General features: G+C 46.5%; 3 protein-coding genes across 10 annotated transcripts; 1 reads left to right on the forward strand and 2 right to left on the reverse strand.

Moving 5' to 3' along the window:
- Positions 1-9,763: 9,763 nt before the first annotated feature.
- LOC128829321 (transcription factor CP2-like protein 1) lies at positions 9,764-20,871 on the forward strand. Of its 2 annotated transcripts, XM_054014698.1 has the most exons (15): positions 9,768-9,927; positions 11,114-11,268; positions 11,449-11,522; positions 11,686-11,791; positions 12,868-12,974; positions 13,075-13,227; positions 14,170-14,280; positions 14,735-14,832; positions 14,938-14,992; positions 15,874-15,967; positions 16,592-16,682; positions 18,101-18,183; positions 18,785-18,930; positions 19,502-19,553; positions 20,118-20,871. In XM_054014698.1, the coding sequence occupies exons 1-15, from the start codon at positions 9,845-9,847 to the stop codon at positions 20,153-20,155; spliced, it is 1,446 nt and encodes a 481-aa protein (XP_053870673.1). In that variant the 5' UTR covers positions 9,768-9,844; the 3' UTR covers positions 20,156-20,871. The 2 variants fall into 2 exon arrangements, with proteins under 2 accessions (XP_053870672.1, XP_053870673.1); XM_054014697.1 differs by lacking the exon at positions 20,118-20,871 and having other exon boundaries at positions 9,764-9,927; positions 19,502-20,111.
- A 5,625-nt stretch (positions 20,872-26,496) lies between these two features.
- FBXL20 (F-box and leucine rich repeat protein 20) lies at positions 26,497-95,740 on the reverse strand. 6 transcript variants are annotated; one of them, XM_054014279.1, is made up of 16 exons: positions 95,651-95,740; positions 79,290-79,361; positions 75,793-75,854; positions 61,103-61,157; positions 51,685-51,759; positions 48,989-49,083; positions 48,022-48,090; positions 45,138-45,233; positions 43,630-43,756; positions 39,750-39,824; positions 37,805-37,935; positions 36,412-36,472; positions 35,727-35,771; positions 33,359-33,415; positions 30,204-30,416; positions 26,497-29,134 (listed from the first exon to the last, which is right to left on the reverse strand). In XM_054014279.1, the coding sequence occupies exons 1-16, from the start codon at positions 95,690-95,692 to the stop codon at positions 29,027-29,029; spliced, it is 1,383 nt and encodes a 460-aa protein (XP_053870254.1). In that variant the 5' UTR covers positions 95,693-95,740; the 3' UTR covers positions 26,497-29,026. The 6 variants fall into 6 exon arrangements, with proteins under 6 accessions (XP_053870254.1, XP_053870253.1, XP_053870258.1 ...); XM_054014278.1 differs by lacking the exon at positions 95,651-95,740 and adding an exon at positions 94,370-94,435; XM_054014283.1 differs by lacking the exon at positions 95,651-95,740 and adding an exon at positions 76,556-76,628 and having other exon boundaries at positions 79,290-79,381.
- A 10,883-nt stretch (positions 95,741-106,623) lies between these two features.
- Positions 106,624-126,792, reverse strand: MED1 (mediator complex subunit 1). 2 transcript variants are annotated; one of them, XM_054014297.1, is made up of 17 exons: positions 126,597-126,792; positions 123,168-123,274; positions 122,101-122,179; positions 121,504-121,558; positions 121,246-121,378; positions 120,431-120,459; positions 119,906-119,977; positions 118,104-118,178; positions 117,362-117,435; positions 116,843-116,932; positions 115,409-115,520; positions 114,808-114,932; positions 114,498-114,616; positions 112,730-112,931; positions 112,397-112,492; positions 112,147-112,252; positions 106,624-110,428 (listed from the first exon to the last, which is right to left on the reverse strand). In XM_054014297.1, the coding sequence occupies exons 1-17, from the start codon at positions 126,622-126,624 to the stop codon at positions 107,194-107,196; spliced, it is 4,737 nt and encodes a 1,578-aa protein (XP_053870272.1). In that variant the 5' UTR covers positions 126,625-126,792; the 3' UTR covers positions 106,624-107,193. The 2 variants fall into 2 exon arrangements, with proteins under 2 accessions (XP_053870272.1, XP_053870271.1); XM_054014296.1 differs by having other exon boundaries at positions 116,798-116,932.
- Positions 126,793-131,572: the final 4,780 nt, after the last annotated feature.

The raw sequence follows: 131,572 nt of genomic DNA on the forward strand, positions 1-131,572 counted from the left end.
ACGCTCAAGATGGTGGCTCTGGCTGCCCCTTTCTCCCCCTGCAAGGACTGAAGCAATGGGAGTCACGAGAGCTACAGGCCAGGGCAGGGAGCGAGAGAGAGAGAGAGAGAGTGTGTGTGTGTGTGTGTGTGTGGAGTCCAGGACAAGGTGCAGTGAAATGGGATGGGGGTAGAAGGGAAGATGGGGGGCACCTCCCAGGTCACAGTGCCCCCAAACTCAGCCAGCCAGCCAATAGCACTGGGGGCATTTCCCTTTCCCCTCTGTGACTTTGGGAGCCTCCTCCCCAAACTGGGCCGGGAGGAGCCATGTGGGCTGGCCCCAGCCGGATCTTCTTGTGAGGGCTGATTTGGTTTCTCCCAAACGGTGCCCGTTTTCACCCAGCCCTACTACGGTGCCATACATTCCTCGGAAGCGGGGGGGGGGGCGGAAGCACAGCCCCCCACCCCCCAGTGGGGATCATCTCCCAGCTCCAGAAGGAGCCTCTGAGACAGAGTCCACCTCCCAGCCCTGCCCTGCCCTGCCCTCCTCTGGGCAGGGAGCGTGGGGGTTATTTTCTCCCCCTGGAACAACCCCGGCGAGGCTGGAAGTGGGTCACTAGCTCTGTGTTTGCTGCCTCAGCACCCCGGCTGCCGTCACAGGCCCCGGAAGCCACACCCCCCCGCCCGCACTCCCCAGGCCAGGCAGGTGTGTGTCAGTCGAAAACGGTTCCAGCGCCAGCTATATTTAGTCACTGTTTGTCATGCACGGATTTATAACCCACTGCCTGGAAACTGCAATGCAGCCTCACGGAGACAGCGGCCGAGCAGGGAGGGGAGCCGCCGGGGGGTGGAGGGGAGGGATCACCCCAACCCCTCCACGGGTGCAGAGGGAATCGTCACAAAAAGTCAAGGTTTGGGGGTTCTGTACACTGGGATCCCGCTGTGTGTATCTCCAGCTCCTTCCAGCCACGGCTCCCCAGGCACGAGACAAAGGGCGAGGAGTCAGGGCTCACAACATCTCCTGTAGGATAACAGCCGGGCTTCCCAGCCCCAGCATTCCTGTGAGACCCTACAATCACAAGCCAGACCGCCCAGACCCAGCACTCCCGAGAGACCCTACAATCACAAGCCAGACCGCCCAGCCCCAGCATTCCTGCGAGACCCTACAATCACAAGCCAGACCGCCCAAACCCAGCACTCCCGAGAGACCCTACAATCACAAGCCAGACCGCCCAGACCCAGCACTCCCGAGAGACCCTACAATAACAAGCCAGACCACCCAGCCCCAGCATTCCTGCGAGACCCTACAATCACAAGCCAGACCGCCCAAACCCAGCACTCCCGAGAGACCCTACAATAACAAGCCAGACCGCCCAGACCCAGCACTCCCGAGAGGCCCTACAATCACAAGCCAGATCGCCCAGCCCCAGCACTCCCGAGAGACCCTACAATCACAAGCCAGACCGCCCAGACCCAGCACTCCCGAGAGACCCTACAATAACAAGCCAGACCGCCCAGACCCAGCACTCCCGAGAGACCCTACAATAACAAGCCAGACCGCCCAGACCCAGCATTCCCGCGAGACCCTACAATCACAAGCCAGACCGCCCAGACCCAGCACTCCCGGGAGACCCTACAATAACAAGCCAGACCGCCCAGACCCAGCACTCCCGAGAGACCCTACAATAACAAGCCAGACCGCCCAGACCCAGCACTCCCGAGAGACCCTACAATAACAAGCCAGACCGCCCAGACCCAGCACTCCCGAGAGACCCTACAATAACAAGCCAGACCGCCCAGACCCAGCACTCCCGAGAGACCCTACAATAACAAGCCAGACCGCCCAGACCCAGCACTCCCGAGAGGCCCTACAATCACAAGCCAGATCGCCCAGCCCCAGCACTCCCGGGAGACCCTACAATCACAAGCCAGACCGCCCAGACCCAGCACTCCCGAGAGACCCTACAATAACAAGCCAGAGACCGCCCAGACCCAGCACTCCCGGGAGACCCTACAATAACAAGCCAGAGACCGCCCAGCCCCAGCACTCCCGAGAGACCCTACAATAACAAGCCAGACCGCCCAGACCCAGCACTCCCGAGAGGTCCTACAATCACAAGCCAGATCGCCCAGCCCCAGCACTCCCGGGAGACCCTACAATCACAAGCCAGACCGCCCAGACCCAGCACTCCCGAGAGACCCTACAATAACAAGCCAGAGACCGCCCAGACCCAGCACTCCCGGGAGACCCTACAATAACAAGCCAGAGACCGCCCAGCCCCAGCACTCCCGAGAGACCCTACAATAACAAGCCAGACCGCCCAGACCCAGCACTCCCGAGAGACCCTACAATAACAAGCCAGACCGCCCAGACCCAGCACTCCCGAGAGACCCTACAATAACAAGCCAGACCGCCCAGACCCAGCACTCCCGAGAGGCCCTACAATCACAAGCCAGATCGCCCAGCCCCAGCACTCCCGGGAGACCCTACAATCACAAGCCAGACCGCCCAGACCCAGCACTCCCGAGAGACCCTACAATAACAAGCCAGACCGCCCAGACCCAGCACTCCCGGGAGACCCTACAATAACAAGCCAGAGACCGCCCAGCCCCAGCACTCCCGAGAGACCCTACAATAACAAGCCAGACCGCCCAGACCCAGCACTCCCGGGAGACCCTACAATAACAAGCCAGACCGCCCAGACCCAGCACTCCCGAGAGACCCTACAATAACAAGCCAGACCGCCCAGACCCAGCACTCCCGAGAGACCCTACAATAACAAGCCAGAGACCGCCCAGCACTCCCAGCCTGCTCCAGCTCTGCCACGGGGAACGAGCTGGGGTGGGCCATTCCAGTCACCCCCCAGGCCATCAGCACTGGAAGCCCTTGGAAAAGGTGACCTGGGCTGTGGAGTGGGTGGGGGGGAGGTTCCTGCGGCCAGCACGGCTCTCCTTGAATTCTGCTCAGTCTGGAAGTGGCCAAGCCCAGCTCTTGAGACTTCGGACAGAAATCAGGGCCAGGATGTGCGGGGCACCGCTTAGCGCCAGTGTCTAGGTGGGACTGGCTAAGAGCTGCGAAATGAGCTGCCTTCTGTCCGCCCGGTTGCCTCCCCATCAGCAGGTGTCCCCATTTCTCTGCCCCAACAACCCCCGCTCCGGTTTCTCTCTGCCCATAGCTAGTCCTAGTACTGTAAGCCCCCCCCTCCCCCGCCCCCCCAGCTTAGCGGTTTTCCATCTTCAGAGCCCACCACACACGGCAGCTCCCAGCCCGGCTCCTCCAGGCTCGGTGATGCCAGCAGCAGAGAGGCCCAAGGCTGGATCGCCCATGGAGACTGACTCCCAGCTCTAGGAGGGCCGCCGGAGTCACAGGTGATGCCCATGGGTGGGGGAGCTCGCCCTGCCGCTGGCCCTGCGCGGTGGGAAATAGAAACCCCAAGGGTGTCGCTCTGGTACTTGCCACTGGGGGGCGCCAGTGTGTTTTGGGGCCTGGCGCCCGTCCGTGGAACTGGGGGTCAAATAGGCTGGCACAATACGGCCACCAAGTCCTGGTGCCCTGGTCCGTGCTGGGCTCAGCCAGCCTCTCTGCTGTGCTGGCCCCAGCAAAGCCCCACGCCCGGCCCTGGAGCCGGCGTGCGCACGGACCTGCCCTTCAGGGGAGGCCTCGGGCTCCCCGCTCTGTGTCGGGGCCGACGCTCCTAGAGCCAGGCATGCTTGTGCTTCCCGGCTGTCAGCCCCACCCGGCCATTCCTGAGTGCGCAGCTGGGGCCAGCCCGGCCTGAGGACAGAGCCCGGCAAGCCAGGGCCAGGGGACAGCCCTGTGCTACTGCCTGGGGCAGGGGGTGGGTTCGGCTCCCGCCGAGGAGCCCAGGGGTGGGAGGCAAAGGGTAAAAGACGAGCAACATCCCAGCAGGGCCCAATCATCCCTTCAAGCCCAGCCCCCACAGCCAGTCCAGGAGGGGTCCCATGGCGCATTCTCCAGCTTGGGGGGGCACAACACAGGGCGCCTCCTTTCTTATCGCCCTTTAACGGATGACGGAGGATGCAAGAAGTTTGGCCAAAGGTGTTTTCCTGTTTGTCCCCCGCCCCCAAGATCAGGACGATCGAGTCTCTGCTCCCGGCTGTTGCTGGAGGCGTCCTGGGGTGGCAGAGGGCTGCGGTTCCAGCAGCGCCACCCAGGGGCGAGGGGAGGTGAATCGCCCTAGCAAGCAGTTTTCCTGTGGGAGGGTGTGTGCGAGCAAACAGCACTGCCCCCTGCTGGAGGGAATTGGCTCTGTGCGTGTGTGTGTGTGTGGGGGGGTGCACTGCCCCCTGCTGTGTGTGTGAGAGAGAGAGTGGGGAGCTGGGTAGTCCTGCCCCCTGCTGGTGGGAATCGGGACCCTGTGTGTGTTTGAGTAAAATGGTTGGCAGCAAACCCCAGAGAGTCTTCACCAGTCCCAAGAAAACCCCGTCCCCGCCCCCCAGGCTGCGTTGTTTGTGTTCCAGTAGCACCTACCAGACCCAGTCGAGAGCAAGGGGGGGCACCTGAGGCGATTCCCTGCCCCCAGGCAGGAGAGCGATGAGCAGGCTTGCCCTGGGTCAGAGGTCACGCCGGGAACAGAGCCCAGGTCTCCTGCCCACTGGGCCATGCTGCCTATTACCCTACCCCTGCCAGCTCCCCAGTCACCCACAGAGTCCTCCGGGGCAATAGGCCCTGCATTTCTCATGTAGACACCAAGCCCCCCATCCCTTGGGAGGGTCGGACAGGGCTCCTTGGAGCTGGTCCTCCTCCTCCCCTCCATGCTTAATTATTCCCACGTCCCCGAGGGAACCGCAGACAGCAGGAGGCACTGAAAAGCAAAGGGAACTCCGCCAGGGTTTCAGGTTAATTATTTTTCCCATTAAAAACAGCTCCCCCCGCCGGCTCAGCAAGAACAGAGACCGAAAGCAGGGGAGAGGGAAAGCCCAGTCGTGGGGCTCCACTCCCAGCCTCTGGCTTCAGCCAAACTGGGCTCAGGGCTGGTCACTGGGCGAGCGTCTTTCACCTGCGTTCTGCCGGCTCAGGCTAGATTCTCGAACGCTCTCCTCTGGCCCTGAACTCTGCGTCGCTCCAGACGCCAGCCCCCCGCCCCCACCCGCACCCTGGGGAGAGCAGGGGTGACCCCCGCGAAAGGCCCCAGGCTCAGGCTGTTCCTAGGAGGGCTGCTGGAGAAGCATGGATCAGCGAGCGGGGAGTGGGGCAGGGCCTGGCCCTGGAGAGCAATAGCAGGCAGGGAGAGTGTCCCTGGGACGGGCCCCACTCTCGTCGGGACCCCTGGCTCTGCAGGTGTGGGGCTGCCTGGGGGCATGGCTGACACCGGGGCGGGCGCAGCTTAGCTACCAGACGCTGGAGAGGTGCTGGCCTGATGCGTCCCTCTCAGCAGGCCAGGACTAGTGGGGTGGGAGCCCCTACAGCCCCAAGAGTAGCCCCTGGGAGCGCCCCCACCCATAGGGCACAGAGATCCAGCTCCCAGGGGCTGAGCTCAGAGTCCAGTCCAGCTGGACTGGCACAGCTGGGGCAGGGAGGGGGGCCCCGTGCCCAGGCTGGGAGTCAGAGGGAACCACTGGGTCTGTCTGCGTCCAGCAGCCTGGCTGAAGAAACCCCTTGTGCATTCAGAGCAGCCGCCGTGTCCCTTCTCTCCTGCAGGGGACGCTCTGCACACAAAGAAATCGCAGCTTTTGGGCTCCAGGCTCTTGGGGGAGCCTCCTGCCTGGCTCCGCGCTGCCCCCCAAACCCTGCCTGGCTCTCCTCCACAGCGACTCCCAGCTGTGATCTGGGGGGGGGGGGGGGCGGCGCTCACAGGTTGGGGTGCACCGTGCTTTCAGTTTGGCTGCATTGGGGGAGATGAGTGTGCAGGCCACAGCCTCTTTCGAGGGGTGAGGGGGCAGGATCTGAGCTTTGTAGATCCCCCCCAAAGGATGCAGGGAGCCAGGAGAGTCCCCCCCACCCCCACCCCCAGTGGCTCCTGGATCATTGCAAGGGCTGGTGTTTACTGGAAACAGGGCTTGTGTACAGCAAACACTGCGGGTGGGCCGGTTCCCCCCCTGCCCCCCGGGCCTGTAATCCCTGCTGGGCCCTGGCCTGGAAAGGGGGGACCAGGGATAGGGAGGCTTAGAGGTGGGATGCGGGGGAGGGGAGATGTTTGAAGTGGACAGAGCCAGGCTGGGGGGGTGGGGGAGAGAGAGAGACACCTCCCGCCCCAGGTGGGGTCTGGCAAAGGAGAGCTGTGGGGAGGGAGCTCTGGAAGGCGAGACAGAGGTGGGGCAGGGGAGCCAGAGCGGAGGGGGAGGGGATGGGGGGCAGAGCTGGGAACTGGGGACCTCCCCCCCCCACTGGGCCTAGGAAAGGGCTGGGTGGCAGGGGTGTGGGGTTGGCTACAGGGAATGAGGAGCAGAGAGATGCATGGGTGACCCTCTCCTGGTCGCTACCTCAGGGGGGCGCCGAAGGGACCTTATAGGGTTCCCCTCCCCCCCCCCAACTCCAGGACTCCGGGGATCAATCCTGCCACTGAGCCAGGAGCCCTGGGCTGGTTCTTCACCCTCAGTCCTGATTCTGCAGCCGTCTGGTGCCAGCCTAATGCCCCCGGACGTCTCAGGCGGGGGAGCAGCCCCCCCCCCCCCGCAGACGGATCCTTAGGGGGCAGAGGAGACTCCTTGCGTGCTGCAGAGACACCCCCTGCCCACCAGCCCCCCATGGGCTGAGAAATGGGACCCCAGGGTGTCTCTGAGCTGCCGGGACCTGACCCCCCCAAGGGACCCGTCGCTTGCTTGGTCCATGGAAATCCACGTCGGTCAATGCGCTACAGTGCCCCACTGTCCTGCCCCACCTCTGCCCTCCACAGTCACTTCCAGTGGGATCCACCTGCCCCAAGCCCTGCTCATGGGCCCGGCCGGCGCGGGATGGGCCACAGCCTGGGATCGGGGACCAGCCCAGCCGTTGGGGGGAGCCTGGTGCTGGGTCTGAACGGCTCAGCTCCAGCTTGGCTGGGGGGGCGGGGTCTGAGCCCTCCAGCAGGGAGGGGGCTGCTGGGCCCCTGCCCCCGGGAAATTTGGGGAGACTGGGTTGTACTGAGCCCCTCTCCCTCTCCATGTGTAGCTCACACCAGGGGTCTCAGAGGGGGGACCACGACTTGCGCCCGCAGCAGGACTTAGGCTCTTGTCCTCGTCTTCGGGGAGCTGGTTCCTCCGCACAGCGGCAGCCTCTGCTCACTGCAGTGGGAGTGCTTCCCCCTCCAGCCCCCCAGCCGCTCTGCAGTGGATCAGTATCGGGCCAACTAGCCGGGTATCCCTCCCCCCACCTCCCTGGGCCCCTGGATCAGACCAACGCATTGAAGTCCCCCAAAAGTCCCTCTGACCCCTGGACACCAACCCCCAGGTAGCACCTCCTGAAGGGCTCCCCCACGCCCCTACCAGTGAGCGCCGTCTATTTTGACACCAAACACACACACGTCTCTCCGGGTTTCTGGGACAGCGTGTTACGGCGTGGGCTGTGTGCTGTGTAAACACGGGCCGGGGGAGCGGACTCCGTGCACCCAGCCAGCCAGCAGCACGCCCCCGTGTTTGTGCGTAAACACCACACGGGAGTGTCAGAGAGGGGACGATGGACGGACCAGGGCGGGGGGGGGGGGAGCTGCTCTGATGCCAGCCTAGGCCCAACGGGAGGGAACCGATCACCAGGATGAAATCAGATGGAGGGTGGGAGGGGGGATTCATCAGTGCCCTGTTGCCCATTAGTTGGTGCCAATGGGCTGCACGGCTCAAAAGCCTTGGCCCAGGGGGTGTCCCCCGCAGGCACAGATTTGGCTCCCCTGGCTCTGGGCTCCCCCCATGTAGGAGGCAGAGTGCGCCCCCACCCCAGCTCTTCTGCGGGGCTGGCGCAGCTCAGGGGGGTCATTGCAGCAGGTGGCCGGGGCAGCACCCGTGGCTGAAACGGCCTCCAGCAGCACCGGGGTGGGGGATGCGGGGCCTCCGTCCTGGCTCGGGGCTCTGCACAGACGCAGGGGGGAAGCACAGGCTCCCGTCTGTCTCAGCCCCACGGTGCTTCCCGTGCCCGGAGCCCTGCCCTTGCACCAAGCGAGGCCGAATTTAGGCCAACACAGGAAGGAGCAGCAGCCACCGTCTATTCTCCTAGTGTTCCCCCCAGCCCCCTGCTTCCCACCCGCCCCCTAGGCCACAGGCTCCCCTGTCCCAGCCCCACTGCTGCCCCACACCCTGGGCCCCCGCTACAGTAAACAGGGAAGACAAGAATTTCCCCAGCTCAGCAAAACAAAGGGCCCTTGGCTCTGGGCTCTGCCTGTTTTCACAACAAACCCCAGCAAAGTGTTTGCTGTAAACCAGCAGCTCTTCCCACCCCCCTCCGCTCCCCCCGGGGCAGTCCTGGGCTCTGCTCCCCCCAGCCCCTCGGCTCAGTGTCCCCCTTTCCTGGGAGCCCCGGAAAGCTCCATGCAGCTGGGAAGAGACCCAGGCCCACACAGCTGCTGGCGCAGCTACACCCGCTCAGGTGGGAAGAGGTGTGATCCTTCACCCACCCAGGGGATGGGAGGGCAGAGCTGGGAACTGGGGAGACCTCAAGCCAATGAAATCACAGCGCCAGCCGCGTGCACCCCAGGTGGGCATTGCTGGGATAGACGGTGTGCACGGGCGGAAAGCCCCATTGTGATCATCTAGTCTGACCCCTGCAGAGCCCACTGCTTCCCGGGATAGAGGCCCCCATCCTGGAAGTACAGCCTGCAGTCTTCCTTCCCGATGTTCATGGGTACACGTAGCCGTATTACCAGGCTGGTGGCAGTCGCAGAGCCCAGCGTTCTGAGCACTTGGCACCCGAGCAGAGCAAATCAAGGAGTTTTTGATTCGGTGCCGGGGTTCTTGCTCAAACCGGGGGCTCTGCAGCCAGACGGGCCGCTGCCGCCTCTGGGCCCTGCCCGCGTCTGGCCTGGCTTCGCTGCTCCTCACCATTTGCCTCCCTGCTAAAGCCAAACCTCCCTCCGTTTGAGCCGCCGGCCAATCTAGGTACCGTTCATTGCTGACTCTGCAATGTGCTCCCACCTCGGAGATGCCCAGTGGGAAAAGCTGTTTAAACAGGCATGTAACATGGCAGAGACAACGCAGGAAAACGGCCGTCGCCGTCTCGTCACACGTGTCACATTCCCTGTCCCAGCTTTCCCAGGCCTGAGTGCACGACATGACATACTGCGAGCTGCAGCGCCCAGGAGGCAAAAGGCCTGGGGGACGATGGCATGTCTGGGGTTCTCCTGCACCAGCGCAGACCGTGCATGGCAAATCCCCCGGCAAGAGAGACCCATGCCCCCATGCCAGATCACGGCTTAGCTGGGCGCTCACCTGTCTCCTGCGCCTGCAAAGTATGGGGAAGGGGTTACCCAGACAATGCCCACTGCAAGGTGATGCCCCTGGGGACGGGTGGACGTGCCTATGGTTTTCTGAGCTTGTTTTTGCTGTTTGTGCCACGTCCCACCGGGTCCTTGCTGCCTCCGACCGCAGCTCTCGGTTAATTGCGAGGGGCAGGAACCCATCTCTGGCTTGCGGCTCCAGCACGAGGCGCTTTGCCCGCTCATGCCCCAGCGATGACCGCCCACCTCCTGTAACACGGACGAGGGCAGCCGCCGTGAAACGGCTCCAGCTCCCGTCCTTCCCCCCCCCCCCCCCCGCCCAGGGTGTGTCCAACTGCTCAGAGCCAGCTGGACGCTGGCCCATCCTTCAGCACGTCTCCCTGCACACACCCACCTGGGGAGCATAAAGACAGGTGCCAGGAGCTGCCTCTCCGGACAACAGCCGCCTGACAGCGCCCCTGGCTCAGATCTGGGGACTTTCCTGTCCAGCCTCACGCCCTCACCATGTTGTTCTGGCACAGTCAGCCTGAGCACTACTGGCCGGGGCCGGGGGAGATGTACCCCTGCTCCGGCGGCAATCTGCTCAGGTAAGTGGCTTTTTCGCATCCCCCAAATGGCTCCCCCACCCTCGCTACCTTTGTGCCTCAGTTTTCCCCTTCTGTAAACCAGGAATATCCATTTTTGCTTGGGCTTGGAGATCCTGGCCTGTTATTACAGCGGCGGTGCTAGCGGAAGGGGTACGTGTGTGAGAAATGGACGGCAAGGGAGGAGAGGGGATTGTCCCATTTCAGTGCCCTCTGTTGTGAGAGAGGCCCTTCAGTGGGTGTTTGGGGAAGACCCAGGCCCTTCTCTTTGTGTATCTGACGAAGCAGTTCACAGGCTCTGGACGGGAGAAAGGCATTTGGTTTTGGTCTGTCCCCCCCAAGCATGAAGGACCTTTCTGGCTGGCTCGTGCGGACGATGGATTGCCAAGGGCTGCCCAAGCTGCGTCACCTGTGATCAACACACACCATGGGGAGACACAGCTGGTTTGATTGGCAGAGGGGCTGAGAGCCACCCATGGCTGGCCACGGAGCTCTTGAACCCCCCGGCCAGCAGGCCCTTGGCAGGGACTGAATGTGGGGCCCCCTCTGCTGCTGGTGCTAGCAGGCCAGGCTGGCAGCACCCCCCCCCCAATAAACCTCTACACTCCGTTCAGCCACGAGCTGGCAGACGAGCCCCCAGGGGTTAATGCTGGTGCCTTCCCAAGCGCTCGCAACCAGCCCTGGGAGGCAGGGACTAGAGCCGGAACAGCCCCCACTGGGCTCCAGCCACCTCGCCGGAGTCAGGGCAGGATCCTTCCCACTTGTGTTTCCTCCTGTGCTGTCCGGTCTAGATGTCCCGAGGGCCAACGGGCTTCCACCCCCTAGAGACGATTCCAGGGTCAGGGGCATTTTCTTGCCACGCGGAGGAAATATTCCCTCCCCTTCCTCCTAACCCTAAGTAATCCCTGGGGGCCCACACCCCTTCAGGGCTAAGCACCAGCAGATGGGGCAGGCTAATGCTTCTGAGGGGAAACTGAGGCTCAGGAGAGGGGGAGTGATGTGCCCAGGTCCCAGTGGTAGGAGCTGGGCTGAGACTGGCTCGCAGGCCTATGCTCAGGACACTAGGGGCTGGGGAGGAAGTGTGATAGGAGAATTATACTCTCCCCCCCCCACATGCTGGGAAGGCTGCGGGGAGGGGGAGCGCACAGGGGACGCCGCCCCCACCGCCGTGTGCTCTGCCCTGCCGCAGGGAGTCCTTGGCGCTGCCCTTCCTGAAGCAGGAGGAGCAGAACAACATCTCCACGTCGGCTGAGCTGCACTGCCCGGCCTTCCAGTACGTGCTCTGCACCCCCACCTCGCCCGCCATCAAACAGCACGAGGAGACCCTCACCTACCTCAACCAAGGTGAGCCGTGCCCTGGGCGGGGGGGTCATGCTGTGATCTCATCGGCTCCCCCCCAGCCACGCCGGAGAGGGTAAGCCCAGGGGCTAGCAGTGGTCCAGCTGCCCACAGTGGGGGGCAGAGAACACCTCCTGGGGCCCCCCTGCCCACAGGTCCCCGGGTCTCACACCCAGTCTCTTTCAGGCCAGTCCTACGAGATCCGGCTGCTGTGCAACCCCAAACTGGGCGACTTTTCCGAGTGCCGGAAGCTGCTGAAGGTGAGGGGGGCAGAGAATGGGGGCTGAGCGGTTCGTGCTCAGGCCACGACCCCTGCTGCGTGACGTGACCTCTCCCTCCCCGGCTGGCGGGGCTCCATCGCCCATCTGCTCCTGGCCACGGAGCCTGGCCCGTGACAGCGCCTGACGCCCCTCTCTCCCGCAGAGCGTGGCCAGGGTGGTGTTTCACGACCGGCGCCTGCAGTACACGGAGCACCAGCAGCTGGAGGGATGGAGGTGGAACCGCCCCGGCGACCGCATCCTGGACATTGGTGAGTCTGGCTGCCCCCGGGAGCAGCCTGGCTGTGCCCAAGGGAGACGGGGTCCACACCCCTAATCTCTGTCTCACACACTGAGCACGGTGCCCCTCGCTCCTGGCATCTGCAGCCCAGCCAGGTCGTAGCTAGAATCCCATCCAGGTGGGCCAGGAAGCCCCCAAGAGCAGCGCAGCCTCCGATGTGGGTGAAGCAAGGCGGGCAGGGGTCCCTGGGTCAGAGCCGAGAGGAACCAGGACCAGATGCTAGGCCCTGCACAGAGGGGACTCTGGGGGCAGGAGGAATCCGAGGTGGGCCTCTGTGCTAAGCCAGGCTGGGCATGAGCCTATCCCTGTGCCCTCCCACCTCCATCGCGGTCCTGGCACCCCAGAAATGCCATCCCAGCCCTGGCAAGCTGCTGAGAGTTCTGGGGGAACCCCAGGCTCCCCCTTGCCGGGTCTGGCCCAGCTCCACCAGCCCACGTGGAGGCGGTGGGGGAAGGAAGCAGAGGATGAGAACAGAGGGCTGGGAACCAGGCTGAAGGAATTGGGGGCACTGGGGAGCTGTGATTCAATTCAGCGCCGCCTATGCGGGCACTGCTCCTGAAGACACTGGGAGCTGGGCCACTTGTGAAGATTTGGGCCCATAAAGTGCTTCGAGCACAGGACAGGGAGCCCGGACTCCAGGGTCCTCTTCTCACCTTTGGGAGGAAGCCTGGTCCAGTAGTCAGAGCCGGCATTGGGACTGCTGGGTCCTAGCCCCGACTTGAGGACCTTGGGCAGGACATTCTCTCAGCCTCGCTGTCGCTACGGGGAGAACAGCTCCCCGCCCCTAGGGCTGGGAAGCTGAATTCGCTATGGCATAGGAGGGCTTTGTGATCCGGTTTCATGGGAGGGGTGAGAGCTCCGAGAATGTAGCCAGTAGGATGCCCACGTGGCTGGGCAGGGGCTCACAGGCACCGGATCCTTCGGCCCCTTCTGTTCCACATGGGCTCCTCCGTCGTGCCCATCCCTGTGGTGTCTGGGCACCTGCGGTTCTGCATACGCGTCTCCCTGGCTCCGGTCCTGCCTGATCCCTCTGTGCCCTGCTTGCAGACATCCCCCTGTCTGTCGGGGTGCTGGAGCCGCACATCCACCCCACCCTGCTGAACACGGTGGAGTTCCTCTGGGACCCCACCAAGAGGACGTCCGTCTTCGTGCAGGTCAGAGCCTGGGTGGAGCACGGGGAGGGTGGAGGGACAGAGCGCCGACGGGGGGGCGGGGGGATCCAGGGGGCCACTCTCACCCCTTCCCTCCCGGCAGGTGCACTGCATCAGCACCGAATTCACGCTGCGCAAGAACGGGGGTGAGAAGGGCGTCCCCTTCCGCATCCAGATCGACACCTACAAGGCCAACGAGAAGGGCGAGCACGTGGATCACCTGCACTCGGCCAGCTGCCTCATCAAAGTGTTCAAGGTGCCAGCACCGCCCTGCCCCTGCCCGGGCATGGACCTGGGCCCCCTCTCTGGCTTCCTCTAACGTCCCCTGCTGCCTGGGCTGGGGGGAGGCTGGGCGGAAGCACCATTAAAACAGCGATGGTCACGGTAACAGTCCTCCAGGGCAGGGGCCTGGCACCCTGGGATCAAGCCGGGGGCATGGAACCCAGGAGTCCGACGCGCCATCCTCTGATACAGCCACTAGATAGCCCAGCCATCCCCTGGGTCCACGGCCTCGCAGTCAAGAAGAGAACCCTGGAGTCCTGCCCCGTTGTCCCCTGTTCTAGCCACTAAACGCTGCTCCCTCCTCTCCATCACTGGCACGCAGGGTACTGCTCCGGCTCTGCCCCCACCTCCCACGGCCAGGCCTGAGCTTCCACAAGATGGGGAGCAGTACAGGCCTCAGCTCTCCCATGCTCCCCCTGACTTCTGTCTTGGGGGTCAACTCTGTCTCCCCCCTCAGCTTGGCAGGCTGGTGCAAGCACCACACAGGGTGTCTGTCAGGAGGCCCAGCAGAGAAGCTGAAGGGGGGTGGTGGTGCTCCAAGGGCTAGAAGACACCAGAGGGGTGCTAGCACCCCCCTTCAGAGATTTATATTTTGCCATGTCCACCGCATGGGAGGCAGTGTGGTCCAATAGTTAAGACCCCAGAGTTGGACTCAGCACCTGTGGATTTATTCCCATCTCTGACCCTGACCTGCTGGGTGACTGCCCCGCTCTGCCTCAGTTTCCCCATCACCAAAATGGGGATAGTAGTACTAAGATCCTTTGCGAAGATCGATGGCTGCAAAGAGGTAGAGGGCGCTGGGGCCTTTCAGAGGAACCTATCCTGCTGGCCCAACCTGGGGGAGGGGCCCTCTGCCGATACAATGGGGTCTGCACTTCCTGGGGCCAGTTGGAATTGGGGGAATTTGATTTTTCAGCCCAAGGGAGCGGACAGGAAACAAAAAACTGACCGGGAGAAAATCGAGAAACAGTCACCGCAGGAGCGAGAAAAATACCAGCCTTCCTATGAGAGCACGGTGCTGGCAGAGGTGGGTTTGGGGCGGGTGTGGGGCAACCCCACAGCACCAGGGGCAGCTGAGAGGGGCACGAGCCTGCTGGCATTGAGTTTCTAGCCGTACCTTGGGCCCCCCACGGCAGCCCAGCTGTGGGGTGTGGCAGTACAGCGTTCCTGGGTAGGGCAGAGCTGGGAGGGCCTTGACTTGTCAAGGGACAGGATCGGTGCCATGCTCTGAACGGGGCAGCAAGATAACCAGGACTCCATCCTAATAGTGAACCCCAGAGGTGCGTCCCCTGGCTGGGAAGTGCGCACTTGTCTAACCCCACAACACAGACAGGGAGGTGCGTGGGTGTGTGTGTGGGGAGGATGGTGACTAGGTCTCACCCTCCACCCCAGAGGTGGCTGCATTAAGGGGGGAGCTGTGCACAAAGCACAGCACTGCTCGAGAAGCAGAAACTACCTAATCCTCTCCCCTCTGCTTCCAGTGCGCCCCCTGGCCAGAAGCCTCCAGCAGCCCCCACAGTCCCCCGGCCACCCCCGGACTCCCCTCTCCTCATGCCTTCAAACTGCTGACCCCTGAAAGGTAAGCTGGAGAGACCCCCTGCTCTGATTTCCCCCCCCACTTGTAGCCCCCCCTTCCCTCCTGCGCTGCCTGCTGCAGGATAACCGTCTCCCTTCTCCCTGGCAGGGGTTGTTCCTCGCCCAGCTGCCCCTCAGACAGCCCAGCAGAGAGCACGGCCGAGGTAAGAGCCTGCCTGGCGCTCCCCTTTCCTCACTCTGCCACCCCCACCCTGTGCCATGGCCAGCTGCCCTCTGGTGGCAGGAGGGGACCTTGGCATTGCATGTAACAGAGGATCCATCATTCTTTTCCCGGCGGGCGGGTGGAGGAACTCGAAGCACTTGCTACTCAAGCGAGTCTCTGCCTGCTGTGGGGTGGCTGTTAGTGCACCCATCTTGCCCAGGAGCAAACGGAGGCAGAGAGAGATTACGTGACTTGAGCCGATGCCCTGCGGCAAGGCTGGGGTAGAACCCAGGAGTCCTGATTCCCATGAACCCCCCTCTAGCTTCCCTGATCATACATCCCCTCCCAGAGCCCAGTGCAGAACCAAGGAGTCCTGACTCCCTGCTCCCGCTCTCACACCCCTGCCGTTTGGGAACGGAACTCAGAGCCCTTTGCGCCTGTTCTAACCCCTGCGCCGCACAGGGACCACCCCAGCCCCGCTACCGGAAAAAGCCACGGAGGTAACTAAGCTTCAGCTATCCGTAGCTGCACTGGGGTTGTTACCGAACCTGCCCGATACCTGGATGGCAAGAGATCCCACGCCCGGGTTGGGACACTGCAGCATTTAGTACTAGGACAAGACCTGGGTGTCTGGGCCCAGCTGGGACAGACGCTGAAGGCGTTCAGGTTCCCGGGGGTTACCAGCGTCACTCTGCACCTGGAGCTACGCCTGGCGGCTGTCTCCGCACAGGCGTCCAGCTAGCCCTCAGGGTCACTCCACCAGGTCCAAGGGAGGCGGGTGAGTGCTGGGCTGAGGCTTGCTGAGTACGTACAAAACTCATGATTGGGGTCTCAAGCCCACCTGTCACTCCAAAGACTCCGCTCTCCATCCGTCTGTCCCAGGCTCTCAGTCCCTGTGCCTCCATCTTGGAAACCCAGCAGTGGCTGCACAAGAATCGCTTCTCCGGTTACTGCAGGATGTTGGCTAATTTCACAGGTAAGGCCGTCTCACTTCCTGAGCCCGTGAAACTAGAGAGAAGGGCTGGGTGGATCCAACCTGCCCCAGAGCTGGGGGGCAGCGGTGGGATGCTGGGTTCTGGCCCAGGCTCACCCTTGCGTGGCTCTGTCCCTGTCCTAAGGGGATGCTCACAAGACAAATACATCTCTGTGCTCTGGAGAGGTGCTGAGACGCATGGATAAACTCCGGGTGGCTTGGACGATGGAGAGGTTGGGGAGGAGCAGTCTGTCTGTGCCCCTGGGGACCTACCGCTGTCACCACAGAACAGCAGCCTCCACTTACAAAGGGACATGGGCCACTTGACCGGTACCAGCTCTGCAAGCTGGGGCTGGAGGAACAGCCTGCGCTCAACAGGTCCATGCTGCTGGAGTCATTAGTCTGGCACAGAGCTGGCTGCCTTCAGCCCCTACTGACCTAACCCTCCTCTGCGGGGAGTCAGGGGAGGGTGTGAAACAGACAGGAGCCCTGCTCGGCTCAGTCCCACCCAGGGGGATGCTTTCCTTCCCCAGGGAGGGACCTGCGGCATGGCGGGTCCAGCCCCTGCCCGTGAACTGCTCCACCCTGGGATGATCATGCCAGCCACATCTGTCTGTCTGTCTCCAGGAGCCGACCTGTTGAAGCTTTCCCGCAGTGACCTCATCCAGATCTGTGGAGCGGCTGATGGGATCCGGCTCTCCCATGCGCTGAAAGCCAGGTGTGAGGGGGGAGAACTTCACACTGCATCCTGGGCTGGCGGGAGGGGGGAAACACGGGGTCCCCTCCTGCAGTCCTCAGGCAGACCCAGAGCCCACGGATTTGCACAGCAGTAGCAGCTAGCAGCCCCAGTCACGATCCAGGCTCCCACTGTGCTAGGCGCTGTACAAACAGAACAAAAGGACGGTCTCTGCCCAAACGGCTTTATACTCTAAGCAATCACTTTGCTGCAGGAAGTCACTGCTCTACCTCGTCTAGCAGTAGCTTAGAGGAGGCTCCTTGTCTCCTTTGCACCTGGCTGGCGCCTGTCACTAGTCAGTAAGTTCTCAGTGCTGTCCCAGGGGGTGGGATGTGGTGGCTATAGATAGCCCAGATTTAGGCCCCGGTTTCAGGGAGGGACTAGTAATTGGGGGGGCTCCAATTCTCAGAAGGCAGGTGCTCAGCCCTTGGAAATCTTGGCCTCAGCCTCCAGGCGGAGGTGCAGTGGGTGGCCGGCCCTGCCCTGGCAGAGCCCAGGGGACAGGACCGCAGAAGGGGCTAGTCTTGCGGCGCTAACCCCCGAGATGGGGCCTGGGCTCTGCTCCGATTGCAGCAGCCATGGAGCGATGGGCTCTCTGCACCGGCGGACAGTGGTGACCTGGTCACAAGCCCTGAGGTCTGCTGCTGATGATCTCAGGAGACGAGACGGGGGAGTGTCATGAAGAGGCACAGCGAGCCCCTCTCCCACCCTGTGCAGGATTGTTCCCTCTTGCACCCCTGGGTTACTGCGCCTTCCAGCTGCTCTCAGGCCACGGGCTCCTGCTATTGTAACTCCACAGTTCACCCCCATTCCCCAGCTGCTCCGACGTGTGGGGTCTCATCCCAGCCTCCTCCAGCTACTAGGCAATGCTATTGCTTTCCCCACCCCCCAAAATAGCCCAGCCGAGGCTCGGTTAGCTCTGTTCACACAGGAGCGTGTCCCACTCATGCAACCACGGTGCCTGGCAGGAGGTAAATACTTCACACACACACACACACACACACGCGCACACACACCCCAGCTGGGGCAGATCAATGCAAGTCTAAGGGGTTCATTACAAGCTTCTCTTCAGCTGCAGAGGTAGGGTAGGGAGGTGGGGCGTCCCTGAATTCCCATAGGCAGAGGAGGGAGGGGTGTGCCAGGGACCCAGGAGATCTGGCTTCAGTTCCCAACTCTGCAAGATTTCCTACGCAGCCTCCAGTGAATCAGAAGCCCTGTGCCCCAGTTTCCCCACCTGTAAAATTGGCATTGAGGTCTTGTGTGGAGGACACGTGCACACACGCATACAGCACTTGATCGCTCCCGGGGCCCCTGGGCACTAAGTACAATACACGTTACACGAGCATGGCTACAAGAACTACAGGTCGATAGGCCAGTCAACAACCTCTCCTCTTCCACAGGTGCATCCGCCCTCGGCTCACCCTGTACATGTCCAGGGAGCCCCAAGCCAATGGCAGAGACACCCCCGAGGACTCGCACCCAGGTAAAACAAGCAGCTACTCTTCACTGTGAATGCTCCCGAGGGCCAAGGCCAATGCTCCTTTGACCCTGGGCTGGGCACAGCAAGTCTTGGGCTTGGGAGAGATTCTGCACTGGACTCTAGTGCTGCATTTCTGGTGCACCCATCGGTGCAAAGCTGCCCCTGGCTACGGATCCGGCTCAGGGCTGGGGCCGCAGTCCACTGAAGCCAATATAATGATGCTGGATGAAATCCACTAGGGCCTTTCCTATCAACTTTATGGGGAAGGGGCTAAGATACCCCAGTGATGGGCAACTGTAGAAAACCTTTAGCCAGACAGCTCTCCCTAAGCTCTGGATCAAGCCCTTGGCTTGCAATCAAGCATTGGCTGCCCTGCCTCAGGTCAGCAGGAGCTTTCAGGGATCGGGGGCAGCTACAGAGGCTGCATCTGAATCCAAACTTTCTCCTACTACCGGAGAGGCTGGAGCTGGACCTGCGGGGTGGGTTTGTCGCCACTGTAGCTGCAGGTGGTCTGGGAGGTCCTTTCGTCGCCCGACAAAGCTCTTGGGGAGGGGAGGGAAATCCCGGTGCTGGCTCACTTCCTTTTGGGGGTTTGCTTTGGAAGCCCCGTACCAAGAGGTCTATCTGGAAGAACTCACGGCTACGGAACTGACCAATAAACTGGCAGAGATGCTCAGCCTCCCAGCCAACCAGATCCAGCAGGTTTCCAAGCAGGGCCCGACCGGGATTCACATCCTCATCAGTGACTTGGTAAGGGGGGGATCCAGTTTGGGAAACCGGCTCTTCCCTTCTCCCATTCCGTCCCCTCCCTTGCTTGGCAGAGCCCGCTTTTGCGCTGGACTTTCCCATAAAAGATCAGCTGCTGTTGGTGAAGGGATAGGACATCACATGGGCTGGGGGGGCAGGAGGCTAAGTCCCTCTTGCACAGGGCAGTATGTGCATGTCCCGCCTTGTGTGGCCTTGCGGATAGAGCATTGGTCTGGGACTCAGGAAAACTGGGTTCTAACCCCAGCTCTGCCACTGGTCAGCTGGATGACCTTGGCCAACTCACGTCCCCGCTCTGTGCCCCACTTTCCTGTAAGACGGGGAGAATGATGAAGATGGTGCTTTGAGATCTACCATTGAAAAGTGCTCTCTAAGAGCTGGGTATTATACAATCACGCCTGCACTCAGCAGGATGACCAAGCAACTGGTACCCACCCCAGCCATTCGCACCCCGCCTCTTAAAATCCTGCCAGAGCACCGCTGGAGAAGCAGCTGACTCACGCTGCAGCCTGCCCACGTTCTAAACCTTGTCTCTTTCCTCTCTGGGGCACCGCAGATGGTCAGGAACCTGCCAGATGAATCCTGTTTCGTAGCAGCTGTTACCAAAGGTAGACGGCTTCCCTGGGAAAAGGAAAGGGTGGGGAAAACAAGCCTGTGAGAGGAAACTCCAGTCCGCGGTTGTGATGGCCCTGGCTCATGACAGAATGGGGAAAATGACTCATGAACATCGGTCATAAAAAAACAGGGAGAAAAAATAAACCCACACGAGGTGGGAAGGGGGCTTGGGGAGGTCTTTTTGAGAACACATTTTTGGAATCTACCTACTCTGATCCCCAAACACTTTAATTTATAAACACGCAGCTTCATTGGGGGAGGAGAGAAGCAGCTAAGGAGGGGGGAAGGGCTACTGGGGGAAGCAGATGGCTACTACAAAACATACCGCCGGCTCTTCGCTAATACTGTATCTGCAGAGCTGCCCGTGCAGGCCTAGCCGGGGGTGGGGGAGGCTCCTTCATTCTCACAGGGCGACAGGATTTTGGGCTGTCCCAAAGCGCTGTCTTTAGTCCTCTCGAATGCACGGAGAAGCCCTCGCTCAAGCCGAAGAGGAGACATTAGGACTTCAGTTCCCGATCAGGGAAAGTGACGGGTGCGTGTGCCTTTGTCTCTCTCAGTGCAGGCTCCAGAAGGCTACCACTTAATTTTAAGATAGGCGCAGAGCGATCTAGGACAGTTCAGCGCAGAGAAGTGCAAGGAGAGAAGCGATGCCAAATCACTGTCTGGACCCAAGGGAGATTTCCCCACAAAGCAGCTGGTGGCGAGGCCAACAGGAGGATTTCCCAGCGAGGCAGTCCCCTCCCAGTGCTGGAAAGAATCTAGGCAGCCCAGGGGCTGCATTCGTGAAATGGTCACGTGCCCCCTGGTTGAAGACATGCTCTGGTTTGTGTAGACTGTGGCACGTTATGTTTACACTGATGCTCCATGGTGGCACTGTCTTACACAGCCAGTGGCCTCCTGCACGCAAGGGCTCGGCCATAAGGAGTTCACCTCTAGGCTGTTGGTGCAAATCCAGCGTAAGTCAGTAATGATATTCGGTCACCTGGAGGCCTCTACGTCAGGAGGTTAGTGGGGGAAATCTGTGGACAGAGGCCTTCTGGGCAGAATTTCCAAAGCACCCAACCCCCTTGGGAACCTTTGCAAATCCCTGCCTGCCGGGAAACCCCCTCACCCTCCTTTAAATTCTCCCCTTCACAGACCTGACTGGTAAGCAAAACCAAACCTCAGGCTGAGGTAAGCAGGCTCCTTTAAATATTGTCTCCTCGGGCTTAATATTAACACTGAAAACCAACTGCCATTTTTAGAGTTCTATTTTTATGTGGATGGTGTATTGTCTAATCCGTTTTATATTAAAAAAATATCCGAGCTGAAGCTTCAGTCTATTACTGCCATCTGCTTCAGGTGGGGGAGGGGGAGGGTGCGTTAATGGGATTTCAAATCCCTCTCTGGATCATGGCACGGGGGCACCGCTTCGGGATTAAACTAACCACTAGCAACTAGTTTGAGGGCAAAAACGTGTGTGTGGGGACCAGGAGGAGTCCGGCCTGCTCAGACACAGGACTGGGCTGATGTGCACACATTTTTCACCGTACAAAGCCCGTGGAGTACGAAAGCTGAACGCTCCAAGCCCATGCCCTGCATTTGGACGCACACAGGCAGAGCCTTGCACAGGCATGGAGCCCTAGTAGGACTGCCCCCATCCATACAACGGGAGAAGCAGGGATTAAGATTAACCTCCCACACAACCGATCTCTTGGGTGCAAAGCCCTGGCTGGTTCAAACTCCTCCCCAAAACCACGTGTCCTGGCACTTGTATCCCGAAGGCACTGTTGACTTGTTATGGAGGCTAGGACTGAAATGCTTAAAAACCCTCTGGTTAAACTTTTGCATTAGGCTCAAGGCAAAGCATCCCCCCTTCTCTCTCGTTTTTGTATTAAGCCCGGTTGCTAAAAATGTGATTTTTTAGAAATCCCCAGCGCTCTGTTTCGTGCGCCACAATCAGCCATTGAAACGGGACTGAGGAAAAGCAAAAGGTGTTGAGCCTTGGATGCCTTTGCTTCCTACATAGGAGGAAGAATAATTCTTAAAAAGGAATGCATTCGCTTCCAGGGACAGCCCTGCAGTTCAAAATCCCCATGCACCTTCACATGGGCACATCTCAGTCACTCTAGCGTATGAAGCTTAGGACGAGTGGGGAGTTGGCATAGCTTTCCCCAAGCCCGTCTGGTGGCCCCCCTCTGTTTAGCTTTCATTTATGAAAAACATCTGGCCCTTATAGTGCTGAGGAAAACCTGCTGACGATGATGCAATGCTGTCTACAGCAAGAAGCATCTTTCAGAAAGGTGAGAACTACCCCCCCATAGAGGACTCTGAATGCCAACAATGACCCCTCACATTCGAAAAGCCCCTCTCATCCAGTTGGGAATGAAAATGTACCAAGGGAACCCAGATTTCTTTAACTAGATGCCTGTTTGCACCCCCTTATCTGCCTTCCAGTTAAGTGAAAGAAGCAGTGTGGGGTGATGAAACATGAATGGACCAGACATATTTCACTTGCCATAGTTAAGGCTGGAATTTTCAGAAGCATGGATAAAAGGGGGGGGGGGGGGACAACTCCCACTGCATTTGGAAATTAGGAACTTAACTCCTACACGCCCGTGTAAAGAAGCCCTTATCAATCCTAAATACCACGGATGCTCAGCACCAGAATCTCATCTTACATAGGTTGGTTTTCTCCCTTTTCTGAGCAGTCTCTTGTCATTGTTTAGCCACAGACAAATCCAAACCTGACTACATACAGTGATGGACTCGGGAGGAAAGCTGGTGGTGAATGAAATATTAATGAAGCTATTTTTGTGGTCTGTCGCTTTCACTCCATTCCTTGGGGTGACTACTCACCTGCGGTTTTCATGTTCTCCTCGCTACAGTCTTTAACTAGAGGGGTCCCAACATCCTGTAAATTACAATTTTAGGATGCTTTGAGTAGGCAACACACACACTTATCAACAAGGACTGGGGGGGGGGGCACCTCTCCCCCACCCCCCAAGGTTTGGTACTATGAAAGGAGGATAAACAACAGAAGAAGGGAAGATACTTCTTGGCTTCATCACAATGGGAGAACAGTGGTGTTGGGGCTAATATGTTTGTGACATTCAGCTGTTGCCAAATATATTAACACTTGGATCTTTAGTAACAAGTCTTCCACTCAAGGATCTCAAAGCACTTTACAACGTAAGCCTCAACAACCCAGAAGATTAGGTCAGTATCATCCCCATTTTACAGATGGGAAAACAGAGGCAGAGACTTGCCCAAAGCCACACTGTGCATCAGTGGCTGAGCCAGGAATCGAACATAAACCCCCAGATTCCAAGTCCCGCACTCTGGGAAAAAAAGAAAGTGAGCCATTTACTTCAAAAATAATGAGATTCAACAAACGCATTCGCCAAGCAGCAATACCAAGGACTGAGGATCAGTCAGGACATGTAATCGTTCCCCAAAACAATTAAGATCCTCTTTCAGTTGTGTTAATGGTGGGATTTCAAAAGTGCTCAGGGCTGGCCTAACTCTGCTCCTGTACAAGTCAATGTTGAAAACCCCCAGCCTAAGTGTGTAAGAAACAGAATAGGTTAGAGAGTCTGTCAGATGATCCTTAGCTATTTGCTGCGTGACCTCAAAACGCAGTATTTGTGGGCACTCCTTTGCACTACCATCACCACAATGCAACCGCAGCGTTAGTCAGGATTACGGCATATCACACAGACCAAAAAAAAAAAAAAAAGTACAATTTAGCTACATATATATATTTTTACTTTTAGTTAATTGGCAATATTATATCCACACTTAGTGTCCAGGAGAGGGGAAAGCACAGATTACAATATCATTAAAATAATATTTTACAGATCTCTCTCTAGAATATATATAATTAAGGGAGTGTATGACAAGGTTCTAACATGTGTGTCCAATAAGTTAGTCTAATGGACATGATGCATCCACCAAAGTTTAAAAATATTTAAAGAAACCTAACTCCAACACATACAACTTTAAGAGAATAGTACACTCAACAAATCCAAAACTGCAGCTATTTGGATTGGATCGAGATAAGAGGTGTTTGGGACAAGAAAGAGAAAGGAACTATAGAAGACAAGAACATCAACCCAATCCTGAATGCTAAAAAGCAAACAATGAAACAAAAAGTCTTCTCATCACAATAAAAACTATTTCTTTGAGTTAAATTCAATTAAAATTATGAGCCTCACAGCCAAAAATAAAGAGAGTCTGAACCACCCTCTGGAAGAATTGAAAGCCAGGTCAGGGCTACACTACAAAGTGATGCCAGCATAGCTATGTTGGGAGGAATGTGCAAAAAAAATATTACACCCCTTAGCTGGGACAACTATGCCAGCAAAGTCCCCAATGTAAATGCAACTGTCAGCATAGTTCATGTCGTTTGAGGAAGTGGTGTTACTGTGTGGATGGAACTCCTCTTTCTGTTGCAATATGCGGCGTCTAGACTCTATACTAATGGGCTATGCCAGCATAGGCTCTGTAGCGTAGACATGGCCTTAGCTCAGGAATTTGGTCGGCTGCAGGAATCCACAAAGGTTAAAGATTTTAGTGCGGGAGGAATGGCCTCAATGGGAAAGGAGGATCGTAGGGGGGTGACCGCGCAAGAGGGATTGTCATGGTGAGAGCTAAATAGTCTCCAAGACCCCACCTGTCCTGGCCTTACATCCAATCGAAGCGTCATGCCTCAATGCATGGGTAGCCAAGCTGATGACATCTGGACAGAATGGATGGGGCCAAGACCAATCAAAAGCCGTTACACACTAGCCTTGCTAGGCAATGGTGCAGATGGGGCCTAGGAGAGGAACGGCCTCCATGTGGCTGGGGAGGGATAATGCACATCTGAGGGGACATGAGGGAGATTGTCTCAGTGGGGACAGTAAACGGAGGGGTGAAGGAGCAGCAGAGGCGGGTTGGTGAAGCCAGCAATTCCACGTACCTTGGCTGTTGCTTTAAAAATCACTGTCCAAGTAAAAACAAAACCAGAAGGTAAATGTGGTGTGGAAAGCTAGACCCATTCAGTGGCTGCAAGGACATGGCAACATGTGCTAACCTTTTCCTTCCCTGCCTGCTGGGAGGTAGGGAGAAGCAATAGGAGAGTAATGCCCTGTCGCAGTGACAGTCACTCCACTGTGGAATCCAGAGGTACAAGGCCATGTTCCCTGCAGCGATAAACGACAAGGGAGCAGAAGTGATCTGAGGTGGATTGTAAACAAGATGAGAAGCATTTAAAAAACCCAGCAGACTTCACGGGAGATGTGGCGCTGTGCTGAGGAATCCACTCTGCACGTGGGTTACTGCAATTGCCATCAACTGTGCAATTGCCCGCAATTGTGTGGGTTTTGGCATGTGACCCAGGGAAAGGTTATCCTCAAGGATGGAAATGAAGGGCTAAGGCGGCAAGATACCAGATTTTTGAACGTGGACTGTGAAGATTTTGGCCTGAAGCTTTGAAAGATCAAAGTATGTTTTTTGGTACGTGCCTGGAAAGCCCTCAAGAGGGCAGGCATGGGGTTGGAAAGCCCAGCGCTGAGGGGTAGGATTGTGACTCCCGGTGCCTGGGAGTTTTCTGGTTAACTCTGCAGTTTCGTTGGTAAAGCCGCACAAAGAGGAAAAATCTGCAGTTTGGTCAAGTTGGGTGGATGCCCCTCACTAAAAACGAACACTAAGCCACACTGTGTGTGGACAAAGGATCACAGGTCAATTCAACCCTCGGCCCTGCCCACCCACACGAATAGGACACTGTAGTGAAGAACCTTGTCATACTGGTCTCCCCTGCACCCCCCCTCCAAAAAACCAAAAACACAACACCATGGGCCAGCCATGAACAACACATTCGATTAAAATAAAAAAAGGAAAAAGGAAGAATACAATAATGTTTAGAAAATAGGAATTTTGTTTAGTTTTTTTTTTTTAAATATTCATTGTGACAGCACGGTACACCTTTTCGTCCCACCCTTTTCAGGAGCAGTGCTAGAATCATGATTGAAAGTACTGCTGTCTTTTTTTTTTTTTTTTAATTAAAAAAAGCCTCTTATTTTTGGTTGTTACAGCTCCTCACAGCACCTCTACTGGAGGATGTCAAATTCCATTAGTCCAGAGGGTCTCTGTCTATTCTGTGAACCACTCTGTACGAGACGCATCTTCATTTACTTTACCTTCTTGTCTGTTCTGAAGGTCGTCCCCCCTCCCCCTCCCCAAAGTGCATCGACTGGTGCAGTTTGAGAACCACTGCGCCAGTCCATGGACAACTCACGGCCTGCTGCTGCTGAGTGTTGAAAAGACAGACACAGGTTACGCAGAGGAATTAATACATGGTTCAACCTATACCACTATCCTTGTGGATCACATGGATTTCCGTGGAATTACCCCAGCAATTTAGGCTGCATGTGGAGATTTTTGGTGGGTGCGCAAGGCAGGAGCCAATAAGTAAATGCAACAGTCAATGGCCTGATACGTCTTTAAGACCTGCACTGACAGTCGCTGGAGACCACACTCTCCAGTGAAAGAAGTCTGGTGTCCTTCAATTTAGCTCACACGTTTGGCACAAGCAGAAGTCTTCAAATCAGATTAGATATTCAGCACAGGTTTGTTCCTTGCTGAACCTCTAAGAAGTTCCACTACTTCCCGCCACTTCCCCTCAAAAACCTCCACACCCCTAAACGATGATCCCTTCATCTCAATACGTGATACCTCCTGTATTCATCAGGTCAAACAATGGTGCTCCAGTCTATTACCACCTCTGCATCAGCAACACTTAGGCTGAGACATAACCCTGTGCCTAGAAATCCCATATATCTGATTGATGGCTAACCAAGACAAAGTGGGAATGCACCTGGGACCTATTCTAGAATTCCAAAAGCAAGAGCTTGTCCACAACACTAAATTGTTGAAGTTCTTGCCCTACAAAGGCATTCTTCTAATAAGACAAAACTTGGAAAGTGGTTGTTTATTGGTATTTATAAATACAAAACATAAGGAAGAGACCATTTAAAAGAGATTCTTGACATAAATGGACTCTTGTCAAGTAGTTTGGGATGCCACACAAATGGTTACGCTGTTTAAGAAAACGCTTTGGATTCTAAATTCTTAAGTGTGTCTCCCCCCTTTCCGCCCCCAGCAATCCATTGCCAAGAAATTAAACAGCCCCTCTGTAGTTGGACTTATAAAACCACTGTTTTTTCTTCTCCTGCCCCACCAGAAATTAACTAAAAGATTACTCCCGGAGCTGTGCTAACACTGACCACTTCTGGTGCCCAAATTGAGGTACATCTGACTTGCTGGGGAGGTCAATAAGCTGCAACATTGTAAACCCGTAACCAGACTCCTTCTGACACATTGAAATCAAGGGAAAGTAGCAAGTTTTGCAAATGGAATTTGAGCTCTGCTGTTGAGGGGAAACATTATCTCAGCTTCTAAAGAGGGCTTAATGAATATAACAGATATAAAAATTAAAATCTGTGGGGGAAAACAGCTGTCAGTATCCTTTTAAACAGTGCATACTGGGTTTCTTCTACATGCCTTTCCAGCAGATTCACAAGATCTCGCAGATTCACAAACATATACTGATGGATTGGTGAAATGAATTGTAGATGAAGGACTATAGCTTATACAGTGCTTAAAAATGACCCTTTTGACTGCCTGAATTACTCAGGTGGTGATGACAGCCCGGGGAAGGTAACACACTGCCCTCCACATAAATGTGCAGGGAAAAAAAAACAAACCCTCAGAGCTCTGAAATCTATTACTAGTACTTTAGAAAACCATCTCTTCTTCCCCATCTCCTGTAATTCTTCTCCATAAACGGTGGAGTGCTGCTTCTTCAGACTCTGACCATTACGATGATTAAGCATGCTCATTCCTCTGTGTCTCAGTCAGTTGGGAACAATTCACAAAACATGTGCTCTCTCTTCTAGCCCAGAGTGCTGACAGCAGGAAAAGAGCAATTCCTCACACCTGATCGCTCCTTCCAGGAACCTGCTATAGTCTGGCCAAGTTCAGCCCCATTAAGCCCGCAATGCCAGTGCATCTGTTAGCATCTTTCGTGCTGGGCATTCTGGACTCCTGGTATCAAGGAATCAATGATTACATGGAGGCTGTCACAGGTTCTCTACATTCCCTTGAAGCAGCAGGGTTAAGCTTGCCTGAATCACTCAAAACGCAGCTGCTATATAGATCAACCATGACAATGTGCCAGAACATACCCTTTTTGAAAGTTGGGAGGAACTGGAAGCATGGTATATCCTTGTGGCTCCCATTTCACTCAAATGGATGCTTCTCCAGGACAAGACACTTACCTGTGGAACATGCAAACGTCAGCAAAGTTGCTGAGAGTTCACAAACGCAATACACGACAATGTGGCAATAATCAGTGATAGATTTTCAGGTCTTCTGTCCCTTCTGCTTCATTCCTTGATGAGGGCAACAAGCAGTAACGCAATTCTGATTTTTTTTTTTTTTTGGGCAGGAGCCAGGGAATCAATAGTTGGACTGTAGAATGTAGCTGTGTCCCCTATATTGTGAGCTATGTTCTCTTTGCTGCGGTAAAACTTGAAATGCAAAAGAGGTGAGACCCAAATATTGGTAAAAATGGGCAAATAAGCCCATGAGATTTTAGCCTGCGCTTCACTCTCTCTTTCTATTTAAGATCTTCCCATCAGACAGGCAGTTTCAGGCGCAGCCTTCTAATGGTAAAAAGTGTCTTATTTTTATTGATAAATAACTTATGTTCAATAATCTCAAAAATTACTAAATTAGAAATCTGTAAAAAAAAAAATTGAGCGGTGGGTGGGGTAAAAAATTGAGCCCGACATTACAGATTTCAAGCTATATCATCACAACAATCTAGGAAGCCTCTTAGCTGAATGCTACGAAACACAGAAGAAACTGATGAACCTTCAATGTGAGCATGCTCAGTGTGTTAGCATGGAAACAAGGAAGTACCGAAGCACAGTAAATCATGTCTCACAATGGCTGCTGTTTTCATTCCCTTACTGAAGAACAGAAAACAAAACCTCTTTTTTTTTTTTTTGGGACAGTGGATGCAAGAATAAAGCATGTTCATTTCTCTCCCTCCCCCAACTTCGAAGGATTTTGGTGCTGTTCCAACATTAAAAAACAAAAAAACAAAAACCAGCAGCAGTCGTTTTGGGTTTGCACAACCCCCTCCCCAGTAGTTTCTTCTGAGCATGCCCAGTAGGAATGGTTCAGAATTATATCAATCCACCTACAGCAAAAGACAACACAGATCCAGCTCCCATGTCACAGAGTTCATCAATTGCTGGAACAGGTGGTGCGTGTGTATATGCGTGTGTATGGGTGGCTACAGGGGCCCGGTGCCACAGCCCTTTTCACTGGCCCTTGCAAATGACACTGGGATCACTTTCGTTGAAGATACAGGTGTCCACTGTAATTCTAGAAGTGTAATTAAATACTCAGTTTGCAAGGATGACCAATTCCAATGTCATAGGATGATGCAACATCTGCAGAAGCGCTGTCTGCTGCCCCCTACTGACGGAGGTGGAGTCACAGGAGCGAAGTAGGCATGGACTTTAATATTGGGTAAATGGGTCTGAAAAGATAAACACAGTATTTAAAGAAAGAACAGCGGTGGCAGTGCAATACGCAGTCACATACAGGCGAGCAACTGAAAAGCACGTGAGACACTGAAGGGCCTGCTATTTTTTCTGAGCTTGGCCACCTAAATAAAAGCATGTTTCCTCTTTCACAAAATATCAAGCCTTTTACAGATCTGAGCGGAGGGTTGGGATTTTATCTTCCTGGACTGTTACCAAGTTCTTTTTCTCATCTACAATTTCCCTTTTCTGCCTAGTGAGGGTGGCCTGGAAACCTCTCTACTCCAGCAGAGTTCACCAAAACCACATTTCCTCACCCCAAAAAATCCTTATTGGATGAGCTTTGGCAAGGCAGTGATAGCCTCAAATAATAGTTTTTTGCCCTTCTTTGGTCTAAGATGCTATAGGTTACTTATGCCGAGCTACTAATGTTAAATTATATCATGAAATAACAGTCAAACTTTGCAAATTTGCACTGTGACTTGGGGACACATTGCAGATTACCGAATGATTTGAATTAGCCAGTAGGTTAAAAAACAAGCTGTAAAGGCTAAGGCATCAAGAGATGCTGTTAGTTATTTGCAAGAGATTAGATTGAGTTATTTCCTAGCACATGGGGAAGGATCAATATGAAGTGCTCTGTCATATACGTCATCAGATTCCTCAATATGAACACTGGCTCAAGTTATTTCTTTGCGGAGAAGTGAGGCGAGACTCCCTGGTTTCGAGAGGGCATCATCAGGTTTGTGGGACTGTGAAGTGAGCATTAGCGAGCTGGCTTCTCCCGTACTCCTTTTTAGTTCTGTTCACCAGGAACTGTAACTGGATCCTGCACAGAAGGGAGAGCGCATTCCTTCCCCACCAGCTAGTGCGTACCGTCATCAGCCTTCTCTTGAATGAAACAGCGATCATTTTCACAGATGATGGCATTACCCTTGTAGCACTCTCAGGCATTTTAAGGACTTGGTCTAGATTATAGTGAGTCTGGATCCTCACAACCACCCTCTCCCCATCCAGCCATTTAGTAATGTGTAAGTAAAAGCCTTTTTTTTTTTTTTTTTTTACCCTGAGTCTCTTGATTCCTGCCCGTGTGATCTGTTGACAGTCATAAAGTTCTATCCTCTCCAGGCTATGGCAGCTCTTCAGGTGTTCCAAGGAGGCATCTGTGATCAAAGGGCAGTTGTCCAGCTCGATCACTTCCAGTCGGTCATGTGCGCAGGCACCATTCCCCAAGTGACGAATCCCATCATCTGTGATCAACTCGCAGTGCGACAAACTCTGCAGCCAAACAGAGGTGGTTAGTGGTCTCTGGAAACAGTACTGTACAACCATCAAGAACACCAGGCTAGGAAGCTTTCTGGAGAGATGACGGGATGAACTGAGATAAAGTCCTAGAAGAACAAAATACCCTTGAGCAAATCTGCCATGTCACAGTTCTGGGCAAGTCTGCAGTTGTCCCTTGATGCCGGAGAGGGTTGTGAGCTGTGAACTCTGGTGATCAGAGTCCCTGTGCCTCTCTCTAACTAGACAAGACTCCTGTAGGCCACAGGGGAAGTTCATATAATGTAGATGTAATGGAGAAGGAGAGAATCATAGAAATGCTGAGATGGAAGGGACCTCAGCCCCCTGCAGGCAGGACCAAGAATACCTAGACCATCCCTGATAGGCGTTTGTCCAGCTGATTCTTAAAAGCTTCCCATGACAGGGATTCCACAACTTCCCTCGGTAACTTATTCCAGTGCTTAACTATCCTTGGAGTTAGAAAGTTATTCCTAGTATCTAACCTAAATCTCCTTTGCTGCAGGTTAAGCCCATTACTTCTTGTCCTTCCTTAAATGGACATGGAGAACAACTGATCACTGTCCTCTTTGCAACAGCCCTTAACATATTTGAAGCCTGTTATCAGGTGCGTCTCCCCACCACCCCCGGCACCTCTAAAGATGCCAAGGGTTTTTTTTTTTTTTTTAATTTAGCCTTTCTTCATAGCTCAGTTTTTCTAAACTTCGGATCATTTTGTTTTCCTCCTCTGGACTCTCCAATTTGTCCACCTCTTTCTCAAAGTTTGGTGCCCAAAACTGGACACACAGCTGAGCCCGCACCAGGGCAGAGCAGGGTGGAAAAAATTACCTCCCTTGTCTTACATACAACACGTCTGTTAATACACTCCAGAATGAAATCATGGGAGATGGAAAAGTCTCAAGTAGATGGAAGAGCAGCCATGTAATGTCAAAAGAAAACAAGACAACTATAAAGTTTACCCGCTCTTCAATACTACAGTATTATACAGTACCCCAGGCACAGTGGTAATACTATTGTGAGCTGTAGGTACTGGATCTGTAAAGAGGACAGACTTTCACACCATTTGCGGGCTGCCCTTATTTTTAAATATTCTTGTATGTGAAACTGAACTGTGCAGTGAGCTGGGAGATTTCACCATTCCACCATTGTGAGTGATGTCAGTCCATCACCAGAGCATCTGCATAGTTCATGTATCATTTAGTTTGCAGAGGAACTAGGAACAAGAGCTGGTGCACAGATCGCTGTGGAGGAGAATGCACTGGGTGAGTGCTCCAGAGACAGAAACTTTGCAGCTAAGACAATGAAGCACTGTGCAGACAGAGAGAAACCCAACATTACAGGAGTTTCCTGTCCAAAGGGTGCAAGGAAGCAGAGCAGGCATGCCTGAACACTTCAGATCTAAAATGCCGTCAGTGATAGAACTGCCATTTTAAGGCACAGGGCAGGTAGAGTGCAAGCTGTTTCAGTGAGCGCTCACTTCCCCAGTGGCCTTTGCTGTCCCTCCCCTCACATGGAAGGAACATGCTATTTAGAAGTGAGAAAATTTGCTTTGTTGTCACCTCACTTCAGGTTGAAGCAGACATCACATTGTGTGGGAGTGTCTAACTCACTAGGGACTAATACAGAACATCGAGGTTTGTCAAAGCTGGATTCAATAGGTTACAGGCCAGAAGCATTCATGCTCCAATGAGTGAACTCTTCCATCCCTACCCCAGTTCTTTTTATTTAGGGCCATCACTTATGCCCTTTATTCTATGAATACGTCCTTGTAGGACTGTAGCCAAGGCTGTTAAATGCTAACCCACGAGTCAAAACTTCCTGTATGAGAGCGATAATGCACATTTCACACATGGAGTAAGAGTCAAATGTCAGAGGCAACCAGTGCTATTAAACTGTCTTTCAGCCACAACAGCTTCTGAAGTAAAGTGTGAAGAAAGGAAACGAGGGTGGCTGCAGCTTTCCGTCTCAAGTACTTATCTGGCCCCCCATCACTGCAGTATCTGAACTGCCTCAAAATCTTAATATATTGCTCTTCACAACGCCTGCGTGAGGCACGGTAGTGCTGCTACCCCCATTGTACAGATGGAGAATGGAGACACAGAGAGGATAAGTGACTTGCTCGAGGTCACACGGCAAGTCTGTGGTGGAGCAGGGACTTGAACCGAGTGCTCCCAAACCACGGGCTCATCTCTGTTCTCCCTCCCAGGACAGATAGCCCCGCCCCTGAATGAATTATACAGACTTCTACGATCTAGGGTCGTAACTAAAGCAACTAAACCATGTCCCAGGATAATTACTTTCTAAATTATATAAAGTCTGAACAGATTAACGCCCTCATAGATCAAAAGTATTGCTTTGAAAACACAAATAAAAATCCAAACATACATATTACTATTATTATTAATATTTCTGTGGGGAAGACTGGTCAAACCTCTAAATTTAATCCCAGACCAAGGCCTATTGCTTTCAGGCCCCAAAGTGTGGAATCACTGAAACAGCCTTCGAAATAGCAGACAACTGCAATGCAGTAATGAGATGGGGAAGAATTTATTTTTTGGATCATACAATGTGTGATCAGAGCTGTGGAACCAGAATGGAGCTGCAAGCTCACAGAATGGGAGAGAGGATAAAATGCCACTGGGAAAGGAAAGGTGTCTGAAGGGTTTTGGCAGGAAAGCTAATTACAACACTGCACTTTGATATCCATAGGACTGACTAAGCTGGACTGCATTCTAGTTTCCACAGGTCACAGTTCCATACTCAAGATGACAAGGGGCTGGACACTACTCCATGTTATACAAACTAGATACAACCATCACATGCCTGGAGGATTGCAAAGGCAATCGTCAATTGGGCCAAATTTGGAGGCTCCCACCATTTTATAAAGTGAGAACACAGAAAACTGTTGCCCAAACACTTACCAACACCTGAAGCCGTGGACAGTATATGGAAAGCTGGATTAACGTACTGTCTGTTATCTGGAAGAGACACAAAGCCCTTTAAGACTGAAATCTTTGTACAGCGATTTCTTCACAACCAAAACATGACCCCAAGTTAATACTTAAATATTCACCATTCTTCTCCTGCATTGGAAATCGCAATCACTATCTCAAACATTTCCAGAACTGTTTCTGGATCACATTTCAGCCAAAGGTTCCTATTTTTCTTTAGAAGGTGATGGGAAAGGATTTTTAAGAAGTTGGGTCTGTATTTTTTATTTCCTTATGATGGGTAATTTAAAAGGGTTTTTTAAAATTTTTCTTTTCTTGTTCTTCCCATTTGAAACATAAGGAATGTCTGGGTCTTCCCAGGTTTTGTTGGAGTGAGCAGAATACTTACAGATACATTTCTCCAAAATGTTCATTTATCACTGAAGTTAAACAGAACAGGAGGACTTGTGGCACCAGAGACTAACACATTTATTTGAGCTTACGCTTTCGTGGGCTAAAACCCACTTCTTCGGATGCATGCAGTGGAAAACATAGTAGGAAGATAGATATATACACACATATACATATACATACACACACACACACACACACCTTCCCACTGTATTTTCCACTGCATGCATCTGATGAAGCGGCCTGTAGCCCACGAAAGCTTATGCTCAAATAAATGTGTTGGTCTCTAAGGTGCCACAAGTACTCCTGTTCTTTTAGTGGATACAGACTAACACGGCTGCTACTCTGAAACCTGAAGTGAAACAGGCGTTAACAGCCTGCTAAAAACCCCTTCTGCTCTAAACTGCTCAGATTTTGGTCTCTGGCTCCTGAACTGTCTTCACTCTACTAGTTTTTCAGTCATTCGAGTATGTCTACACTGCAATAAAAAACCTGTTAGCACAGCCACAGCTGGCCTGGGTCAGCTGACTGGGGCTTGCGGGGTTAAAAATTATAGTGTGGATGTTCGGGCTTGGGCTGGACTCCAGGCTCTGAACACTTTCCCCTCAGGGGGTCTCAGAGCTTGGGGGCCAGCCCAAGCCTGAACATCTACATTGCAATTGTTAGCCCCATAAGCCCGAGTCAATTGAGCTGAGCTCCGAGTCTGAGTGCCTCAGGTTTTTAATTGCAATGCAGACGTGCCCTTCCAGGCTAAACAAGACATGAATTTCTAATCTAAGAAACATGCAACCCCAGCTCCCCTTGCCATTTAATAATTAAACAAAAAAACACAACCAACCAAACAAAAAACACCCACAAAAAGAAAACAAAAAAAACAAAAAACAAAAAACCTTTTCAGATTGTCTTTGTACAAAGCAGCAAGACTGGACACAGCTTTAAATCACTTCCTGTCTGGACTACTGTCATTTCCTTTTCTGTGGCCTTCCTAAATCCCTATTCTAGAATTGTCAGACAGTGCAGAATGTTGGGGTCAGTCTATTTTCTCACTGCAGGAGGTGAAACCCTATTACCTTCATGGTCTTCCGATCCATTTCTAATTGAAAACTGCTCTGCCCTTATGGTATTCAGTCTCTTTAAGGGCTTCCTCATTTCATACCCACTTAACACAATATTTCACTTTACCTTTAAATCTTACCTTAATCTTATCACTCTTTACGACACATTTGCTAAAGGACAGTGTTCAGTCACATATGAAGGGCATTCTAAAAAAACCCATTGAATGAGTCTGTGGCACCGAGTTATTAGGCAAGTCAGATAAAAGTCTCATAGGCTGGTGAAGAATTACAGCCCACGGACGTGTGGGGAGGTTTTTGGTTGGAGGGCACCTCATCTTTATTTCTAGTTATTTCGCTCCACCTTCACATACAAGGTCACAGTTGTTCAAACACTTCAGCTGCAGTAACATTTAATATTTGGAGATTACCTTTACTGATCTCTATCAGTTTATGTACCAGAGACCTTTCCATTTACTGGCAGCAAAGATCTCACCCTGGGGCTTGTAGTTCTTGCAGTTGCCAGGTTTTTCAAAAGGTGCCTAGATTTGCAGAACTATACATGGTCTTTAGCAGACAAGCACACAGTCTAGATCTGATGTGATCTTCAGATTATTTTAACATTTTCAATAGTCTTTCAATACAATTCTCTGTTGAAAATTGGACTAGAGGTGATCAAACATTTTCAAGTAATTCATCTTGTCCAAACTTATCTCCTTTTCTTGATCAGGATTCTGGAACAAGTTGTCTTAATTAAAAAAAAAAAGATTTTGGGATTCCATGCTCTGACCCTTTAGGTGTGGTTATTAAAACCCAGACATTTGTCACAGACCATGTTTCCGCACTGCTGAGACTTCCTGCATGAAACCACCACAGTCAGAAGGCTGGGCTCTTACCTGAACACACTCTTCCAGGTCCATTTTTTCAAGCTCATGACAGTTCTATACAGCGCAGGCAGGAAATAAAAGCACACAAGCAAATTAGACACAAAGCCCAGTCAGTACTTGTAAAATTATGGGATCCCTCCTTTCTCAACACAGATGAAGTGTGTTTGAAAAGAAAGTCTTTTTTCTGAAGTTGGTCATGACTACAGATTGATTGTTGCTCCCTGGAGGACAACGCTACTAAAAACAAGCATAATACTGACTATCTATCAAGCCTGCCCATTTAAAGACATTTATAAAATATCTACTAACTTGTTTATCTTTTTTTTTTTTTTTTTTTTTTAAATCTACAGAAAGGAAAAGGGGGTTAAACTCAGTGTTACTCATATGGAGTACAGGTTGATCTGTCTGATGCATGAAATTGTACAGGGATTTGTTTCCCGCTAAATGTTAATAATTTCATTGACTTTAGATGCACATTACTCATTGAACTGGGAGTTGGGTGGCTAAATATAATGTTGAAAATTTAAGGAATAATGAACAATTTATTGATCTACTTATCCCTCTCATTTCCACACAACTTCAAAACCAAAAAGAGATGTTTTGCAAAATATAAATTTATGAGAGACAGCTACTGTTACCCTGAGCTCCCAGGAAACAGAGATGCACCACGGACAAAGTGGAATGCAGCACTTACCTTAGCCAGAGTGGTAAAGCCCACATCCGTTAGCTGCGAACACCTTGCGACTTCTAATATTCTGTACAGAAAGAATTAAGAATGTACTAACTATGGGGTAATCATTTTGCTTTACAGAGTCTGTTTTATTAAAAAAATTGGGGGGCAAAGGGGCAGGGCGGGGAGAGATTAAGTCAAGGAAGTACTCTCGAAGAGGATTATTTCCAAGGAGTATTACACTCATGCACATTTGAATGGAGGTCCCCCTTCACTCCATTTGATAATCTCACCATGAGGTAGTGTATTACACGGAATAGTATTTCATGATGATGCTCAGGTCATGTAAGAATAAGTACTTAATGCCATAACATATAGATTTAAAGTTTTCTAGATAGCAAATTGCTCATTCCCATTTCAGATGACTGCTGAAAATTCTTTGCTTCTGCTACTGCAGTTTCATGGTGCCTCCCCCTTTTCCCTCATTTGTTTTATAATGTTTTACTTCTCAATGCTATAATGCTGCAGGGGAGAGCATTATTTCCATTTCTAATAATTTAAGATCAGGACTTTCTTTAAATGTGTCAGATACTTTGGTTTATGGCATTTTATGCAGTTGATCTCCAGGCAGAGTTGAACATAAACACGGGATCCAATTGGAATCACAGCATTTTTATCTGCCTCTTTCAAAGTTCGAACTGCATATATATGAAAACTGACATGTATCCATAATCTTTTTACTTTATTTTTAAGCTTATTATAAAAATTCCATTTCTATTCTGGACACCACTTATTTTAGCCAAATTAAAGCAGGGCACACAGCTGTAACAGATGCCAGACAATACTCATCTTTTTTCTTTTCTCCGCCATGTCATTTTCCTAATTATGCTGTAAAATCTTTATAGAGATGGCACCTGAAGCCCATTCTCTGTCTGAAATAGTGAAAATTAACAAGAAAACCCACTATTTTTTGCTTCAAAACTATCCTCAACACGCACTAATAACTAGGTGTTGAGGCAGGGAATAATGCAGTTTAAACCTTGTTTCCAGTTCTTAACACAAAAAAATCTGTGGACTAATTTCAGTTGTTTTAACCAAAAATAAGATAATACGCGGACTGAAAAAGGAAATTGTCACTAATTCTATATAAGCTCATCAGAGTGGCACACAACACTGCTGCACCAAGATATCTTGTAGAATTATATTCTGTGGAGTCAGAAGTTAGGACATAACTAACTCATTGTCATCCTCTTCTCGCTGGACAGCTGGAAATAACTTCAGTGGTCAACTAGTGGACTTCTAGATTGGACTAGAAGTCCTGACCTTTAGAATAAAAAAAAAAGTCAAGGAGTTCCATTACCAGGTCACTCACATCTTTACTCAGTCAGCATTGTGTGACTCCAGACTGAAAACTCACCTAAGCCGCGGACAGTTTTGTCCCAGTGCATTCAAGATGGCATCTGTAATGTTAGAGCAGCCTGAGGCACACAAGGATTGCAATTTATGGCATCCTCTGCATATCGTTATGAGACCATCATCTGTGATTTGCTACAAGAAAAAAAAAACATCAGAACCATTAGTAGTGATGATTAAGCTCCAATGCATTGCCCGATTCAACCTTTTGAGACAAGCGAGGAGGCATTCAACTTAGAGTGATGAAGGCCAAGTTACGCGTATCAGCCAAGAAATGTGTTCAAATAGTTTGACAGGATAGCTGAACCAGCATAAGGCACTCTGATATGGCTTATAAATAGTCTGCAGCTGATTCCACAGGCATGCAAATATTTTAGGGGATGGCACCACAGAATCTGCTGCCTAACACCACAGCGCTCTCAGCAATGCCGACAAAGTAATTCTGGCTGAAAGATTAATTAGGAAAGTCTGTTAGAGGTCACAACATCACCACAGCTTAGTTTTACAAACAACCTTTTAAAACTCAGTCTTACTGCCTTGGTGCCCAAGAGATAAGTGCTAAGACACAGGTCCGAATCCTCGTCAGATTCAGCACCTGTGTAACTTCATTGAGTTCAATGGAGCTGCATCCCGTTTGGCCAGGGATACATTTGGAGCTCCGTCTAACTCCAGGAACCAGTTTGGGATGACAACATTTGAGGCAGAACCTGTCAGGACAGTGCCATGCTGGCTGACAGCAGCAATATTAACAAAGTTCTGGAGCTCACTTGAGCCCTGCCAGCTGGAGGACAGAGTGTGATGGCAAGACCAATGTATAGAGTGGGAGGAGATAAAGAAAGGAGAAGAGACGAGTCAGTATATAGACACAGGAACAAACTGGGCCCACTGGATTTTGTGACCTGGCCAGTGTTGATTTCCCACATGGAAAGCACCAGCTTGGAGACCGGCAGTAGCTCTTTTGGAACAACTGTTGAAGTGGGGAAAAAAAGGGGGAAAAACCCTCTACAAAGGGTTAAAGGTGAGCGAGAAACTGAGTTTTCTTTTCAGCTCCTTCTAAAAGTTGCATCTTCCAGGTCCCAATGTCAGTAGTGAAAAGTTATTGTTGACACCATCCTCATGCCAATCATGTATACATCTCCCTTCAGAGTGTAAACACTACTCCTTAAAACACACTATTGAGGGAGGCACAGATCTCCAAGCCCCTTCCAACTTTGGGGACAGTGTTAATGCTGCCATATCAGAAGAGCTGGATGATGTACACAAAGAACTCTTCCCAGTCCCTTTTTTGGCTCGAAAGTACATTTTTGGCACTGTTAATAGTTCCAAATTATACACCGATATCTTCGTAAGATACATGCTTATCTAAAACGGAGGCAGAGCCAGAAAATAGCAGCAGCTAAGCATTGTTGTCAGTTACACCTCATTCCCCCAGACATGTTTTAAAGAAATCTGTTAAGTAAAGAGTAGAAAGTTTCATTGCTCCCCCATTGGTAAATAGGGGTTTGAAGTTCCATGAAGATTTGAGATACAATCATTTTATTGCTCTGTTTCTTGGTTGGTTCCGTGTCTTGTCGTAGAGGGCAAATGTGCGGCTTGATTCAGTTTTAAAGGCTACTGTAAAAAAGTTTGGATGCCAACAAACTTACATTCCAGCCCCAAGGAAAGAATTTTTCCAGCTAGTTCTGCAAATGTGCTTAGAAGCCCCATGGGCAGGGCAAAGAGAGACAAACTGAAGCTAACAAGGCTATTTTGGAGGCTTGTATGACTCTACCAAATGCTACCACCAAAAAAAAGTATGCGTTTCTTTTGAGAACTTGCCAAAGTACAATTTTCCAGTCTGCAAAAATGACAATGTTGAAGGGTGGAGTAGATCTTATTCAATCCTGTTTAGAGATGCCCTTTATAGCTACAATGCATGTAATATGGGAATCACAGGAAAGATTACTTACTAAGCAGGTTTGCAGGTTTAAAGTCACTAGTTCAGGACAGTGTGCTCCAATGTATTTGAGAGCTTCATCCTCAAGCTGGAAAGAAAAATTTATAGACTGAAACAATTTGTTACATTCAAAGTGGTCTCTACACGAAAAGATGAGTTATCACTCTCTGAATTGTCACTGGGTTGAAAAAGTCACTCAGTTCTCAAAATGCGTATAATGGCAATATACAAGCATTATACAGTCTATCTTCCACTGTCTCTGAGACTGAGAATCTACAGATTTGCAAGGTCAGTTTATTGTAGGGCTGTCAAATGATAAAAAAAAATTAATCGTGATTAATTGTGTGATTATATATTAGACAATACTAGAATACCATTTAAATATTTTTGGATGTTTTCTACATTTTCAAATATATAGATTTCAATTACAACACAGAACACAGTGTACAGTGCTCACTTGATATTTATTTTTGATTACAAACATCTGCACTGTAAAAAACAAAAGAAATAGTATTTCAATTCACCTAAGTACTGTACTGCAATCTCTTTATCATGAAAGTGTAACTTACAAATGTAGATTTTTTTTTATTTGTTACATAACTGCACTAAAAAACAGAACATTGGAAAACTTTAGAGCCTACAAGTCCACTCAGTCCTACTTCTTGTTCAGCCAATCGCTCAGACAAACAAGTTTGTTTACATATGCAGGAGATAATGCTGCCTGCTTCTTGTTTATAATGTCACATGGAAGTGAGAACAGGCGTGGCACTGTTGTAGCCGGCGTCGCAAGATATTTACATGCCAGATGTACTAAAGATTCATATGTCCCTTCATGCTTCAACCATCATTCCCCAGAGGGCATGCATCCATGCTGATGACAGATTCTGCTTGATAACAATCCAAAGCAGTGCAGACCGACGCATGTTCATTTTCATTGTCTGAGTCAGATGCCACCAGCAGAAGATTGATTTTCCTTTTTGGCGGTTCGGGTTTTGTAGTTTCCACATGGGAGTGTTGCTCTTTTAAGACTTTTGAAAGCATGTTCCACATCTCGTCCCTCTCATATTTGGACAGCACTTCAGAATCTTAAATCTTGGGTTGAGTGCTGTAGCTATCCTTAGAAATCTCATATTAGTATCTTTTTGCGTTTTCTCAAATCTGCAGTGAAAGTGTTCTTAAAATGAACACCACGTGTAGGGTCATCATCTGAGACTGCTATAACATGAAATATACAGCAGAATGCGGGTAAAACAGAACAGGAGACATACAATTCTCCCACAAGGAGCTCAATCACAAATTTAAGCAACGCATTATTTTTTAAAACGATCATCATCAGCATAGAAGCATGTCCTCTGGAATGGTAACCAAAGCATAAAGGGGCATATGCATGTTTAGCATATCTGGCACATAAATATCTTGCGACGCTGGCTACAACAGTGCAATGCGAACACACGTTCTCACTTTCATGTGACATTGTAAACAAGAAGCGGGCAGCATTATCTCCTGCAAATGTAAACAAACTTGTTTGTCTGAGCAATTGGCTGAACAAGAAATAGGACTGAGTGGACTTGTAGGCTCTAAAGTTTTCCATTGTTCTGTTTTTGAGTGCAGTTATGTTACAAACAAACAAACAAAAATCTACATTTGTAAGTTGCACTTTCATGATAAAGAGATTGCAGTACAGTACTTAGGTGAATTGAAATACTATTTCTTCTGTTTTTTATAGTGCAAATATTTGTAATAAAAAATAAATATCAAATGAGCACTGTACACTTTGTATTCTATGTTGTAATTGAAATCTATACATTTGAAAATGTAGAAAACATCCAAAAATAGTTAATAAATTTCAATTGGTATTCTATATTTTGACAGTGCGATTAATCGACAGCCCTAATTTATTGATTTCAATAACTTATGCTCAGGTCAAAAATACATGATTAACAGACGGAATGGGAGCTGAAATTACTATCTTTTAATTTTGATAAATTTTGTTTCTAATAAATTAATAGTTCATAGGGCTCCTCTATATCACCATTTTCCCTCCTCTATATCACTTTGGCTGCCAACAAAAAGTGATTGCCAGTCTTACACCCATGAGAACAGATGGCAAATAATTGATAACAAGGATGTATTCCCATCAATATTTCACTGGAGTCCATAAATAACCAGAAGTTCGAGCTGTTTTTCAGTGATCTAAATTCTGAAAATAGGCTCGGATTGTTAAACCTCTTACCAGTCAAGTCTCCTAGGCTATTAAAAACCACAGTAACATAAGCTTAGGAAACTACTGGCAATGGTCCTAACATTTGGGCTTGTTTTGCACAGTGATATATGTACTATTGCTTTACTTAACATACTAAAAAATTATTGCTTTCTACACCCATGTACAGTGGGACTAATCTTTTGGAAAGTAAATGTTATTTAAGTTTACATGTCAACAGCAGGTAAAATACTGGTCCCGTTTCAGAGGAACAAAAAGAACTAAAACCAAAACCCCAAATCTCCCACACCACAATTTCATGGCCCAGCATGTAAAATAGTAAGGTTAAAGAAAATTAACGCCAAACAACAAAGGGTAATGGAAATTTCAGCCTTAAAAGCTAATGCACAATTTTTATTCTAAAGTGTCAGGGTTGAAGATCCATCCATGTAGTATCTTCAGAACCTTTACATCTTGGTTTGGACACAGTCCAAAGAGCAACATGGCCAGTGGTGCAAGTGGAATCCATTTCTTACTGGTACGGGGGGGGCCACGTGACCCTCCATGTGACTTCGCCCTGCCCCCAGCCTGGGGCCCTCACGCTCTCCCTGTCCCCTCCTCATGATCCACCCCCCCTTACCGGGGGGGAGGGAGCTCTGTCCTCCTCCAGCTGCGCCTTCGGAAACACAGCAGGGGAAAATGAGAAGAATGTGGGGCCACTGTACCGCCCCAGTCCTTCCACGCAGGGTCTCCTCCATCTGTACAGCAGCCAGACCCACTGGAGGACGGGGAGCGGTGGCAGAGGAGGGGTTGTGGAGGGGGTTGGGGGTGGTACCGCAGCCGCGCTAGAAGAGCTGCTGGTGTGGGGCCGCCTGGTGGCCCCAGGTTCTGCTCCTTTCTCTACTGGGGTTCACAGGAGAACCCTGAACTGCAGGGCTCTCCCAGGAACCACACCGGGGAAAGGAGCAGAACGCTGGCAGCTCCTCCAGTGGCTGTACCGCCCCCAGCATTGCCTCCTCAGCCCTGTTCTCCGTCGGGGCTGCTGTCAGACAGAGGAGGGCCAGGGGTGGTACAGCTGCACGCACTGGAGGAGCTGCTGACATGGGGCCCTCTTTCCGGTACGCCATACCAGCTATAAATATCTTGCTGGTACAGCGTACTGGACTGCACTGCCCTACTTGCTCTGCTGAACATAGTACCATCCTTTCAGAGATGTGCCAAGTGTCTAATTTGCTGTAGGAAAACCTCTGAAACAAAACAATTACAGTCCAATTCTACATTAGCCAGCTGGAAGATTCCACTCAGTCAGGAACTTTTATCATGTGATTCCAGATACTTCTACTACTGTCTGACTCTTCTACAAAGGGCTAAAATAAGTCTATGGACATAGCCGGGATATTTTATAGCTTAGTAAAAAAAATGTTAACGTGAGTGTGATTTTGCTCACTACATCCTCTGAACGGGGAGATTCCACTACTAGATAGTGTTCATTATTCAGTGTTCAGCTATTCATGCTGGGCTCAAAGCTAGTAAAGAGTTTCAATAAACTTAATGTCTAGTTGGTAGATCTTATTTCAATAAGGTAATGTTTGGAAATACAAGCCCTACAATACTTCACACTCATTGCTGTAACTGGCGTTGAAGACACTCATTGTTGTAGTTCGTTTAATGCGCAGGTTCTCCATAGTCATACCTGAGTGCAGCCCTTCAGAAACAAGGCTTTGAGTCCTCCACAACCTCTCACCAGAGCCTGGATGCCATCCTTAGTCACTTGGTCACACCAGGAGATATTCAGCTGTTCCAGCAGTGGGCATCCCTCACTTGGGAGGCAAAGGGAAAAGTGGGTGGAAACTTAAGAATTCCAGCTTCAAGCTGATTACAGGAAATTCCAATTTCTGGACTTCAACTGAGCACAGGAAGCGACACACCCACCCCACACCCACATGGAACATTCATTTATTAAACATAAAAATCCTCAGATGAGAGCAGCTCTCCAGGGGTAGGCTTGGAAACCAGTAACTCAATTTTGTGGCATTCTGAAAAAAGAAGGTTGATCTCTACTGCATCCAAAGCCGGTCATAGGGCTGCGTCCCACCCCCTTGTCCAGAGACTGGGTGCATCCACAGTGTTATTGGCTGAGAGGCCTAGATACAGCCAAACCAACATTCAATCAGATTCAAAGGGCTTCATTTTTGAACACGGCCTCTGATTTTCCAGACACAAACTTGTGCTTGAAAATAGCTGCTGGCACAAACAGAATGTATACATTTGATTTGCAGTCAGGTAGACAGACATATAAATGCTATCAACTGTGATTGCAAATAACTGCAGGCACAAAACTGACCCTATAAAATTGGAGGCCAGGTTGAAGCCCTTAAACAAAAAAAACAGGCTCAAATTTCTGAAAGCTAGCTACAAAAACAAGCCTCTCTATTTTCTGTACTCTGATTCCTTTGATATTTCAATGCAGCCACTTCCCTATTTTGTTTCCCTTCAAATTAGTCTTTCTATATTTTTATCCTTTTTAGATATTCGAATTTATCATTATTTAAAACCCACTTTACTCCCTTTTTTTGTTTTTTTGTTTTTTTAATAGTTTAGGCTTCACTCTTTACCTTCAGGGTTCTCTTTTGCCTCCTTTCTTCTGTCCCAATCTCTTGTCACCATTGCCTGTCATTCCCTTTCATTTCTAGATTACTTGGCAATTACATCTAGTAGGGTTAAGTAGTTACCATGTCACCTAATCAGTTTAAGACAAGTAATCATGTGCCAGTCTTTATTTTGCAACTACAGGACACTTGCTATCTATGCAACGGGAGTTGTGTAATTCAAAAGTCAACTATTAACAAAGAGGTATTTACAAGGCATGTTAATTAAAAACTAAAAAAAAAAAAAAAAAAACACCCTGCCCCCTGCTCAAAAAATAAATAAAAATAGAAACCTCAGTGCAATCCAATTATGCTACTGCTGCTAATCATTATCAGGACAAGGCACCTTCTATTTAGTTCCTGTCTCTTTTGCAGAGCAGAGGGCATTACCCAGCAGCGCTCAGCATTCATGTCTTAGGTTTGGATTGCAATCCTAGTAACCTAGTCACTTATTTAAAACTCCACCAGGGGAGTTCAGAGAATAGGGGACATGGTGGAGTAAGCTATTTAGAATTAAACTGGTACACGGGATCTCAATGCTGTCAGTTCCTACCTCAGTGCTTTTAGAGACAGGTTGGTTATGGAAGTGCAGGAAGCCAAGTCAAGGTGCCTGAGTTTAGAGCAGAACTTACTAAGGCTGGTACATGTCCTGAAAGAGAATATTAAAAAAAAAAAAAAAAAAAAGATACTTCAGACAGTACATTTATCCATCAAAGACTTACACAGAAATGATCATGTATATTTTTCCATCACACACTATGTGCACAAGTATATTCATATAAGCCCCCACTTAAAAAATAAAAGGATGGAGAATATAACATGGGCAGGTATTGGAGGTGGGCTGGTGGGAGAGAGGATAGAGGAAATGCTCTTTCTAAGCAGTCTATGTGTGTGTGAGAAGAGGACAGCGATTTTCTTCACATTTTGAATCATTCAGTTTTCGTTGAGGGCTTCATTTGCTCAAAACCCAACGCGGAAGACCGTTCTATAGGACATTTCTAACATCTGCTATCAAAAGGGCCAAAATAACTCTTAGATCTGTACCCTCTACCCTATTTCCCCCAACTTGCTGCTCAACATTGTTTTGATAGTACTGAGAAATGTCTAAAAATGAACAAGGAAAAGTACCAAGCATCACATGACTAAGGGCACATACTGCACACTAGAAACAGGAGCTGGGTGCTGGTAGCAGTCTAGAGTAGATGGAGCACATCCAAGGGGCTTGCTGTTTAGCTGGGACTTCAAACTCCCCGACACCAATGGCAGTGATTTCACCTGCCTAAGGATTCATTTCTGAGGGAATAGCAACAAAATATGATTTTGTGCAGCAAGTGCCGACTGTAGGCAACTATATACTGGGGAAACCAGCTACTTCTTTTATCAAAGCCTTCAAAATAATTCTTCAACTAGTACAGTGCAGAAAGACCTACAAGTGCCTGAAATATACTGCGAGTGACAGCCAGTGATACCCCTTAAAAAAAATCTTAGTAGTGAGGCCAGTCTGGAGGCCAGCTGAGAAACTCAGATGCCATCGCCAACCCTGCTATCTAGCAGAACTGCAGAGGCAGAGAGTCTGATCCCACAAGGTGCTGAGCATTCTGGCCTGGAAAATAAAGACGAGCTATGGTTTTGACTCTCAGGAGTCAAATAAAATTACTAGCAATGCAAAAAGGAGTATTTCCACCTGCTAATAAATAACTCATCCCTACACATCTTTGCTGGCTACTGTTAGTCTTTGCAGGATGTGTTATCTCCAGTGGAAGGCCACATGAGATATGAACAATGACTAGGCTGCATTGTCTGCCCCCAAAAGTATGAGTTGTTTTTAAAAGCTATCGTAACACTGATGCTTAACAAAATTTCGACAACATGAAGTGAAGCTATTTCTTAACAATAGTTGCTACTTGTATCAGAAAAAATATGTAAAAAAGCTTCTTTTTAAGGGTTCCTTCAGTTGGCAGATCTTATTTGTCCAAGGAAGCAAATTGATTTAGTGGATTTAACCACTATTCTTCTAAGAAGAGTATTTTAGGCCATCACACTTTCATTTTGAGACTGATCTGTACTTTTAGAGGCAAAATCTATAGGTAATCAGTATAGAAAGAGCACACATGTAACATGGTTCTTCCCTCAGTCCCTCATGTACTGCCACTGTAGGAAACATAGGGATCTTACAGTTTTGTAAGTGATTTTAAAGAGTTACAAATAGCACTCGAGCAGGAAGACAGCAAAGTAGCAAAGAAACTAGATAAAACTTGGATACACGCCTATTTCAAGGCAATCCAGGTGTAACCTAAAGCATAGTTGACCAGCTGTCCATAGGAAAAAATCTCAAATCTATGTGGAGTGGATGGAAAAGCAGAAGAACTCTCCCAGCACTTAACCGTCTGTGCTCAGCAATGTGGAAGTACGGCTTGATGTGCGTCACCACAACTGACACACATTTTACAATGACATCTGCTGTCCTCAGATAATAAAATATTAACCAAATTACATCCATCCATACTCACAGCATTTATTAAAGAAAGTTAGAGTTTAAGTACAGGCGAGCTGACTCTTGCCAACTCTTTTAGGAAGGTTCCTTTGCAAAGACATACATCTTTTCCCTGGTCAGGACTAACGTAGATAAGGATATGTGGGGAACCTCCTTTTTCCCCCTCTCTTCTGAAGCTCTCTCTCTCAGCAAAGGCTTCAAAGACACCCCTTTCCACCAAGATAGGCAGTCTCTCCATACTTAGATTCCCTCCGAGACCGTCTTCTTTCATCATAGAAATGAGAATAAGACTGCAAAGCCTCAAAGTGAAGCCACCCCCCACCGTCAGCATGAAAAAGGGAAAAAACTGTAGACATTGGAATTTAACAGACAGAATCACTCAAAGGAGAATCAGAACTGCTTGAATTATACAAGAGGTGGCAGATGAGCACAAGCACCATAAACAAAGCAACTGTAGCCGCTCCATGTACAGAGAAATTGCAGTCTCCATAAATTCTGACCTGGGAGAACAAGAAGAACATCGCTATTTTGTTCCATTACAGAGTGAGCCTTACTGTTCTGAAGGGGACACTTTAGCAGCCTTTTCTGCATCTGAAAACATGAGTCAGACCTGCCTAAAAAGAATTATTTCCTTAGTATATATTCCCCGTAATGTCAACAACCTGATATGATCATCTGACTTGAAATAATGAATGAGCAATGTGACATAAGAGGTTTCCTGATGTCTTCAAATTTTTATCAGACCATAACAAATCATTCCATCTGGAGGTAGACCACTTACTCATACCACATTTAGAAAACAAACGGTACTAAGCTCATGGGGTGGGACAACGGAGGAGAATCTGGAACCACTACCTTCCATTCAGTTGAGACATAATTCACGTATATTAACAATTACAAGGGTTAATAGTCCAACATTCCCTCTAATAAACACGTTACTTACGTATCTGTGATCTTGGTGCAGCCATTTAGGTTCAATACTTCAATATTTCTGCAGTTTTGTGCAAATATCCTTCATTGGAAAAAAAGATACACTACTTTTCAGACAATGCATTTCCAGATGTTTTGAAACAGATGCTTTACCCTCAATACTACAGAAATAATTAAAAAAAAAAACAGGCACTGTTTGTCTTGGGCAAACTGTTGACCCTTCCCACCAGCCTTTTACATGGGTGCACCTCTGAAGCACATAGAATCAAATAGGCTGCTGAATGCTGGGCTTAAAGGGCAAGGCAGAAAAACAGTGAGTTGTTACCCATATCTTCAAGTATCGGGGGTAGCCGTGTTAGTCTGTATCTACAAAAACAACAAGGAGTCTGGTGGCACCTTAAAGACTAACAGATTTATTTGGGCATAAGCTTTCGTGGGCAAAAACCTCACTTCTTCGGATGCATAGAGTGAAAGTTACAGATGCAGGCATTATATATATATATAATGTCAGTATATAATGCCTGCATCTGTAACTTTCACTCTATGCATCCGAAGAAGTGAGGTTTTTACTCACGAAAGCTCATGCCCAAATAAATCTGTTAGTCTTTAAGGTGCCACCAGACTCCTTGTTGTTTTTACCCATATCTTGTCTTTGGAGTTCTCTCAGCCCAGGAGCAAGGGACAGAGGTTCACATTTCCAGTGCCAATTCCCCCAATATTGCAACACCATCGGGTTGACTCTGTGCTGCTATTTTTTAAGGGAAGGGAAGGGAGAAAGGCTCATATTTCAAAACACACACACACAAGAAGGATATGCATAGTGTTCATCATTTACTTAAGCGATTATTTTTGGATGCATATTGTTATTGGTCTCACTCTAGCACGTTGATGAGTGGATATACCATTCCAGCCCTCTATGGGTGGGGAAGGAGAACCATTCTTTGCTTCATAGTTAAGAGTAGAAGAAGCCATACCACTACCTTAATGCATTGTCTCCCACTCCTAGACACCCACGCAGGCTTAGCTTTCGCAAGAAACCCCCACATCTTTTAGAAATATTCTCCACTACTCGACCCTGTAAAAAGACAGGAAAAGAATTCTACTGATATCACTTCTTAGTTTCCACAATCTCTTCATTAAAGTTAAATTCAAAACTTTGTAGATTAAAAACACTTTGTAGATTATTCCAGATATAAGGGCACTGAGCAAACACAATTACCATCACACCAATATAAAACTGAAGGAGACCCATTCAACTTCTAAAAATGGACAAGGAACAAAACCCAAGGAAGAACGCCGAGGCTAAGCAGTAGAAAAATCCTCTGCAGTCAGAGCTATTGGGCAGTGCAAGAGGCTACCCAAGAGACGGCTGAAGTATAAAGAAGAACAGGAGTACTTGTGGCACCTTAGAGACTAACAAATTTATTAGAGCATAAGCTTTCGTGGACTACAGCCCACAGGCTGAAGTATAGTTACTGAAGAAATACAACAAGTCACAGAAACAACACGTGACAAGGATTTCAAATAGGGATGTGTTGTCATAAAAGATGTAAAGGTTTTTGTTTTGGGGGACAGAGAGGAGACGAATAGTGTAGGGGACTTCTCTTCTCTCACGGAGGAAGCATTTCAATTTTCCTCTCAAAGACATCTGGAGAAATGGAGTTTAATGTCATATTTTACATGAGAGAGAGTATCTCCCCAGAGACCCCAGGACAAGATTGAATTTTCCACAACTTTGGATGATGAAATGGTGAAGAGACCGAGGAGAGGAGAGAAAGACTATACAACTCTATCAGCACACATAAGTTTCAGTGTCCAGTAGTATTTTATTCTCCTCCTCTGATCACTGGAGAATGGAAACATCAATCACTTTCAAGTGTTAGCTACGAAGAGTTTGTATTAAGAAATTTTTAATCCCTCCTTCCCAAACCAAAAATGTATGTGAACATTAGGGTAGCTGCAAAGTATTAGCATGATCTAAAAGGGCTATCAATCTGCTGAGGCCCCCTCATTTACCTTCCTTAAAATCTACTCTGAAATACGACTACTTTTCAAATGACAACTGCAGCTAGGACGTGCTGCCAAAGTGCTGCAATGGCTAAAAGGGATAAAGGAAGATAAATCCCATGCTGCATTTTAGAAAAGGAAGATAACAGAATTTTAAGCCACGCATATGTTTGTATAGGCCCTCAGTGGCCTCACCACAGCTGTGAATATGTTTGGGATTGCAGAGGATTCAAATATATTTTAAAGAAAACGCTTAAAAGCTGCAAGTTTATCTTCCTTTAAGCATACAACATTTAGGACTTAGCCTGAGAATGTCCTTTTAGGTTAAGAACAGCAGCATTTTGGAGCAGCTTGTATTAAAATATAAGTCAATGCTAGTGCACAAATACATATCTGGTACCCAACAGATGAGTAAAAGAATGGGGAGACTTTAAAGCCATGTAAAACCGCTCAAGAAGGGAAAAGCCTAGTTTAAATTCACAGCATTACTCTCTCCTTCTTACACAGTTTAGATAAAGCACCACGGCTGAAAAGTTCTTTCCTCATTTCCTGCTCCTACCTTGGATCAGGGAACTCCAATGATCTCCCTGCACCTGTGTGAAAGTGAAGTCTTATCCCAGCAGAGAACTTTAGGAATGCTCTTACTAGTTTTACTTTCTCCCTTAATCAACCGATACGTGTCTGAAGAAATACCTGCTGTAGAGAGCAGGACCACATTTGCTTTCCTCCTTCAAAACACTCTGGGCACTTGCCAGACTTTTTGGGTACACAATTTGCCACATCAGAGGCCAGTTCCTTTAGGTCTGGAAGAGAGAGTACTTTAACGCTTCTGTCCACAAAGGCTGTGCAACTTGCAGCTTCCACCAGGACATTACACAAGCCATTCTCAGACTTATGTTTTTCAGTTTGTGTTGAGCTACAATGCTGCTCTCCTCTCCCCATCTCCAAAAAATAATTTTTAAAATGAGAATGTAACAATCTGATAAGGAATTTAGTTGGTTTTTGAAAATTCAGCCAGGAAGAATACACGGACTTTAGTTTTCAGAACAGTAGGACAACATGAGGCACAAAGTTATCATTTCCTACATGGACTCCACAGTTCACTTCTAAGAGATTGATCCAAAGTTACAAGAAGGCATTCCCACAGAGGTACATCTTTTAGAACTAACTCAAAACTGGAAATCTCTGGCATCTTCCTGGTTTGTGTTTACATTTCCAACAAAGGAAAACAGACACTAGAGACTAAGAGAGAAATTCAGTGTCTTAATGGTAGAAGTCCAAGTATACCAGATAAAAGCCATACTTGATTATGTTGAGTTAGAGAGAAAAATCTAGACCAATACTTATCAGCAATATCTTTCAGCAAAAGCACATTTACTCTAGTTATTTCAACTCTCTCAGTAAACAAAAAACTGCTTCTTTAAAATAAGTGTACATGTACACACACAAATACCATTCAGTCCTGGTACAGTTAAATAGTTCTGTCCATTTTCAAAAGCTGAATGAATTGCCAAGACTATAAAGGCTCCCTGAAGCTAAGAAGAACTGAAATTAATGATTTTTATCTCCAGGGAAGGTGGAAAGGGTTATGCTGGGGGCATTAATCTATTCCATACTGTAATTATGTTTTTAAACACGAAAAATGGGTTTGTATGTCACTTAATTATACCTCAATATCCCTCTGGAAATCAAACAGGTCAATTCGCTGCCAGTTACTGCCATCCAGGGCCAGAACATTCCATGCCTTTATTGGGGAAAAAAACGTCAGTGCATGATTAATATGAAAAAAAATGCCAGTGGGAATCTAGTTACAATTTGTTCCTTTTAGAAACAACATTGTGTCTCAAGTGAAAAAGCACCAAATAAATTACTGCAACTGATGAAAAACCCTTAGATCAGCAATATCCTCAGTTCAGACAAGACTTACCACACTGACACAGTGCCCTCTTAATTCCCCATATTTCACTGAACACTTAGGCAGGCAAGTCCAAGGTGTCACGGAGATTATCCGCACAAATGAATTTCCATTTATGGGCCACACACACTGGACTTCTTATTTTGTATTTTAGAAAGGAGCTTTTCAACTGGAGAACATATACAGGGGTAACATATGGATCTCAAAGCATTTTACAAACATTAAACCTCTTAATATCCGTGCAAGGCAGATCAGGATCATGTTCTACATTTCACAGAGGGGGAAACAGGCAGAGGCTAGCAGGTTGATTTCAGAGTTGTGGAGCATCCACAGATTCCACTGATAGCAGTGCAAGCTGTAGATACTCAGCACCTCTAAAAAATATCAGGTCACAGGTGACGTGACAAAGGCCACAGTGAGTCAGTGGCATAGCCAGCAACAGGCCCGGACCACCTGACTGCTAGTCCCTCTGCTCTAAACAATAGACCACTCACTATATATTTTTCTGGCACTTTTGCTTCCTCAGTGACAGCTGTGTTCAACCGCCAGCTTTCCGAGTTCCCTGATTTCCCATCCTCTCCTTCTACTCAATTCTTCAGGTCACTTCACAATGCTGGATTTGTGACAGCTGAATCCCGAGAAACTGACCAAGGGTCATACGCACAGGATGACATCACTGTAGCATCAAGCGGAAGGTGAAGTGGGGATGTGAAAAAGGAAACAGATACCAGTCTCTACATATTAGCAACAGCAGCGAAGAAGAATGCTGAAGAGTAACAAGCAAAGGTAGTTTGCTCATGTGGGCTCCAGCATGAAAGTTACAAGTCACTAAGAGTCTCACATATTTATATCTGTGATTTCTGAAGTGACATGGACCACCGATATAAGCAAATCCAATCAGTGTACAATGGACAGTGTTTAGAATTTTGGCTTGGCACCAATTTTGTGCTATTTAACCACAAAAAAAGCTAAAAGGTATTATTATAGAGCCGACTTAAAACGTGAAAAACAAGAATACTCAGAATTAAGGTAGAGAGCCTGTCCCTAATTCGCATAGGTAGTAAACAGGCCCCAGAACAGATGTTATACATCATACATGCTAAAATGCCCAATAACAAAGAGGTAGGTCAAGGATGGAGCCTTAACTTAGCATTCCCTTACCTCTGTAAATTAAAAATCAGATGCTTCTTTTTTTGATGTTATGGTTTATTTTTATACCAGCAATCAAACTTTAGCAACTGAGGCTATTTTTAGAGCATACATTATTTTCAGCCAGCTAAGTTACTCACCTGTAACCAGAGTATTTCAAGACGAGCCTCTGCTGCATATTCGCATTTGTGGGCTCAAGGCACCTGCACTGCAAACTTCCAGAACCTTTTGGAAAGCAGTGTCCATTGGGGCCACTCACATCTCTTCCCCCCAGGGTTCCAAGGACTGGAAAGGGGGAGTGGCCTTAACCTCCCCCCCCTCCACCTCCCCCACCGCTTGTTTAACCCGAGACTCAAAGGTGGGCAGGTCGTGTGAATATGCAGAGGCTCATCTCGAAGATCTCTGGTTACAGATAAGCAACCTTCATTTCTTCTTCAAGTGGCCTCTGCATAGTCCCACTTGGGGGAGTTTAGCAAGCAGTACAAACCCCCAGGAAGGGAGGCTGTGGAGTTGTACCTAAACAAGGAAAGCAGAACTGTCAAACAAGCATCAGCTCTGGATGCCAGGGCAGGAGAAGCAACCAATCTTGCTCTCACAAAACAAGTCTAAATGAGGGAACATTTTTGCTAAACACATGTATAGCTCCAATATCAGTAATGCAACATGATGTCATGAAGACAGAGTGACAGCATGGCAAGGACACCCCCTTGGTCCAGGATGAGGAGTGACAATTCCAGGAAGATGAAGCCCTGTGAAGTCATAATTGTGAAACAGATGAGCAACCTTTGGACCATGACAGACTGGCTCCTAGTGTGTCAGTTACTTTTCTCTAAGGGATTGGGAAACATGCAGATAAGCTGTGGCCTGATACTACAACAAGTTCTTCTGAATATGAAGACATACGATACATTCAGGGAGGCAGGTAAAGGAAGCCCAGGACAGACAGACATTCTAGCGGTCTGAAAGAGGTGGAAATCTCAGACATCTTAGACTGTTGTCTACACAAAGACGGATACCCAACCATTCCCGGAGAGTAGTCATGAGAGCCAGGCATTTAATAAAACACTTGCTGCCAGAGCATGGGCCAATTGATAAGGTACCTCTCAGTAAAAAATGTATTCTTTTACTCCAGTCACACTATGTGTAAAGGGACAGATCTGTGACTATGGCACACAAGGGTGCATACTACTAGTACCCTTCTGGAAATAGGAGAGTTCTGTTTCTGGAACCCAGAGATGAATCTCGGAGTTAGCACAGCCAGACAGCATTTTGCTCCATGCGACAGTCCTATTGTCCACATTGTACGATAGGTGAATGAGACTTGCCACATTGTGGCCAGGAAACAAATCTCACACCCCACTAAGTGTAGGTGAGGGAAATCTCAACCCTTAGGTGCAGCTGTCCCTTCCAAGATGAGAGGGATCAAAGCTATGTTTACTGAGAATTCCAAAAGTGCTAAGTCAACTGCTTCATTAGACTCCAGGTCTATTTCTTCCAAGGAAAGCTTGGTAATGCTCAGGATGGGCGTCCCTATGTGTTTCCAGAACCCATACAAGGGGCTATCAAAGACACTACCCAATCCTAGACACTGCGTACTCCAGGGTGGAACTGGAAGCAGACCTGAAAAGTCTCCTTCCTGGTTTAGAATTGAAGGTAGGTAGCCCAGAGCCCAGTAATGTTCTAACAACATTTCCTCCTATGAGAGCTCAGACACATGGATCCAACCAAATATTATGATGTCAGCTTCAAGGACTATCACAGTCCCTCACATAAAGCTCTTAATCTAAAATAGGACCCACAGTGCACTGCATCTTATTTGCAGACCGTTGGCAATGCGCCTTTTAAAACAAGTCTCTCCTTTTTTTGCCTTCGCATTCAAGGGTTACAAAGTGACTCAGTCAATAGGCCGTCCTTTCTGGAGCATCAGATGGAGCCTGTGACACTGCATCCTGTTCCTCCTATCCAGGCTGTGTTGCAAAGAAATCTCTGAATCTGTGAATCTCAGAATCGATAGAACTGTGATGGGGATAGTACCCTCACAACCTAAGGGAGCCTTGGAGCCCAGCATCAGTTCTTAGCCTGTCAGATTCTTGTAAATCTGGTCCTGGACACCTGAACTGGCCTTTAGGAATGGGCCGGGAGCCCAAGAGAACCTCAACAGTTCCCACCCAGTCCCACGGGGAACTGACAAGTCCAGGACTAAGTAAATTGGCATATACAACGTCACATAGTAAAAGAGTTTAAGAATAGACCGATCCTCCTTTTCTCACTCCAGGGTAAGGGTCTGATAGATGGAGCGTTGGGAGGGGAAAAGCTTCTCCCAGATAAGCAGGGCATCCAGCGAGTGCTTCTGAAGACGAGTGAACCCGAAGCACAATGTGAAAATACTACGCTGTAACCAGGCCTGGCTCCAGCATTGCTGCCGCCCCAAGCAAAAAAAAAAATCAGCGGCGGCAATTGGGGGGGAAAAAAAAAAGCCGCGATCGGCGGCGGCAGTTCAGCGGCAGGTCCTTCGCTCCTAGAGGGAGTGAGGGACCTGCCGTCCCCAAATTGCCGCAGGTGCCGCCCCTCTCCCTTGGCCACCCCAAGCACCTGCTTGTTAAGCTGGTGCCTGGAACCGGCCCTGGCTGTAACAGAGAACCTGCATTCCAGACCTGATCAGAACCTTGCAATGCATTTCCCCTTTCTAGTTTGTGAGGACCTTCAAACTGAACTGCTTGCTTTTGCCACTACGTTGGGCACAGAATCAGTCAGGCAAGCAGTTCTGCAAAGATCGTGGTGTTGTAGTACCAGAGTCCAATGACCTGGGCAGATCTGGGGCCTCAGTGGTACAGAACTCTTAGACAAGTGATTCAGCAGTAACAGATGTCAGCTCCCCATGCTGGCTAGATCCCAGGTAATCAGATCCCTTCTCGGCAACGGTGCGCAGCAGTCCGTGTGTGACTGCTGCATCTGGATTCAAGCTCTGGCCCTACCTCCCATTTGGATCCAAAGCCAATCACAGCTTTTTTTTTTTTTTCTCCTGGGCAGGTGGGGGTAACTCTAGAGCTGTGCTCTGTTTGAATTCAGGTTTTGCAGCTCCCAGATCCATAGGAGGCCACCAGATCTGGATCAAGATTGTACAGCCCTGGATACATGCTTGGCCACCGAATCTAGGTTTTGCAGCCCTAGATCCACACTAGGCTGCTGGACCTGAGCTCTATGGATCCAGCTCCATTGGAAATTGGATCCAACAGCCAGAGAGCCAATTTAGGCACATAGCTGGGTATCCAGGTCAACCTGGATAGATGCTGAGACTTTTATAGTGACCAGCCTGAGATGCCTCCCATGTGCCGGGGTGCAAGAGACAGCCAAACCCGCTCCAGCAAGACAATCACTGAAGCGGACTGCGAACTTATTCAGTGCCAGCTCAGCTGACTGGAGGAACCTGCCCCCCCCCCATGAGCAGGCCCAATCTGCTCCTGTGTGTCCTGACAAAGCCCATGCTCAACAGGCATCTCCTCATGTCTTTTAAAAGAAAAACCTGGCTAAATGACAACCCATTACAAACAAAATTTACCTCATGAATGGTTATGCTGTTCATAACTGTTGCATTGTTATCTTGTGCTCCCCAATTTTATTTGTTGCATCTGCCTGTTCTCTAATCTTATACTTTGACTGAAAGCTCTTCAGGGCAGAACCCATCTTTTTGTACCGTGTTTTTACAGTGTCTAGCACAATAGGACCCTGAGCCCAACTAGGACTCTTGGGTGCTACTGCAATATAAATAAATACGTGTGAGGATGGCTGGGACTAAGCAGGTTCCGATAGCTAGGGGTCTGAGCAGGATTAAACACCCAAGAGGGGTGATCTGGTGCTCATAGGATATCCAAACAGCCAGTGTAACTTCAGTCACTCAGTGCTATTTAGTGAGACAGAGGATACTGTGTATACTCGTTCATAAGCTGAGTATTTTTAGTAAAAAAGGGACGCATCAGAGAAGGGGGTCGGCTTATGAATGGGTATAGAGAGAGGAAGAGGTGGGACACAGCCCCCCCGCAACAGAGGGGCAAGGAGATACAGCCCAGCCAGAAGGGAAGAGGCGGGGCCAGAGTCTCTCCACCACGCTGCTCTCCCACCAGCCTCCGAAGCAGCTGAAGCTCCGGGGCTGGCAGGTTACGACCGCGGCGCCTGGCCCGCTGAAGCAGGCTGCGGCTGCACCGCCCAGCCTGCCGGCAGCTCTGGCCAGGCTAGAGCCATCCTCCCCTGGCCTGCCCCAGGCAAGGTGGGAAGAGATGTGATGGGGAGAATGTGGGAGTCCCGGGCTAGGGATGGGGCGGGATGGGGTTACACGGGGTCATGTGGGGAGGGTCCCAGGTTAGGGGTGGCTTCATGTAGGGGGTGGTCACAGGGGTTACTCCCCTGACCCCCAGCTTTCCCCTCCCCGCCCCAAATTTCCCCACCAGTTGCTATCCTGGACCGTAAGGGTAAGCCGCTGGCGGGCTGGGACATTTTGTTTACTTAGGTTTACCTCCATGCCTGAGGAGGTAAACAAACCGTCCTGGCCCACCAGCGGCTTATCCTAATGGGCCGGGAGCCAAAGTCTGCCAACCCCTGAATTATAGGGTCAGCTTATGAATGGGTCATCAACATTTGCCATTTTTACTTTCCATCTTGGGGAGAGTGGGGTGTGGTGGGGTGTCAGCTTATAAACGAACCGGCTTATGATCGAGTATATATGGTATAAATGCAAAGCGAGTAAACACACCATCTCATACATGTGCACTTCATGGTAGTTACGAAGGCAGAGGAGTTACTTTGCATTCATAGAAGCCAATATGTAGATATTAACTCGGCTCTTCTTTTAAAATAAAGGAGTGGCTCAAGCCACACTGTACAACAATCTGAAAAAAGAAAGACTAAGTTGTTAGTGCAAAATATCAGCTGACTTAAAAAAAAAGCATGTTGAATTGTTCATAGTTCAAGGCTGCTTATATCAAACTTGAGCACAAAGCAGGTTTCAGAAAATTAATAAATCCGGGGGGGGGGGGGGGGGAAGGGGAAACAGGGAGAGTTTATAATTAATACACTGACTGTTAGCTTACTTATACTATTTGCCATATCTATAATATTTTGAAGCCAGATTTCCATGACCAGTTCAGTGCAGTTCGATATAGTTGGGAACTTGTATTGGAAGTCTCTGCATCTCAAAGATTACCTTGGAACGATGGAAAAACTCCATCATATTTGGAACAATCAATCACTGCCAAGAGAAGCACCTTCCTGCTCTGAAAGGACTGAGAGTATGTACTGTGGGGAGAGACTAATTTCCTAATAGGCCATTAAGTGAAAAGACCCAGTCAACACTAAAAATTAACGTCTCAGAAAAAAGAATTAAGGGATTTCAGGGAGGTTTGGGCATTTCTCCTTCGTAAATCCAATCCACTGACATAAAAGGTCCTTCCATTATAAAGCTATTTGATATGTCAAGTTAGTGCCTCCCAAGTTCCAAAACTTCATCATTTATCAGCATTTCTCCATAAGCTGGGGTTATGGGAGCAGAAGGGGGTGAAGAGGACACTGCAACCTTGCTGAAGTCCTAAAGCTTCCTATTCTCTCCTGGCTCTTCACACACACAACTCTCTAGAGTCATGCCAGTCATGATTTTCACAGGAGTGCATTTCCTCTTCTCCTTATTTTTACCCTGACGGTTTTTGCATGGACTTGCAATGCTGAGAAAGAGGCATCATTGCTAGACGATATGTCTGGAGTCAGGGCGGAGGGTAACTGTACTGAATAAGCAGGATATGCACTTCGTGAGTATTTACCATGGCTATGAAGGCCTTAATACACACTGTAGGTTTGTTCTTCAGTGACACTTTTGATTTAGCTGGTATTGGCGGCGCTGGGCAAGGGATTTGATCCCAGCCCAAGGCTGAGGAGATGCAGACTTTGAGACCGATATAAAAGGTGGTGCCAAGACCGGAGTAGCAAAATGAGCTTTGGGTCCTCTGCAGAGGACTTTGGAATAGAGACTGGTTTCAGTACCCTCAATGAGCCCAGAGTATCCGATGTAGGCACAGAGAAGCCAGATGGGGCCACAGCCTGAAGTTTCTCTCTTCTAGTGCAAGGAGTGATGATGGCATGGCAAACTGCACACTGGGTTACCGGAGAGTCTCACGCAGACAGAGAAGGCACTGGCCACAGGAGTCAGTCTCTAGTATGACTGCCAAGCAGGAGGTGCATTTCTTGAAGCCCTTATGAGGGTTGGTGTCCCAAGATGGCCCATGTGAAGGGGGCCCAAGGATACCAGGATAAGGACAAGATGTGTACGCTAAACTATTCTATGCTACTCTAACCACAAGAAACAATCTAGGCCAAGGCCACAAAGGTAAATTCTGTTTACACTAGGCTACAGAGGAACTGAGGCAGTTATGGGGGGGGGTGGGAGGGGCGCGCACAGCCTTACGTAGAGTAGGGCAAGTATGTCACTTTGCACGAGATCTCTCCTGTTTCCCCCAAGGACAAGATTTTATAAAGCAGTTCCACAGCTCTATGGCAGGGATGCCATATTCCACAAGCGGGAATACACAGAGTCCTCCAAAGAAGAATCCATTGTTAAAGTTTCACCTCCTTAATAAAATGCACTTTGCAAAACGTTTCTGTAGCACCACGACTGCTTTTGTTCACTTTAAAAAGTGATTTTTTTTTTTAAAAAGAAGAAATTGACAGGCTTTTAAAAAATATTACTTACCCTATGAGTGAGAACAAGTAATTGGAGGCCTGTAGCTTGTGTTTATTAAATGCAAAAAGGTACATTAAAGTAATGTTAGGATTGCAGTTTTAAATACATAAAGAGTCATGAAATAAAGTTATGTTCTCATAGCACCTGTAACTCTGCCATCATTCTATTTATAGGACACAATCGCACAAGCCATGCACTGAAGTTACCATTACAGTATGATGAAATACTGCATGTTGCATGAACAAGGAGGTAGAGTTTACAGTAGCTGATGGAACCATAATGGAATTATCTGATTTCTGTGCATTTAAAATCTCAATCGTCATGTTGCTTTTATGTCCTGATTTTCATTTAATTACCTTCCCCCCCCCCCGGAAAATATGAAATGGAAAAGAAATGTGCCAGTGGACCCAAAACTATTCAGCTTTCTCCTACAGAGTTAGCGGATACTGGGATCAGCCAATAAGGTAATTCCAATATACTAGTGACTCCACAGACAAAAGATTTGTATATAAGCATCTAGAACTTGATTCATTTATATGATTCATTATGGTAATTTTTCTGTGAACAAGGTACGTGTCTTGTTTGATGACAGCAAGATAAAAAGCAGAAATTCTGGACAAGAGTCCATAAAACAAGTCTAGTAGCTCCGGTTGAATTGGCACTTGCGTTAGTGGAAGTTGCACACCCATTTTCCCTCAAGGAGTCTCGAGTTGCACTATGTTTGCTGAGTTGCAGGAAGTTACAAACTACTTTACTAGTTAAACACTGAATGAAATGCTCCGGTCTCCTTCCATCTCTATTTGTATCAGCTGCATTGGAGCAGACGGATAACTGTTCATTGGACTCTCTTCATTGTGTTAAAGTTTAATTCACGAACATGGTACATCTGCATTAAAAGCCCAGATGTCAGCACAACTCATTTAAAAACATCATTTAGCTAACATGAATTGAACACATTTTCCCCTGTTCATAACAGCCCTTCTAAAAACTGTTCTGAAAACATTTTTTTAACGTTTTGATGTAGCTGGTTTTTTTTTCTTCAGTAGGGCCTTAGCCACCAAAGGGATATACCTAGACTTTCAAACCCACTCACTGCTGTGGTAAATACCAGAAACTCCTGGCATCACTAGATTAACTATGGAGAAAGAGGAATATGTATAAATAGCTGAGACATTCTTTGAACAGAGTTTGCTGGCATGTTCTTCCCAATCTGAGCTAAAGAGGGCAATTTGAAAATGTTTGAGTCAGAATAAGAGAAATAGTGCTGATAGATTTTAAGTGATACATAAAGATTCTTACCCTGGAAACCTGAGCACAACGACACAGAGTGACCACATCCAGAAAAGAGAATATTCTGTAAAGAAAACAAAGACAAACCTTTATAAAAAGGTATTTTGGTTATTTGCATCTAAAATAAAAAGAAAGTGGAAAGCTTAAAAAAAGCTTGAAGATAGAAAACTTCTTTGTAATGCAGATGAAAGCTTGACTGCAAATAAAAGTGCAGACCAAGCAGTTAACAAATGAAAGCAGTCACAGATATTGGACTGCTACGAAATATTTAATCTTGTACCTTGTAGTATTTGCTGACAGAGTAAACTGAACGATTGTTTATCAAAACAGATGCTTCCTGCTACCTTGTAGCTCAGCAGTCAGAAATGTTCAATTAGTTAAGGAAACAGCAGGATAAACGATTACAGTTCAACACAAGAGAACAGTTGTACAAAATCTGTTTGTTTACCAGTGAAAAACCCCTTTATCCTTAACAATTGCATAGCTCCAATGGCACCCAGTGGAGTGCATAACAAGTTAAACACCTCAGTAAAATCTGAGGATCTGGTCCCAATTCAGGAATTTATATATAATTTCCTGTGGTAATTAAGAATTAAATACTACAATATGAGAAATGATTAAAAACACTGTCGTCCTCATGCCCCAAGGATGAGGTGGAAGGAGTATCTTGCTTTGAAATAGAAGGTAAGTGCAATTTGCATCAAGTCAGCAGAGTTAATTAGTGTGCCTGTGTAATTGTCTAGGTCACATGTGCAGGGCCGGCTCTAACTTTTTTACCACCCCAGGCAAAAAAGAAGAGCGTCACCCCGCCGTAACATTCCCCCCGCCCCCAGTGCCAGGCCGCCCAAACTCCCTCCCCCCCGAGCGCTGCGCCAGGCCAGGCCGGCCAAACCCCTGCCCCCTCCGAGCGCCGGGCCGGGCCGCCCAAACCCCCAGAGCACCGGGCCAGGCCACCCAAACCCCCGCACCGCCGAACCTGCTCTCTTCCCCACCACAGCGCCGCGCCGCTGAAACACCCCCTGCGCTGCCTGGCCAAAACAAACAAACAAAAACCCTCAAGCACCGCCCCGCCAAACCAAAAAACAAAAACACCGCAAGCGCCCCCGCCACTCCAACACTGGCCGCCCCTTCTAAGGTGCCGCCCCAAGCACGTGCTTGGTCGGCTGGTGCCTGGAGCCGGCCCTGCACGTGTGTCAGGAGTGAGCTGGCTGGGTCACTCCTACATGGAATGCCGTTCCTTTGCATGAGGGCACTCCCAAGTACTCTGAACAGCTTGGTGCGCAGAAGTTCATCTACTTATTGGCCTATTTATCAGAATCCTAGAAGCAGTTTGTCGTACTTTGTTGTATTTTTCACTGGGCTCCGTTTTTCTACTCTCCAGTCATTTAAGCAAACACAAATAAAGTACAAAATCCACTTAAACTCAGAGGAAATCAGGTGTTTATTAACACTGTTGAGAACCACTGGTCTAGGGGTAACAGATGGGAAGACAGGCAGGCTAACTGTGGAGAAGGGGGAAAAGCATGGTTTGGGAAACATTTGGAGCTTGGAAAATAGAGCTCAAAAAGACATTAAACAGCAAATGCTTATGGTAGCAACTATAAAATTGAATTTAATCATTAGGTCAATAGTTTACTGCAGAGATAGAACGTATTTAGTGAAGAGAAAAGATTGTATACATACTCAGGCATAAATGGAATGTGTGTATTAATATTTAAAATTGAAGAGTTTTTAGAAAGAAGGAAACTTATTAACATTTGCCTTATACAAGGGTTAAGGGGATAAGCTATTTTTTCCAGGTAACTATTGACAAGGTATTTTCAGTTTACTTTCATTCAAGGTGCCTTTGTTACTGGAGTAATGTTAATATAAGGTTAGAAACATGTGTGACTAATTTAACTCTACTCACCCCCAGATTTTCTCTACTGTATGTGGCTGTCAGGGATTTGGGGGTCAATTGAACTATTAAAATCCCAGAATTTTTTGCACACATTTGATTAATTTATTTTTTCCTTTTACATAACAGGATTAGTTTTATTGTGGAAATATCTAGGTAATATTTTAAAACTGCTGTGATTATTATGCAGGCTTTGCTAGTGAGGAATATGGTTAGACAATATGACCGATACACATCAAACAGTTTCAAAGTGCCATAAAGACGACTGAGAGCTTCACAAACAAATGCTCCAGAGCATTAAGCTAACCCAGGAAATTAAGGCTGTCTAGATAGTCCACTGACATGTATGGCAGTAGATGGGGCACCTAAAGACTCAATGCACCCCAACAAAGCAGGAAGGTGCTACAATAATTGCTGCCAGACTTGAACTAGGAGGGACCTGGGACGAGAGCTGAGGGCACTGTACAAGTTGGACAAGAATTTGGAAACCCTCCAGCAAGTTATTCCCTCCTTCACCCCTACAAGTTTACTTTAGAAAACTCCTTCTCACTCCCAAGCCTCACCAACTTCTGATCTTTCTCCAAATCGGCTAGAGAGGACGCTAAAACTGAAAAGAAGCAGGAGTGAAGAGGCAAGGACTGATCGGAACGGTGGAGTAGTACCTTATATAAAGTGGATGATTGACAAACCTCTCTGCCCACTGTTTGCTGGTTGGTGGGCACAGATACTGCAACAGTTGGGACCATGAAGCGCTCAAATGAACAGTCCTTTAGCAGAAGTAGGAGGGGGCTGGCAGCACGGTGTTCTTGGTAAGGTGTCCACTGTTCTAGACTTCAGTTACCTCCTTTGTTTGAGAGAGCCTGGATACAGTGACCTTTAAGAATATCCTGCAAGACTCCGTTCGTCCATCCCCAAGAGAGTCTAGTGCAGTGGTTCTCAACCATATGCGGCCCACAATGTGTTATGTGGGCCGCATCCAATACTATCTGTATGGCCCTGAGGATGTCACATGGGCCACAGCTGCGTGCTGATTGGGCCGCAGGTTGAGACCCACTCGTCTAGGTGTAAGAGATGGGAAGACAGGCAGGCTAACTGAGGAGAAGGGGGTTTGGGAAACACTTGGAGTTTGGAAAATATTGCTGGGTAGTTTGTTTTTCCTTGCATGATTTAGAAGCCTGGCAAGATCCCTGGGCTGAAACTGTTCTATATTAATTGTGTAACGCAGCCACAGCCTGGGACAGATGCAGAGAATAAACTGCATAAAGCTGGAGGAATGAGGCACTTAAAATAACGAACAAACACGTACTGCTGACAAATGCCACTTTAGACCATGTAAGAATTAGGAGGGGTTATCAAGGCTGCTGCTGCCAGCAAACCAGCAAGACAAAGCAGTTTGTGAACATTAATGCGCATACTTGGTATTCAAAGATAGTACAATTATTTGCACAGGGTAATCTGTAAGCAGCAAAGCCAGGGGGTTGCAATTTTTCAGAAGTGGAGACTGGCAGGGCGGAATGACGTGATATGCTACAGCAAAGAGCATTATCAAAAGGGAGTGAAAAACGTTGACATTGTCATCAGTGGAAGCATGTCTGCTGACCACCTTGCAAGGAAATAGGGTATTTCTCATAAAGACAGACAAAAATTAATTCACAGACATGCGCCTCAGGGCTGGAGGTTTCATTTGTCAACATGCTGAAGGTCACCCTCATTAGCCATGTTGTTTAGCTTTGCTGGCGGAAATAGAATTGCAAGCCCTTGTTTTCATTAACCTTGTGACCTTTGGTGCTCAACAACTCTGCACTGGCTCTTAGGTAGCTCTTTCCCCTACAGATGACAACTGGAGAGAGGGGAGCGCACCATGTGTGGGACAGAACACCACGAAGCCTACAGCAGAGCATTGAGTGTTTTATAAGCAAAGTGGTTAAGGCCTTGTCTATTAGAGAAAGTTTTTTCAGTGTATTTTCCGCTGCTCTATCTACAGCAAAAGAGTGCTTCCACATAGCTTTGTTTATGCTGGCTTAAGCTACTTCCCTTGTGAATCACTGCATTCACAAAGCTCTGTGCTTGGTTTTTTTTTTTAAATAACCACACAGCATTCTGGGCACATATCCCATGGTGCAATGTTCTGCCACTGGATTTTACATATTCTATGATTTTTCTCGATGCATTGTGAAATGCCACCTGGAATTCTGGGGCTTGGGGGTCAATCTAAAACTCCCATGACTCCCCTTCTGACATCCCATAATTCATCTGTTTTCTGCAAACCAGCATCATTTCCACGCAGCATGGAGGAAACACTGCTGAGCGCAGTGATCTGGACAGTCATTTATATAAACAGGCTCTTCCACGTGTATTGGCAGTTGTGTAGCCAGATAGCTTCGAATGAGTTGGGAAGACAACCACTATCATGCCTCAATGCTGCTTATGCTTAACAATCTGTCCCACCTTGTATTTAGCCTGGACACTGGTTACTTTCTCCAGACCTGAGGAACAGCTCGGTGAAGCTCAAAAGCTTGTCTCTTTCACCAACAGAAGTTGGTCCAATAAAAGATTATCTCATCCACCTAGTCTCTCCTATCCTGGGACCAACACTACAACACCACTGCAAATACGCTTTTGGCAGCCAGTCCACAGTAGGGCGGGAAAAGAACAGTTACTTGTTCTACAGTAACTGACTCTTCAAGATGTCAGAGTGGATTTCGCTATAGGAGCACATGGGCCTCATGTGCACAAGATGAGATTTTTTTTTGCATAGTGGATCCCTTGGGGGCAGTGCATCACCCATGGCTGCCTCATGCTCCCATACAAGGACATAAAAGATGGGAGCACAGGCAACCTTTCATCAGTTTCTTCGCAGTAAAAAAGGTCAATGTAACTGAGGATTTCTAAGAGCGGAAGGGAGAGAAGGCAGTGGGATCCACATTGACCATATCATCTCGAAGGACCACAGTTACTGCAGGGTAAGTAATCATCCTTTCAGTGTTAGTTTGGACCCCATTGTGGGAGACTGGCAAGCAACATCTCCTCAGGACAGTGGGAATGAGGAGTTCAAGCTGAATCAGTTGGAACAGCGACTGAAGTACTGCTCTTCTGAACTTGGCATCTGACCTGGCAGCCAAGTCCAAGGCATGGTGTTTAACAAAGGTCAGTGAGTTGCCATCTTACAGATTTGATACAGGCACATTCTTGAAGCAGATGGAGGACACCGCTTGTGCCCTGGTGGAGTGAGAGGCTCACCAGCCAGCTGATAAGGCAGCGAGATACGCTGTTATCCATTTCAATATTCTCTGTGAAGAGATGGCTTGACTTTTAAAACATCTGGCTAAGGCTATAAGCAGATAGGGAGACAGTCTGAACTGTTTGGTCCTTTCCATATAGATTCATAGATTCCAAGGGACCATTGTTATCATCTAGTCTGAGCTCCTGTGTAACAGGCCAGAGAACTTCACCAAAATAATTCCTATTTTTTAGGGTGTGCAATTTCTCATCTCCCAGCACAGAGCATAGTTTTGGGAAGAAGAAAGGTAGGTTGACTGACTGGTCTAGATGAAAATTTTAGACCACTTTCTGCGCTGTTTTAGGAAGGTCCAAATTAAAGTAGTAACCAAAAGTAAGGGGGGTGAAGGAGGAGTGGTTATGAAAAAACTTGTCTAGAAGAGGAGTTTGAAGCTCAAAAGAAAAATAGCAGATCTGACACTTAAGTTTTATCTCACTGCCACAGACAGACAGAGGGAACCACTTTATCCTTTATGCCTTCACACAGAAGTATGAAGTGATGCAGGTAATGAACTCTGCTAATCAGAAAATTTCAATCTCACGTGCACAGGGCACATGCACACCTGCTGTAGGATCCACACGGACATACTGGAAGTCTGACCGCTTTTTTCAACCTCATTTTCTGGTCCTAAAATGCATTTCATTATTACACACAGCTCTGGCTCCAATACTGGGTTTTCAGAAAGGAATCCAATACCTTGTTTGAAAACTTTTAATAAACCCTCAGCATACAAATATCTTCCCTCAAATTAAGTATGACATCGGCCAATGTATCAGCCCTCATGTGAAGGCTACTGGCACGTTGGAAGCGAGGAAAATACGCTTATTGTCTCTCTGGATTCTTGTTACATGACACACAAGTATCTATATCTATAGGAACACAACTGCAGCTAAGTCATCAGGCAAGCTCACTTTCCACAAATAATTCTTCCTCCTCCATAGAAATTCCAAGCCATTAATAAATATTCCAGTAACAAGCCTGCTGGGTAGCTGTCAAACTCACTCTCTGTCCCTCTCCCCCCCCCCCCACCCTCCCAAGGTATAAAGGATGCTAATATGGCTGACAATTGCCCCTTTTGCCCTTGAGGATACACCTCTTGAGGTCAGAGTAAACACAAAAGCACATGAAAAGTTTTCCTGATCCTAAAAGTCCATCTCTATATGGTCCAATATGCTTAGATTACAGGGTTCTTACTTTTCATTTCTCCTGCCACGCCTCCCTCAATAGCCTCCCCGCACTCTTCTTGTAGGGTTTTTGACTGCCCTAGCTAGGACTGGTTGCTTGGGAGTGGTTGCCTGACAATGACTAGGCTCATGGAAGACAAACAATGAATTTAAAATCATGCACTTAAATAGCTAATAAAATTACTTTTTTTTTTAAAGCAAAAAAGACCCTTCTAAATGCTGTCTGCACTACTTTGTCCCTAGTCTTTTCTCATTGATACCAAACAATGACTCAGCAGAATCAGACTATGAAAAAAATACTGTTTCAGCAACAGTCACTGCTCTGCACTTTGACTGTTTCACAACTTGGCTCCAACCTATAGCACCTCACAATTGCTGGAGAGAACACAGGAGCACACTGAATGTCCTATAGGCCGAATGACCTGAAGTTGGAGTTACTTTGGAAAACTAAGGACAGGCTTTTCTTCTCAGAGAAACTGCTAGAGGGGAAAAACAGGTTGCCCTGCATGGCTAGGCAATGATGAAACAGGGTTCCTCCTTCAATACACACACAGTATGGGTCATAATTAAATATTGGGCTTCTCCTCACCCTGGTCTGAATTATGTAGTCTGCACAGTAGAAACAGAACACAAAAACCCAAGCACAGATAATCCAACCCTACTTAAAACGTAACAAACATTTCTTGTTAATATCCCATGACTGGTTTAAAATGAGAATGTACAACAGGGCAGCATTCTGTGCTTTCAGAAGTTTGGAAGAGACCTATCTAGTCCCTCCTAGATTAGGGTTACCATACGTCCTCTTTTCATAGATTCATAGATTCATAGATTATAGGACTGGAAGGGACCTCGAGAGGTCATCGAGTCCAGTGTCCTGCCCGCATGGCAGGACCAAATACTGTCTAGACCATCCCTGATAGACATTTATCTAACCTACTCTTAAATATCTCCAGAGACGGAGATTCCACAACCTCCCTAGGCAATTTGTTCCAGTGTTTAACCACCCTGACAGTTAGGAACTTTTTCCTAATGTCCAACCTAGACCTCCCTTGCTGCAGTTTAAACCCATTGTTTCTGGTTCTATCCTTAGAGGCTAAGGTGAACAAGTTCTCTCCCTCCTCCTTATGACACCCTATTAGATACCTGAAAACTGCTATCATGTCCCCTCTCAGTCTTCTCTTTTCCAAACTAAACAAACCCAGTTCTTTCAGCCTTCCTTCATAGGTCATGTTCTCAAGACCTTTAATCATTCTTGTTGCTCTTCTTTGGACCCTTTCCAATTTCTCCACATCTTTTTTAAAATGCGGCGCCCAGAACTGGACACAATACTCCAGCTGAGGCCTAACCAGAGCAGGGGAGAACTGCCAAAAAGCCGAACATGTCCGGGAAAATGGCGGCTCTGCTCCTCCCCGACTCTTCGGCTCTGTTTAAGAGCCGGGCTGCCCGAACGCTACCGGCTTCGGGCAGCCCCGTGCCTCCAGACCCTGCGCCGCCGGAGCCCGGGAGGGGAAGTGCTTCTCCAGCTGCGGCGGCTCTGTGTAACTGACACAGTGTCAGTTACACAGAGCCAAAGAGGAGCAGAGCCTCCAGCCCCCAGGGCTCTGTGTCAGTTACACAGAGCCGCAGCTGCTGGAGGCTCTGCTCCTCTTCGGCTCTGTTTAAGAGCCGGGCTGCCCGAGAGCTACCGGCTTCGGGCAGCCCCCGTGCCTCCGGACCCTGCGCCCCCAGCCGGGCACTTCCCCTCCCAGGCTCCGGCGGCGCAGGGTCCGGACGCACGGGGGCTGCCCGAAGCCAGTAGCGCTGGGGCAGCCCGGCTCTTAAACAGAGCCTAAGAGGAGCAAAGCCTTCAGCCACGGGGGCTCTGCTCCTCTTTGGCTCTGTGTAACTTATACAGTGTAAGTTACGCAGAGCCGCCGGAGCCCCGGAGGGGAAGTGCCCGGCTGGGGGCGCAGGGTCCGGAGGCATAGGGGCTGCCCAAAGCCCGAGTGCTACCGGCTTCACGGTTTGCTGGGCAGCCTCCAGACCCTGCGCCCCCGGCTGGGCGCTTCCCCTCCCGGGCTCCAGCTGCGCTGGGGAAGCGCCGGCTGGGGGCGCAGGGTCTGGGGGCTGCCCGGGAAACTGTGAAGCTGGTAGCACTGGGGCAGCCCTTTCCCCCTGGCTGGGAGTGGGAGGGAGCGGAGTTAGGGTGGGGAAGGGGCAGAGTTGGGGCGGGGCTAGGGGTGGGGAAATGGGCGGGGCCAGGGCCCGTGGAGGGTCCTCTTTTTTTATGAGATATGGTAACCCTATCCTAGATCCTACATATAGCAACATTTATTAAAAAGAGCCACCTCTTGGAGTTGTTCCAAATTATTCTGGAGGCTATGCCTCAGAGCATGAAAATGTTGCACAAAATATCCTTCTAGTTCACTGTACAGCTCTACATTGTTATTTAGCAGGCTAATAAAGATAGCTATCACTCGGAATCAAACTTTGAGAAGCTGGTAAAAAAATTAGCAGGTTATTTAATAGTATATCTGCATGAAGACTCTAGTTTTGCCTTATTGGATGAGAAAAAAAAATCAGCTATAATTTCAAACAATCATGAAATTACTCATTTTGTTTTTAAGTTCTACACAGCATATTTATTTTGATTAAATACATCTGCTGACATTTGACTGCTATGTTGTCGCACTTGGCCTTTTTCCTCCTCACAGAGGAGTGGCAGCAAGAATATAATATATGCTGTTTAACTTCTGTTCAAACAGTCATTGGAGGGGAGAGGCATATACTTATCTAAATATTATCAGCATTAACCGGAGTCAAATCCGTTTGTTATGACAGAGATTAAGTCATTCCATTGGAAAGCAACAAATTATGACCATTCTTCAATAACAGTAGGACCGAGGGGTTCAGAGCAGCTTTGTGAAAGGGCAGGATACTGCCCTCTCCGGAGGTACTAGCACAGTCTACAGCAAGGTAAGTAGCCACAATAAATTCTATGAAGAAATGTCCAGCACATTTCTATCGTTCCAACTTCTTCAAATCCAGTCAGGATTTTCTAAGAGATTCCTTACTCGCTCCAATCACCACCACCATTTCCTCTGACACCACTGAGAGTTTTGCCTTTGACTTCAAGGTGAGCTGGATGAGGCCTTTAAAGATATGCAGCTGTCAAAAGACTACCATCCGATTTATCACCTTGACTTTCAACCCAGTGAAATGCTATTCAAATCAGAAGAACAGCCATATTAGGTCAGACCAACGGTGCATCTAGGCCAGTGTCCTGTCTTCTAACAGTGGCCAATGCCAGGTGCCCCAGAGAGAATGAACAGAACAGGTAATCATCAAGTGATCCATCCCGTCGCCCATTCCCAGCTTCAGGGAAACGGTCAAGCTTTGTTCCCTTCTAATTAAATTGGTTCCTATGGCCTGACCAAGTAGGTACAGACTAGAGTTTGCTGCGCCTCTCATTGGTGAACCATTCAATTGTGTTCTGTTCTTCACTCATTTGGAGCAGAATTAAAGCCAGTGAAGGAGAAATCAATATGGAGGTAGATGCAAAGCCACTGCGCTGTGTGCTGAGGCAAGGCAGGAGATTATGGGGCAGCAGAGCGGGGACTGAACAGAAGGCGATCAAAGCATGGGAGGGGAGGATTTTAAAGCTGAGTGACCTTATTGGGAACCAATTTGGAAAAGGCAAACTCCTTAGGGCCAGGGAGACCAGGCCAGAGAAATGTATATTTGAGGAGTAAACATTCCTTAGGAAACTAGTAGATACCACCATTTCTCTAGGGAAAAAAACTCTTTCAGACTTTCCGATGGAGGTTGGCCTACATTCAAAGTCAATTGGCAGCTTGCTTTAACATATGAATGCCCTTTCTCAACGGACTATCGATGCAATCATGTTAGATAGCACAGAAACTATTGGCATGAAGCTATTTTGGCAAAACAGATGTCTAAATTAACCACAACTGGTGCCAAAAATGAAACATGAATTCACCTTTCAGAGTCAATAAGCCAGCTGTTGGCCTGTCTCAGGGAGGGTGCATCTAAATTCATTGCTACACAAACCCAGGAGCTAGACATTGTCCAAATAGAAGTTGGTGGCTCTGCGGGAATGAGAAGGCGATAAACTGAATTCCACCTTTGGATGGTTTGGCTCTTTTAGAAATGTACATTTTTTTAAAAGGTGTAAGCCCCTAGAAATTCATCTGGCAGTCGCAGAGAGAAGCAGTTGAAGCAGGTACAGCAATAATGGGGGGCTGGGGGGGGGGCAGAGGGGAAGAGAGAAGGGAGGAGCAGAGACCCAGCCTGAGTACCTCAACCCTAATGCTCCCTGGACTCAGATCTGTGCAGAGACTTTTGGTGCAGCAGGGTCCACGCCATTCCACCCCTTACTCCAGCCATAGAAACTTGGGAGCAAACACTGCTAGGAGGAGCCAGCCAGAGACTCAGATGGGCAGAAGCAGAGAGTAGCAGCTGAAGCAGGGACATGCAGACTCTGATATCATCAGAAGGCCGGGGGGGGAAGGGGTCGAGGGAGAGGGGTGTGTACTTTTTAAAATAGCTTTTGTTGTGGACATTATTCCTTTTTTGCTGATTGGCTGTTCGACTCCAGTCTTTCCTGCCCCTTCCCTTACAGTCGCTTTATTCCAGCCTCACATCCCGTCTTCCACGTACCCCTTATTTTCTACCCCCCTTTAATGTGACCTCTAGCTTCCTTGTCTCTTGAAATAATCCTCTCCCAACAAAGCTCCACCCTGCAAAATTAAAAAACAACAACAAAATCATGGAACTGACATGGCTTTTGTGAAACTTCATAGTGTTCACCTGTTTGTATGTTACATCCCTCCCACCGCAAACCTTTGTCTGTCTTGTCTATTTAGATTGTAAACTCTTCAGGACAGCGCTCTTATTCTATATTTGCACACTGAAATCCCTAGGCACTACCATAATACAAAAATATTTGGGGCAAACCCTGGAATTTGAATGGAGATTTCAACAGCAAGATCATACAGATTGATAATTACACTGTACAACTGGCTTCTCTTAAGAGGGATACACTCACAGAATGCAAGAATCAAGTCACTATTTCCAACAATATTGTGGGCCATGTAGCCACAGCAGAACTGCTTAGTCACTGGTTTAAAATCTCCTGCTCAGGATTCAAAAGAGAGATAAGCATTTAGCAGATTTGCTCCCATATAAATTCAAATCAAGCACAGCTTTTTGGATTGAGCAGGGGGATGGAAATCACAGACTCCAAACCCAGAAGAGACCATTGTGATTATCTAGTCTGACCTCCTGTGTAACAGGCCTCAGAACGTCCTCAAAATAGTTCTTAGAGCACGTCTTTTAGAAAAACGTCCAATCTCGTTTTAAAAATTGACCTTGGTAAATTGTTCGAATGGTTAATTACTCACTGTCAAAAATTACGCCTTATTTCCAATCTGGAACACTTAAATTACTTTTAATCTGTGCCTCCATTTCCATATCTGTAGAAAGGGCAATGATTCCATTCCTATGTATTTACAAAAGTGTTTAGATAAAGACCATTTGAAGATGTAAAGTACTATAGGTCTTCACCAAAAACCTCAGCAGCTAGGTAGGATGAGAGAATGATAACGAAGTCACACAGATTTCTACATTGTATGGGTGACAAGGCCTATTGTCTGCCCATTTTGCACCCTCCCACAACCGAATGGGCTTAAGTACAGTTTTTCACTTCACAACCACATATATGAGACGTCAATACCATCCTCAGAATGACCGAACTGGGGAACAAGAAATTATCCAGCAGCGTTGCTTACACACACGCGTCTTTGTCTTGTAGACACTGACATTCATTTACAGGAGATCCCCCTAGATAAATGCATCCAAGTCTCTTTCAAAGGCTGCACTGTCAAACTACACTAATTCATTTTCACAGAATGCAAATGGTGGATTCCAGCACTCCAACCCTTACTTATGAACTTTACCAAGGAAAAGTGATATCAAGGGATGAATTACTAGTAACCTTCCCATACTAAAATTGCATCCAGCCCTGGGATCTTTGTCTGCACTATTGCTTCCATTGACTAACACAAGTGTGAGTTTTTTGAGAGTGCAAAATACCCTAGTAGACATGACCATAGAGAGAAAAAGCTCTTCCTCCTAACATCTAGGATAAACTTCTAGTCCTTAACTTCCAGTTGCAACCACTTCCCTAGATTCAGAAAAGGCCTATTGACCCCTCTGAGACCTTTCCATTCTGATCACAGTGCCAGAAATCTCATCCAAGCTCTAATCATCTACTCCCTTCTGGCCTTGATGCCTGCAACCTTTCCCCCCTCAAGTCCATTCAAATGATGCTACTAACGTCTTTCTAGCTTGTCACCAACTGCGTCGTCCCTTCTAACTTCCTCCACTGGAACCTCTTCTGCTGCTGCATCAGAAATTCTTGCCTTATCAAAACCCTTTGCAATCTGGACCCAAACCTACCTATACATCCAGTTATCTTATTGTGAGGGCCAAATCCTGCCTTTGCTATACCAGTGATGCCATTCGATCACCCATTCGTCCACACTCACTCCCATGCTGCACTTACACATGGTAACTGGCTCAGGACTGTACACACAGCTAGTCTGTGCTAAGACATCCTATATCTGTTACCCCAGCCTCCTCATCTTCCAGCTTATCTCATCCACCTACGGTGGCTTGTCTTTTATACTGTAAGTTATTTGGGACAGGGACTGTCATTTGCTAAGTGCATACACTGCAGATTCAAAAACAAATATCCACAACAGCAAGGAGAATAGAAGGTGTCAGTTGTGAACTAAACATTTTATAGAATAACCAGTTATTTCAGTTCAAGATTTACTCCCGTATTAGGAAGGTTTGAGATGCCTGTGGAGATGGTTCTGGAAAAAGTGTAGAAGCCACCTGATGAAAACTCAAACAACCAGGGCAAGATTCAACGTAGCAGAGTTGGTGCTTTGAGTGGTGGGTGCACCCCAATCTGTGGCCAGTAAACAACCAGACATTACCCTTCAAGGAAGATTAGTGAATTACATGTTCAGATGCTACAATGACAAGGATGATATAAGTAAATTTTTCCAGAACGACTAAGTGACTTAAGAGCCCAAGTCCCAATGATTTTCATTAAAATCACGTCGGTGTTTTTGAAAGCTTTCCCCAGCATCTATGACTCCAACTAATGGGTAGTGTGAGAAGTAACAAACATTACAGAGGATCAGATAATCTTTATTCATCTTATTTTAAACGGACTAGTGCTTTTTTCAGAGACCAGGGCTCACCTCCAAAGACTTTTTACTATCATTAAATCTTGAGTATCACTGAGCAATACTTACACGCATTTCAAGAAGTTTGCTCATTTTAATAATTCAGATCCTCAGCACAGACTGCCAGCTACTGTTCTGTACAAGCTATGCTCTAGTACAGGGGTGGGCAAACTTTTTGGCCCGAGGGCCACATCGGGGTGCGAAACTATATGGAGGGCCAGGTAGGGAAGGCTGTGCCTCCCTAAACAGCCTGGCCCCCGGTGCCCTATCTGCCCCTTCCCGCCCTGACTGCCTCCCTCAGAACCCCGACCCATCCAAGGGCCGGGCAGGACAGTCCCGCAGGCCGGATGTGGCCCGCAGGCCGTAGTTTGCCCACCTCTGCTCTAGTCTGAGCAAAACAAGAGATGGAAAAAGGGAGAATTTTTTTGTTTGTTTCCAGATTGGAAAAATAGCTGCCACTTACGTTGCTCCATGTTGTTTCACTTCAGTAGTGAACATGAAGGTAACACTCACAGCGTAAGAAACAGACGGAGATACTCACACAAGCTAGATTCCACAATACCATGACAGGAGTCCCATCCCGTGAGATGCTGAGCCCTCAGCTCCTTTTTACAGCAGCTGCAACTAAATGTGTGCCAGTGGGAACTTGGCCATCTTCCAATAGTTTCTCACATTTTAAGTCTTTGGGAGAAAGGGGATGTGTGGGGTTTTTTCAGGTGAAACATTTCACATTAACAAAAAGAATACAGGCAGAGTGTCCTATTTTAGACTGTATAGATATTAGCCGATACCTAGCACTTATTTTCATTAAAGGCCTTTTAGACCTATACCTTTTTCATCTATGAAAACAGAGGACCAGCAAATTCATTTAACACTTCACAAAGACATAAAAAGCAACAGCAAAATATTTAGCATAAACTGTTGCTAATGCAGGCCTTTGATCAGCGTAGTGTTTGTCTACGGCTTTATAATTGACACAATCCAAGCTCATAACTTATGAATGAACCAGCTAAATTAGCTATTGCTTGTAAACAGATACACAGAAATTCCCCAATTTCACAAATTGGAAGGCAGCTTACCGAAGCAGCAGTTCTTTCGGAAGTTTTTTGTTGATCACAGCTTCGTCATTGTTTGAGAACATCTGCAAACAAAAATAAACAGTTTAAACCATTTAGCCACCCTGTATTTTCATTATAAACCATTACTTCTAGGAGCAAAACTGCTGGTTAACAAGACCGTTTCAACTACATCAACAGGGCCAACTTCGTGCTTAAATTCTCAAGTTCTTACATTGGGCACCAGTGTGCGATTGGTATTTTTTGCCTGATGTAGTTTTGCTCAATTGGGCCAAAAATGCTTCATGGCTTGATAAAGAGGGATTAATTATAAACAGTTCTGGGAGAATAGGGGTTGTTGGGTGTTACAGGCTGAAACCTCCTGTATGAAGGAGCATCTGCTCACATATGATGCTAACAAGGGACTTTCAATCCCTGTCACAGTGCTGCGAAGATGCACCAAAGCACAGGCATTTCCAAGGAAAGAGAAAAATGGAACATTACACCAAACAACCTTGTGCCACTAGTGCCAGGGGACAAGAAGAATCAGAAGGAAAGGCAACAATGAGGCACTCAGGGAGCTACAATGTACAGGCAATGGTGATTCAGGAAGGGTGTGCGCTGGCTCCTGTTTCCTTGACAAAAAGTGAAGAAAAGAGCAATGAGGAGCTGATGAGGAGGTATTGATTGCAACTCCGGAGCCTAACTATAAGGGTGCCACCACTGCCTGTACAATTGCAGGGAAAGGATAAAGGAACAGCTTTTGTGAGCGTTGAAGAAAAATCACCAGCAGTGCTTTGTTCCCCCACAGGATCGTGACCACAAAGCACGTCCCGAAGAGTAGTATGAGCTGCATAGATCTGCAATGGGAAGAGAGGACTCAGGGAGAATACTACATTCCTCTCCATTGGCATGCAAGCAAGAGTTTGTTCTCTCTCTCTCTCACACACACACACACACACACACACACACACACACACACACTCTCTCTCACCCCTCCCTCCCCCCAAGATTATTCAATGACATAGCAGTCCATTAATTTACAAAAGGGCTCGCTGATCAGCTAATCAATTTTAAAGCCACCTCACTAGCAGTATCAAAAACAGACTAGCCAAGCCTCAGGTTTTCTAGTTACCAACAAATCTTATAAGGAAGGCAGAATCTCATGTGCTCCCATGGATGATCTGCACGTATTTAAAGGCTTAGTACTTCCTCACATTGAAAAATGCACTTAAACCTGGGGGAGGGGCAATTAGAGAATACCTATGAATAGTGTGCAGCCTTGTTGTCCTGTATTCTTGGGTCTAGCATTCCAGTTTCCCATACCTATCATACAGTAATGCTGAAGCACATTTCCAACTGACAGTGAAAGAGTGTTATATCAAACCTGGCAAACAAACAAGTCTAAAAATAACAAGTTTCATTCATTAACAAGGTTTCTAACCTTTCTCCCAAATCACATGCAAGAACTGTTGTGTTTGGATAAGTCATACCCCACAAACGCAAAGCCTAACAAGACTGATGAGCAGTGAAGTTACATTCTGAAAAGGTTGATTCTTATCAGCTGATTAAGTGGGCTTCACTAAACCAATCTGGTTGTATAGATGCAAGGCAAATACACCCAGCATTATCACACCACAAGGTAGGTCACTCTTCTGTTGACAGAGGATCAGATTAAGAGTTAAAAAAGGACAGTAGAAATCTCCCATGTTTTAAATAGGCTGTCTGAAATACAAAAGACAAAGTAAGGAAAGACAACGGAATGTTAAAAGTGCTACAGTAGACCAGAAAAACTCCAAACTGTCCTTACACACATCATACTTTAACACGATAAACCACCATGCTGCATATATGTAGGCTCTTAGGTATGTATCACCTGCAGATAGAGGTAATGAAGAAGGTGGTCCTTAAATGAAAGTCCACAGAATATGGGTTTCTTTTCCTATATAAAAAGTAACACACATACCACCATCCCAAGCAGATATCAGAACTGCTCTTTGGAAAGAAGGGTAAAATTTTCAATAGCACTTAGTGATTTATAAGCCCAAATTCTATTTTCCTAACATTAATATTATCTGATGCCTTGCAGGTAACCATAGTGTGAATCACAAGTTTGTTGTGCTGGACTTGGGGCTGACTATGACCGGAGTACCAAAGCAGCATTGTCAATGTTCTGGGAGCTGTGAGTTGCCTACAACAAAACCCACTTGCTCAGTAAGGAAATGAGATTCTGGATTAAGTCCTATTGGCAGAGTAATACAGAGGTGTACCTGACCTCTCCCCCCCATAATTGTCGGTGCCAGGATTGTATGTTTGAACCAACATTCCACACTCGGGGGGGGCGGGGGTTGGATGAGACAAGCCAGATAACAGTAGGATAGCAGTTAGAAAGATTCATGCGAGAAGAGATTATCCAAGGCACATAAAGTCCTGAAATAGAGATGACACCTAGAAGTGGACAACTGAACTTCTCATTCATTCTCTACCCCTCAAACCCACCTAAACTTGGCTATTAAGTTACAACTGTTTCTTTTGGATTCTGACCACCACAGCGACCCATGCATTACATTAATTACCTCCAGTTATACTTCAAGGCTACTTGGAAACCAGTTACTATAGAATGCAGCTGCCTGATTCGAGTTTTCCACAGGCAGCATATTATACCTGACCACTTGCTTCAGTCCATTCCAGGTGCAATTCAAGGTGTTGACCTAAATCTATAAAGCCCTTCCCATTGTTTGCTTTCTGACTACTACAGAAACTGTCCTTCACCTTGTGCAATACTCAGGAAGTTGCAAATTGTTGATGGTAACAGCTTGTAAATTTAAGGTGAGGGGATTAGAGGCAGGACATTCTCAGTGAAGGGCCTTCATTCTGCTCTGAAAGAATCCAAGTTTGGTGATATTCAGGCTACAGGGAAAGTCCACCTATTTTCACAAGCCTTGTCGGAAAGCATGGTACTCAAGTGATGAGGGATTGACTAGGATTGCTAATGTGGCCAGTTGAAAATCTGATTTTTACATGCACTTCAGGTTCTATAAATGCATTGTAAAAATCAAAATAAGATTATACAGACAAGAATTATTTATACATCATTATTTCCTCCCTATGCACTAAACAGGTATGCACGAGGGGGGAACAAGCTTGGCAAGAACTAACCTTTAATTATTTGGCAGTGTATCAATGATAAACCAAACAGAAGAACTGACACAAATTCCTCAGAGTAAGAGGTCCTTACCTATTCTCTCCATGTGCAATTGAAAAGGAAAGGGAGAAAAAGAATAAAGACAGAAACCATTTGATGTACAGTGTAAATCTGCAGTCTTCCATGTTTACCAATCTGCTTTCCAGGTAAGGATTGTGCTTACCCTCACAACTTTTGAAAAGGGAGACTAGTTTTATTGTGGTGTGGGGACTCCCGAGCAAGTCAGCACCAAGAATACACCTAACTTCTGAAATGTTAGAAGTTAATCAGGACTTCAAATCTTTTGACTTTATTTCTAGAAGTAATTTTTAATGACCTTGGTTTTGCTTTTCTTAACATCCCTCCAACACCAGATGTTTTTCTGCTGAATGGGTTTTCTTGCCAGAAACTATAAGAAAACAAATGCATTTATTGTGTGTTAATTTTGCTGCCCATATAAAATGTAAAACCTACCCCAAACCTCTGCCCCCCCAAAGAATGAAATCCACCCCTCATGTAAAGCCCAAGATGTTTGTGGGGAACTACACAAGAACAAAGGGGTAGAGGAGGAGTATAGAATTTACACCCCCACCTCCATCATGAAGGCAAGCCACGGACACATTAACGCAGCTCCTCCCCAGCCACTTTTCCAGTTTATCTGTTCCCATTCCCTCCAGTCGCCTCTCTACTCTGCCTATCACCACCAAAACAGCCCTTTTCAGAGGCAGTATATAGCCCTTCTGATGTGCACAAGGCCCTCTATAGTATCTCAGTTCTCATATCTCCCCACCGGATAGTTACAGCAGTGCTTCAGTGGTGTTGGGCTGGGCAGAGGTCTTCCACACTTGGATGACTATAACCCAAAGAACACAGCTTCACTGCAGTCAGTGTTTAATACCACAAACTAAGGTGCAAAATATCTTAAGACAGGAGGTAACACACCGCACTCCACCATGGAAATGGAGTGGAATTCAAAATGGGGAGTAGCACATTGTACAGGCTGCCATAACCTGCTACATGACTATGGAAAATTTGTGGCGTTTTGGCAAGATACATGCACCAAGTAAAATAACCAGAAAGAGGCAGAGAAAGACAAGAGTAAGACTGTCCTGATTAAATAATGCTATTCTCTTACTGGCCTCTGAGGGCAATGTTTGCTTATATTTTGAAATGATTCTTTTGTTACCATGGCCAAGATGTGGACAACATGCCAACGTCACAATACCTAAAGGAGCTGGTCGTTAGTAGGTTAGGATGGCTTGCCTTTCCCATAAATATATTCCAGCTCATGTGCCAAAGCTGGAAAATTGGCAGAACCTGTGGAATTTTCCAGGGCATATGTCAGCTAGAAGTTTTACATTTCACACACAGCCATTTCACTGCTCTGGAAATATTTCTCGAGCTATTGTGCCTATGCAGTTCAGCACTACTTCTACATGGAAATACCTCCCCTATTATAAGAGACAGGAAGGAAAAGGGAGAACACACAGGATTCATTTAATTGCAACTATGTGTTAGGCAGTGCGACTTTGCAACTCTAAAGAAATTATAAAGCTGATGGATTTTATCCTACAATCAACTCTTAACAATGTATTAAGATATTAATTGGGCTACAAGCTACATTTATTGACAAATCAGAAGAAAAACTCTAACCCTATTTGACTCATGGCTAGAATTATCTTTTGTTTCCAGTGTTCTGATGAGTGTGTGCATACGAATACAGAGAATGCATTTTGGTAAGAACTTTGTTAGACTAATGCCATAGGTGATAGCTATAAGGAAAGGATCTTTCAGGTGCAGTCACCTGATATAACTTGCTGGATGCCCTTTAATTTGTGCAAAGTCTTCCTTGTAGACTTGCCTAGCTAATGAGAAAGAATCCCAAACAGAACAATTTTGCATTGGTTACTAGACCGATGCCTGTACAGAGATTTCGGTCATTAAATACCCATTTAAGAATACTATAGTACTTCTCTCCAGAATGTAAAGCCACCACAGTGATCCAAACCAAACAGAAATCTAACTGAATGGACTCTGTATGCCCATGGACAAAAGTATCTGAAAGACTCAAATAAGTAAAAATCTTACAGCCTAGGAAAGTGTACAGCCCGAAAGGATGGGGGCGGGGGGGGGGGGGGGGGAGGAGAAAAAGAGACATTCTTTTACATCGATGTCACTTGGCAGAAAGTGAAAACTATCAATTTTCTAAACTGTCTAGTTTGTTTTGTCACTTTTTCCTTTGTCCTCCAGCGCATACTATGCTAGGACCATCCCCTCTAGTTCTTCAGGATATTAGTTATTGCAAACTGACAATATATCTTGTCTGACACTATTGTAACTTTTAAGAAGTCATACCAGTGTAAGCAAATTCATCTACAGTTAATCATCTTTATATAGTAAGGATGCTGAAGTTGCTACTTATGCATTTGCTATACCAACCATTCATTAGAGAGCATAGTGATTATAACGGGGTAATATTTTAGGCCATCAATGGAGGACTGAACAATGGTGTCTGCATAAAGCAGCAATATGCATTGTCAGTATTGTAGTTCAGGTAAACCTACTTATGTGTAAGTGAACCAGAGTATGTTTTTATAATTATGAATATTCTCACATATGCAACAGTGATGTATAACATATTATATACATGTACAAAAAGGGTATTTGAATATAATACATGTAAAGTCGTACAAATGAAACAATTCTTAGTGTACATGTCCTAGATAAATAAGTTACAATATCCACTAGTACTACATCATCATACTATTGCAGCAGTTATTTCAGAACTTTTCCAACCGCGCTTACACCATCAGAGGCAGAGCCTCAAAAAGTGTGGGTGCAATGAGACTGTGGGTTCTGCAACTTCAGTCTGACAGACTATAGTGTGGGTGAGTATATTTAGTTTGGTGCCAGGCTGTGCCTCCCACCAAGCCTTAGTGAAGCATATAATATTTTGCCTATAAATGAGATTTCCATTTGCTGAACATACTGGAAAGTTTGCTTTTAAAATACAAAATGTACAACTGGAGAAAACACAAACATCTCTATATTCATCTCTCTCAGGGACCCACATGCTGATATGCCCATGTTGCACTGAGGAGTAGAAAACTTTTAGTGAGAAGGGTGCTTAGAATTTAGTTAATGCTGAATTTAAGAAAACAGTTAAGCTTCTAGTCCTCACAGTTCCAAAGAAAACTTTATGACTATAAACCAGTGCAGTCTTGTCTTCCTGAATCGGAAAACAGCCTAAAACAAAGAATATGAACGGCTTAGGACCCCAATTCTAACCAGGCTGTGTGCTGCAAAGGTCTTCCGGGCTGGTGAAATCTTAAGAAATTTCTGTAAATGTCACCTCTGGCAAAGTGAGTGAGTAAGCGTAAGTAAGAACAGTAGGAAGTTGAACCTACGAAGAAAAACTAACAGTCTGTGTTTTTCAAGTTCTCTTTTCAATAAGATTTATAATCTCTTACTTTTATTAAAACATCTTAAAAATGAGTTGTCGTTTTAAGACACACTCTGTTTACAAAAACTGTTTGGGAACATTAATCTATAGAACAAAGTCCACATAAAATTTATTACTTGACTTTATCACCTTAAAACCTTAAAGCAATTTTCAGAGTATTGGCTTCACCTTCTAGTCTTTGACACATGTATTGTAACATACAGTACTAAAATCTTCCCTTTAAAAAGAAAGTCTGCCCCTTCCCCCTTCCAAAAAAACATGTAGTTAATGCACAGTAAACTCTGGACAACACAGCAATCAGATTCTCTTCTCTCCTATATGCAAGACAATTACATCAGCATCTAAGCTGCCAAATTCAGGACGTAATCAGAGGGAGGAACTGAGACCCTGTGTATTGTCTCTGCTTTATCAACAAGTGCAATTTGTATGCAAGCAATTTCAAAGTTAAATTCACATTCCCTCTCATTGGAAGGATGGCTAAGATGTGTATTTGCACGCTAACATTTTATTCATTGTTCATTTCCATCTAACAAATGGTTTACTTTTGTGGGTACATCACCTGAGAGGTATGGCATCCTCTATGCACTCTTTTAAAGAGACATATAGCAAATACCACCATATACAAGGCAGAAAGGAGAGGCGGTATCCCTAGTGCGTACCAACCTCAAGGGGCGGAAATGCCTTTTGACAGACATCAGTAAATGGCAACATGCTTAGTGGTCAAGAATCATATTTTACCTCAATCAAAATGACAATGGTAGCTCTTTGTGGGGTTTAAACACCAAGTAGTCAGACGTATAAGACAGTTGGTTGTATTAGCAAGGTCAGGAGGGTTTACTATGCTGCTGACAAAGTCAGGTGGTTCTCAGCTGAGATTGCTTCTGGCTTTAGCATCAGTGAGGGTTGTTTTTTTTAAATCAAATCACACAGGACTTTAAGATTAAGAGAAACAGTGCCAAACGCAATAATCTAACACTAAGTGTTAGCCTAGATGTGGACCTTGAACCTGAACATCGTTCTTCTAAAGCATGAAATTCAAAGCACCACAGAAAAAAGGATGCAGTTTATCTGGAGCTTTCCAAGCTAACAGCTGATAGACACAAGTTCCTCCTCTAGCCTATGTTGTCACATTGAGACCTGTGGTTATTCATCTTAATGCTCACCCAACTGAGACACAATACGGTGGATGCCTGCCAAATCCCAGTCCTCTGACAATAGCTCCAGTGTGCGTGCATGTGTGAGAGAGAGAAACTAAAACAGCCCAACAGAAACTAGACTGAACTGCAATGCTATTCCTATTGCAAATATTCAAGTGTTCAGCCAAGTGTGGGCTGGCATCTACAGAGAAACGGAGTCGAAGAGAACGAGAAAGGAGATTTTAGTTTTCAGGATTTAACAATAAGTACAAAGCTGTGGGAGAATGGGAGAGTTAGAGCAGCATCCACACAGACGGCCTGACACGATAAGATGACTTCAGATATTTCTGTAAATGTGTAGAGTTGTCCATTTTTGGCATTAGTTTCCCAGTTACTATAAAACATGTCTAGACATCTAAAATGTAAGATAGTGTGATTTGTTAACAAGACAGAAATTAAAATAGATGCTCTATGAAACACTGGTATAAATTCTCAGTTCAATATAATTTAAAAATATTGTAGCTCACTTAAATTCATTTTCTCATAATGCAGTTAAATAGGACACCAGTATTCTTTTAAAGGCATGTGCCCAACTAGAAGAAAAAAAAATCTTTTCCATGGATTATTCTGACACTTTAGTATGTGAGGTTTAAAAAAAAAAAATCTTGTAAATTGTTAATCTAGACTGTGAACTAAAATCTGGAAGTATTGAAACTGTAGTTGTTAAGTTTAGTATTTGTAGGTGCCAATTCACATCCCCACCTGAAATACTCTAGTTTGTTTGAACATTATAGGCTAACAACAGACTATCAGAATATAGATAAACAATAGACTGTTTACAAGAACTATGGTCTGGTAGGTCAAATGTGAATGATGTTCCTTCCAGGCTATAAAAATATAGGAATGTTGTGATTTTTTCACTTTCATTTAATAGATATTCCGGTGTAAACAGTCAAGGAGTACAGTTTTCAATTCTAAACACTAATCAGAGAGACCCTATGAGCAGCTCCTTGGCTTTACAATAGCTGGCTCATGTCCAAAATCTAGCATTAAATGGGATCAATGAATTCAAGAACATTACCTTTAACTTTTAGGGCCCTTATGGAATAAATGAACAAGTCGGGTACAGGTTGTGAGAGTGAATGAAATATTGCTCACATGGAATACAACCAAGTCCAAAAGGGGAAGAATAGTTTAGAATGCCTAATGGCAACATTTGCTGGGGGAAAAAATATAAGTTGTGACTTTTTGCTAACACTCTCTCAAAGTGCACCGATACCTCATGTCCGGCTTTGGTTAGGGAATATGCCACAAGTTTCCTGTAAAAGAAACTCAACGTTATTGTTAATGAAGTGACATATATACAGCATCCAATTTAGCAATATCTTTATTCAGAAGTTCTTTCTTCACAGCACACACTGTAACTGGTACTTCTATTTAACAAGCATATAAGCCCAACTGTGCTGTCCTGTTTGAGGTGCTGAAAAATTCTGGTAAAGAAAGCCACACAATTATAAGTGAGATTTAAATGTAAGGCTTTTCGGGACTCTTTGAGCATTACATTGTTGTGAATGCTAATTTATAAATAAAACACGCAGTTCAGACTGGGTGAGCTTTTCTTATAAATTTTCCAGTTACACAGGGACTTCTTTTTTCTACCAAGTTTAATCTGTATAAAATCTGCTAGGGAAATGATGGTCTACTGCAGGGGCCTGCAACCTTTCAGAAATGGTGTGCCGAGTCTTCATTTATTCACTCTAATTTAAGGTTTTGTGTGCCAGTCATACAGTTTAACATTTTTAGAAGGTCTCTTTCTATAAGTCTATAATATATAACTAAACTATTGTTGTATGTAAAGTAAAGAAGGTTTTTAAAATGTTTAAGAAGCTTCATTTAAAATTAAATTAAAATGCAGAGCCCCCCGGACCAGTGGCCAGGACCTGGGCAGTGTGAGGGCCACTGAAAATCACCTCACATGCCGCCTTCGGCACGCGTGCCATAGGTTGCCTACCCCTGGTCTACTGAATAAAGCTCTGTCAAAGCAGTGAGACGGCTAATGACATCCTTTCTAAGCATGTGTGTCAGTAGGACCAGGGAATAGGAATCTACTGACAGTCGAGTACACAGATAACTGCCCTCATTCCACACTCCCCATGTTCACAGGCTCTTTAGATGCAGGATACATCTACAATGCAGCTGAGCAGTGCAATCTGCAGACCGGGTAGACAGATTTGAGCTAGCTCTGCTTGAGCTAGCATGCAAAGAAATAGCAGTGTGGATACTGTGACATGGGGAGCAGCTTGGGCTAGGCACTCGTGTGTGGACACAGGTGGCTAGCCCTAGCTGCCACCCATGCTGCAACATCCCCACTGCTATTTTTAGTGCAGTAGCTTGAGCAGATGGGAACTGCACCTCCCAGCTGCTGTGTAGACACACTTCAGAGAGAAGCCTGGCTTAGCACCAGACGTAGGCCATAAAATGCCAAACCCAAAGTTGTGACTAAGGCTACGTCTACACTACGGGGGGAGGAGAATCTATTTCAGATACGCAAATTCAGCTACGGGAATAGCGTAGCTGAATTCGACGCATCTGATCCGACTTACCCCGCTGTGAGGACGGTGGCAAATCGACCGCCACGGCTCCCCCGTCGACGGCGCTTACTCCTACCTGGGCTGGTGGGGTACGCGCGTCGATTCGGGGATCGATTATCGCGTCCCGACGAGACACGATATATCGATCCCCGAGAGATCAATTTCTACCCGCCGATCCGGGTGGGTAGTGAAGACCAGCCCTAAGTGGGATGAAACTGACCCTAGCCCTTAAGGCTTCTCATAAGCTTATTATTCCTAGAAATAGTTTAATATGCAATTTACTCAACATGCAAGTGACAGGTGATGAGGAAAAGTGATTTGACAGTCTATTAGGAAAGACTGAGTTCCCTACGAAGATCACTGGTGATTAAAAGTATCAGAGAAAGATGTTTCATCCCTGCCTGTATAGCCAGCCTCTAATCAGTGATTACTGAGTAAGTTGCAAAAAGGCTTTTTGGTCAAATTTATAAGGGCTTCTCTACACTACAGATTATGTTGGTATAACCTATGTCGCTCAGGGGTGTGAATAGACTACCCCCAAGAGTGACATAAGTTACTCCAACCTAAGCGCTGGTGTGGACAGTGCTATGTTGGCAGCAGAGCTTCTCCCATCAACATAGCTACCACCTCTTGGCGAGGTGGTTTTAAAATGCCGACAGAAAAGCTCTCTCCTATCAGCAGAGAGCGTCCTCACCAGATGCGCTACAGCAGCACAGTGGTGCAGCTGTGCCGCTGTAGCATTTCTAGTGTAGACTAGTTCTAAGAGTTAACAACAGTGCTAAAAGCATTTGACTCCGCAACGTAACAATAGAAAATCAAGCCCCTGAAGGGGGAATTAACCCCATTGTAAAGAATTAGGTGGCTTACTGCAATTCTTGCTTCAACTTACATATGTATGGGGGGGAAGGTGTGTGTGCTAGGGTTAAGAGTTTTTACACACAGACTGAAATAGCCATAAATTTAGTATTCACAGTAGATTTCCTTTTTATTCTCTCCCTTACAGTTGATCAGACTTTCTGACTTCACATGGACATGGCTTTCTCCATGAAGTATGCGCTATGGGTCATCCACTACCATAGTGTTTGAGCTAAGCTATATATTCCTTTCACCAATTGTTTTCTAAAACAATTACAAGAAAATTCCAGTTGTTTTCCATTAAGTTTTGTATAGTCAGATATTAAAACATATCTAAGAGAAATGGTCCAGCATTATCAGGGGCCAAAATTTCACTTGTTGAAGTTATTTGACTTTGGTAGGTCTCCAAGTTGTAAATACTACATTATACATACAATTCAAACAATGATCCCCTTTGAGAAAGACAAAACCATAGACAATCTTTTTCTGTAAGGCCTAGCTAGTGTTTTATACTCTGCTAACAGAGAACCAGTAGAGGGATCACAAGTTCTCGAAAATCCATTACCCGAGGTATGCTGATGTTGCTATTATTGGTGCATTTGCTAGGAAGTAAAAGAAATCAAGCTATACGGTCCCCATACTTAACATGGGGTGCTGGGGAAGGGACAGTGCAAGTTTGCCAAACTTAAGAGAATCAGCTATTTGAAAGTGTACTTCAAATTGAAAGATCAACAGGCTAAGGTAAAACATGCACAAGTGATCCACCCACACGCAGATTTATGACAGTATATTATTATAGTTAAGTGCACCATACCACATTCATATGGCAAAAACACACATCAAGATTACTTACATAATGGGGCTAAATTAGTTTGAACAAATTAAGTAGCAAGGCAATCCAGCAGGGGAAAGGAAAACAAATTACCTGATATGTCTTAGGCCTCAAGTGAATATGCATAGTCTGAAACAAAATGAGCCTAGCATACAAAGAATGCCTGTTTCAGTAATAAGCCAGAAAAGTGACCATTTTCATATGTGTTAAAGGGCCTAGCCAGGAGATGTAATATGCAATCAACAGGGAGATGATATTGCTGAATCTAAAGAGAAGAGGTTCGGTCAATGATCATGTAACACGTGACTCTTGCAGTACATGCCTGTGCGTCACTTTACCTTTATCCAATCAAAGGCCTTAATTTCAAGCATATGGTTCCTTCCCCCCATTTTCCCCCACCCCCCAAAAAATAAAAAAGCGCACTAACTTTTCCAGAGCAGAAAATCTATTCTGGAATAATAATAATATCAATATCAATATCCACTATTTTTTTTAAAAAGAAACATCCCTGCTGCAATGCACAACAATTCTGGTTTCAGAGTAGCATCCGAAGAAGTGGGCTGTAGTCCATGAAAGCTTATGCTCTAACAATTCTGGGAAACCCTGCACACTGTCCTATGCTCTACTGCTCAGCTGCCCATGTTTGTCCCCAAAAAGGTCATTTGCTAGTGTCTGCACTTTAGTTGTCAGCAGTCTGCAAGTACCTTTCTTTGGTAGCAAAAGGTGTTTGAGCCATCTGAGCATGGACTCTGGGGCCAGAGGGCTGAGGTCAATCAAGGTACAGGCTTTTTTCTTGGTACAACTCTCAGCTCCCCATCACCTTTAAAGCCACTATACTCTGTATCTGGAAGGATGAGCAATGGTCTCCCACTCTGCAGCAGGGATATATGAAGCATTTCACATGGCCACTGTCCCCACTATAATGGCAACATAGTGACAAAGCTGATAGACAGCAGGATTTTAACCAATGGTGAACTCAAACCTGAGGCAATTTCAGTTAATCTCTTGAGCAAGATTCAAACATATTTTGGGTGTGCAGAAACTTTACTAAAAACCCTGCGTTTACATGCAAAATATACAAGATTCTCATGCTCTTGGCAAGTTGCCTACATGGCATCCAGAGTTGCAAAACATAGGCAATACTGCACAAGGGAGATGACTAGGGGGTGATTCATGTTACCATCTCTTGCCCCATTCCCTCCAACAAAATGCTAAATCTTCCCGTTTAATCCTAATCCTCCCACAGCTCAACTAAACTGACTTTTGCTTCTGAATCTAGTTAAATTTTCACTCAGCCCTTTGGTAGAGTATGTAGTGTGGTCACTGTACCTCTACAGTGATAGAGCCACATGTGAGTTATGCATAAACTCTCAATAGGTTAAACAATCTGCTAAGATTCAGGCAGACACTTCACTCACCTCTAAAACATAAAAGGATTTTAATACAAGTCAGCCAACAAACTGAGTCCCTGGGTCCTCAAACCATTGAAGTTTTTTTTTTTTTTGGGGGGGGGGGGAAGGAGTATATATACACATCAAAAAGTCTATTTTGGTATTCTGGGGATAAACTTAAAAACAGAAGTATATGGGACAGAAGGGCAGCAGCATGGTGAGGCCATGACCTTTAAGGAAAAACCCTTATTCAGGGAAGTTTCAATTTAATGTTTTTGCTATTTACTCACCATTTCCTATCACTATTTAATACGTTTTGTGTTATTAGCAGAGATTTGACAAAAGCAAATGCTGTTATGTGACTCGGGAACACCACCTGATGACTCCTAACTTCTGCTCTATGGTTTAGCTTTCTGTCAGTGGCATGCCAACAGTAGTTTCTCTTCTTTTTCTGTTATGCAATACACCACACAATAGTAAGTACAACACTGGCTACACATTAATTTATATTTTCAGGGTAGAGGGGCGAGAGGGGCACACAGTGAGATCCAAACATTTATTGGCATTCCTTGTTCAATTTGTCCAGAATTTAGTTTGTTTCACTGCATTTCAGTAGATTGAATTACTCGGGATCTAAAGATATCCCTGAGGTGTCCAAGACCTATCGGAGATTATAGAAATATTCAGTACAGTTATTTTTTCACTAGCTACATCTCATCTGGAGGGAGGAGACTTCAGGCAATGGCTAATCCATTTAAAAAACAGGCCTGAAAAATGACAAAAAAGCTGAATGAAAGCCATGCAATAGTGACCAAAGACGACTACAGAAAAAGATAGTTCTGGATTTTAGGAGGCCAACCAGAGCTCAGATTTGGAAACACCACTAGAAGAACAAAGAATGATCTTAAGCAAGGAATACTGAGGGGAGAGTGGCCTCAAAATAATTGAGATGATGACAGAGTGTAAATTAAATGTAGATTATTCTGCTTAGAGAAATTTCTAAATACAGAATGAAATAGTTTGCAACTGTGTTTTGAAACAATTGAAATATTTAGTTTTGATTTCCATTTGCATCATTTCATAGCAGGCTTAACTCTGGACAAGGCCTAACAGACGTGTAGGCCATTAAAACTCTTGGAAGGAAGAATAATATTTTGAATCTGAAATACTGATAGGCAACGGATGCTAAGAAAAGAATAAATTTGATGTACTTGAACTGCTTTAGTATGAAGGGTTATTATGGATAACACATTTATTGACGCAGATATCCAAGTTGTTTAGAATCTTTCTTGGTAGGCCAATTAACTTCCTCATAAAGAATGACTTTATGGCCAGAAACAACTCCCACTAATTGGAGGGTGTGGAGTCTCCTTGAGGAAGCTGGAAAGGTTGGCTATGACTTTTGAGGATATATTGGACACTAAGTATATTTCCACAGCATTTTTTCAGGCTATAATTATTTAAGTGCCAACAACGTGGCTCACTACTGTACAAAACTGAGAACACGACATAGTCCCTGCTTGGGAGCAGCTTAAACTGTTGTTTGTGCAGAGAATTTTCAGGAGTCGAGCACCAATGCAGCACAACTCATACTAGCATGGTAGATGGGCAGTGTAGACCAGGTGCTGGTGTTTTTAACCACTCTACCATCTAGATCTGCTCGATGATAATGCTTCCATCATTGCTTGCATTAAAATGGAAGTATTGATAAAAATTCTCAGTGTAGTGCAGCCTAAACAAATAAAGTAACTCTTCACTTAACGTAGTTACGTTCCTGAAAAATGCAACTTTAAGTGAAACAATGTTAAACTAATCCAATTTTCCCATAAGATTTAATGTAAATGCGGGGGGGTTAGGTTCCAAGAAAATGTTTTTGGGACAGACAAAAGGCACTATATACTGTACAGTACTGTACTGTGGTTGGGAAATGTCCCTGGCTTACCCCACACAGGCACAGCCCGCTGTAGGCAAGGATGCTAGGAAGCACCTTTGCAGCTTCCCCGGAGAAGAACAGGCTCGGACTTTGCCGGGAATGCTCCAGGCCCGCCTCTCCCCACCCCCGCTCCACTCCAGGCCCACCTCTCCCCACCCCCGCTCCATCTCCTCTCCGGAGGATGCCACATCCCTCCCCTCCAAAGTCCTAAGCGCCACCAAACAGCTGTTTGGCAGCGCTTAGGACTTTCTGGGAGGGACGGGGAGGAGCGGAGATGCAGCGCTTCCCCGCTCCTGCCACTCCCACCCAGAAAGTCCTAAGCACGAAGTGCTGGGAGGGAGGGGAAGGAGCGGAGAAGCCCCGCGTCTCCACTCCTCCCCACCCTCCCAGAAAATCCTAAGCACCGCTAAACAGCTGTTTGGCGGCGCTTAGGACTTTCTGGGAGGGAAGGGGAGGAGTGGAGACGCGGGGCTTCCCTGCTCCTCCCCCTCCCTCCCAGAAAGTCCTAAGCGCTGTTTGGCGGTGGGTGAAGCACTGGGAGGGAGGGGGCAGAGGCGGAGAAGCAGAACTTGTGCAATGCTCCCTTGTAAAGTCACTGCTCTGCCACAGAATCTTACAAGCAGGCAGCCAAACGACGTTATAAGGGAGCATTGCACAACTTTAAACGAGCATGTTCCCTAATTGAGCAGGGACCGATGTAACACTGAAACAACATTAAGCGGGACAATGTTAAATGAGGAGTTACTGTATATCACAAAACACACCAGGAGACCTAGAGGAATGCTCTGCCTCAGAGAACCACCTTCTCATTTCATGTTTTGTGATGGTTTAGTGACAGTATTTTTGCTGACATGGGTTTCACGGAAGGTGCAAGTTGAGAGATTTAACAAGAGAGTAGGGTGCCAAGGGCACAGAGTACAGGGATGGTGTTCCAGGCCATTAGGACAGAACAGGCAAAGGATACTAAAGGAGTGATGAGAACTAGGACTTTTCTTAAAGTTAATAGAATTTCATGCTGTAGGATACAAACTGATTACCACAAGCATCAGGAAAGACTCCCTCCCCTTCCCCTAGTATATTGTAACATAGGTGCATTTTGCCTCTTTAGCATCAGGTATTTGCTATTGCTGGAGGCAGGATACCAGATATGGGCTAGTGTTCTGATGCACTATGACATGTCCTATATAAAAGCACAGCCAAAGGAATTAAGAGTCAGTCTGGGTAATGTTTTCCTTTTTTCAATTGCTTTGCTGCAGTAAGTTGTTATTTTCTTTGTGGTGGCCACACCTCCCATAGGGAGCAGATTTAGAATATGCTCTTGCTCAGCTAGTCATGCCAAAGAGTTCATTCTTGCATTTAAAATAAAGAGTTTAGCTGCTGATGTGTTGGTACGAGAAATCCATCTGAAATACATGTTTAGGAAATACAGCCAATATCTTCTCACTGTAGTTTACTACTAAAGTAAGAGACCATTCCCAAAGGTAGCCTGGATTGTATTTTAAAACTCACAACAACAAAAAATTCAAGAAACTGTTTGTACAGCTTAACAAAAGATATATATTAAGTCTGAATAACTGGGCAGACAAACTCAACAATTCACTTTTTATTTAAAGACGTTCATCATTATTATTCATAGTTCTACAACACACTACCTTTCAGGACAGGGCGTCAGCCTGTAAAGGGCTCTATTAACTTCAGAGTTCTAAGGCCATGTCTACACTAGCGAGCTTCCAGCGGCACAGTTGTATCGATGCAGCTGAACCGCTGCACAATAGCATAGAGCGACTACACGAGCCGATGGGAGAGTTCTCCCATCTACCTCATAAAACTACCTCAACAAGCAACAGTAGCTCTCTCGCCAACATAGTGCTGTGCACACTATCGTTTATGCTAGCGAAACTTATGTCACTCAGGAGTGTGTTTTTTTTCCACACCCCTTAGCGACATAAGTAGTAGTGTAGACACGGCCTAACTTAAAGGTACTCAACAGAGCTATGTAGTAGTAATCAGTACTATCTTTGTTTATCTCGCAATATTCCGTAACTGAATAGAAAACAGCAGCTTCCAGTGTACATACTGTTTTGCATGACTGCATATTTTACACACACACACACACACACACACACACACACACACACACCATTGTTGTAGCCATGTCAATCCCAGGATATTAGAGAGACAAGATAGGGGAGGTAATATCTTTTATTGGCCCAACTTCTGTTGATGAGAGAGAGAAGCTTCTGAGCTTACACAAGTTCTTCTTCGGGTTTGCTTATATAATAACATTACATTAAAAACATTTTCTTGTCAACAAATAGAACTTATGCTTCTTTGTAGCAGTAAGTAGCTTCACTGCTTTAGAATACTTTGATAGCACTGCTAATCTCCAACCCCCACTAACAAAACCATGTCACTGCAGCCATGCCCTCAAATTACTAACAATAACTTAAAACCAGTGAAAATACACTCAAGAAACATGACAATGTTTCAAGACACTCCTTTCAGTTCTGAAACTAATTAAAATTTTGGATAACATTTGGACTCTTTTCCATCATCCTATTTGCTACTAAACGTTTTAGAGTTCTCACCTGCACACGGAAATACATGAATTTAGGTCTCAAATAGTCCTTTAGCACTTATGGGAAATCTAAAATTAAGCTTTCTTCCCTGCCTCCTTCCAGTTTCGTGAATGTACACATTTTCAGAAAAAGCATTATTTTTGCAATGATTCACATTAATCTTGTTTTGGTACATCACTTATCGGCAGCTAACCTGAAAACTAAAATTAATAAGAACATCCAAAGGCAGGACAGACAAATATGAAAGGTCCCTGCAACATCAAATAAACATTCCCTACAGAAGGCTGCTACTAGCATGTGATTACTTTTCAAGCTGCTCTGTGGTAAAGAAGAACTATGCAACCAAGAATGGACCAGAATGGTAAAAAAAAAATAACCACAGCCCTGAGACTTTTTGCATTTGGCCTTTTCTTTCTGAATGCCTATCAACTGCAAGACTTTACAGAGGCTAATCATACATCAAGCTCCATTCAGAAGTTAAATCATACACAAGTTAAGGAAATCTGACTTTTACTATGATATAATCTGAAGTCCCTGTAAACAAGGATGCTTACACTGTGGTGTCTGCATCAAACCAGCATCAGCTGTTGTACAAAACAATTTCAATTTTTTTCATGATTATATTCGATTTCTATACCTGTCTCAATCCACTGGTCAGTTTCTGGATGAACACGCTGTTCTTCTTCATTGCAGTTATCAGAAACTCCTCAAGTTGTCATTAACTAAGATTTTTGCTTGATGGTGTTTACCTTCCCCTTCAGGAAAGAGAACGAGCCGTACCCAACGTTATTTCAGTCCCTTTCTAGGTTGCTCTTCTCCCCCCATTCAAGCTGTTCTCAAGAGCAAAAGGAGCAACAAGCCGCACAGTTGAAAAATTGAATTGGTAGATATTTCCCCCCTGCATACAATCGCCATAAAATGAGAAGTAAACCTTGCAGTTGCCCTCATTTCTGTCACCACCATCACCTCCTCCCCCACTTCAGAAAAAGACAGCTGTTACAACAATGAAGTGCTGGAAACAACCCTGACTAGATGGGGTGCTTTGTGTTATCCCAGATCAGACTGATTATATGCCATATTCTTTGAATAGATCTTATTGTTTACCCTCTGCTCCTTGTGCTCCTTCCGCCCTCTCCATCCCCCACCCCAGTCATCAAATTCTGCCTGCAACTGCCTGTATATCATGTCGACAGCACAAAGCAATGCAAATGTTGCACCTCCTTCCTCTTTCCAAGCTTCCTCCTCCCCCTCAAATCTCTCTCAGGCTATCTACAGCTGGTCTGTTTTGAAGAGGGTATCTTCACATCTCTCACTCCGTCATCAACACACACACACATACAATAAGTCAGCAACACATCAGCGACTCTCCCCTCACCGTAGTCCCTACAAGGAAGTTTACATCTAATAATCCAACGAGCAGCAAACCCACACACACACTATTACACACCCAGGGGACAAAAGGAAGTTCTCCAGTCAGAGTCTCCTTACCCATTACAAGGCCGCCCCGCCAGACCTCATCCACCCACCCCACCCCCGCCACACGTACACGCTGCCCCCCACCCCCTGCAATTGTAGGGCCTCAGAAGCCCGGACCTCCCCCCCCCACATCCCAGCGTGTCCCCCCCCTTACCAAAACAGGATTCCCCTTTGCCTTGCACAACCAGAACCCCCCCCCCCTTTGCACCATCCGCCACGGGAACAGCCCCCGCCCCCCGCAGTGGGGCAGCCCCCTCCCCTATGGCTGCACGGCCAGGGGCGCCCCTGGGTGCGGGGCAGCCATGGCCAACCCCTCCCCCCACAGAGACGAGGCCGGGGCCCAGTCCCAGGCCGACCCGAGAAGCCCGTAGCCCCCCCCCGGCCGACCCCCCCCCGCGCCGCCGGGGCCTCCCCAGCGGGGCCCCCCCGGGCCGGGCCTCACCTCAAACCTGCTCTTGGTGACCCCGTTCATCTCCCTCCTCATGGCGGGGCCGGTGGCTCCCCCCGGGGGTCTCCTCGCGCCGGGGCAGGGGGGGGGGGGGGGTGCGGCCTCCGCCCGCCGCCGCGTCTCCTCCGGCCTCAACTTCAACCCAAAACAAAAACACTCCGCACCTGCCAGCAACAGCGCCGCTCATTGGCCAGCGCCGGGCACTGGGGGGGGGGAGAGCCCGCCCCGGCGCGAGCCCGGCCGGTGGGGAGCGCGCGCGGAGCCGCCGGAGGGAGGGGGGGCTGCAGCGGGGCGGGGCAGTGCCGTGCCAACGATCCCCCCCCCCGAGGAAATGCACCCAGCTCGTGGGCCAGGCGGCCTGCATCCTCCCAAGCAGAGTGTAACCCCCTCCCGTGGCCCTACATCTCCCCACGTACATTGGGGGGGGGCTGCACCCCGCCCCAGGGCCCTGCATCACCCCTCCACCTACTCTAGGGGGCCCTGCAGCCCGCGCCCCACCTACCCTAGGGCAGACCACATCCCCCTTCAGGACTCTGCATCCCCCCACCATAGAGAGACTGCACCCCTTCCCAAGCTCCTACATCTCCCCCACCATAGGGGAGACTGCACCCCTTCCCAAGCTCCTACATCCCCCCCCACCATAGGGGAGACTGCACCCCTTCCCAAGCTCCTACATCTCCCCCACCATAGGGGAGACTGCACCCCTTCCCAAGCTCCTGCATCCCCCCACCCCAGAGAGACTGCACCCCTTCCCAAGCTCCTACATCTCCCCCACCATAGGGGAGACTGCACCCCTTCCCAAGCTCCTACATCTCCCCCACCATAGGGGAGACTGCACCCCTTCCCAAGCTCCTGCATCCCCCCCCACCATAGGGGAGACTGCACCCCTTCCCAAGCTCCTACATCCCCCCCCACCATAGGGGAGACTGCACCCCTTCCCAAGCTCCTACATCTCCCCCACCCCAGAGAGACTGCACCCCTTCCCAAGCTCCTACATCCCCCCCACCATAGGGGAGACTGCACCCTTTCCCAAGCTCCTACATCCCCCCAACCATAGGGGAGACTGCACCCTTTCCCAAGCTCCTACATCCCCCCCACCATAGGGGAGACTGCACCCCTTCCCAAGTACCTGCATCCCCCCCCCCCCAGAGAGACTGCACCCTTGCCAGGGCCGTCTAATCCCCAAGCCGAGGCTGCACCCTCCCCCGTTCAATACAGGGCACACAGCAGCACCCCCCTCCCCTTTCTCTCTCTCTCACACACACACACACACACACACACAACATCCAGGGGAGATTGCAACTCGTCGGCTTTAACCCCACCTCTACCTCTCCGTGGAGATCACACCCACACCCACCCCCTCTCCGGGGGACTGACTACAGACTCCGCATCCCCTTCACCTATCCCTCGGGACCTGCAAGGGGGAGCTCGCCTCCGCTCCTCCAGGAGCCCAACGCCCCCCACCCCGGCCAGAGGGCTGCATCAGGGAGTTTCGCAAGGGAGTTCTCCAGGTGAAGGAGGAGCAATACAGCAACCTTTTGGGCTGACAGGGGGCTGCAGACGGGAGTTTGACAGAGGGAGGCTTACGATGGTTAGGAAGACCCGCAACACCTGTGCCAGCACTGCTACTGTCTCCTCCACCTGTGCCTGTAGCCAGACAGAGTGCCTAAGCATGGATGCCTCTACCCAGATCCTGGTGTGGTTTTGCAAAGACTGTAACTTGCAATTTCCACTTACGGATATCCAGGCTGGGGGGACCATCCAATGTGAAAGGTGCCTGCTGGTGGAATCTCTCAGGCAGCAGGTGAGAGAGCTACAGGAGGAGGTGGCTAGGTTGAGGAGCATCCGTATCCACGAGCAATTCCTCGACAGTGTCCATGTGGAGACAGCTGAGGTAGCTGTCCCAGTACACAGGACTGCTGATACACCACTGGTGGAGGAGGAGATGGCTCAGGGTGGACGCTGGCAGCTGGTTACTTCTGGCAGCAGGCAGTGCTCCACCCTTGCTCCGAACCCTCCTGCCGTGGTTATAGGTAACCGTTATGCTCTTCTTGATACAGGAAAGAAGGAATCACTCCCTACAGTAAAGGAGGAGAAGCCTCGTACCCCTAAGGCTGGAGAGTCTGCTGCCACCACTGCGAATAGGAAACGTAGGGTAGTGGTGGTCGGAGACTCTCTGCTGAGGGGGACGGAGGCGCCCATCTGTCGCCCTGACATTTCATCTCGAGAGGTATGCTGCCTGCCGGGGGCCCGTATCCGAGACGTTACGGAGGCATTGTTGAGGATTATCCGGCCCTCTGACTACTACCCCATGCTACTCATCCATGTGGGCACAAATGATACTGCGCGGTGTGACACTGAGCGGATCAAGAGTGACTACAGGGCTCTGGGAGCACGGGTGAAGGAGTTTGGAGCACAGGTGGTATTCTCTTCAATTCTTCCTGTTAAAGGTAGGGGCCCGGGCAGAGACAGATGCATCATGGAGGTGAATGCCTGGCTGCGAAGATGGTGTCACCAGGAGGGCTTTGGCTTCCTAGACCACGGGATGCTATTCGAGGGAGGACTGCTAGGCAGAGATGGCGTTCACCTTTCGAGGAGAGGGAAGACCCTATTCGGACACAGACTGGCTAACCTAGTGAGGAGGGCTTTAAACTAGGTTCGACGGGGACAGGTGAGCAAAGCCCACAGGTAAGTGGGGAACATGGGGACCGGGGAAATGAGTCGGAAACAAGAGGGAGTGTGGGCTATATTGGCAGAGAGAAAGGAGAGTCAGGAAAAAACTGGGAGGAAAGATCAAACCAGTATTTTAGATGCCTATATACAAATGCGAGAAGTATGGGGAATAAGCAGGAAGAACTGGAAGTGCTAATAAATAAATACAACTATGACATTGTTGGCATCACTGAAACTTGGTGGGATAATACACATGATTGGAATGTTGGTGTGGATGGGTACAGCTTGCTCAGGAAGGATAGACAGGGGAAAAAGGGAGGAGGTGTTGCCTTATATATTAAAAATGTACACACTTGGACAGAGGTAGAGATGGACATAGGAGACGGAAGTGTTGAGAGTCTCTGGGTTAGGCTTAAAGGGGCAAAAAACAAGGGAGATGTCATGCTAGGCGTCTACTACAGGCCACCTAACCAGGTGGAAGAGGTGGATGAGGCTTTTTTCAAGCAACTAACAAAATCATCCAAAGCCCAAGACTTGGTGGTGATGGGGGACTTCAACTATCCGGATATATGTTGGGAAAATAACACAGCGGGGAACAGACTATCCAACAAATTCTTGGACTGCATTGGAGACAACTTTTTATTTCAGAAGGTTGAAAAAGCTACTAGGGGGGAAGCTGTTCTAGACTTGATTTTAACAAATAGGGAGGAACTCGTTGAGAATGTGAAAGTAGAAGGCAGCCTGGGTGAAAGTGATCATGAAATCATAGACTTTGCAATTCTAAGGAAGGGTAGAAGGGAGAACAGCAAAATAGAGACAATGGATTTCAGGAAGGCAGATTTTGGGAAGCTCAGAGAGCTGATAGGTAAGGTCCCATGGGAATCAAGACTGAGGGGAAAAACAACTGAGGAGAGTTGGCAGTTTTTCAAAGGGACACTATTAAGGGCCCAAAAGCAAGCTATTCCGCTGGTTAGGAAAGATAGAAAATGTGGCAAAAGACCACCTTGGCTTAACCACGAGATCTTGCACGATCTAAAAAATAAAAAGGAGTCATATAAAAAATGGAAACTAGGACAGATTACAAAGGATGAATATAGGCAAACAACACAGGAATGCAGGGGCAAGATTAGAAAGGCAAAGGCACAAAATGAGCTCAAACTAGCTACGGGAATAAAAGGAAACAAGAAGACTTTTTATCAATACATTAGAAGCAAGAGGAAGACCAAAGACAGGGTAGGCCCACTGCTTAGTGAAGAGGGAGAAACAGTAACAGGAAACTTGGAAATGGCAGAGATGCTTAATGACTTCTTTGTTTCGGTCTTCACCGAGAAGTCTGAAGGAATGCCTAACATAGTGAATGCTAATGGGAAGGGGGTAGGTTTAGCGGATAAAATAAAAAAAGAACAAGTTAAAAATCACTTAGAAAAGTTAGATGCCTGCAAGTCACCCGGGCCTGATGAAATGCATCCTAGAATACTCAAGGAGCTAATAGAGGAGGTATCTGAGCCTCTAGCTATTATCTTTGGAAAGTCATGGGAGACGGGAGAGATTCCAGAAGACTGGAAAAGGGCAAATATAGTGCCCATCTATAAAAAGGGAACTAAAAACAACCCAGGTAACTACAGACCAGTTAGTTTAACTTCTGTGCCAGGGAAGATAATGGAGCAAGTAATTAAGGAAATCATCTGCCAACACTTGGAAGGTGGTAAGGTGATAGGGAATAGCCAGCATGGATTTGTGAAGAACAAATCATGTCAAACCAATCTGATAGCTTTCTTTGATAGGATAACGAGCCTTGTGGATAAGGGTGAAGCGGTGGATGTGGTATACCTAGACTTTAGTAAGGCATTTGATACGGTCTCGCATGATATTCTTATCGATAAACTAGGCAAATACAAATTAGATGGGGCTACTATAAGGTGGGTGCATAACTGGCTGGATAATCGTACTCAGAGAGTTGTTATTAATGGTTCCCAATCCTGCTGGAAAGGCGTAACGAGTGGAGTACCGCAGGGGTCTGTTTTGGGACCGGCTCTGTTCAATATCTTCATCAACGACTTAGATATTGGCATAGAAAGTACGCTTATTAAGTTTGCGGATGATACCAAACTGGGAGGGATTGCAACTACTTTGGAGGACAGGGTCATAATTCAAAATGATCTGGACAAATTGGAGAAATGGTCTGAGTTAAACAGGATGAAGTTTAACAAAGACAAATGCAAAGTGCTCCACTTAGGAAGGAAAAATCAATTTCACACATACAGAATGGGAAAAGACTGTCTAGGAAGGAGTACGGCAGAAAGGGATCTAGGGGTTATAGTGGACCACAAGCTAAATATGAGTCAACAGTGTGATGCTGTTGCAAACAAAGCAAACATGATTCTGGGATGCATTAACAGGTGTGTTGTGAGCAAGACACGAGAAGTCATTCTTCCGCTCTACTCTGCTCTGGTTAGGCCTCAGCTGGAGTATTGTGTCCAGTTCTGGGCGCCGCATTTTAAAAAAGATGTGGAGAAACTGGAAAGGGTCCAAAGAAGAGCAACAAGAATGATTAAAGGTCTTGAGAACATGACCTATGAAGGAAGGCTGAAAGAATTGGGTTTGTTTAGTTTGGAAAAGAGAAGACTGAGAGGGGACATGATAGCAGTTTTCAGGTATATAAAAGGGTGTCATAAGGAGGAGGGAGAGAACTTGTTCACCTTAGCCTCTAAGGATAGAACCAGAAACAATGGGTTTAAACTGCAGCAAGGGAGGTCTAGATTGGACATTAGGAAAAAGTTCCTAACTGTCAGGGTGGTTAAACACTGGAACAAATTGCCTAGGGAGGTTGTGGAATCTCCGTCTCTGGAGATATTTAAGGGTAGGTTAGATAAATGTCTACTAGGGATGGTCTAGGCAGTATTTGGTCCTGCCATGCGGGCAGGGGACTGGACTCGATGACCTCTCGAGGTCCCTTCCAGTCCTAGAATCTATGAATCTATGAATCTATGAATCTACCCCCCAGGGAAACTTCAGCCATCACCCCTCATCTCCCCAAGGAGATCACACGCCCCGAACCTGCCCTGCAGGAGATTGCAACACCCCCCCCCCCAGAGTTTTACCCCCTTGACCTAATCCTGGGAGGAACTGCGCCCCTCCTGCACCCAGGGGGCTGCCCCTCGGGCAGGGGCTGTTTACCCCGAGCTGGGGCTGATTGTGCTGCCCTGAAGCGCTCCCCCCAGTGATGCAAGAGGAAACTGCATCGTCCCCAAGCGTGTTGGTCCCCTGATTTGCAGTGTCACGCCCTCATGCATCTTATTCGGCCGCCTCCCGGGGCAACGCTTCGCATCGTAATGCGCTGGGGGGGTGGGAGAGCTGCTCTCCGCTTCCCCTGCCCTCTCCATTTCCTGTCAGAACAGCCCTTCCCCGACCGCGTCCAATCACCTCCCCGCTGGGCGCGGTTTTGGAATGACGTAACGATGGCGGGAAAATCAAGCGTGGTGGGGGGGATTTAAATAGAGCGTGTCCCGAGAGCGACGTAGGGGAAGAGGGGTGGCGGCTCTGGGGAAGGTGGGCGGGATGGACGCAGCTGAACCAGCATCCCAGACGTGCTGAAGAATTCCGACCCAAAATCCGTCTGAAAGGAGGACTCTCTGGCTTAGGGAATGACAGTTCCCTCAGCTGCAGAAAACAGATGCAACAGGAACAGCACCCTAGAATCGACTATAAAACTCCAGAGTCGAAGCAAAAGGAAAAGCACTCACTTGACTCTAGATCAGAGGTCCCTGGTGGCAAATTAGGGCTGGGGGAACCTTTTTTTACTACACCCTGTGGGCAAATACCAGTTGAATATACACTGTACTTCTACAGTGCCCTCCTTCAGAGGATCTCAAGGGGCCTTAGAAACATCACTTAACTTCTCTGATAGCATTGAGAGAGAGGTCCACATCATTTACAGATAGGAGAAACTGAGGCACGAAGAGGAAAAGGACCTTGCTCAAGATCACATGGTTCAGCTGTAGTCTAGCTGGAATTAGGACCTAGATCCCCTGACTCCCAGGTTTGTGCTTCTGCTTAACACCATCTTTCTCCTCCCATCAGACCTCAGTTGGGCCAGCCAGTACCCTCTGTATCCTCTTCAACTGTGCACATTTTAACCTGTGGTGGATTTTAGGCAGCAACAAATCACAGGCTTGAAATTGTACTAGGGTGTGGAGCCATCTAACCTCCACAGTGGTTTACAGGAGACAACTTAATGGAAGACAGCTGAAGCCCATCAACAGCTAACAAGCTATAATTAAGGGACTTTAAAGGACCAATATGAATACAGAACTACTGCTCTGTATCTGTTGTCTTATCTATAAGCACATGGCAAACATCTCAACTTGACAAGCCACTGAAACTTGGTGACCATTGCACTACATTGGAGTGTAACAGAACACATTAATCCAATAGATTAGCTTCCGGTGCGGAAGCATGTCTCCACAAAACATTTTGCTAGAACTAAGCTCGTTGCTAGGTAACACTAGTTCTCTCTTCACTAATGTCAAATTAGGCTAGGTCTACACTACCCGCCTGAATCGGTGGGTAGAAATCGATCTCTCGGGGATCGAATTATCGCGTCTCGTTGGGACGCGACAATCAATCCCCGAATCGATGCTCTTACTCCACCAGCGGAGGTGGGAGTAAGCGCTGTCGACGGGGAGCTGCGGAGGTCGATTTTGCCGCCGTCCTCACAGCGGGGTAAGTCGGCTCTGGTAGGTCGAATTCAGCTACGCTATTCGCGTAGCTGAATTTGTGTATCTTAAATCGACCCCCCCCCCCCAGTGAAGACCTGCCCTCAGTTACAAAAATTCCTGGCCCTGTCCAGTGATTTTAGCAATTCTGAACAAGGACTGTGTATACGCATATACGGTGCCCACTATATTGTGGGGACTAACAGAACTAAATGACACGGACCTTGTAAACTGAATATATTATTAGGTCACCAGTTCTCACTTAAGAGGGTTAGCCATGAAAGGCATAAATCATTAGGGAATACAAATTTTCCTCCCCATTTTATTTGTTCCTCTTTACCATTAAATCAGATTAAAGCTGTAATTCTAAAACAAAGCACTAAAAAAACCGACAGGTTGATATTCAGTGCTCTGACCCCCAACATACGCAGCACAGAAGGCACAGCCTGTGGACAAGTGGGGGCAAAGATGGTTGCACCCTTGGGATTCTAGCCTGCTGCAGCCCACAGAATAAATTAGGCTGCCATTGGGCTGTGTCACAGCTCAAAATCTATATTGGGCCATGCACTCTGGAGATGGTCTTAGCATGGACCCTGCACCAAGGCATACAAAGGAGGTGGCTTTATGGTGTACCTGTGCCAAGGGAATTCTCCCCCAGCCTCTTGCAGCACAAGTTCTGCCTCCTGTATGCCACCAGAGCAGTGGACAGAATGTGTCCCGTACTGTCAGAACCAATGTTTCACTGACAGGTGATAGCAATCTTTGATTTCTAAAATGATCTTTTGTAAGAGTGTTGACTTTACATACCTTGAAGTTAAGACAGTTCTTGGGAAGCAGAATGCTTTTAAATAAAGACGAGACAATATTCTTACCAAAGAAATGTATTTGCATGTAAATAAACATGTTTTTTCTTTTTTTTTTTTTTTGCAGTATTTCCAAAAAAGTTGAAAGTACACTCTACATTGAAAAAGAATGAAAAATTAGCAGGAAGTATTTACACGGTTGCCCACAAAAAGCAGATTTGAAGACACTTATTTACATAATGACCATTTAGGAAAGAACCATTTTCTTTTAATCTCAACATCCATTTCTTAACCTGAGATTAAAAGATTTGCCTTTTTAAAATTTTTTAAGTTTGTTTACACTTTTATCTTTCCAATACTGAAAGATGTAAAATATCATAGAGAATAACAAAAATATTTTAAAAATAAAACATTTGTAAGAGATCAAACATTTACATGTAAAATGTTTGTGTAATATTGACAAGTGTACCTCATCTCTGATCAGTGCAACAGAAGCATCATGCAACTATTGCCTGACTTTTAATGGCTGTCTTTCTCCCTTACTTAGTGTAAAACAAATAAGTGTATAAAGGGAAAAGGGTTACAGTGCATTAGAAGTGGATTGAAAAGCTATTTACCTGCTATGACTACAGTTCAGGATTAAGTTTCTCTTGCAGCACTCAAAGTCACAGATGCTTAAAGAGGATGCAACTTTGTTCCCTGTATTTCTTTAGGTGTTAGCGATGATGCCCACCTCTTGCAGGAGAAATTTAGAACCCTCAACTTGAGTCTTAGGTAAGTAGTGAAGGAAACACATTCAGCTGTTTCATTTAAAATATATTTATAATTTAAATCTTAATAATTTGCAAAGCTGAACAATTTTTTAAAAAGCCTTTCACTGCATCTTTTATATTGTTAAAACACCAGTCCGTTTTATTAATTGAGGAAATTATTCCTTGAACACCCAAACCTTGCTTTGCTTTTGTAACAGTGCTGTTAGCTTCAGCTAAGCCTTTACACAATCCAAAGAAGTTTAAAGGGTTATTTTAAATAAAGCAACTTAAATGAGACGGACAGAACTAAAACAGATAACAACCTGTTGCCATCTGAACAAGTATTATTTCCAAGATGTAGCCACTCTAGCAGGGTCTCAAGATAAAGTCATCTGGTGGTGTATTTCTTACATCCTCTTCATAGACACCACACAGTCATACGATTCTGATGCTGCATCAAATAATGTCATTTGCTGCAGATTTAGACTTTATTTACTATTGTCTATCATCTCAGCACATGAAGCTGGGAGTATTGGTGAGAGGGAAGCCATGGAATGCAGACCACTAGGAGCAAGGGATGAAGGTTGGAAAATATAAGGGAGAACTATTGTGTGAGAGAGAGAAATTCACACCTGCTTTCTATGTGACAATAGCAATTTCAGTCTACAGCCCCAAATAGAGCTGAAGACAGGAAGAATGGAAAGTCTACAGCTAGCTGCCTAGAAGCCAACCCACTGAAAAGATACAAGCATTCCAGTTTTTTAGGAGCTTTACATGAGCCAGAAAAGAGAAGCTGTGTGGCCTGAAAATGATCAGGGGGCTGGACTGTATGCAAGACAGGAAATGTCCACAGTTTAAAGGAAACCTAAACCTTGATGTCTTTTCAAACTGCAAACCCAAAATAAAGCGTATTCTCAAGACCACAGGTGAAATCCTGGCCCCTCTGAAGTCAGTGCGAAACTCAGTGGGGCAAGGATTTCACTCAATGCATTTCCCTGTAGGACCGAAAAGGAGATGGGTTCACGGTGCTCTTTAGATACACTGTGTTCCCTTGTCTGAAGGCTCTTCCATGTCTCCTCCTCTATCAAAACAATCCTAACTGCTTTCATTTACAAAATAGACTTCTCACTCCTATCCTCTCAAGGACGGAGACTAGCAGGTCTTGCCTGCATCTGCCTTCAAAGTCCTGGTGAAAGAAGGAAATCCACCGTTCGGGGAAATTATTGCTTCTATTGCAGCCAATCAGGTTTTACAAAGCCAAGACATTTCAGCATGTTTTTCATCAACACAAGTACTAACACCAGCACAGGAATGATTCACACCTACTGGTAAGCTAACAACCTCTCAAGTGGGGGGGGGGGGGGGGATGGGGAATGCTTGTGTGGGTTACCAGCAGTGCTGCTGTGGGAAAACGTGCTGCACACACACAAAAATTAAAAATGCCCTAGGCACTTTTGCAACAGAAAGATTAAAAACATAAGGCCTGATTCCACAAAACATTTGCGCACACGAGTAGCAATAGCTGCATTGACTTCAAATGGGATTTTTTTTACAATGAATAAAGTTAAACGTATTCTTAAGTATTTGCAGGATTGGGCCCTAAATGTATCTCTATAAAGGTTGTGAATTTTCATATATACACAGCACTGGGATTCTGGGGAATTTCGTTTCCTTTAAACCTAGCAAACAGCGCTCAGATCAGGGCAAAGCATGCTGTGATTTTACCAACTTCACCAAAGCTACAGTGGCTGCACATTTCCCAGGCTTTCCTAACCCACAGCTAACCAAGCTCCCACTCTCCCAGAGTCCCTTCAGACCCTGCATCGCACAATTAAAATATAAAGACGGCATGAAAAACAAACAGCATGAGGCATTCAAATAGGGACATAAATAAATAGCTAAAACGCAAGGTCAATCAAACATCGACATAAATATCCTTCATCACTTTGACCTGGAATAAAACGCTGATGTCCATCAAAACACAGTGCCTGATTTTGCAGAGCTGCTGATGTCAATGGAAGATGAAGGTCCTCAGCACCTCTAAGAATCAGACACTAAATGATGAAGAAACTCCATAAAAGAAACCTGCAAAGCATTTCTCTTTTCTCCAGACACCCTTCAAAAAAAGAGAAAACCACAAGCCCCAAACATTAAAATATGCCCTAAAGTTATTAGCTCAAAACTTACTAAAAACTTATCATGAAAAGGAGAGGGAGGGGGAAAAATCTAATTCTTCAACAATAACTTATGTTTCTGCACCAATTTAGGGTCTGTTCCTCCAAACACTTACCCACATGCTTAACTCTACGCCCGTTGACTTTATAGGACTATTAATACATGTAAAATTCAGCATGTGTGTAAATGGGCTGCAGACTTGGGGCCACAGTCAGAAGACTGGTTTGCCATTCCCAGTCAGAAAGATCGGCACTCGCAGGTATTCTGTGCAGGTTTTTGAGATCCTCAGGAATACTGTTTTCCTTTTAAACCACGTCCCTCAAGGTAAGTGTGGTATTCTGAAATGAACGATTCTTTGCTTGCTATCTCTAGAACCCACTGGGAGGTTCTCGAGATCTTTTAAAATTATTTTAAAAAAATTAATTGCCAATCAGAGCAACATCCATGAGGTCATCGTCTTCCTCCCCAATCAAAAAGTCAGGGCTTGGCCGGGATGGCCTGTCAGCTGATAGGATAGCACTGCTTGTCATGGACAGAGTCTGGTCAGAAGAAATAGGTGATTTAGACCAACTTTCTGGTTTAATGCTATGAGACTTCTTCTTGTCTCTGTCTTTGTCACGATCCCTATCTCTGTCACGGTCTTTGTCTTTCACTTTCTTCTTCTCTTTTTTGTGCTTCTTATGTTTTTCTGAACTATATTCCGGTAGTGGCCTAATGCCATCATCAGAGCTGGGACTGTTCTGATAGGATTTCTCTGCTATAGAGGAGCCAGACTCGCTCTCACTGTCTATGTTTTGAGGAGTGTATGCTGGTGACTTACTGTGGCTGGGTGAGCAGCGTTCATGCTTTGGAGTAGACCCACTGATCAGAGGGGATCCATAGCTTTTGGAAGAAGCCATCTGAGGCCTTAAACTATCCCCACCTCCTTCCCCAGGTTTCTGCAAGGTTACTTTGGCTTTTATGCTAGGGGAACCACCATCGTGTTTGCTGATGATAATCTTGGCCACTCCAGTACTACCAATGTTTTTGGAATCCGAAGTCTTCTTGGAAGAGTCAACAGATCCTCCAGAAACAGAGACTTTAGATTTGTCTTTGTCGCTTTTCTCCCGCTTCCCCTGAAATTCGCCTCCAGACATGTTGTGTTTGGAGGACAAAGAATGGCTTGAGGAATTGGAACTTGGCCCCATCTGTCCATCCATTGGGTCTTCACCTCCAGGCCCACTAGTAACAACCCCATGTTTAAGTTTGTCTATGACTGCAATCAAGGATGGCTTCTTGTTTCTGCTTGGAGATTTGCCCTTGGAGCTTCCATGCTGGTTCTGAGATGAAGACATGGAAGAACCACCAGATGAAAAGGAAGATGAAGATGCTGCAGAAGAGTTTGATGAAGGAGGTGGTTTCTGCGACATGGACCCAGAGGATCCCATTCCTGAAGAGGACTTCATATTTGACCCTGATCCAGTCCCAGACATATGTGAGCCCCCAGAACCCGAACTGATAGGCGATTTTGCTTTTGATGACGGGGGAGTACCTGGAACAGGTTTCATTGGAGAGGCAAGCTTGTCAGAACCCCCTGATGGTCTAGAATGTGAAGGAGAAATGTTTGGTTTACTCATGGAAGGGTTCATAAGTGATGAAGGCTTCCCTTGAGGCTTCATCTTGGTACCTCCGGAACTGCTGCTGAGGCCATGTTTGGTGATAGGGGAGGACCCAGGCTTTCCCACAGACTGAGCGGAGCTTTTTGACTGCCCTGAACCTGATCCACCTTGGCTCAGGTAGAGGCTGCTGCTCATCTTTGAGCCAGAAGACCCTTCTGATTTGCTGCTTTTTACTTTGCCTGAGGCAGAAGAGGAGGAGGAAGAGGAGGAGGAATGGCTGTGATGGCTTTTGCTGCTTGAGGAGACAGAGCCACTGCTTGTATACTGGCCGTGTGAAGGTTTGCCAACAGTCACTGTCCCTTTGGGGATCTGAATTGTGATTTTTGGAATAGGAGGAGTGGCTACACCAGGAGGAGTCTGAGATCTGCCTGAACTTCCAGGAGATTTTGACCCACCAGAGCTTGCTGGTGGGGTGAAAGGTCTGTTGGATGAACTATGAGAGGGAGATTTCCCTTCTATGTCCGCTTTCTTCCGCTTTGGAAGCTTTTCTTTACTTTTACCATCACTGGACGGGGTCCGGCTGCGTTTTCCTGGTTTACCATCTAGCCCAGGACCCGATAAACTACTCCCAGAGCCATTGCCTTCTTTTACCCGTTTCTGAGACTTTTCCTTTCCCAAATCCCCTGTACTTAGTAAAGGGCTCTGGCTTCCACTATGATGCTCCATAATGTCAGAGGACCCCAGGGTTTTGCTCGCAGCTGCAATAATACTAAAGTCAACCAGGTCTGCCTGATTGCTTCCTTTAAATTTATTTTCTCCCCCATCACCCCCCAACACTTGCACTCCCAAACTACTTAGCGCCTGGGATGCAAAGCCCTTGAAATCGTCAGCATCTCCACTCTGACTGCTCTCATCGAAGTACTCCTCCCCAAAGCCACTTTGACTCTGACTGTTCAGTAAGTCAGGATTGAAATCGACTCCGTCTGGGAAAAAATGGTTTGAAGAGTCACTGTTTGGGCTCACAGTAGCATCTGCTATAAGGTCGGCTGGATCAGTGTACGGGTTCTCGCTATTTGTCTGAAAGACATCGGGGTCAAATAGGGCACTTTGTGAATGTCCTGAACTAGAAGAGTCTCTTACAGGCGTTCCGATGGGTGGACAGTCCTCATTAGTGCTGGGGAGCTTGGCAGCTTCCTCTGCTATATCAGAAAGGATATCAGTAACATCAGCTCCAATGCTGTCTGAACTGGAAAGTCGAACCATCCTCTGAATACTGGGCTGAGAGTGAGGTATCGGCTGGGGGTACGTAGTAGGCGGAGTGCTGCACTGACTGGGCGCTGGAGTAATATGAGGGGTATCCAGAGTGTCAGCGGTCATGTTGACATCAAAAATCGGGTTCTGGGAATCAACGTCCATTGAAAACAGCTCTCTCTGAAAATCATCCTCAGTTTGATGCTTGGGCTTGTCTGCTGGTGTGCGAGATTTTTTTTTCTTTTGCTTGTTCCCCCCAGGGCCCATTTCCATTCTGGGGGAGCCAGAAGAAGAGTTCTGCCTTTCAAGAGGGCTGCTCCCATACAGAGTGGAGAAGTCCTGAGGAGGATTGTCTTTAAGGAGGTTCATGAGCATCGGGTGGTTCTTGGTGTTGCTTGCTGGTGAGGATACTGGTGGTGGCGTGTGATGGGGAGGGGTTGGACTTGAGCCTATGGTAGACCCCACATTCCCTGTGATCTGCAACAAACTAGTGAGAATAGGGTTCTGAGACACTTTGCTGAAGTCCTCCCCATGGCCCACCGAGTCATGCCTCTCTTTCATGCTCATGCTCATGTTAAACAGGGTAGTGATGGGCCCCCCCGGAAAAGTGTTTGTTGGTGTAGTGGTACCACTCATTGGGTTGTTGCCTGTGGTCATGCCGTACCCTGGGCTGCTGGCGGGGGGAAGGTTTTTCTTCACCATGTCTTCTACTGTCTCTGCAATAAGGGACAGGGCTGGTGTATCTGCCTGAATGGTTTCTGCCTTTCTACGAATGGCTCTCATCGTCACAGGAATGGACATACATCTGCAAGACAGAAAGTGTGAAGGATTTAGTATGCAATTTGCTCATTTATAGAAACTGTCAACTAAAGAGTTCTAAAAACATTACAGGATTCACAGAAGCTCTGAGAGTTAGGAATTATCCCCCTTTTGCAGGACGGTAAACTAATGCAAATCGCAAGAGACTTGCCCCAGGTCACATGGCAAGACAGCAACTGAGCCAGGAATTGCCAGAATTTAGCATCTTTTGTTCCCTGCTGTATCTATTCATAGCTACTCTGTCATACTCCTCTAGCCACTGAACAACAGTGCCTCTCTACATTGCCTTCAGTAATATTATCTGCTACATTTTTAATGACAATCAAACTTTAATAATTAGTAACTAAGTAATACTTAAGAGAAGGATGATCCTGTCGCTAAAGAGATTGGGTGTTAGGAGGGATAGGTTCTGTTCCCAGCTCTGCCACAGGCTCCATGTGTGACCTTGGGTACGTCAACTTAATCTGTGCCTCAGTTTCCCCATCGATAAATAGGAATAATCAGACTGACCTGTAAGGTAGGTAACTCATCAATATTGATAAGGAAGTCTGTAGGGTCTCTGTATGTGCAGAGCATTATTAACACCTACTAGGTTTTCTAAATGCTTCCAATGTTGCCTGGGGCTGAGCCATTTTGATAAAGAGCCTGTGTAAATGTAAAGCCTGGGGGCGGGGCTATCAAATGTTGGAACCGTGAGTGAGTCACCCTCTAATTCAAAGAGAGGCAGAGACTTTGAAGGCAACTGCAAGCTCATCACGAAGCATGAAAACACGTACAACTAAGACAGGCACCCAGAAAACAGATATTTAATAAGGTCAGCAGTTGCTGCTCCGCAGTTAAAGTTGGAACTGAGATTCCAATACAACCCTGGTTTTGCCTCCCTTTCTCCTGACCATCATTTGCCTGAAATCCACAGACAAAGGATGAATGGCTTCAAATCTAGTAGATTTTGTCCAAGGCTGGCGTAGAAAACTCTCAACAAAAGTTGAAGTGCATTAGAAATGGAGTTCTGGAATGATGCCACCCAGAGGTGTTCACCAGAATTCAGAAAAAGTCTTTTAATGATATTTTGTCTCTTTTGTAGCTAAGAAATAGAAAGGATAATGGAAGCAGTATGTACCAGTAGACAGGGCATTAGACAGAGGCTCAGGTGACTTGGCTTATAGTCCCGTCTCTGCCACTTGCCTGCTCGGTGACCTTGGGCACATGACTTTAAACTTCTGTGCCTCAGTTTCCCCATTTGTATAATGGGAATAATGCTACTTAAATCATTTGTAAAGTGCTTTGAGATCTATGGATGAAAATTGCTACAAAAGCTCTAGGCATTATTTGTATTATTGTAGCGCTATTACTATTATACATAGATTTGAGGAGGCTAGAAATCTGTGTCACACGCTTATAACAATGATTGTTAAGCAAGAGTTACTGATTAACTCAGTTTCTTTAGACACTACAAATATTCAGCTATTCAAGCACTCCCTTTGGCTGAACGAACTGTAGTGCTTTATAAATAACTATGGCGGATAGTCTGAACGAGATAGCAGGTGATCTACAATGGGATCTTTCTGCAGAAAAATGACCTGTAGAACCACTGTCGCCTAGATATTTGTGAAGTGCCCACCAATATCTGGATGTTAGTTCTGGGGATTTATAAAAGATGCTCTGAGTAGCATCTAATAGCAACACAGAGAAGGCCTGGTTTACCTTTGAACAACTTTGGCAATGAAGTCATCTGTACAGATGAGAGCATCAGAGAGCCCTTTATATAGTTTACAGTTCACATGTGTGGAGTCCTGCACATCCATGACCACTGAAAGACAGAGAAGGTGTTTGGGAGACATTAAACTTCCAACTGTAGTGGCAAAACAAACAAACAAACAAACAAAAAAACCCAACCCTATTTTCACCTGAAATCCATTTATAGACACATGCTTTTCACTGACCCCCTACTCACCACACACCAGGGAGTCATTCACAGGATGCTGAAAGGATACACTGAAACAGGAATCGGAGAGGGGGCAAACTTCAAATTGCAGGATCCCAGGAGAATCTGAAAGACACAGGAGCTGGTAAATGCAGCATCTTCACAGCACAAGAGACGAAGACAGACATGAGCTCAAATATAGCCATCCAAAAGAAAGAAAAATAAAATGGTGAAGCAAAGCAGCCCGGGCTTCTAATTTCCTATTCCCCAAACCCGCCGTCTGATTCTAACCCGCTACAGAGAACAATCCAGGATCATCTCTAGTCCCAGAATTTTATTGATGTTGGTCAATGTGTCACCCACCTTCTTTTAAAACAGTTCGCTTGACACAACTGCCAATCAGTGTGTTGTAGGCCACCTGATGCCTGATCAAGTTGAGGATGAGAGGAACCCGGCCAGGGTGCTGGAAGGTGATTTTACTAATGAGAGTTCCTTGCAGGCTTCTTCCATCTGGAAGAGGAGCATCCTTGTTCAGGAAATAGCAGTGCTGCTGTCCTGGAAGAGCCTAGGAAACAATCTGTGCTTTACTCCAATGGTCCTGGATACAAGGGAGTAAAGACAGCTACCAAAGCAAGTGCAGCGCCAACATCTGTGTCATGCTAAGTGACCTTTGGAGTTGGAATTGACACATTGGAGAGACACTTTCTAAGATTCAAACCCTTTTATAAACGGATTTACAACCTGAACAAAATACCAGTCTAGAAATACCACTGCCAAGAATGATAATATTCCTTTGCACCTCTATACCGCCCCATCAGAGGTTCTCAAAGCACTTTTATACACAGTAAACTTCACTGTCCTTTTGTGAGGTGATTAAGTATTGATCCATTTTACAGTTGGGGAAACGGAGGCACAGAAGGTGAAATCTTGGCCTCACTGAATTCAATGCGAGTTTTATATTGACTTCGCTGAGTCCAGGATTTCACACAAACTGTTTAAGTGACTTACCCAAAGGTCACACAATGTAGTCAGCGGAACAGCCACACACAGAACCCAAGAATGTTAACTCCCAGATCTCTGCCCTAACCACCCCGGTGACATTCCACCTCTCATGATGCTTGGGTTTTATAATTACACAGTCAAAGTCAATTCCCACTCATTATACATGCAAATGCAAAAACATCTATAAACCCCAAAAAAGCCCATTCAAATTACATTAAGAATCTAAGCTACCTATAGAAGCCGATAATTCCATGATAATGTGAGCATTCAGTCGCTTGCTGTGTACAGATATTGGTATGTTCAATGGAAACTGCATCTTTCAACATAGTAGCCAACCCAGAAAGTACCTTCCTCTTCCCTCCACACATCAGCTACAAGTTTTCCACCTCATGGCAGACACTCAGAGAAGCAGTGGTTTAACAGTACAAATGATTTCAATAACTTCCCATAAATCCAGTCTTTGCCATACCATAATTTTGGCTACCCTTATACTTCTCATCTGTGCAACTAACCCAATCAAAATAGCGAGTCTGTTCTTAGGAGGACCGGCTCATTAGCACAGGCAAACGTTTAAAAAAAAGAGGTCATTTATCAAATGTTGTTAGACCAAATTGCTGATCTTCTCTGGTCATCTTACATTCTCCACTCCCAAGACTTTTGTTTTGATCCGTGATTCTCAGTTAAATAGGAACATAAAACAAGACAACCCATGCACACAAACTCATTGGTTACACATGCATCGGTTTATTTACCAACAGTCTGGCAAAATAGTACATAGCAGTTTTGGGTTACCTTTTGTAATGGAGGTAGATCAGTTGCAAAAAGAAACTCTTGCAGTCCAGAGGATGACCAATTCAAAGTTAAGACAGGACAATTAACCTACTGTGATTGTGTCTTTTCCAGCATTCTGGCTTGGATAATTTAGGTTGTGTCTACACACAAAAGTATAATTGCATCCAGTCTAGGGGATGCACTGGAATAACTATTGGTAAAAACATGCCCCTAATTGACAGTTATACTGGTACAAGAGAATTTAATACTTTCCAGTCCAGGGTTTCTAACTCTTTTCAAAAGTCCTCAACCTGCCTCTTCTGTGTGCTTAGTTCCCCAGTTCTAGTGACATACTTACTGCATAGAAGCGCATGTTGTGGTTTAAAGGTACAGAATCGGTCTCCTTGGATAACTCAAACTGCGTGATCAGCTCATACAGGGGGACAAACGTTGGCGGGGTGTCAAACAATGGGATTCCTGAGGAAACACAGCAGAGCACAATGACCACACCATGGAGCTAAAAGGAGCTGTGCAATAATATGGACCTATTCAATCCTCAAAAGTACATATAAAAGAGTATAAGAACTTGGGTTAAACTCACTTAGTGTGCTTAAAACAATCAACTAGTAAAAGCTAGTGAATACTTGTCTGATAGAGTTACAACCCACCTGTGCAGCTCTGCAGTTTCTGAATGAAAGCCCGGGATACTGGAATAGGTCGTGGGAACTTCAAGAAGAAGCAAGCTGGCAAGTCAACACTGTTGGCACTGGTGACTGATGAGAAGGATGGAGTCCTAAAGCATTGAAGTTACTTGTTTTTTTTTATTACATGAATATTTATATTTATGTAAGTACATTATGTTCTCCCCCCGCCCACAAATCGTGCCTGAGCACCATACAAACATTAATGAATGTATCCTCACAATACACATGTAAGGTAGAAAAGTATTATGGTGTATGCACAGAAACAATTTTTAAAGTGTGTCTATATTTTAAGATACACATTTTTATCCTCTGCCCAAACTTATGTCTGTATCTTGTCTGTTACTTCTGAAAAATTACGACACTTGATTAACACCTGAAAAATAGGCTTCACTCGTGTCTCAAGTGCAGGGTATTTTACAGATCGGGGCCACATCAAATCCCATGACTGATGATACGACATTTTGTTATTGACGTGGCTTGGAAAGAGAACTCAAAACAGGGACACACCGGTAGCAACTGAATGAGGCCACTGTGAGAGGCCCCAGCAGAAGTGCCCTTTCCTTACCCTTTGTTGTCAACAGGATGAGATCCCATAATTAATGGTGCAATTGGGAGTTTGTACATAGCCAAGGTTCCTTCGATTGTTATCGATGCGTTCATGCCCAAAGACCGAGGGACTGGAAGAGGAGGCAAGAGAAAGGAGACCGTATCAAAAACCGCTGGAAAAACCATTAATGTGCTTTAGGAGTTAAAAATATTGCTCACGTGAAGATGCATTATTTGTCTATGTAGCATCTCTTTCAAAGTTTGATATCGTCTAGTTTGAATGTGCAGCCCTTTATTTATGCTATTTGAAGTTCTATTTCTCTTTTCTGGGGTGGGCCTATTATCTGTCAGCAATAGATTTCAAGTGAATTTACAACCTTGCAGTACATTTCTATGTGCAAAATTATTTATGATTTTGGATGCGTTCAGTCCCAGTGTCTTATTTTTCCAAGTTGTCTCGCTCTTGCTAGATACGGAACTTGGTGTTATTGTATAAAATGCTAACAAAAAGGAAACCTTTATGTTCAGATGTGAAAGTTTATTATTATAGTCCTACAAAAAGCCACACCCATAATCATGGCTGAAACCAGGGGAATTTTTTTGTAATTAATCAATACAAAATAAACCTAGAGTTAGCCATCCTGGATTAAATTCACCTCACTGCATATTTTGAGGGCTTAAGTAGGATTTAAGTGATGCACTGGCTTTGTGCAGGCCTGCACAGAAATGGATTTCACCTCCAGAGGGCAACTGTATCCAGAAAATGGGAGAAGTGTCCTAGAGTTTGCATGTGCTTCTCAAACCTACGTCAGTCACTCTGCCCTTGCTTCTCTCACATTGGAGAGCAATGGTTGCAGACAGCCAAATGGTCATGACTCCCTAATCCTGGCTGTCCAGCCCCAGTGGAAGCTGGAGTAGCAGGGGACCTAATTTAACTTCTGCCACTGGCGTAAGGTCCTGAAAGGACCACTGACTTTATGTTAGCGGATGACCAAGCGCACTGGAGCTCTGCTTTACTATGCTCCTCTCACCCTTGGAACACATCTAACATGACCTGTCCTTTCTTTTATGGCAGGGGCAAGGGGGCTGGCTGGCGTAGAAAACAGAAGAGTCACCTCTGCCAGCTTTCTGCTGGGGGAGACTTCCCCTATGCAATGGGAATTCTCCATCAGCCAGCTCCAGACATGAAGGCCATTTTGTGCTGCTTATGAAGGAGAACCCAGCCATCAATCTTCGGAATTCTACACTTTCCTCAAAAATCTAAACTCTACCACCAGTAAGTCAGTCACTCACGCTATAAGGAAGCTGCCTTCTTCTACAATATTCTTGCCTCTAACTCATAGAAACTCATAGAAACGTTTAAACAAAACCGGGAACAAGTTTTAGACAGACTGAAAATCTTACGTGCCTAAAGTACAATCAGTGGCCAGACGCAGCCTTTTAGGTGACGTACCGTTGTTCTCATGCAAAATAATGGGGGCTCCAGTGCCTTCTTCAAATAAATCATAGGGCGAAACGTAATACTTGAGATTCATCAGGTGACCTGTGGGAAACAGGCTTGTTAATGAGGGCCTTGATGGATGAGTTACACCGATCCTTCATAAAAGTCACTAGCAACCAGACCACACTCACTTTGCCATACTGCACAGCACATGAAGTGCAAAGCTGTTCAAACAGTCACTCTTTTTAACAGAGGCCAAGATGTCTGACAGAGAGAAACTGTGCATTGTAAATCCAGTATAGGGAGTGATTTTGTAAAAGTAAAACTACCCTACTGGATCGCGAGGTTCTTAGAAATATGTAGATGACCACCACTCTTACATTGGCAACTCTTATCTACTATTACCATCTGCTAATGTGAAGCTCAGCTATCATTCATAAAAGTTTTAGTCACCTGAATAAAATCAGACAACTAAGAAGGGTCTGTTCAATCCCCCATTCTCCCTTTTGGTTACACAAAAGACCCAGATACCTCCACTTCTTGGGGTGAGATACCCAACACTGCCATGAAGAATCTTGTCGAGGAGACTTGCGTTGGTGGCTTGCCTACAACAGAGAGAATCGTAGATTTATAATGTGCTGGAGCATAGTTCAAATCCCAAACGTCTAAGCACTGGTGGCTCCTTTGAGATCTTACAATACACAGTTCACAGTCAGATAAAAGTAAGTATCCTAAGCTTCCACTGTAATTGGAAAATGTCTCAAAGTATTGGCGAAAGGAGTCATCCGTTTCCCCACTAGCTAAGTGGCTTTTAGTCCATTCAATCTACAACAGTAAAAGCTAACGTAAGTGGTTCCCAACCTGTTTTGCTGGAACAACCCGCGATAGATTGGCAGGTGGCTGATCAACCCCATCCCAGTATCTCCTCCTGCTATATGCTAGAAAAGTTGCTGTATCTATTTTTTTTCCCCAGTCAGTCCCTCGTTTATGCTGTCTCTGCTCTTTTTCAAACTCTATTCTCTCTTTTTCATCCTCAGCCTGTTTTTCCCTCACTTTCTATTTCAATTGCTCATTCTGCAGTTAAACACAGACTTTAGAAAAGCCTTAAAAATGATTAACAGTTTCTATAACGCTTTGAATCAACCTCCAGTTGCATAGGGTTGTTTTAATGTCAGCATCGGTTTTAAAAAAAAAGTCAGGAAGTATGGGCCTCATCATGGCACCAATTCATGCCCAGGTATTGAGAAACTCAAAGGTGTATAAATGTTCTTACCAGTACATCACTGCCATCTTTGAGAGATCCAGCTCCAAAGACTGAAGAGCCAAGTACATTTTAGTTTTAAGTTTGCTTGAAAAAAAAGCAGCATGGAAAAAAAAAAAAAGAATTCAAGAAACTGTACAGAACCGGACGTTAACTCAGAACTTCAGATTAAATTCTTTACTAATAGTATGACCCTAATCATGGTATTAAATCACTAAAGACAGTCATTTTTTCCTATTCTGGTTTCAATGTAAACTGATAAAAGACGTATACACAGTGAATGATACAATGTCTCACATCTTAGATTGTATATTATATTTTGTTTTCTTTTCTCAATTTGTATAGAGCAAATCATGTACATATGTATTCCTAATTTGGTATCTGTGTACTTCAGGATTATAATAAAAGATAAAATTAAGGGCTTTATATGTACATTTATGTTTTTTAAATCAAAAATGCACAGAACCACAGAGGAGAAAATGAAAAGAATACGATTTTTTATGCTTCATAGTATTTTACTATTAAATTAATTTCAATCTCTGTCTAGAAATCAATCCTGGCTGCCTAGATGGCAGCAGGTTTCTAAGATCATGCAATCAAGTGTGTGTGTGTGTGCAGCTGACACAGTACTCGCTAAAGACTCAACACTGCACGGTACTAAGTATCTTCCGGGAGATGTTCAGCAGTTCCTACTTTCATTGAAGTCAATGGGAGATGTGGGGTGCTTAGCAGTTTTGAAATCAGGCCACTTGTACATGGATTTAGGAGTCTATATTTAGGCTCCTCCCCCCCCCCTTTTCTTTTTAATCTTGCCCACTATGAATAGATTTTTTTTTTAATGTCAGTGAAAATGGGTATTGGATTGAAATATTCCCCTGCATTGTTGAGAGTCCCTAAAATAACACCACTGTGTTAGTTAGCAGTGAAATCAGAGAGAAACAAAATGAACCTGAAACTGACCAGTTCATTATCTCACCTGATATGAAGTGAAATGTAAATGTACTGCATAAATATAGAAGTGACATTTTAAAATTTCTTTTAGTATTTTAATATAAACTTAGGCCCTGATCCTGCAAACACGTATGCACCTGAATAACCCAATGTAAGTCCTTTGGGGCAGGGACTGTCTTTTTGTTCTGTGCTTTTACAACTACAAGCACGATGGGATCCTGGTCCACAACTGGGACTCCTAGGCACGATGGTAATTCAAATAAATACATGGAGGATCAGGGCATTGGTAAGGAAATTTGTTAATATAGTTTATCTTGACAGTGACCTTTAAATGCAGTGCTTTTTTATGTATAAAGACAGATGGTTATCAAGATAAAAAAATAGTTTTTCAAGCCTCTTAGTGTAAGAAAATTGACAAATGGATTCCCAAACAAATGATGTAACTTGTTAGAAATTTGTAACTTGGGCTCCAATATTATAAACACTTATACACACTCTTAACTTTAAGAGGGATAGCTCAGTGGTTTGAGCATTGGCCTGCTAAACCCAGGGTTGTGAGTTCAATCCTTGAGGGGGCCACTTGGGGATCTGGGGCAAAATCAGTACTTGGTCCTGCTAGTGAAGGCAGGGGGCTGGACTCGATGACCTTTCAAGGTCCCTTCCAGTTCTAGGAGATAGGATATCTCCATATATATTATTGTTATTATTTTATTTATTAGCACACAAGCAGGCCGACGGAAGCCAACAGGACTAGTCACCTGTGTAAAATTAACATGGGTTAAGTGCTTGCAGAATTGGGGCCTAGACTGGTTATATAACCATAAAAGGGGGGCGGGGATACACTACATGCTGTATACACTTACTTGTCTCCAGGAAGTTTATAAAGGTTCACAAGCCCCTTTAGATGCTTAGAGAATTCATCAAAGTTTTTCTCTCTAGGAGGGGGGGGAAAATGGTCATTGTTAAGCCATTTGGATAAATTGTTTTATTTTTAAGAATTATTATCTTTATAATAAAATTCTTACATCACTCAGGAATTTACTTTTACAACATGAAAACTGTGAAAATGTGTTTCTTTCATCACTGTCTGTAATATTGGCAGCGATTTACTTTTAGCTTTTTGGTTTTTAAATTTCTCTGCAAAATACCCTGGTCAAGAGACAATTGTGTGGCCTCGTACAGAGGCTTCAAAGGTACCATGCATGATGAAAAGAGTGAGGAAGTCCTGGCCAAACGAAGCCAGAAAACCTCTTGTGAAAATGCAGAGACTTTGTGAAGAAGGAACAGTTACCAACTGCTGTACAATTCCAACCATAAAATAGTACTGTTGATCATTGCATCCTGAAAAAGCTTCTTTTCCCTGATATTGCACAACTGTTTTTGCTCACCTCAGCTGTTGCACCAGTTCTGGACAGCTCTGAAATGGAAAGAACATACACTACATTCATTTCAAATTAATCTGTGACTTTTGAACATTTCTATGACTATAAAATACAGGGACAGAATGAGGTTTCTGACCATTATCTTCTGGTGAGAAACAGTTTTACACTGACTGCTCTACACCAGTATGGTTCAGATGCCCTGTTTGTCAATCACTTGCAGCACAAATTAAATTAATATTATCTCCTGTTAAACAACTATACCAGTTTTCAAACTTGGGGGCTTTAAGTTGATCACCTAAATCTATATGTAGGCATCTACTAAAAGTGCCATGGTTTTCAGAGGTGCAATTAAATCAGTGGGAATTGCAGATGCCACCACCTCTGAAAAATCAGGCCACTTTTTTAAGATGCCTAACTTTAGGCCTCCAAGTTGAAACACTTTGACCCAAGTTTCCATCTACAGAACTGTAAGTTTTATCAATAATAAAGAAATATACTGAAGGAAACAGATAAAAAGCTACAGATAACTGTAATTCTGCTTTGTCGGTTGATTATACTCTGACTCAAAGTCAAATATGGACCATTATCTAAGTGGTTCTTGTTCACATGCACAGAACTGAACTAATCACCAAATTTAGGAGTGAGAAGGAATCTCCCCATGGAGGTTTTCACCTTCCACTTGAGCCACGAGTAGAGATTTTCTATGAGAACTAGATGGACATATTTTACACAATTGATTCCCTGTGTTTGTGCAGAGGGGAGGCAAACCAACACTGCTTGCCTTTGGCGTTACCCATCTCCTCTTTCTAGGTTATACGTACCACAGGATTTTCTCCATGGTGCGCCACCTTCACATCACACAGCAGCCCTGTAGGATCTAACTGGACTTCCACATAGAACATGTCTGAAGTGATGTAACATTCAGTGCCATTTGCACTAAGGTGAGATCCAAGGCTTACATACAAAACAAAACAAAAATTGCTATGAGATGCACACAAAAAACAATCAAACCAGCAGTGAGATTATGATGATTCTGTACAGATACACAGGAAATGTCTCTGCCACAAAAGAAGACTTACCCGTTTTGTCTAGCTATAGACTCCAAGCGATCTGTCATGGCAGGCAGAGACGATACTAAACAGGAAACACACAAGGCAAGTTTAGACTGAATGACTCTTAATTTCCCCATAGGAGTGTATTCATGTGGCACTAAATGCAGTCTCAACTACCCTTCCTCACACACACACGCGCCAACATTATTCACTTGTACGGTTTCACATCTGGGTGCATGCACACACGAATTACTGACATGCAAAAAATAGCAGGAGCAATTTTTAAAAAGAAAAATAAATACTGCCCACCATCGCAGTCACAACTGCAAAGAAATGAACTGATATTCTTCCATGTTCCCATACAAAACCACTTTTGGGTTGAGGCTAGGCAAATGGTTTAGCTGGCAACCTAAACTAGGACGTTCTACTGTGGCATAAGTGGTAAATATGTGTGTGTGAGAGTGTGCGCGCACATATGTAAATGCACGTACCAGAAACACACAATGAAACATTTGCTATTTCTGTTTATTTTTACAATTTAATATTTCAATCCTGTTTCATTCTGAACACTATGGAAAGCGTAAGTACATTTTTTGTTGTTACATTTCCAAGGAGTTTACCAACCTTTTAATGCTTTCTGCAAAGTCTCCAAACAGCTCACCAGATGTTGATGGCCCCCAGAGTTCATCGCAACCCGTTTTTCCTGAGTGAAAAGGGAGAAAACAACCACCGTTTGTATGCAGTGTTCATCAAGACTGAGTCCATAACTGTTATTCAGGGCCAAATGTTGTTTATTCAGACAATTTAAAGTTAATTAAATCCTATCCCAGAATTACTCTTCCATTTAGCTTCTTAAAATGAGAACAGGAGCAAGATAACTTAAAGATATCCACTGCGCACGCACACTTTTTTTTTCGTAAGCAGCTGATTGAAGTGGAAGAATTGACTTTAATAGCTTTTTATATATGCATAATCCTAAACAAACCGAGAATAATAAAGGAAGAAATGGGGCGAAATAGCCAGGCATGCAAATTGCACACACCACAGAACAATATTTGCCGAAAACTTTGGGTTATCTTCCTCTTCCCCATTGCTGCCATTCCAACAAACGCACCAGCCGGGCAGTGGTGCTAAAACAGAAAGCAGCATGCCTAACATGAGGAACGCTTCTACAATAACTTGGTGCAGCTCTTCACAAATTAACTGTACTTCTACCAGAAAAGGAGTATGAATGAGACCGTGCTGCACAACTGCACTAACAGCTAGTTGCCAAAGGGGACTGGTACCTTAGTGCTGAGTAAAGACTGCAGTCCAGTGGTTAAGGGCAGCAGGATCATGAGTTCTAATCCGGACTCTGCCAATATTCCATTATGTGCCCTTGGGTAAGCTACTTCATCTCTTTGTGCCTGTTTCCCCTTAGTCTGTCTTGTCTATTTAAATTATAAACTTTTCCAGGCAGGAACTATTTCTCCCTGTTTGGGTTAGCACAATGGGAACCCTGATCTTGGCTATGCCCTCTAGGTGCAACTGGTAAAACCCTTCTTCTACGAGCGGTTGTAAGGATTAAGATTTTGCAAAACACCTTGAGACAGCTGGCTGAGGAGTGTTAAAGAACTATTACTACTAATCCAGACACATAACTACACCATTCTCCCAGGAAACAATCTCATCCAGCCTCCTCCAATTCTCACCATGACTTGACGGACAAGCTTCACCGTTTCAGTCCAAGGTCTGTTTTGGTTAAACTTTGCATGAAGTCGTTCCAAGAGAGAACTCATCTTATTCAGCTTCTCCGTTTCTACAGGACAAATGATATGGGACAACTCAGTCAGGGGGCCTGCCGCTGTTTAATCTCAGTGCTGACAACAACATTCAAACTTTTACAAATAAAAACTCCTGCAAGTTCTAAATAAAAGACGTGTCCTTTGCCTTTAACAGCAACATAAAACAATTCTGAGAAATTTTACTTATTGCCACTTTACTCTTCTCTCTCACACACACAGTTAAATAATGCAAAGACTGTACCAAAGGTCATCATACCCAGGGGACAATAAGACTTCAAAGACCTCTTGGGGCAATCAGTAGGACTACATATGTGAGTAAGATGAGAGAGTGGGATTTGGTCCATCTAGTTTAGTCTTGGTATTGCATTATAATTGACTGCGTACCCTTTGCAGGCACAAGAGGATGGTTTAAAGACCTGCTGAAAACTCAAGGAAAACAGAAGATAAGAAGCATAGCAGATCTTTAAAGAGGGGAGGTTCTACTTTCAATCTCCTGTCTCTTATTGCACGGTATACACTTATAGTTCCTTTCCAACTCTTTTGTTCTACTAACCTCATTGTATGGCAAAGATCCTCCCCAGAGACCACCTTCTTTCCCAACCTCCCAACCACCCACTACAATCAACTATTTGTATTCAGTGAATCACCAGGGAGGAACCCACAGACCACAGTGAGATCCACTGTAGTCACATTCATGTATGAAATTCTTTTCTTTTTTAAAAACACCTTCACAGCACTGAATGGAAGTCAACATAACATCCTATAAAGACTCCAACTGGAGCCCATTTACAGGGAAGGACCTGAGGCAGCGACAGTTGGAATGCGATACAGGGAGGGACTCATGCCCCTGCCCAACTGCCAGCGTCTCAGAGGGCTCAAAATTCTATGATTTAAAGGTATTCTGACCTGCCTAGTCGGATGGAGTCAATACCTAAGGTTGGTATCCTGTGGGCACGGTATCATTAGGTTGCAGAGATGTCCTAGAACTGGGATTGTAATTTGCACACTGCAAGGGAGTGACAGTTCGGGATTTCATAGTAAATGGGGTTTCAAGGGACACCATCACTTGAAATCTAGTCATTTTAAAAAAATGAGTATCATGTCTCAGTCGCCTCCCTAGCCCCGCGACCCTAACTCATATTCCACCCTGGTGCGAAGGGGAGGGCATGGAGGGGCACTGCACAGGATTGCAGTGGCACTCAGGTTTGGCCCAGCCACACCTCAATTGTGACAGGAGCCGCTGGCATGGGGTGAGTGCAGGGCAGGCTCACTTACCAACTCCCCCACCCTCCCCTCTGCACCAGGCCAGGAGAAATGAATGTTTGCCTGTTTTTGCACCCGTGGTTTCATTATTTCTGTGGGTGCAACTGAACCCAGGCATTATTTCTGTGGGTGCAACTGAACCCAAGCCACACCGGCTTTCATTAATAAAGAAACCGGTTCCTCTATAGACTCTTTGAAATGTACAGCAATCACAGTTTATTTTGGCAACCTCATCTGAGTTGCCAGATCCAAGGAAAAACACAGGATTATAACACTTTGATGAAGTAAGTTACTGCTCATGTAAACACACATATCTAGGGACTTTTCAAAATTCAGGTTGGTGATGGAACAGATCAGAGGTTCCTAAACTGTGGAGAACACCTCCCGGGCAGGGGAAGCACAACAATGCTATTAGGGGAATGTGAGGACCTGACTGTGCTGTGCTGAAGAGTCCGAGCCAAGAGGGGCCCAGTCCAGTAAGGGAAGCGGATAATGGGCTGTTTAGACAGTCTCAGCTGTTAGGAGCAGATTCCCTGATCATCTCACTCCCCCACTGCCAACTGGCTGTTACCATGATCTGCTGGGGAAGCCAGAAGGGACTCTGCAAGCAGGAAGCTGCGGGCTGTCCCCCTTACTTTTGATACCCCTGCAACACAGAGCCTCTTCCTTCCCCCAGCCCTTCAGTGCAGCCCCAGGGAACCAAGCCCCAGCTGCTTCCCATGCTGGACAGAGCCTGAGTAGAGAAAGCAGACAGAGCTCAGTGCCTCAGGGCCACGCTAAAGGGACAAAGTCAAGAGGGGGCCACTACTCATAGGGTGCAGCATTGTGCTGTCTCCTGATCCAAGCAGGGCTCCATTTGCTTCCCTGCACAGGGAGGAGTGTGATCGGCAGGGAGTCAGGTCCCATCAGCCAAGACCACCCCAACCCATGTAGGGAGTGGAAACTGCCACATGGGACACACCCACTCTGCTCCCCCTAGGGAGCAGGCATCCCTCGCCCAACGTGGGTACTGGACACCCACCCTGTGGGTACCAGGCATCCACACAAGGGAGTGTGTGCATAAGACATGAATCGCCAAAGGAGGGCTCAGCCAAAAAAAAGTTTGGGAATGTCCGCACTACATTGTATCATTCACTGACAGTACAATAGCAACCGAAGGGGCATGTCTGATGAAGATAAAGGTGTCTGCAATCTGCTCTATTTTATGCTAGACCCATCCGCCAAAGATTACAAACTCCTCTCTAGAATGCTGTATCTGGATCAAAGGACAAGCTATTTTGATCACCATGAAGCTTTGCACAGCAGGACCTGTAACCTCTCCTGGGCCATATTGGATCATGCTGGATCAACCTGGCTTTGGTGCCCGTCCGCTCTGTATACCAGGAGCCCCTGCAGCCCAAGATGAAACATCCCACGCTAGAGGTGTTGTCCTCAGGCTGCTCCCCTGAAGCTGCAGCAGCCCGTGCTAGGACCCCTTCATCTCCACGAACCATTCACATCCCACTGGGGCCGCGAAGAACTCCCGTGGGCACGGGCTGCATTGCTGGTACCGATGTGGGTGGCCGTGGGACCCCATGTTTCGGTCCCCTCCCAGGCAGGGTAGCGGAGCAGCAGGATAGCAACGGGGGGCAACGTGTGTGTAGGGCGGAAATAACTCCCCGTTAGCTCAGCAAAGAGCAGGAGCAGGGATCAGCCGCAACCCCCTGGAACGGGGCTACCGGGGGTGGGGGCAGCAGAATCTCAGAGGGAAGTTGGGGAGCAGATCTCCCAGGGCTCCCCCTTCAGCCCCCCCCACGAGCCCCGCCCCTCCAAGGGCCACGCCCCCCCCACAGGGTCTGGGGCTCCCCCCCCCCCCACAGGGTCTGGGGCTCCCCCCCACGAGCCCCACCCCTCCAAGGGCCACGCCCCCCCACAGGGTCTGGGGCTCCCTCCCCACAGGGTCTGGGGCTCCCCCCCCACGAGCCCCGCCCCTCCAAGGGCCACGCCCCCCCACAGGGTCTGGGGCTCCCCCCCCCACGAGCCCCGCCCCTCCAAGGGCCACGCCCCCCCCGGGGGTCCCCACCCCAGACTCACCCTCGGCGCCCCCCTGTGCCGCCTTCATCCCGTGGGCCGGTGCGGGCCTGTGAGGGGGGAGGGAGAAGGGGAGGGCCCCGGGGCAGGCCGCAGGCGCCGGCCTGGCGTCGAGCAGGTACCCGCGGCCAGGCCCCTCCCGCTCGGGCCTCAGTCCGCGGCGGCCGCCGCCAGCCCAACGGCCATGGCTACGCTCCAAACCGCGCGACACTTCCGCCTTCCCGCAGCCGCCGAGACGTCTCGCGAGAGCAGAACGGCTCGACCCCCGGCGGGTGGTCATCTCGCGAGACTTGAAGCGGTCACTCTGGCCGCTGGGCGAGCTCTTGGGAGTTCCCGGGCAAGAGGCACGTGGGTGCCCCTGCGATGCCCAGGAGAGTTGCAGGGTAGGCGGCTGCTTCTGCCGGGGGGGGGGGAGGGAAAAGCGGTGGGGATTTTGCGTCTGCGGTTGGAAAAGATTGCAACTGAAGCCCACATGTTACAAAAAGATTTAATTGCAGGGAAAAAAAACTAAAAAGTTTTAAACTGCAAAGTTACACCCCCCCCCTTTGTAAAAGAGCAGCAAATCCTGGTTACTGCTGGGGGAAGGGTAGCACACATCTCACAACCTACCACCCCAACAGCTAAGAGACCTAACGTAAGGAATGCACAAGCAGGGCAAATTATATTAGACAAGGCGGGATTCTTGTCTTGAACAGAAATAATGTTGCTGTAACTTCAGCTTCGAAATTCACTGTTTCAGATGTCACTTTACCATTATGAAAACAAGTCAATATGAGGCACAACATTTCTTGTCTAAAATGGGACAGTTAATAGGACTTATTTTATTCATTTATCAAATAAGTTTAACATCACCAGTGATGTGCAGGGGTTATGAAGGAAGCTGCAAAAGCAACCCCCACTGACCCAAAGTCAGACCCCATAAAACTTACAATAATCCAACCTGAACCTAGTATTGGGTTATAAAATGGGACAAGAAAAGACTTGAGGGATTAGTGGTTTCATTGGGTATGGCAATTAGGTACATACGTATGTACCTAATTCACACTATTGTTGTAGCCATGTAAGGCCCAAGACGGATGAGGTAATATCTTTTATTGGACCAACTTCTGCTGGTGAAAGAGACAATACTTCACCCCCCCCCCAAACACTTTTCAAGATCCATGGGTCCTATACATGCCTATCACATCATTCAATGTATATTTCATCCAGTGCACTAAATGCTCCAATAACAACTATGTGGGTGAAATGAGAAATGCTCTCAAATGAGTTCACTCAGAAAAAGGATGAGAGAAGAACACTAGATCAGCTGTACATAAATACTTTTCACAAAATGATCATTCCCTCTCTGACCTCTTAGTCCTCATCCTCAAAGGAAACCCGCACAATGCCTCCAAAATGCAAGCCTAGGTAGTGGGTCACTTCACCTTGAATGGTTTCTTGCAACATGTGTTAACTCCTTATATCTATTTGTTCTACCTTGTATTTTACCATGACACTCTTGAGTATGTGCCCCAGACCTAAAGAAGAGTTGTGTACATTCAAAAACTCCTCTCTCATCAACAGAAGCTGTTCCGGTAAAAGAGATTACCTCACCTGCTATGTATGTAATGTGCAATTTATCTGATCCATAACTTCCATCTACAGGAACTGGTAGACAAAAGTTTAGGCCTGACATTAATGGTTACAGTTCTAAACACATCTAAAGTGAGCTTTTAAACATATTATAGGTTTTACACCTTTCTCCCCAAAGAAGGTTTTTAGGAGGCTATTTTAAGCACCTTTAAAATTAAAAAAAAATGCATGTAAAATAACACAAGTCTTCAAAATATATTAAGTATTTTTACATTATTTTTATCGAGTGGCTATTTTTGCTCCCTTTCATTGAGTCAAGTCTTCTGCAGCTGAACATTGCTTGGCTTTTGCAACAGATGGCTTTCATCAGAAGGCCTCAAAGTACTTTACAGGCTTGAAAGCTCACAACACCCAAGAATGAGGGGTCACTAGCCCCCTAAAGGGGAAACAATACAAGAGTATGTGGAAGAAAATAATCCAGAGCACGTGTCATTCTTCTTGGAGCAGGATGCAGTCCTTCTAGAGTATGCCTGCTTCACTCCTACAGTATGGCAAACAAAGATCTCTTCTTATGAGAGTTTGCCTAAGCAGTTGATTTTTATCAGCTCTACATAGGCAGAAGCACATCCCCTCTACACTGAGGGAATCCAGCCTACTTTCATACCTTCCTCTTTATGGCCCTGACTTCCTGTTAATAAGCCACAGCTGAAGACCCTCTTCTCCAAGAGTGGCAGCTCAGGCAATCTTTATGAATGGGGTAGGATTCTCTTTCCCCAAGGAAGACATTTATCCCTGTTCAACAGCCTATCGTGCAGGGTACATATGACTTATCACATACCCATGTGAGGTAGTGAATACAAATAAATTAATATTTAACAAAAAAGTAATGGAAAATTGCCCCGATAAAACTAGTAGATTTGCTAATGCAATATAAATGGGGGAAAATGCTACCTAGGACTATAATGGTTGTCACTTTTTTTTTTTACAGAATAATTCCTCTGAAATTCATGACGTGTGGAGGTAAAACTCATATCCTTCTGCTCTAGAAAGCACTGCATTCTACCATGTGAACTAAAGGAGAATCTCCTTCAGCTGTTAGCAGTATAGGGCCTCTGATGCACAGGTCTGATTCCATCCAGTAGAGAACTGTGTTAAACACTTATATATGTCAGCTCATTACAATATTTTAATAAATCACAGAGCTCCCTGTGGAACCCAACACCCGTTATAGCAGATCAGATTGAAGAATAAAATCAGGGTGCAAGGAGGTCTGTCTACCGGGATTTTACTGAAGCCCTGATCCTGTAATGAGCTCCATGTAGTAGGCGTCCCAAAAAGGAAGTTAGAAGGTGACTTGATTGTGGTTTTGAAGTACCTATAGGTGAAGATTTCTGATAGATTAAAAAAAAACTTTACTACCAGACAAAAGCATAACAAGATCCAATGGCTAGAAATGTAAGCTAGACAAATTCAAACTGGAAATTAGGTGCAGATTTGCTAACAGTATGTGGGGCGGGGAGGTGGGGAGTATTAATCATTGGAACAGCTTGCTGAGAGGAGTGGTGGATTCTCTATCTCTTGAAGTCTTTACAACAAGATTGGATGTCTTTCTAAAAGATATAGTCTACTTCAATCAGAAGTTATTGGGCTTGATACAGGAATTACTGGGTGTAATTCTGTGGCCTGTGTTAAAAAGCAGACAAGGAAAGCAGACAAGATGATCACACTAGTCCTTTCTGGCCTTAAAAACTATGAAGTTAGTGGCGCTCTATGTGGGCATAAGGGGCTTTCTATACTGAGCTCATTGCAAAATTGGGGCCTGGAGGAGCAAAAGCAGCTATAAACCACAAACTATTTGTATTTCTTTTGCCATCCTTTAACTTAAAAACAAAGCATAGATTTGTTTTTAAAGTCTGTAAAATATGAGCAAAAAGGAAATGAATGATACTGGTAAGCTTCTGAGTGGTGAGTGTCAACCTAAAGGCAATTTTATTGCCTAGAGAGTGTAGTCAAGGAGGTCTATAATGAAATACAAACAATTATAATTATAGCCAGAGGGCTCAGTGTTCAAAATGCTGACATGGCTACATGGAAGCCATACATACATAAATGCAAATTGAATAAATGCTAATCAAAACCTGGAATTTCAGAGCTTTTGAAAAATTGCCTTTAAGTGAAGTGACCATGATACAAAACTACATCTGCCTTCAACAGTAACAGTCCAAAACTTACAGTTTTCAGTAGATTTAATGGTGCATTGCTGGAGCCACTGCTGTATCATTCAGTAGCACTGTTCCCCAATCCGTCATGTGTAACACTCAAGTCTCAAAATAGTCGTTTTCACTATTGTTTCTCTTTAGAATAAGATAGGGATGGAAACTGCAAGGAGATATTTTTAATTAGAGGGAAGGGAGGGAGTGTTTACTTGCTTTTTCTATTTGATTTAAAGTGTTAAAACTGGCATTTAAAGGCCCATACTCTACTACTCACTATCAACCAAATCTGGAGGCCTTCACCCAGGTTTTGTTCAGTCCTTACTCAGGTAAAATGTCCACTGAAGTGAGTCAAAGTGGGTGAGATAATATCTTTTAGGACCAACTTCTGTTGGTGAGAGAGACAAGCTTCCAGTCAAACAGAGCTCTTCTTGACTTGAAAGCTTGTCTCTCTCACCAACAGAAGTTGATCCAATAAAACATATTATCTCACACACCTTGTCTCTCTAATATTCTGACATGGCTACAACTACACCACATACTCTGCAGTGACAATTTGTCAGTTTGAGCGATAGGCAAGACAAATGTTCAGATGTCTCCCCATTGATTTTGAGAGCTTCAGTTTCTTGGTAGGGACACGTAGGGCCTGTTCCTCAAAGGGTGCCTAGGACCTGCAGCCCGCGTTGTAAGAACTGCAGGAATTTACTGTCTATGTAAAAAAATGGTTGTCTAGGCGGCTAGAACCATAGGACTGGGAGTCAGGACTCCTGGGTTGTTTCCAGCTTGAAGGAGAGTGTGATCTGGGGTTTAGAGTCACTGCGAGTCAGGACTCCTCAGTTCTGTTTTTGGCTCTGGAACAGGAGTGGGGTCTAGTGGTTAGAGCAAGGGACTGAGAGTCAGGATGCCTGGGTTCTCTTTCCATTAATTTGGGCCTAGAGAGGCACCGACACCCCCACTCTGCCTTGGGGCACTGCTGGGATCATGCTTGGCATGCGTTTCATGCCACCCATTGCAAGGCACTCAGGCTCCCTCTGGAGCTGGAGAGGGGGAGGGCATTCCATGATGCTTCTGAACACAAGTGTGTGTGGGGCAGGGCCTTAGCGATTTGTGGACACTCTGCATCTCAATAAAGTTTTGTTGGGGGGGGGGGAAGAAGGGGGGGGCTGTCCGCACAGTGCGCCTCGATAAAGTTTT

This window comes from Malaclemys terrapin, chromosome 25, assembly GCF_027887155.1.
Source record: "Malaclemys terrapin pileata isolate rMalTer1 chromosome 25, rMalTer1.hap1, whole genome shotgun sequence".
Lineage (NCBI taxonomy): Eukaryota > Metazoa > Chordata > Testudines > Emydidae > Malaclemys > Malaclemys terrapin.

Excerpts from the sequence above, each read along its gene's own strand:
- LOC128829321 (XM_054014697.1), top strand. The coding sequence starts at position 9,845 with ATGTTGTTCTGGCACAGTCAGCCTGAGCACTACTGGCCGGGGCCGGGG. Across the intron at positions 9,928-11,113 it reads TCCGGCGGCAATCTGCTCAG|GGAGTCCTTGGCGCTGCCCT; the intron begins GTAAGTGGCTTT and ends GCCCTGCCGCAG. Across the intron at positions 18,931-19,501 it reads ACATCCTCATCAGTGACTTG|ATGGTCAGGAACCTGCCAGA; the intron begins GTAAGGGGGGGA and ends GGGGCACCGCAG.
- FBXL20 (XM_054014283.1), bottom strand. The coding sequence starts at position 79,381 with ATGCATTTGTTTTCTTATAGTTTCTGGCAAGAAAACCCATTCAGCAGA. Across the intron at positions 61,158-75,792 it reads CCGAAAGAACTGCTGCTTCG|AATATTCTCTTTTCTGGATG; the intron begins GTAAGCTGCCTT and ends TTTTCTTTACAG. Across the intron at positions 29,135-30,203 it reads CAGGAATCAAGAGACTCAGG|ACCCATTTACCCAATATTAA; the intron begins GTAAAAAAAAAA and ends TTATCTTTTCAG.
- MED1 (XM_054014296.1), bottom strand. The coding sequence starts at position 126,624 with ATGAAGGCGGCACAGGGGGGCGCCGAGG. Across the intron at positions 119,978-120,430 it reads GAACTGGTGCAACAGCTGAG|AGAGAAAAACTTTGATGAAT; the intron begins GTGAGCAAAAAC and ends CCCCCCTCCTAG. Across the intron at positions 116,933-117,361 it reads TCTCACCCCAAGAAGTGGAG|GTCACCTGATGAATCTCAAG; the intron begins GTATCTGGGTCT and ends TGTTTCCCACAG.